Raw genomic sequence first — 144,179 nt, forward strand, 5'->3', positions numbered from 1 at the left:
TACTTTCAAAGACGATTGGCTCTATTGCCGTCTATACGCACTTTTCTCCAAGGTGTCCTCAGAGTACAGCCTCCATTCATTCCACCTACAGCGCCATGGGACTTGAATCTGGTTTTAGAGTTCTTACAGTCTTCATATTTTGAACCCTTACAGCAAGTGGATATAAAGTTTCTCACTTGGAAAACAATTTTTCTTCTAGCCTTAGCTTCGGCAAGGCATGTTTAGGATTTGGGTGCCTTGTCATGCAAGTCACCGTATTTGGTGTTTCACGATGACAGAGCGGAACTTCGGACGAATCCCGCTTTCTTACCAAAGGTAGTGTCATCTTTTCACATCAATCAACCAATAGTAGTTCCTGTGTTGACAGCACATTCTGGAACTCTGGATGTGGTATGCGCATTACGCGTTTATGTATCCCGAACGTCTTCAGTTCGTAAGACGGATACGTTGTTTGTTCTCTATGATGCGGCCAAGATGGGTTGGCCAGCGTCTAAACAAACCTTATCCAGATGGATAAAACTGACCATACGTCAGGCTTACCTTCATGCTAGGTTACAACCGCCTACGTCAGTAACCGCTCATTCCACACGTTCTGTGGGAACTTCATGGGCAGCTGGTCGGGGAGCTTCTACGACGCAGCTTTGCCGTGCGGCTACATGGTCTTCAGTGCACACGTTTGTGCGCTTTTACAAGTTTGATACGTTTGCGGCATCAGCATCTAGCTTTGGCCGCCTAGTGTTACAAGTGCCAAACAGCTCTCCCGCCCACGGGGGAAGCTTTGGTACGTCCCAAGAGTACTCCAGTGACCCCTAGTGGATGATAAAGAAAATAGGATTTTGGTACTTACCAAGTAAATCCTTTTCTTTGAATCCATAGGGGGCACTGGACGCCCACCCAGAGCAGTTTTACCTAGTTGTGGTGAGTTCTGCGGATCTTATGGTAACACACTTTCACCGACTGGTTCAAATTACAAGTGCTGGTTAGGGTGTCAACTGTTTCGTTGTCAGTAACGTTATGTGTCAACTTCGTTATTGTCCGTTATGTTATATGTAATACTCCCCTGTCAACCTCTCTATAGTTCCTGTTCGGCTCAGTAAAAAACACTGAGAGGTACTCGGGGATATGGAGGGGTGGAGTGTTCTAAATTTAAATATTCAGTGCTGTTCCTACGGAAGCCCGTCCATATCCAAGAGTACTCCAGTGCCCCCTATGGATTCAAAGAAAAGGATTTACCTGGTAAGTACCAAAATCCTATTTTTGGCTATAAGGTGTTGCAGTTCCCTCTAGAGGATGCTTCTTCACAGAAGTCTTTTTTCTTTGTACAAAACAAGCCCAATGTCACTTTCCCTGAATCTCCAGCGTTAGATGATTTAGTCAAACAGGCCTGGAAGAATCCAGACAAAAAATTTCAAGTGTCCAAAAAGTTTTTGCGCACTTTCCCATTTGCTCCTCAATGTAGAAAATTTTGGGAGGAACCCCCTGGGGTGGATGTGTCTCTCGCTTGTCTAAAAAGGCGGTGCTGCCTGACCCAGGCTCCTTTACCATGAAGGATCCTGGGGATAGAAAAATAGAAACTATCCTAAAATCTATATACTGTACACCGCAGCCGGCCTTTCCCAAAGACCGGTCATTGCGGGTTGCTGGATGACCCATGCCGTTCATTCTTGGGCCATGCAAATTCAGGGGGGCCTCTTGGGGGATATGCCCTTAGTTACCATGGTTACCCTCCTAAAACACATTCAGGACACTACTTGTGTCGTCTGTGATTCCCTCAAGGAGATGGGGAACATCAATTCTCGGATGTCGGCCATGGCGGTGTTGGCGCGCAGGGCATTGTAGTTACGTCAGTGGATTGCAGACGCCAAACGTATTGTGGAGTCACTCCCCTTTTCTGCGGAATGGCTTTTTGAGGTTGAGCTTGATGCCTGGATTTCTAAGGTCACTGCTGGTAAATCCATGTTTCTCCCCTCTGGGGCCCTGCCGGCGAGACGTTCCTATCCGGGACAGTCTGTTCAGTCCTTTCAGTTTCGCACATTTCAGGGCCAGAGGTGCCGCCAATGCGGCTAGAGGTACCAGAGGTAAGTCCAGGAAACCTGGGAAGAGTCCACCAGTTCTGCTTCAACTAAAGCCTCAGCATGACGGTGCCAACCCACCCCGAGGGGAGCTCGACTGCGTCACTTCAGCCGCATCTGGGAGTCCTCCTGTCAGGATGCATGGGTCTGGGAGCTTGTTTCTCAGGGCTACAAGCTGGAGTTCGCCAGTACTCCCCGACAAACAACCCTACCCCCCCAACGATTTTTTAAATCAAGCTTACCAGCTTTGGGGGATATGCAAGTTATGTTACAATAGGCTATCCAAATATTGGTCCAATCCCACGTCATTCCAGTACCACAACCGCAATGCAGCAAGGGGTTTTACTCAAACCTGTTTGGTGCCGAAGCCAGACTGTTCAGTCAGAACCATTCTGAATCTGAAAGCCTTAAATCCTTATTTCTCATACGTCCTAGAGGATGCTGGGGATGCTTCAAGAACCATGGGGTATAGACGGGATCCGCAGGAGACATGGGCACACTATAAGACTTTGAATGGGTGTGAACTGGCTCCTCCCTCTATGACCCTCCTCCAGACTCCAGTTAGATTCTGTGCCCAGTGAGACTGGATGCACACTGAGGAGCTCTCCAGAGTTTCTCAGAAAAAGACTTTTGCTAGGTTTATTATTTTCAGGGAGACCTGCTGGCAACAGACTCCCTGTATCGTGGGACTGAGGGGAGAGAAGCAGACCTACTTCTCTTAGTTCAAAGCCTCTGCTTCTTAGGCTACTGGACACCATTAGCTCCAGAGGGTTCGATCATTTGCTGCGCCTAGCTGCTTGTTCCCGTAGCCGCGCTGTCACCCCCCTCACAGAGCCAGAAGACAGAAGCCGGGTGAGTATGAGAAGATCAGAAGACTTCAGTGACGGCAGAAGATGGCGTTTGAGGTACCGTGCGGTGGTAGCGCTGCGCGCCATGCTCCCACACATAACACGGCACTGCAGGGCGCAGGGGTGGTGCCCTGGGCAGCATGGGGACCTCAAACAGCACTGGCATAAGTGATAACCGTGCCTAGGCACTAGTTAAGGGACCCCCGCCAGTATAAATATAAATTTAAGCAGGACTGAAGCGTGCCATGTAGTGGGCGGGGCTTAGCCCACACAGCTCTGACCAGCGCCATTTTCTCTTCACAGAAGCTGCAGAGACGCTGGCCCTGACCACAAGTAACAAGTGATTTGGTGCTAATTTATGTATATATAGAAAGCGCTAACAGGTCTGGGCAGTCTTTTTACCCGCTTCAGTACCGGGATAGGCGCTGGGTTGTGAGCTGGCCGAAATCCCTCTGTGTCTTTCTTACAGGCTTTGTTGTGGGTCTGTCTCCTATAGCCCCAGTGTGGTTGTGCGTGTCTGTACGTGTGTGTCGACATGTCTGAGGCTGAGTGCTCTTCCCAGGAGGAGGCTGGAGTAGGGACAGAAAATACTGAGTGGCCGTGTTGGCACCGCCGACGGATGATTGGGTAAATATGTTGATTGTTTTAAACGCAAATGTGACTGTTGACTAAGAGATTTGATAAATTTGAGTCTAAGAACTAGACATGGAGGAAATCCATGGAGGATGCTTTGTCACAAGCCCAGACCCCTTCGGGGTCACAGAAACGTGCATTTACCCAGATAGATGACAGATACCGACACGGACTCTGATTCCAGTGTCGACTATAGTGATGCCAGATTAAATCCAAAACTGGCTAAGAGTATTCAGTACATGATTGTTGCGATAAAAGAAGTGTTGCATATAACAGAGGACCCTGCTGTTCCTGATACAAGGGTCTGTATGTTTAAAGGAAAGAAACCTGAGGTAACGTTTCCTCCCTCACATGAACTGAACGAGCTTTTTGAAAAGGCTGGGGAAAATCCTGACAAGAAGATACAGGTTCCCAAAAGAATTCCAGTGGCATATCCATTCCCCTCTTGGAACAGGGAAAGGTGGTAGTCAATCCCCACGGTAGACAAAGCTTTATCGCGTCTATCCAAAAAGGTGGCGCTTCCGTCTCCTGACACGGCAGCCCTAAAAGATCCTGCGGATCGTAAGCAGGAAAATACACTAAAATCTATCTGTCACTACAGGTTCGCTACTCAGGCCTGCCTTTGCTTCGGTATGGGTGAGTAGCGCTATTGAAAAGTCGGCAGATAACTTGTCATCTGAGGTAGATACCCTAGACAGGGATAGCGTGCTTTTGACTCTGGGTCACATCAGGGACGCTGCAGAATATTTAAAAGAAGCTGTAAGGGATATTGGCCTTTTGGGATCAAGGGCCAATGCCATGGCAGTCTCAGCAAGGAGAGCATTGTGGATTCATCAATGGAATGCTGAAGCTGACTCTAAGAAGGCGATTGAGTCTCTACCGTTTAACGGTAGGGTCGTGTTTGGTGACTGCCTCACTGACCTGGTGTCTACGGCTACCGCGGGTAAATCTTCATTTTTACCTTATGTTCCTGCACAGCAGAAGAAATCGCCTCACTATCAGATGCAGTCCTTTCGGCCCAATAAATTCAGAAAAGGACGTGGGGCCTCCTTCCTTGCTGCGAGGGGAAGAAGGGGAAAAAGGTCACAGGCTGTGGCAAGTTCCCAAGAGCAGAAGTCCTCTCCGGCTTCTACCAAATCCACCGCATGACGCTGGGGCTCCTCTGCGGGAGTCCGCACCGGTGGGGGCACGTCTCCAACTCTTCACTCAGGTCTGGGTGCACTCGGACCTGGATCCTTGGATAGTAGAAATAGTAACCCAAGGGTACAGGTTAGAGTTTCAAGACGTGCCCCCTCACCAATTTTTCAATTCGGCCTTGCCAGCTTCTCTTCTAGAAAGGAAGGTAGTAAGCGCTGCATTACTAAAGTTGTGTCAAAATAAAGTAATTGTCACAGTGCCCCCGTCACAACATCCCCCTGATGCTTTTATTCGAGCCTGTTCGTGGTCCCGAAGCTGGATGGCTCAGTCAGACCGATTCTGAACCTAAAATCCCTCAATTTCTTTCTAAAAATATTCAAATTCAAGATAGAATCTCTCCGAGCAGTGATCTCAAGTCTGGAGGAGGGGGATTTTATGGTGTCGGTCGACCTAAAGGATGCCTACTTGCATGTCCCCATATATCCTCCACATCAGGCTTACATGAGATTATCTGTTAATGATTGTCATTACCAATTTCAGACGTTGCCGTTTGTCTGGCCACGGCTCCGAGGATTTTCACCAAAGTAATGGCGGAAATGATAATTCTCCTGCGCAAGCAGGGAATCACAATTATCCCGTACTTGGACGATCTCATAAAGGCGAGATCCAAGGAGCAATTGCTGAAAAATGTTGCCCTTTCACTGACCATTCTGCAACAACATGGTTTGCTCCTAAATTTGCCAAAATCACAGTTGGATCCGACAACGCGGCTGTCGTTCCTGGGTATGATTCTGGTTACAGAATTGCAGAGTTTTTCTTCCAGTGGAAAAAGCTCTAGAAATACAGAACATGGTAAAACAGATTTTGAAACCAGCAAAGGTGTCAGTTCTTCAATGCAATCGATTGCTGGTGAAGATGGTGGCGGCCTACGAGGCCATTCCGTATGGCAGGTTCCATGCCAGGGTGTTTCAGTGGGACCTGTTGGACAAGTGGTCCGGGTCTCACCTGGACATGCACCGGAAAATAATTATATCTCCCAGGACCAGAATCCCCCTTCTGTGGTGGCTGCACAGTTCTCACCTTCTGGAGGGATGCAGGTTCGGGATTCAGGATTGGATCCTAGTGACCACAGATGCAAGCCTCCGAGGCTGGGGAGCAGTCACAAAGGGGAGAAACTTTCAGGGAAAGTGGTCAAGCCAGGAAGCTTGTCTACACATAAACATTCTGGAATTAAGGGCCATTTACAACGGCATCCTGCAAGCAGAACATCTGCTTCGAGGTCTCCCTGTCCTGATTCAGTCAGACAACGTGACAGCAGTGGCGTACATAAACCTCCAGGGCGGAACAAGGAGCAGAGCGGCGAATGCCGAGGCCAAGAAGATTCTTCGCTGGGCGGAAAGACATGCCAGCGCTCTGTCAGCAGTCTTCATTCCAGGAGTGGACAACTGGGAAGCAGACTTCCTCAGCAGACACGATCTCCATCCAGGAGAGTGGGGTCTTCATCGAGAGGTCTTTGCAGAAGTGACAAGTCGTTGGGGAGTTCCTCAAGTAGACATGATGGCGTCCCACCTCAACAAGAAACTTCAGAGATATTGTTCCAGGTCGAGGGACCCTCAAGCGATAGCGGTGGACACCCTAGTGACACGTGGGTGTTTCCGTCGGTATATGTGTTCCCTCCACGTTCACTCATTCCAAAGGTGATAAAAATTATAAGAAGAACAAGGGTTCAGGCGATACTCATTGTTCCGGATTGGCCAGAAAGGGCCTGGTATCCAGATCTTCAGGAGTTACTCATAGAAGATCCCTGGCTTTTTCCTTTTCGGGAGGACCTGTTGCAACAGGGGCCGTGCGTGTATCAAGACTTACTGCGCGTTTGACGGCGTGGCGGTTGAACGTCAAATCCTAGCCCGAAAGGGTATTCCCAGTGAAGTCATTCCCACACTTCTTCAGGCTAGAAAAGAAGTAACGGCAAAGCATTACCACCATATTTGGAGAAAATATGTGTCTTGGTGTGAATCCAAGAAGGCTCTTACAGAAGAATTTCACCTGGGGCGTTTGCTCCATTTTCTACAAGCAGGTGTGGATGCGGGCCTAAAGTTAAGCTCTATTATAGTACAGATTTCGGCCTTGTCGATCTTTTTTCAGAAAGAATTGGCCTCCCTTCCAGAAGTTCAGACCTTTGTAAAAGGCGTGCTACACATCCAACCTCCATTTGTGCCTCCTGTGGCACCGTGGGATCTTAATGTGGTGTTGCAGTTCCTGCAATCTAATTGGTTTGAACCTTTGCTCAAGGTTGAGTTTAAATTCCTTACTTGGAAAGTAGTCATGTTGTTGGCCTTGGTGTCCGCAAGGCGAGTGTCTGAGTTGGCGGCTTTGTCTCACAAAATCCCCTGTTTAATTTTCCATGCTGATAGAGCGGAGTTGAGAACTCGTCAGCATTTTCTACCGAAAGTGGTTTAATCATTTCACATGAACCAGCCTATTGTGGTGCCAGTGGCTACTGATGCCTTGGCGGATTCAAAGTCTCTCGATGTGGTCAGAGCTTTGAAGATCTATGTTGCCAGAAAGGCTCAGATTAGGAAAACAGAGGCTCTGTCCTGTGGGCTCCCAACAAGATTGGGGATCCTGCTTCTAAGCAGACTATTGCGCGCTGGATTTGTTATACGATTCAGCAGGCTCATTCTACGGCAGTATTGCCGTTACCAAAATCGGTGAAAGCCCATTCTGCCTGAAAGGTGGGCTCATCCTGGGCGGCTGCCCGTGGAGTCTCGGCGCTACAACTTTGCCGAGCTGCTACTTAGTCGGGATCAAACACCTTAGCATCCTCTACGGACTAAGAGAAAAGAATTTACCGGTAGGTATTAAAATCCTATTTTAAAAGTGTTCAAGTTCAAGATGGAATCCCTGCGTGCAGTAATAGCGGGCCTGGAAGACCAGGTATTTATGGTCTCCTTGGATATCAAGGACACTAGTCTCCACATTCCGAATTGGTCTCCTCATCAGGCGTACCTGCAGTTTGCCCTGCTGGACGATCACTTCCAGTTCCAGGCACTACCCTTCGGCCTGTCAACAGCACCGAGGGTATTCACGAAGGTGATGGCGGAGATGATGCTTAAACTCCGGATCCAAGGGATAACTGTGGTGCATTATCTAGACCAGTGGTTCTCAAACTCGGTCCTCAGGACCCCACACAGTGCATGTTTTGCAGGTAACCCAGCAAGTGTTCAGGTGTATTCATTATTCACTGACACATTTTAAAAGGTCCACAGGTGGAGCAAATGATTTCACTTGCGATTCTGTGAGGAGACCTGCAAAACATGCACCGTGTGGGGTCCTGAGGACTGCGTTTGAGAAGCTATGATCTAGGCTATCTCCTGATAAAGGCCAGATCCAGGGAACTTTTGTTGCTCCCTCTCGACCGCACCACCCGTCTCCTGTCCGATCATGGGTGGACCCTCAACTTACAGAAGTCCCACCTGGAGCCAACTCCGAGGCTCCTGTTCCTGGGGATGTTGCTGGCACAGAAGGTGTTTCTACCAGAGGACAAGGCGAGAACACTTAAGGAGATGGTCCACATGGTGCTTCGACCTGCTCAAGTTTCCTTCCATCTTTGCATCAGATTGTTGGGGAAGATGGTCGCGGTCCAATATGGGAGGTTCCATGCCAGAACATTTCAATTGGATCTCTGGAGCAAGTGGTCCGGATCACATCTCCAGATGCACCGGATAATTCATCTGTCACCTAAAGCCAGGATTTCCCTCCTGTGGTGGCTTCAATCCTCCAATCTCCTGGATGGCAGGAGTTTCGGAATTCAGACTTGGACCCTCCTCACGACGGATGTGAGCCTGTGAGGATGGGGAGCAGTCACCCAAGGGCGCACATTTCCTGGGCAGGTGGTCAATCAACATTCTGGAACTTCAGGCGATCTACAATGCTCTGCTTCAAGCATCTCCTCTGCTCAAGGATCACGCGATCCAGACACAGTTGGACAACGCCACGGCGATGGCGTATATCAATGGACAAGGAGGGACAAAAAGCAGACCCTGCATGCAAGAGCTGTCAAAGATACTCCTCTGGGTGGAAAGAAACGCAAGAGCCATGTCTGCAATCTTTATTCTGGGTGTGGACAACTGGGAGGCGGACTTCCCCGGGTGATGACTCAGGGAGTGGGGAGTCCACCATCTGGTGTTCCAGCAGATCATCGACCGGTGGGTTTGCTCACAAATAGACATGATGGCTACTCGTCTCAACAAGAAACTTCTCTGGTATTGCTTGCGGACCAGGGACCCTCAGGCGAGGGTAGTGGATGCATTGGCAGTATTGGCTGGTCTACCTGTTTCCTTCGATCCCATTGCTCCCAAGAGTGCTAAAGCGAATCAGGAATCAAGGTGTCCAGGCAATTCTGATTGCCCCGGATTGGCCTCGGTGGGTGAGGTACGTGGATTTTCTGGACATGTCTGTCGAAGACCCTTGGCCTCTGCCACTAAGAAGTGATCTTCAACAAAGACTGTTCGTCTACCTGGACTTATGGCGACTTCGTTTGACGGCATGGAGGTTGAGTGGAACATCCTAGCTCACAAGGGCCTTTCCAAAAAGGTTATTGCACGCATAGTCCAGGCCAGGAAACCTGTGACGTCAAAACACTGTCCTCACATATGGAGGAGATATGTCTCTTGGTGCGAGGAATGCACATTTCGCCTGCTGAGATTCAATTGGGACATTTCCTACAGGCTGGTGTGGATCTGGGCTAATGTCTGGGTTCCATTAAGGTCCAAATTTCAGCTCTCTCCATTTTTTTTCAGAAGAAATTGGCAGTGTTGCCAGAAGTTCAGACCTTCTTGCAAAGAGTACTCCACATACAACCTCCCTTTGCTCTGCCTACGGCTCCCTGGGATTTGAATGTAGTGTTGAAATTTCTACAGTCCTTCTGGTTTGTCTTCTACCATCATCAGAATTTCAAGTACCTCACGTGGAAGACAGTGATGTTACTGACCCTGGCTTCGGCTCGACGTGTCTCAGAATTGGGGGCCTTATGTAATAGTCCATATTTGGTCTTTTACGAGGACCGAGCGGAGCTCCGGACTAGACAGCAGTTCCTACCGAAGGTGGTCTCCGTGTTTCATTTGAATCAACCTATTGTGATTCTGTCCAGTTCTGACGCTTCCGCTCCGCCGGAGGCATTGGATGCTGTGCAGGCCTTGAAGATATGTCAAACGTACAGCTCGGGTTAGAAAGATGGATTCCTTGTTCGTGTTCTATGATGCGCAGAAGAAGGTTGCCCTGCTTCATAACAGTCTATTGCTTGTTGGATTAGACTTACTATCCAACAGGCCTATGTGTCGGCAGCCTTACCTGTTCCACAGTCTCTAAAGGCCCACTCTACGAGATCAGTGGGCTCTTCCTGGTCGGCTGCCCGTGGAGTCTCAGCCTTACAACTATGCCGAGCTGCTAACTGGTCGGGGAAGAACACTTTTGATACCCTGGACAAAGAGCCTACCCAGTTTGGGCAGGCGGTGCTGCAGCAGTCTCTGCCCGTTCCCATCTGGACTGGAAGCTTTGGGATGTCCCCATCGTACTAGTTTTCCCCAATATCCCTTATGGATGCTAGAGAAAATAGGATTTTAATACCTACCGGTAAATCCTTTTCTCGTGGTCCATAAGGGATATTGGGTGCCTGCCTCAGTGCGTGGACTTTTCTGCAGGTTCTTGTTCTTTAGTTACCTGTTCAGCTGTTGCTGTTGTTGTTACCAGCCATTGCTGGTTGTTGTTGTTGTTTTTGTTTGTTTGTTAGTGGTGTGCTGGTGTGTAAATCGCACCACCCTTTCTGGTATCATGTTCCTTCTCTCATATATGTCCTTTCTTCTTTGGGCACGTTGTTTTTACCTATAACTGTTTCTGGAAGGGGTCTTAGAGGGGAGGAGCCAGCACACCCAGTGAAGAAAATTTTAAGTGCACTGGCTCCTTTGGACCCCAACTATACCCAATGTTCCTTATGGACTATGAGAAAAGGATTTACGGGTAGGTATTAAAATCCTCTTAATTTTTTCATTAGGGTATTGGGTTAGTATCGGAGTAAAGATATGGGATAGGAATATTATTCGAACCACAAGATTAAAGGAAATGCTTATCATTAAAGGAAACTCTTATCGGGGGCGAAAGGTTATGATTCATACATGTATTGATTGGGGGACTTGGCCATCTGGTCCAAGAACCCCATATGTCTTTTGGATGGGGGGGAAAAGTAGGAAAATGATTATATGCCCGAATGGAAAATATATATCACAAGTAAAGGTCAAGGTGAAGGATGTACATAGGTTCACTGAAGAATTGAAACAGTGGGAATCAGAAAAGGAAAGGTGAAATTATGCTATGGCTCATAACAAATGAAACAAAATTATGTAAGAAGTAGAGATATGCACTGGAAATTTTTCGGGGTTTTGGATTCGGTTCCGCGGCTGTGTTTTGGTTTCGGACGCGTTTTGGCAAAACCTCCCTGAAAATTTTTTGTCGGATTCGGGTGTGTTTTAGATTCAGGTGGGTTTTTTTATTCAAAAACCCCTCAAAAACAGCTTAAATCATAGAATTTAGGGGTAATTTTGATCCTATAGTATTATTAACCTCAATAACCACAATTTCCAGTCTATTCTGAACACCTCACAATACTATTTTTAGTCCTAAAATTTGCACTGAGGTCGCTGGATGACTAAGCAAAGCAACCCAAGAGGGCGGCACAAACACCTGGCCCATCTTGGAGTGGCACTGCAGTGTCAGACAGGATCGCACTTCAAAAAATTGGCCCCAAACAGCACACGATGCAAAGAAAAGAGAAAGAGGTGCACTGTGGTCGCTGGACGGCTAAGCTAAGCGACACAAACACCTCAATATCACTGGAATTATTCGTTCTAATCAATGGTATTATTGGTCTAAATCGCTGGAAGAAAATGACAAAATCACTGGAATTATTCGTTCTAATCAATGGTATTATTGGTCCAAATCACTGGAAGAAAATGACAAAATCACTGGAATTATTCGTTCTAATCAATGGTATTATTGGTCCAAATCACTGGTAGAAAATGACAAAATCATTGGAATTAAATGGCAGTAATGTCGGGCATTATATCAAATGGCAGTACCACTGGACATATACGGAAGTGTCAGACAGGATGGCACTTCAAAAAATTGGCCCCAAACAGCACATGATGCAAAGAAAAGAGGTGCACTGTGGTCACTGGACGGCTAAGCTAAGTGACACAAACACCTCAATATCACAGGAATTATTTGTTCTAATCAATGGTATTATTGGTCCAAATCACTGGAAGAAAATGACAAAATCACTGGAATTATTCGTAAACATTTGTGGAAAGTCGCTGCTTTCTGATTACAGAAATGCTCAGATATTCCTGCGAATCCACAATCCCTTCCCAGAGGAAAAAGAAATTGAGAAACCGTGGTTTGAGAACGTTTGTTCTCTTTCCCTTACAAAGGAACAAACCACTTTCCAAGAAGACTGACTTTTTTGAATATAAATCCTAAAGCAGGTGGTGTATTAGAGCAAAAGAGTGCAAGAGACCAGCCATGCAGTTTCTGAAATATTATGGCAAAATGTTACTGTATTTCATAAGCACTCATTCCTAACTCTAAGTACTGTTTGATATACTGTATCTGGCTTCCATGAGGTAGTTGTCCATTATTTCAGCTTCCATTGACCTTTTTGAAAGCGGTAGAAGTTATCGATTATTTATTTTATTTTTCCCCCTATTTTTATTTTTCTCCTGCATAGCCCAGTAAAATGTTGCAATGTTAAGTATTGACTTGTGCCTTCTGGGGGTCTACTGCTTCACCAAACCCAGCCAAATCTCATCCTAACCTTCTGTTCCATGTTCTCTATATACCCCATCTGTGTCACCCATGTCTGTCTACCCCTCCCCTTTAGATTGTAAGCTCTCACGAGCAGGGCCCTCTTCCCTCATGTGCTTATCCTTTGTCTTACTTTAATAATCTTCAACTGTACCACATCCAGCAGTTTTCTGCCACGTGATACTTATTCCAGTGTCATCTGCTGATGTAACTATGTGTATTTACCCTGTACTTGTCCTATACTGTCATCAACTTTAAGTTGCTGTTTTCCTGTTTGATTATTTATATACTCTGTAATTGGGCGTTGCAGAACCCTAATAATAATATAGGGTGTATACTCCACAGGTGTATCTCACACATCACACAGTACAGATTACAGGATGTATAATCACCAGGTGTATAACATACGTCGCACAATACAGTATACATACTGGTCACAACAATGCAGCAGATGTTGAGCACTGATCAGGATACTAGAAGTGAGACAGAGCTGCAAGATACAGCAATGGCCTACTGTACTGTACTATATATGTATACTGCTGGTCACCAAAATGTTGCACTGCCCTACTATATACTGCTCACAATAATGCAGCACAGATATGGAATGGATACTTGCAGTGACACAGAGTTGCAATATACTACAGCAATGGCCTAATGTACAACTATATACTGTTGGTCACCAAAATGCTGCACTGTAATACTATATATACTGCTCACAAAAATGCAGCACAGATATGAAATGGATACTTGCAATGATACAGCGCTGCAAGATACAGCAATGGCCTACTGTACTACTATTATACTGGTGGTCCCTAGACCCCACAATAAAGCACACTGAGCACAGATATGGAGCGTTTTCAGGCAGAGAACGTAGATATTTTCAGCACAGATTACGGAGCTTTTCAGGGAGAGAACGCAGCCACGTCCTCTCCGTTCAATCTCCAATGCACGAGTGAAAATGGCGGCGCCGCGCGGCTCTTTATTATAGAATACGAATCTCGCGAGAATCAGACAGCGGGATGATTACGTTCGGGCGCGTCCGGGTTAACCGAGCAAGGCGGGAAGATCCGAGGCTGCCTCGGAACCGTGTAAAATAGGTGGGGTTCGGATCTCTGAGAACCGAACCCGCTCATCTCTAGTAAGAAGTATTTGTTTTTGCACAAGTTTAAGGTTTGCTATATGCACTTTCACAAATAACACTGAAGAGGGTTGGGGGAGTCCACTGAACACAAACTGGATTGAGAAACAACTAATTTTGTATGTTATATGTATATTTATAATTTTTGAGGGTAGCTGTTTTTAAGGGATCTTAGGACTTGGACAACACTGAAACTGTATTTGTGTAAGCCTGTGTTATATCGTGGTTAGGGTTTGAGGGTAGAGGAGCATGGTGAGTTCAGGGTATAGATGGAAATTGGTAACATAGTGTGGGATAGTAGGGGTGGGGGGCTGTTCCCACAAGTAAGTTTGAGTAAGTGTGAAACCTCAAAATATCTACTCTGGACAAAGGATAAGGGAAGTTTTATAGCCAGAACAATGATAGTATGCAGGGGCAAGGGGTTAAATTATTCCAGATTAGGATCGGGACCACATTACAGAAGGGGAGAAGAAATTGTTCCAAATAGATATGCGTTAAAGAAAAAAAAATGGGGGACATGTTTAAAATCTCGTAGAATATTAGGGGTTTAAATTCTCCGGTAAAAAGGAAGAAGTGCAGAAATAGCATTTATTGAAAAGACCCATTAGGAGAATTAGGGGAAATCAAAACTTAGAGCAAACTGGATATGGGAGTGTATTTCCGCAAATTATAATTTCAAATCGAGAGGGGTGGCGATTATTTTGGCACATCATCTGCCATACATAATCTTATAGCGTAAAGAGGATGCTGAGGGCTGTTTTTTGTGTTGAAAATTCAAATCCATAATATTAAATATACTCTCCTAAACGTGTATGCGCCTAACTCTGTTCAAATTAATTTCTTTGAAAATATATCCATTCCTTTTACAGAGGGACTGTCTAAATTTGATGATGGGATGGGGGGGGGGGGGGGGGGGGGTTCAATTGGATCGACAACCCCCGAAATAGATAAATCCAATATTACGAGAACTAGGGCGAACTCTAGAAGGAATCTCATAATTAATCTTAACAATTCGCATGGCTTAGTGGATTTTTGGCAAATGAGAAATCCATTAGAACAGGCATATAGTTTTTATTCTGGGGTCCATTAAGTCCCTATCAAGAATAGACTATATTTTAATAGCAGAAGGGCTGGTTTCAAATGCAAAAAAAGAAGGCATCTTGGAAATTGTTATTTCGGATCATGCCCTGATTAATATTTCAATTACAGCCCCTGAGCTATCTAGGAGGTCCCATTACGTGGAGATTCACTGCATATTTATATAGGTCAGAGGACTTCCAAAAATATTTGAAGGAAAACATGGAGGATTTTAGTGTGGACAATGAGGAACATAAGAGCTATCCTATATTATTTTGGTAAAGCTCCAAAGTGGTTATGAGAGGACACATCATTTCATATGTAGACATGTATAAAAAGAAAATTAGGCAAAAATGACACATTAAAAAATAATACACAGGAGAGTTTAGGTCAATACATAATGAATCTCTCAGAGCAAATGTTTAAGGATTACAAACAAAACAGACAACTGCTCGAAAGCCATTTACTTGCACAAGCCAAGACATCATTAGATTACTCAAATAATCAATACTATAGGTGGGGAAACGGTTCAGGCAGATTGTTAGCCTTGATAGCAAGATCTAGGAAATCAAGACATTTTATTACAGAGTTACAAGACTCAGATAGCAAGCAGTTGACAAATGATAACAGAGAAATTATAAAAATATTTCAGAGATTTTATTTGGAATTATATACCGCTAGACTTTATGATGAATCATTGTTAAATAGCCTGCTGCCTGAGTCGCTTCTTCCTAAATTATTACAAGAACATAAATAATTACTGGAGGGTGAAATATTCCTAAAGGAGGTTCATTACAAATAAGGAAAGCATCAGGCCCAGATGGGTTTGTGCCAGAATATTACAAGTTGTTAGACTTAGAGTTTGCCCCGATTTATTGTTTGAGCTTTTACGAATAAGGATCTAGTCTAACTATCATTTAATGCAGCAAATACAATACTTTTACTGAAAGCGGGTAAAGACCCCCAGATTGCAATCCTCATATAGGCCCATAACTATATTGAACATTGATTGTAAAATTGTCTAAAATAATAGCTAATAGACTTCAATCAATAAGTTCCAAGTTGTTAACAGAACATCAGTTGGGCTTTGTATCCGGCTGCCCCCGTTAAGGGTATTAGAATGGCCATAGTGGCAATAATTAAATCGCAATAATATTCTGACAAACCAAGTCTCTTGCTTAGTCTTGATGCCAATAAAGCATTTGATTCCATCTCATGGCCATTTCTGTATGCAGTTCTGAGCAGGAGCGATTTTGGTGTGACCTTTATGAAGTTCATTACATTTATGTATGAAACACCCCAGACATCATTACTTATTAATGGGAATATAAGCCAGCCTGTAAAAATGAGTAGAGGGACGCGTCAGGGATGCCCCCTCTCTTCTTTATTATTTAACTTGGTGTTGGACACAATGCTCAGATATCTACAGAACTGGACGATTATGGAGGGATTGATGGTGGGAAACCAAGAGCTAAAAATGACCGCATTCGCGGATGATCTTTTACTATACTGCATATAACGAACCCTAGAGCCTCTGTAAGACCTTTAATGCAATAATTAACAGAATTTGGCAAGGTCTATGTCTTTACAATACAATAGATTTAGAGAAATCAACAGCGCTATATACAAAACTAGGTTACAGAAAGCCAGCATGGGCAAGAGATCTTCCCATTCGATGGGCTAAAAAATATATAATGTACTTAGGAGTAAAAAATCCCAAAGATTTAAACCTGTTATAGCCTGTTTTACGTTTAAATCATTTAAGAGCCTATAAGTCAGAGTTGGTGGGCTGGAAACAGCTTCCTGTGTCCATGCTGGGGAGAGTCAACCTCCTAAAAATGATATCTTTCCCAAGACTGACATCCGGTTCAAGTGCTTCCGGTAACAATACCGAGGAAGGATCTGAAAGAGATCAATAAATTATTTAACAACTTTTTATATGGGAGGGTAAGAAAGCTTGGGTAAATTTGCAGCAAAAAAAATAAGAATTTACTTACCGATAATTCTATTTCTCGGAGTCCGTAGTGGATGCTGGGGTTCCTGAAAGGACCATGGGGAATAGCGGCTCCGCAGGAGACAGGGCACAAAAAGTAAAGCTTTTCCAGATCAGGTGGTGTGCACTGGCTCCTCCCCCTATGACCCTCCTCCAGACTCCAGTTAGGTACTGTGCCCGGACGAGCGTACACAATAAGGGAGGATTTTGAATCCCGGGTAAGACTCATACCAGCCACACCAATCACACCGTACAACTTGTGATCTAAACCCAGTTAACAGTATGATAACAGAGGAGCCTCTGAAAGATGGCTCCCTAAACAATAACCCGAATTAGTTAACAATAACTATGTACAAGTATTGCAGATAATCCGCACTTGGGATGGGCGCCCAGCATCCACTACGGACTCCGAGAAATAGAATTATCGGTAAGTAAATTCTTATTTTCTCTATCGTCCTAGTGGATGCTGGGGTTCCTGAAAGGACCATGGGGATTATACCAAAGCTCCCAAACGGGCGGGAGAGTGCGGATGACTCTGCAGCACCGAATGAGAGAACTCCAGGTCCTCTTTTGCCAGGGTATCAAATTTGTAGAATTTTACAAACGTGTTCTCCCCTGACCACGTAGCTGCTCGGCAGAGTTGTAATGCCGAGACCCCTCGGGCAGCCGCCCAAGATGAGCCCACCTTCCTTGTGGAATGGGCCTTAACAGATTTAGGCTGTGGCAGGCCTGCCACAGAATGTGCAAGTTGAATTGTGTTACAAATCCAACGAGCAATCGACTGCTTAGAAGCAGGCGCACCCAACTTGTTGGGTGCATACAGTATAAACAGCGAGTCAGATTTTCTGACTCCAGCCGTCCTTGAAATGTATATTTTTAAAGCTCTGACAACGTCCAACAACTTGGAGTCCTCCAAGTCGCTTGTAGCCGCAGGCACTACAATAGGCTGGTTCAGGTGAAACGCTGATACCACCTTAGGGAGAAAATGCGGACGCGTCCGCAGCTCTGCCCTATCCGAATGGAAAATTAAATAAGGGCTTTTATAAGATAAAGCCGCCAGTTCAGATACTCTCCTGGCGGAAGCCAGGGCCAGTAACATAGTCACTTTCCATGTGAGATATTTCAAATCCACATTTTTTAGTGGTTCAAACCAATGGGATTTGAGGAAATCTAAAACTACATTTAGATCCCACGGTGCCACCGGAGGCACCACAGGAGGCTGTATATGCAGTACTCCTTTGACAAAAGTCTGGACCTCAGGGACTGAGGCCAATTCTTTTTGGAAGAATATTGACAGGGCCGAAATTTGAACCTTAATAGATCCCAATTTGAGACCCATAGACAATCCTGATTGCAGGAAATGTAGGAAACGACCCAGTTGAAATTCCTCCGTCGGAGCACTCCGATCCTCGCACCACGCAACATATTTCCGCCAAATGCGGTGATAATGCTTCGCGGTGACTTCCTTTCTTGCCTTAATCAAGGTAGGAATGACTTCTTCTGGAATGCCTTTTCCTTTTAGGATCTGGCGTTCAACCGCCATGCCGTCAAACGCAGCCGCGGTAAGTCTTGAAAGAGGCAGGGACCCTGTTGAAGCAGGTCCCTTCTCAGAGGTAGAGGCCACGGATCGTCCGTGACCATCTCTTGAAGTTCCGGGTACCAAGACCTTCTTGGCCAATCCGGAGCCACTAGTATCGTTCTTACTCCGCTTTGCCGTATGATTCTCAATACCTTTGGTATGAGAGGCAGAGGAGGAAACACATACACCGACTGGTACACCCAAGGTGTTACCAGCGCGTCCACAGCTATTGCCTGCGGATCTCTTGACCTGGCGCAATACCTGTCCAGTTTTTTGTTGAGGTGAGACGCCATCATGTCCACCATTGGTCTTTCCCAACGGTTTATTAGCATGTGGAAAACTTCTGGATGAAGTCCCCACTCTCCCGGGTGAAGATCGTGTCTGCTGAGGAAGTCTGCTTCCCAGTTGTCCACGCCCGGGATGAACACTGCTGACAGTGCTATCACGTGATTCTCCGCCCAGCGAAGGATCCTGGCAGCTTCTGCCATTGCACTCCTGCTTCTTGTGCCGCCCTGTCTGTTTACATGGGCGACTGCCGTGATGTTGTCCGACTGGATCAACACCGGTCTTCCTTGAAGCAGAGGTTCCGCCTGGCTTAGAGCATTGTAGATTGCTCTTAGTTCCAGAATGTTTATGTGAAGAGACTTTTCCAGGCTCGACCACACTCCCTGGAAGTTTCTTCCTTGTGTGACTGCTCCCCAGCCTCTCAGGCTGGCGTCCGTGGTCACCAGGATCCAATCCTGTATGCCGAATCTGCGGCCCTCCAATAGATGAGCCCTCTGCAACCACCACAGAAGAGATACCCTTGTCCTTGGAGACAGGGTTATCCGCAGGTGCATCTGAAGATGCGACCCTGACCATTTGTCCAACAGATCCCTTTGGAAAATTCTTGCATGGAATCTGCCGAATGGAATTGCTTCGTAAGAAGCCACCATTTTTCCCAGGACTCTTGTGCATTGATGTACAGACACCTTTCCTGGTTTTAGGAGGTTCCTGACCAGGTCGGATAACTCCTTGGCTTTTTCCTCGGGAAGAAAAACCTTTTTCTGAACCGTGTCCAGAATCATCCCTAGGAACAGCAGACGAGTTGTCGGCATTAATTGGGATTTTGGAATATTCAGAATCCATCCGTGCTGCTTTAGCACCTCTTGAGATAGTGCTAATCCCATCTCTAGCTGTTCTCTGGACCTTGCCCTTATTAGGAGATCGTCCAAGTATGGGATAATTAATACGCCTTTTCTTCGAAGAAGAATCATCATCTCGGCCATTACCTTTGTAAAGACCCGAGGTGCCGTGGACAAACCAAACAGCAGCGTCTGAAACTGATAGTGACAGTTTTGTACAACGAACCTGAGGTACCCCTGGTGTGAGGGGTAAATTGGAACGTGGAGATACGCATCCTTGATGTCCAAGGATACCATAAAGTCCCCTTCTTCCAGGTTCGCTATCACTGCTCTGAGTGACTCCATCTTGAACTTGAACTTCTTTATGTACAGGTTCAAGGACTTCAGATTTAGAATAGGCCTTACCGAACCATCCGGCTTCGGTACCACAAATAGAGTGGAATAATACCCCTTCCCTTGTTGTAGAAGAGGTACCTTGACTATCACCTGCTGAGAGTACAGCTTGTGAATGGCTTCCAAAACCGTCTCCCTTTCGGAGGGGGACGTTGGTAAAGCAGACTTCAGGAAACGGCGAGGTGGATCTGTCTCTAATTCCAACCTGTACCCCTGAGATATTATCTGCAGGATCCAGGGATCTACCTGCGAGTGAGCCCACTGCGCGCTGTAATTTTTGAGACGACCGCCCACCGTCCCCGAGTCCGCTTGAGAAGCCCCAGCGTCATGCTGAGGCTTTTGTAGAAGCCGGGGAGGGCTTCTGTTCCTGGGAAGAAGCTGCCTGTTGCTGTCTCTTCCCTCGACCTCTGCCTCGTGGCAGATATGAATAGCCCTTTGCTCTCTTATTTTTAAAGGAACGAAAGGGCTGCGGTTGAAAAGTCGGTGCCTTTTTCTGTTGGGGAGTGACTTGAGGTAGAAAGGTGGATTTCCCGGCTGTAGCCGTGGCCACCAAATCTGATAGACCGACTCCAAATAACTCCTCCCCTTTATACGGCAAAACTTCCATATGCCGTTTTGAATCCGCATCGCCTGTCCACTGTCGCGTCCATAAAGCTCTTCTGGCCGAAATGGACATAGCACTTACCCGTGATGCCAGTGTGCAGATATCCCTCTGTGCATCACGCATATAAAGAAATGCATCCTTTATTTGTTCTAACGACAGTAAAATATTGTCCCTGTCCAGGGTATCAATATTTTCAATCAGGGACTCTGACCAAACTACCCCAGCACTGCACATCCAGGCAGTCGCTATAGCTGGTCGTAGTATAACACCTGCATGTGTGTATATACTTTTTTGGATATTTTCCATCCTCCTATCTGATGGATCTTTAAGTGCGGCCGTCTCAGGAGAGGGTAACGCCACTTGTTTAGATAAGCGTGTTAGCGCCTTGTCCACCCTAGGAGGTGTTTCCCAGCGCTCCCTAACCTCTGGCGGGAAAGGGTATAATGCCAATAATTTCTTTGAAATTATCAGCTTTTTATCAGGGGCAACCCACGCTTCATCACACACGTCATTTAATTCTTCTGATTCAGGAAAAACTATAGGTAGTTTTTTCACACCCCACATAATACCCTGTTTAGTGGTACCTGTAGTATCAGCTAAATGTAACGCCTCCTTCATTGCCAAAATCATATAACGTGTGGCCCTACTGGAAAATACGGTTGATTCGTCACCGTCACCACTGGAATCAGTGCCTGTGTCTGGGTCTGTGTCGACCGACTGAGGCAAAGGGCGTTTCACAGCCCCTGACGGTGTTTGAGGCGCCTGGACAGGCACTAATTGATTGTCCGGCCGCCTCATGTCGTCAAACGACTGCTTAAGCGAGTTGACGCTATCCCGTAATTCCACAAATAAAGGCATCCATTCTGGTGTCGACCCCCTAGGAGGTGACATCCCCATATTTGGCAATTGCTCCGCCTCCACACCAATATCGTCCTCATACATGTCGACACACACGTACCGACACACAGGGAATGCTCTACACGAAGACAGGACCCACTAGCCCTTTGGGGAGACAGAGGGAGAGTCTGCCAGCACACACCAAAAAAGCGCTATATATGACAGGGATAGCCTTATAATAAGTGCTCCCTTATAGCTGCTTTATATATATCAAAATATTGCCATTAAATTTGCCCCCCCTCTCTGTTTTACCCTGTTTCTGTAGTGCAGTGCAGGGGAGAGACCTGGGAGCCGTCCTGACCAGCGGAGCTGTGAGAGGAAATGGCGCCGTGTGCTGAGGAGATAGGCCCCGCCCCTTTTCCGGCGGGCTCGTCTCCCGCTATTTTGTGAATCCAGGCAGGGGTTAAATATCTCCATATAGCCTCTGGGGGCTATATGTGAGGTATTTTTAGCCTTTTAATAGGTTTTCATTTGCCTCCCAGGGCGCCCCCCCCCAGCGCCCTGCACCCTCAGTGACTGCATGTGAAGTGTGCTGAGAGGAAAATGGCGCACAGCTGCAGTGCTGTGCGCTACCTTTAGAAGACTGCAGGAGTCTTCAGCCGCCGATTCTGGACCTCTTCTTACTTCAGCATCTGCAAGGGGGCCGGCGGCGCGGCTCCGGTGACCATCCAGGCTGTACCTGTGATCGTCCCTCTGGAGCTGATGTCCAGTAGCCAAGAAGCCAATCCATCCTGCACGCAGGTGAGTTCACTTCTTCTCCCCTCTGTCCCTCGTTGCAGTGATCCTGTTGCCAGCAGGAATCACTGTAAAATAAAAAACCTAAGCTAAACTTTCTCTAAGCAGCTCTTTATGAGAGCCACCTAGAATTGCACCCTTCTCGGCCGGGCACAAAAATCTAACTGGAGTCTGGAGGAGGGTCATAGGGGGAGGAGCCAGTGCACACCACCTGATCTGGAAAAGCTTTACTTTTTGTGCCCTGTCTCCTGCGGAGCCGCTATTCCCCATGGTCCTTTCAGGAACCCCAGCATCCACTAGGACGATAGAGAAAATTAAATGGAGGGCTGCATCTCCCCAGCAGTGATACATCTAGTCTGGCAGCCCAGATGAGATATATAAGGGACTGGATTTGGGAAAGCAAAATTTATGTGCACTCACCTTTGGAACAATCATTTGTACCAAATATGAGTCTGACAGCCTTCCTTCACGCACCTGATAATGAAGTTAGCACGTCTATTGCAAAAAAAACACTATTAAAGTCGGCTAGGAAAGCTTGACTGGTATTGAGACATGGATTAAAACTAAATTCAAAAGAATCGGTCCATCTCCCACTTGTAGGTAACCCAAGGTTCCAAGACAGGCAGGTGAGCCCATCCCTTCACTGCCTGGAAAAAAAATAGGGTTGGTTAGGGTGAGACAGTTAATTAACTAAGCCAACAAAAAGCCTATGACACTTGGCCAAATGAAAGATGAATATAAAGAGATATATTTCACAGGTCTTGTTTTTATGCAGGCCCAATACTATGTCAGTAGGGTTCTCCAAGGTTTCCGGGAACAGTATTGGGATAAAGCCCTAGACAAATTATTATTGCAGAAACCCCTACTAGAAATGTTATCTCACGTCACTATAATGCGCTTAGGGAACAGTTAGGCCTTTTTTCTCCTTTTTTATAATCTATGTGGATGGTTAGATGTGTTTCCGCATCTGTCAGTTGAGATCCTCTTGGGGGCATTAGAAAAATCAAATTGATTACTCCCAGTACTGACGTACTTGGAAATGTTTTTAAAAATATTTCATAAGGCCTATTTGTCCGCTAGAAGAAGATGGGAGATAGAGTTGTCACAGTCGAATTGTTGTTTGAAATGTGGGGCTGGTAGACCTGTATCATTGTTTCTAGAACTGCCCGGTTATTAAACATTTCTGGAGGAGCACTGGGGGCTTTGTTGGAATATATTTAGAAGAATACTTCAACATGAATGCAGAGTGGGTCATCATGGGAATATTTTCCCAAGACCAAAAAACTAATACAGGTTGAGTATCCCATATCCAAATATTCCGAAATACAGAATTTTTTTGAGTGAGACTGAGATAGTGAAACCTTTGTTTTCTTATGGCTCAATGTACACAAACTTTGTTTAATACACAAAGTTATTAAAAATATTGTATTAAATGACCTTCAGGCTGTGTGTATAAGGTGTATCTGTAACATAAATGAATTGTGTGAATGTACACACTTTGTTTAATGCACAAATTTATTACAAATAATTGCTAAAATTACCTTCAGACTGTGTGTATAAGGTGTATATGAAACATAAATGTATTCTGTGCTTAGACTTAGGTCCCATCGCCATGATATCTCATTATGATATGCAATTATTCCAAAATACGGAAAAATTCGATATCCAAAATACTTCTGGTCCCAAGCATTTTGGATAAGGGATACTCAGCCTGTATAGGGAAACGTCAAATATTGATGGCGGTATCGGCTGCAGCTAGAAAATATAGGATTTTAATTACCTACCAGTAAATCCTTTTCTCGTAGTCCGTAGAGGATGCTGGGTTCACATTAGTACCATGGGGTATAGACGGGTCCACTAGGAGCCACTGGCACTTTAAGAGTTTGAGAGTGTGGGCTGGCTCCTCCCCTTATGCCCCTCCTACCAGACTCAGTCTAGAAACTGTGCCAGAGGAGACAGACCACTTCGAGAGAAGGATTTTACACAGATAGTGGCGAGATTCACACCAGCTCACACACAAGGCAAACCAAGCTAACCAGCTTGAAACATCAGCAACGGATGAACAATATTACTTAACCAAGTAACAAAACAGTACTCAACCAAGAACTAAGCAGTACTGAACTAAGTAACCACTGCAGGATCACGAAGCGCTGGACGGGTGCCCAGCATCCTCTACGGACTACGAGAAAAGGATTTGCCGGTAGGTAATTAAAATCCTATTTTCTCTTACGTCCTAGAGGATGCGGAGGTCCACATTTAGGGGTATATTCAATTGTGGACGAATTCCGGTGTGAATTCGACCGTTTTTGGATTCGACACAATTCGACAGGCGAAACCCTCCACCCGAATTCAACATATTCAATAAATAACGGATTCGACAGTCGCCCTGTCGAAAAACGGACCAATTGACGAATAGTGGGCCGCCTGGATTCGACTATATGGACATCACATACGTGTTCAATAAATCCTGAAAAAAATTGCGTGGAGGTCCCCCCTCCTAAGCATAACCAGCCTCGGGCTCTTTGAGCCGGTCCTGGTTGTAAAAATACGGGGGGGAAATTTACTGTGGTTCCCCCATATTTAAACAACCATATTTAAACAGTCAGAGAGATAATGCCACAGCCGGGGGACACTTTTATATAGGTCCCTGCGGCCATGGGATTAAATCCCCAACTAGTCACCCCTGGCCGGGGTACCCTGGAGGAGTGGGGATCCCTTAAATCAAGGTGAAGCCTGAGGCTGTCCCCCCCCATCCAAGGGCGGCGGATGGGGGGCTGATAGCCTTTTGTGACAAAAAAAATATTGTTTTTTTGTAGCAGAACCACAAGTCCCAGCAAGCCTCCCCCACAAGCTGGTACTTGGAGAACCACAAGTACCAGAATGTGAGGAGAAAACGAGCCCGCTGGTACCTGTAGTTCTACTACACAAAATACCCCCCAAAAAAACAACGCACACATCGTGACAGTACAACTTTATTACATAAATGCACACCTACATACATACCTATGCTGACACGAAGCAGTCGGTCCTCTTCTCCAGTAGAATCCAGGGCTACCTGTAAATAGAATTATACTCACAGCAATCCTGTGTAGATCGGTCCTCTTCTTGTTTGTAATCCAGGGACTTTGTAAAAAGAAAAAAAAAAAAACGAAGAACCTGAACCACGCACTGACCCTTTTCCCCGACTGGCGGGACCCCCTGTGACTGCTGTCAAAGAGGGTCCCTTCAGCCAATCAGGGAGCGCCACGTCATGGCACTCTCCTGATTGGCTGTGCGCGCCTGAACTGTCAGTCAGGCGGCACACTCGAGATGCAATGTAGCGCATAGGCGCTCCATTGTATCCAATGGTGGGTACTTTGTGGTCAGCGGTAGACCACAAGAGTGACCGCAAAGTTCCCACCATTGGATACAATGGAGCGCCTAAACAGTATCTTATTTTTTGTCACAAAAGGCTATCAGCCCCCCATCCGCCGCCCTTGGATGGGGGGGGACAGCCTCGGGCTTCACCCCTGGCCCTTGGGTAGATGGAGGGGGGACCCCTTGATTTAAGGGGTCCCCACTCCCCCAGGGTACCCAGGCCAGGGGTGACTAGTTGGGGATTTAATGCCACGGCCGCAGGGACCTATATAAAAGTGTCCCCCGGCTGTGGCATTATCTCTCTGACTAGTGGAGCCCGGTGCTGGTGGAAAAAATACAGGGGACCCCTATGTCTTTTGTACCCCGTATTTTTTGCACCAGGACCAGGTGCAGAGCCCGGTGCTGGTTGTTTAAATATGGGGGAACCACAGTAAATTTCCCCCCCGTATTTTTACAACCAGGACCGGCTCAAAGAGCCCGAGGCTGGTTATGCTTAGGAGGGGGGACCCCACGCAATTTTTTTCAGGATTTTTAACACTTTCAACACCCCTTTCAACTGAAAAACATGCACTGATCTCTCCATATTATGTAGTCAGTAAAAAAAAAATATATTATTTAAAAAAATCGATTAAATAATACTTGTGGCTCCTAAATAGACAAACCAAGTAGATAATCCCTTCAAATATAAATAGATATGCTATTAGCAATCAAAAAAAGCACCAAAAAATACATGTTTTAAAAAAAAATTATTAGATCACGACAGAAAAATGAGGCGGAATGAAATTGACGAAATGACTGTCGAAAAGCACTGTTGTCGAATCGACATTCTTCAATTGAATATACTTTTGTCGAAAAGCCGCATTTTTAACATTGCAGACATGTTGAATTGCAAAAAGTCGAAAATTAAACGGCAGTTTTTTTTTGTCGAAAAGCACTGTATTGAATTGTCGAATCAAATTCGACAGGTTTTTTGTGTTGAAAATTACCCGTTTTTCAACAATTTCGGCAATTCGACCACAATTGAATATACCCCTTAGCCTAACATTTTTTCTCTTTCTTCATTTTCACATCCTCTGAACCCCTGGCCAACATTGCTGTGTGACAATATCATACAGCCCATTAAGAACCTTTGCAATTTGGCTGACCATTATGCAATAGGTAGCACCTATTCCTTGTATCAATACCTATTTCTCTATAGATTGTAAGCTTGCAAGCAGGGCATTCCTGCCTCTATGTCGGTCTATTATTACCCAGTTTTCTTTTTCACTGTTTACAATTGTAAAGTGCACGGAATATGCTGCCTTATATATGCTGTAAATAAACAGATAAATAAATGTCTTGATTGAAATCACTGTAACGCTAACTCCTCACCCTACAACTAACCCTAATGCTAAACCAATCCCATAATCCCCATCTCCTAAACCTAACCCTCACTGTAATGGTGACATTTTTCCTATGTCAACAATTCTATCCATGGCAACATTTCCAGGTGTCAACATGTATGATGTTGACATTTAACCTTGTTGACATAGCCAATGTCTACATTTTGACTGCGTAGCATGTAAACAGAACCTGAATTTCTTCCTAAAAAACCTGGAGGTTTCGCAATTAAAGTTGACTTTTCTATTGTAGAACTACAGTAGTGTGATTGATTATGGTGTAAAACAAATCCTACAAAATGAAATTAAACATATCATCAGAGGCTTTTACACTTGTAGCAAAGAGTAAATAACATTTACAACAATAGTACTTTTATACCCAAATATACCATATATTAATATATCTAAAACTCATTAAATGAATATGTACATTACCTATTTACTGCTTCAGTTAGCACCTAACCTGCGGTGGTCTGATGCCCAGCCTTCTGTTAGCTGTATGAGCAACAGCATTGTGTTACCATGACAACAAGCTGCACTGTGATGTCACAGTATCTGGCAGAGTGATGTAACCACAGTACCCAACCGAGGATAATTTTCTATACATTTAGTACACAAATTTTGTATTGTTTTTTTTTAAGGAAATACAAGTTAGTTGCAGGACACAAGAAAACATCAGTACACATGTGTAAGCATGGTGCCCAATGCAGGATAGCAGTATTTGTGTAAGATATCATGCATCATTAAACATCTATTCAACACAAACAAACAAATATTAAACAATTCCATTCACAAAAAGGAGTAATTAAATGAATATGTACATTGCCTATAGTTACTACTCTAATTAGCCCATAACCAGAGGTGGTCTGCTGCCCAGCCTTCTATTAGCCATTTGAACAAAACACCTGGTTACCATGACAACAAAATGCACAGAGATGCCACAGTATCTGGCAGAGTGATGTAACCACAGGACCCAACCTACCTAGGACACTTTTATACATTTAGCACAAAATTTCTATATTGTTTTTTAGGGCACTGGTTCTCAAACTGTGTGCAGTGGCACCCTGGGGTGCCTCAGGACACTTGCAGGGGTGCCCTGGATTGGTGGTCCTGGATAGGGATGGTCATCAACCGTCGATGATTTGAACTCATCAATGGTCTATGACCAACGTCAAATACTTTTACCATCGATGGGGGAGAACCAGATGGTTTCCCACCATCGATGGTTTAGTGCTACCGAGTTTTTTTCTTTTTCCCTCCTCCAAGTGTCAGGGCACGGCGCTTAGCCCTGCTCATGACACCCATGAAGCCCCACCGCAGACTCTGATTGGCCCGCAGTTCATGTTACATTAATGCAGGAGTGACCATTGATGGGTAAAACCATCTATGGTTCCCTTACAGCAGGGGTGTGGAACCTTTGGCCCTCCAGCTGTTGTTGAACTACACATACCAGCATGCCTTGCTACAGTTTTGCTATTTTGCCATGCTACAACTGTTGCAGGGCATGCTGGGAAGTGTAGTTCAACAGCAGCTGGAGGGCTGAAGGTTCCCCATCCCTGCCTTACAGATTGTTTTACACCATCGAGGTTATACATCAGTGGTAACCAATCATAAAATGGTAATCGATCATAAAACATGTGGACAAACAAAAGCATATCTTGTCCCTCACGATTGAACCACACGATTGAACCTAAGGATGACATATAAACACACTTTACTTAATTTAATATTTCTTTATAAATTTCTCAGTAAGACATTTTTGGTCTAGGGGTTCCGTGAAAAAAAATTCTAATGCTCTAGGGCGCCGTGATTCAAAATAGTTTGGGAAACACAGTTTTAGGTAAATACAAATTAGTTGCAAGACACCAGCGAACATCAATAAACACGTGTAAACAGAGAGTCCAATGTGGACAGCAGTACATAGAGGTGTATCATATCAAGCATAATTTACGCATCTATTCAACACATAACCACAACTAAAAATTCAATAAACAAAAAGGGGCAACCCCCACTAAAAAAATACGATTTTAAACCTACCGGTAAATCTATTTCTCCTAGTCCGTAGAGGATGCTGGGGACTCCGTAAGGACCATGGGGTATAGACGAGCTCCGCAGGAGATAGGGCACCTAAAAAGAACTTTGACTATGGGTTTGCACTGGATCTTCCCTCTATGCCCCTCCTCCAGACCTCAGTTAGAGAACTGTGCCCAGAGGAGATGGACAATACAAGGCAGGATTTGGCAATCCAAGGGCAAGATTCATACCAGCCCACACCAATCATACCATGTAACCTGGAACATACATAACCAGTTAACAGTATGAACAAAAAACAACAGTAACGGTCCAAGACCGATGTCAACTGTAACATAACCCTTATGTAAGCAACAACTATATACAAGTCTTGCAGAGTTTCCGCACTGGGACGGGCGCCCAGCATCCTCTACGGACTAGGAGAAATAGATTTACCGGTAGGTTTAAAATCTTATTTTCTCTTACGTCCTAGGGGATGCTGGGGACTCCGTATATACCATGGGGTTTATACCAAAGCATCCAATCGGGCGGGAGAGTGCGGACGACTCTGCAGCACCGACTGAGCAAACGCTAGGTCCTCATCAGCTAGGGTATCAAACTTGTAGAATTTAGCAAAAGTGTTTGACCCCGACCACGTCGCCGCTCGGCAAAGTTGTAAAGCCGAGACGCCTCGGGCAGCCGCCCAAGAAGAGCCCACCTTCCTAGTGGAATGGGCCTTAACCGAATTTGGTACCGGCGGCAATCCAGCCGTAGAGTGAGCCTGCTGAATCGTATTACAGATCCAGCGAGCAATAGTCTGCTTTGAAGCAGGAGCGCCAATCTTATTGGCCGCATACAGGACAAACAGAGCCTCTGTTTTCCTAATTCTAGCCGTCCTGGCTACATAAATTTTTAAGGCCCTGACTACGTCCAGGGATCTGGAATCCTCCAGGTCACCGGTAGCCACAGGCACCACTATAGGTTGATTCATATGGAACGACGAAACCACTTTAGGCAAAAATTGCGGACGTGTCCTTAATTCAGCTCGATCCACATGAAAAATCAAGTAGGGGCTCTTGTGTGATAGAGCCGCCAATTCTGACACTCGCCTTGCTGATGCTAAGGCCAACAACATGACCACCTTCCAGGTAAGAAATTTCAACTCAACCTTGTTAAGTGGTTCAAACCAGTGTGATTTTAGGAACTGCAACACCACGTTCAGGTCCCATGGTGCCACTGGAGGCACAAAAGGGGGCTGGATGTGCAGCACTCCCTTTACAAACGTCTGGACTTCTAGAAGAGAAGCCAATTCCTTCTGAAAGAAAATCGAGAGGGCCGAAATCTGTACCTTAACCGAGCCTAATTTCAGGCCCATATCCACTCCTGTCTGTAGGAAGTGGAGAAGACGACCCAAATGAAAATCTTCCGTAGGTGCATTCTTGGTCTCACACCAAGACACATACTTTCGCCAGATACGGTGATAATGTTTGATCGTCACCTCCTTCCTAGCCTTTATTAAAGTAGGGATGACCTCTTCCGGAATCCCCTTTTCTGCTAGGATTCGGCGTTCAACCGCCATGCCGTCAAACGTAACCGCGGTAAGTCTTGAAATACACAGGGCCCCTGCTGCAACAGGTCTTCCCTCAGAGGAAGAGGCCAGGGGTCTCCTGTGAGCATCTCTTGTAGTTCCGAGTACCAAGCCCTTCGAGGCCAGTCTGGGACAACGAGTATCGTCTGTACTCTTCTTCGTCTTATGATCCTCAACACTTTCGTGATGAGAGGAAGAGGAGGGAACACGTAGACCGATTCGAACACCCACGGTGTTACCAGTGCGTCTACTGCTACTGCCTGAGGGTCCCGAGACCTGGCTCAATACCTCCGAAGTTTTTTGTTGAGGCGTGACGCCATCGTCTATTTGAGGAGTTCCCCAAAGACGTGTTACGTCTGCAAAGACTTCTTGATGAAGTCCCCACTCTCCTGGATGGAGATCGTGTCTGCTGAGGAAGTCTGCTTCCCAGTTGTCCACTCCCGGAATGAAGACAGCCGACAGAGCGCTTACATGATTTTCCGCCCAGCGAAGGATCCTTATGGCTTCCGCCATCGCGACTCTGCTTCTTGTCCCGCCTTGGCGGTTCACATGAGCCACTGCTGTGACAGTGTCTGATTGAATCAGAACCGGAAGGTTTCGTAGAAAACTCTCCGCTTGTCGAAGGCCGTTGTAAATGGCCCTGAGTTCCAACACATTGATGTGTAGACAGGACTCCTGGTCTGACCAAAGACCCTGAAAAGTCTTTCCCTGTGTGACCGCTCCCCATCCTCGGAGGCTCGCGGCCGTGGTAACCAGGATCCAGTCCTGAATCCCGAACCGGCGACCCTCCAGCAGGTGAGCACTTTGCAACCACCACAGGAGGGACACTATGGTTCCTGGGGATAGAGTTATTTTCCGATGTAAATGCAGATGGGACCCGGACCACTTGTCCAGAAGGTCCTATTGAAAAGTCCTTGCATGGAACCTTCCGAAGGGAATGGCCTCGTAGGCCGCCACCATTTTCCCCAGAACTCGAGTGCATTGGTGAACTGACACCCTTTTCGGTTTTAGCAGGTCTCTGACCATGTTCTGGATGTCTTGGGCTTTCTCTATTGGAAGGAAGACCTTCATTTGTTCCGTATCCAGTATCATACCTAGGAACGGTAGTCGAGTTGTCGGAATCAACTGTGACTTCGGTAGATTTAGAATCCAACCGTGTTGCTGGAGCACTCTCAGAGAGAGCGCCACACTGCTCAGCAATTTCTCTCTTGATCTCGCTTTTATCAGGAGATCGTCCAAGTATGGGATAATCGTGACTCCATGCTTGCGCAGGACCACCATCATTTCCGCCATTATCTTGGTGAAAATCCTCGGGGCCGTGGAAAGTCCAAACGGCAACGTCTGAAATTGGTAATGACAATCCTGTACAGCGAATCTCAGGTATTCCTGATGGGGGGCATATATGGGCACATGAAGGTACGCATCCTTTATGTCCAGAGACACCATAAACTCCCCCTCCTCCATGTTGGCTATTATTGCTCTGAGAGATTCCATTTTGAATTTGAATCTTTTTATGTACAGGTTTAGGGATTTCAGATTCAAAATCGGTCTGACCGTACCGTCCGGTTTCGGGACCACAAATAGGGTTGAATAGTAACCTCTTCCCTGCTGGTGCAGGGGAACCTTGATTATCACTTGCTGTATACACAGCGTTTGAATTGCAGCTAACACTACATCCCTTTCCGATGTGGAAGCTGGTAGGATCGATTTGAAAAATCGGCGCGGGGGCACCTCCTCGAATTCAATTTGTAACGCTGGGAAACTATTTCCAACACCCAGGGATTCAGGTCCGAACTGACCCAGACCTGACTGAAAAATCGAAGACGTGCCCCCACCGGTGCGGACTCCCTCAGGGGAGTCCCAGCGTCATGCTGTGGGTTTTGGAGCAGCCGGGGAGGACTTTTGTTCCTGGGCACCTGCCGAAGCAGGTGCTCTCTTGCCTCTGCCCTTACCTCTGGCGAGGAAAGAGGATCCCCGACCTCTTTTGGACTTGTGCGACCGAAAGGACTGCATCTGAAAGGGTGTTGCTTTCTTTTGCTGTTGGGGAATATATGGTAAAAAATTTGATTTACCTGCTGTAGCTGTGGAAACCAGGTCCGTCAGCCCATCCCCAAACAATACATCACCCCTATAGGGTAGTACTTCAATATGTTTTTTTGGAATCCGCATCACCCGTCCATTGGCGAGTCCATAAGGATCTTCTCGCTGAGATAGACATGGCATTGGCCCTAGAAGCTAGCAATCCAATGTCCCTTTGAGCATCCCTCATAAATAAGATTGCGTCTTTTATATGGGCTAGAGTTAGGAATATAGTATCCTTATCCATAGTATCAAATTGATCTGTCAGCTCATCTGTCCAAGCTGCAATTGCGCTACACACCCATGCCGACGCAATCGTCGGTCTTAACACAGCACCCGTATGAGAATAAATACCCTTTAAGTTAGTTTCTTGCCTGCGATCTGCAGGGTCCTTAAGGGCCGCTGTGTCAGGAGACGGTAGCGCCACTTTCTTGGACAAGCGCGTCAGGGCCTTGTCCACAGTGGGGGGTGATTCCCAAATCTCCCTGTCCTGCTTAGGGAAAGGGTATGCCATAAAAATTATTTTGGGGATCTGCGGTCTCTTATCCGGAGTCTCCCAAGCTTTTCCAAAGAACTCATTTAATTCATGAGATGTGGGAAAATTAATAATCTGTTTCTTTTCCTTAAACATGTGTACCCTTGTGTCGGGGACCGAGGGTTCATCCACAATATGCAACACATCCCTTATTGCCACAATCATACACTGAATGGTTTTAGTCATCCTAGGGTGCAATTTTACTTAGTCATAGTCGACACTGGAATCAGAATCCGTGTCGGTAGTAGTGTCTTGTGTTAAGGGACGCTTTTGAGACCCCGACGGGCCCTGTGAGTCGGTCCAATCTGAGGATTGACCGCCTGATGTCCCCCCTAAACCAGCCTTATCAAGCCTTTTATGTAAAGATGCCACACTTGCATGCAACGTATGCCACATGTCCATTCAATCTGGAGTCGGCACAACCGACGGGGACACACCACTCATTTGCTCCACCTCCTCCTTGGAGAAGCCTTCCGCCTCAGACATGTCGACACACATGTACCGACACACCACACACACAGGGATTTACCTATAAGGGGACAAAACCCCAACCAGGCCCTTAGGAGAGACAGAGAGATAGAGTATGCCAGCACACACCCAGCGCTTAAAAACACTGGAATATATGACCAGATAGCGCTGTTATATGTATATAATTGTAATCTCCACTCACTGCGTCGCCAAAGTGCCCCCCTCCTCTTTTTTTCAGCCTGTGAAGCTCAGCAGGGGAGAGAACAGGGAGCCAGCGTTTCCTCATGCAGTCTCTGTAGAGAAAATGGCGCTGGTTAGTGCTGAGGATCAAGCCCGCCCACCCGACGGCGGGCTTCGGTCCCATCAACTTTCTATAGAAAAATGGCGGGGGTTACCGGATTTACTGTGCCACATCCTAATCCATGCTTATCAATGCCAAATATGAGGAATATTGCTGCCCAGGGCGCCCCCCCCTGCGCCCTGCACCCTTCAGTGCCTGCTTGTGTGTGTGTGTGTGACTGGGAGCAATGGCGCGCAGCTTACCTCATGAAGATCTGATGTCTTCTGCCGCCTGATGTCTTCTTTGCCTTCTCATACTCACCCGGCTTCTATCTTCGGCATCTGTGAGGAGGACGGCGGCGCGGCTCCGGGACGAACCCCAGGTGAGACCTGTGTTCCGACTCCCTCTGGAGCTAATGGTGTCCAGTAGCCTTAGAAGCAGTGCCCAACTTGACAAGCCAGCTCTGCTTCTCTCTCCTCGGTCCCATGATGCAGGGAGCCTGTTTCCAACAGGACTCCTTGAAAATAAAAAACCCAACAAAATTATTTTTCCACAGAAAACTCTGGAGAGCTCTCTGCAGTGCACCCATTATCCTCTGGGCACAAGATCTAACTGAGGTCTGGAGCAGGGGCATAGAGGGAGGAGCCAGTGCACACCCATAGTCAAAGTTCTTTTTAGGTGCCCTATCTCCTGCGGAGCCCGTCTATGCCCCAATGGTCCTTACGGAGTCCCCAGCATCCTCTAGGACGTAAGAGAAAAGAGTGAGTAATTAGGACCATTAGGGGAGGATGAAGTCGGCGTCTAGCAGGTATTTATTGGGATAAAGTTAATGGTGCAGAATTCTGCAGATGGAGATGTGGGAGAGAGGAGGGACAAAGGGTAGAAGGGGAAAGGAGAAGGAGTCACCAGAGAGTGTCATTTTACATTCTCAGGTAGTTTGCTATTGTGTTACATAATGAAATGTACTCCTGGACCTCTCATCACAAGTTCATTTGACTCAGCATATATGGTACATTACGATATCTTTCGTTTGGCGTTTGCCTCCGGCACAAAAAAAACTGCCCGTCCACCCATCCTTGTAACCAAACTTCCCCCACCCCAAAATAAACCCGAAACTGCTCCGTAGCTTCCAGACTTAACTTTTGTGGAGAGAATCTTGCGGGTAACTTTGTATGCAATATAAGGTTCTGAGAGAATACTTGTAAAAAAAAACTTCTCCCTACCGAGTCTGTTAGTACTATTAGTAGTGTAGTGAACCATAAGAACAATGGAGATGGCAGAGCGGTAGGCGCGGTCGAGCGCTGTCATGTGACTGTGCTGTGTGTTGCAGTCAGGCAGTTAGTGTGACAGTAGCGGGGTGTCTGAGGTGTTCGGTGTTGCTCCAGCTGCTGTTGGGTTAGGCCAGTGATGGATCGCTCTCTGTACCGTGTGACGCTTTGCCTGCTCGGACTGGGTGAGTAGGATAGGACGTGGGGGAGATAGAGAGGATAGGCCTGATCATTCATAATGCGGGGCAGGATAGGCCCGGGCCCCAGCGCAGACATGGTGGTGGGAGCTCTGTATGGGGAAGGGGATTGCACAGCTGAGGTGCTGCCTGGAAGCGTTTGAGTGAGCTCGCAGGCCATCCGATCGCAGGAAGTCGCTGGTCAGTCCGATTGTGAGTAGCGGTCCTGCTGCAGGTAAACTAAGCAGATGGGCAAGTGATCTCCTGCTGATGGCCGGACTTGAAGTCTGGGGAGGATTAGTGCACCAGTCTATTCAGATATGGTGCAAGATCCATAAACAGGTGTTTACTTGTAACAGGACGGAAAGGCCGGTACACACCAATATTTTTAAAAGTGAAAACAAACCATATATATATATATATATATATATATATATATATATATATATATATATATATATATATAATTAGAATCCTGCATCATACCAAAACAAATCAGTTGCAGTGGTCTTTGGACACCTGTGGTAACCTGCTACTGATGTGTCAAAACCTTAGATAATGGCATGTATCTGCTGAAGTCAGGTGGTTTCCCCCTTTCAGTGCTGTATAATCATGCACCTGTCTTATAGATTGCGCAACTAAAACTGTGGTGCACTATAATGTGCTGCTGAGTGATGAAGTAATTGGTGGAGCAGTATCTTATCCATTGGTTTGATGTTACTGCACCGAGTAATTGCTCCAACACTTCCTGTTCTACCCTTTGGCCCTTGTAGGACCTGCATTTTGGACCTGACCATGGACACATATTGTAGAGTTTTGAGATTAGCAGATTTTTTGAGGCCCCTCTCATCTCTGGGAGTCTCCATGCGAATGTTTTATTTATTTGTTTTACCCCATGGGTGGTAGCCCTCCTTGGGCCACTTATACAGAATCTTGCTTCTGGGCCCAGAAATGCTTAGTTATGCTCCAGAAGTTACTAATAACCCTTAAATTATATTTTTTAAAGTTTGAAAAGTCTCATGAGCTTTTTGGAGAGGAACATATTTCCAATAATGGGTTGATTGTGAAAGGAGTTATTTTCCTACATTAAATATTGTTATTCCTGTCATTAGCTCCAGTGAAGGTCACGGAAGCCTTCTTCTCAGCCTCTCACAGCTGGACTTATCACAATGAAAATAGCTGCACTCTGCTTCACAGCAATAATAAATACAGTGAAGTAGCTGAAGTTATAGCAAGATATGGGAACTTCTGCAAATTCTATCAGTAGCTTATTTGTGAAGGCATCTTGTGCTGTAAGTGTAGAGGTCTTTTAAACAACAAGGGGTCTGATTCATATTTCTATGCAAGCCAATATTTAGAGTTGAGCGATCATCAGCCAGTTGTGCATGTGCCACCATTTGGCTGCAAAAATGCAAGCGTATTGGTACCATTTTCAGGGCATGTATTTGTTTACAACTGGGAGCCCGTAAGCTCAAAGTATGGTGCCAGCATATCAATTCCTACATCCATTCTGCACATCCATAAGGTTACTCAGAGAATTGAAGGCTCTGTGACCGCTGCTTGCATATTTTGTGCACAGTTGCGTAATGTGGTGACTGTACTGCAGCACCACCTCTGGGGCCGTCACTGCTTGCTTGGACCTGTGAAGCTGCTGATGGGCGTCTCAGTAGAAATCCAGGAGTTTTTTTTAATTTGTGTAGTTTCTTCTCATCTTCCATGAGACAGCGCGTTTTCTAGTGGGATGGTGTGTGCTACCCTCCTTGCATCACAAGGCTAGAGCCACTGTGTGCAATATGTGACATTCTTGCTGCTGGACTAAGACAGAACACAAGTAGATAGACATTCTGTTGCTGGATGCTATTACAGATCTACATACAGTGCATCCGGAAAGTATTCACAGTGTTTCACTCTTTCCACATTCTGTTATGTTACAGCCTTATTCCAAAGTGGAATAAATTCATTTTTTCCTCAAAATTCTACTCACAATGCCCCATAATGATTACGTGAAAAAAGTTTTTTTTTTTTTTTTTTTTTTAGATTTATTGCAAATTTGTTAAAAATAAAAAAAAATTAAAAATCCACATGTACATGAGTATTCACAGCCTTTGCCATGAAGCTCAAAATTCTGTTTCCACTGATCATCCTTGAGATGTTCCTACAGCTTAATTGGAGTCCACCTGTCATAAATTCAGTTGATTGGACATGATTTGGAAAAGCACACACCTGTCTGTATAAGGTCTTACACTTGACAGTGCATGTCTGAGCACAAACCAAGCATGAAGTCAAAGGAATTGTCTGTAGATCTCCGAGACAGGATTGTCTCGAGGCACAAATCTGGGGAAGGGTACAGGAAAATATCTGCTGCCTTGAAGGTCCCAGTGAGCACAATGGCCTCCATCATCCGTAAATGGAAGAAGTTCGGAACCACAAGGACTCTTCCTAGAGCTGGCCGGCTGTCTAAACTGAGCGATCGGGGGAGAAGAGCTCTAGTCAGGGAGGTGACCAGGAACCCGATGGTCACTCTGTCAGAGCTCTGAGCTACAGCATTCCTCTGTGGAGAGAGGAGAACCTTCCAGAAGGACAACCATCTCTTCAGCAATCCACCAATCAGGCCTGTATGGTAGAGTGGCCAGATGGAAGCCACTCCTTAGTAAAAAGCACATAACAGCCCGTCTGGAGTTTGCACCTGAAAGACTCTCGGACCATGAGAAACAAAATTCTCTGGTCTGATGAAACAAAGATTGAACTCTTTGGCATGAATGCCAGGCGTAATGTTTTGAAGAAACCAGGCACCGCTCATCGCCAGGCCAATACCATCCCTACAGTGAAGCATGGTGGTGTCGGCATCATGCTGTGGGGATGTTTTTCAGCGGCAGAAACTGGGAGACTAGTCGGGATAGAGAGAAACTGGAAGACTAGTTGGGATAGAGCAGCAATGTACAGAGACATCCTGGATGAAAACCTGCTCCAGAATGCTCTTGACCTCACACTGGGGTGACTGTTCATCTTTCAGCAGGACAACGACCCTAAGCACACAGTCAAGATATCAACGGAGTGGTTTCAGGACAACTCTGTGAATGTCCTTGAGTGGCCCAGCCAGGGGCCAGACTTGAATCCGATTGAACATCTCTGGAGAGATCTGAAAATGGTTGGGCACCGACGCTTCCCGTTCAACCCGATGGAGCTTGAGAGGTGCTGCAAAGGGGAAAAGGTGAAACTGGCCAAAGATAGGTGTGCCAAGCTTGTGGCATCATATTTAAAAAGACTTGAGGCTGTAATTGCTGCCAAAGGTGCATCAACAAAGTATTGAGCAAAGACTGTGAATACTTAGTGAAGCACTGTACCTTAACAAATTACTGTGCAGTGTAACATGAAGTTGGTCAGGGACCACATGTTCTTTATTATTACAGCAAAACATGGTCGGCTATTTCTTATTGCAATATTATCATAGGTCTATTCTTCTGCTTGTAATATGTAAGATTATAGGCTTGCACTGCTTTCAGGCTTCTATTAACATTCATAAAATGCAATATTAGGTACAGTAAAATGGACATGTTTAATTTACAATAATCTGAAATATTTACTATTATAAGATCCTGATAAGTTTCTTTTTCCTTTTTTTTTTTTTAAGTAAAGCGCTAGTATAGAACAGGTGAAGCCAATATAAATATATAAATTATATAATTATATGTGTGTGTTATGCCCCTCCCGCCCCCAGCCAAGTGACACACCTTTCTCGTGGGGCCGGCGGTGCGGCTTGCTTTGGGATGCGGCCAGGCAGAACATTGGGTGGCTGGCATTGGCTGTGCAGCGTGACCTCTGACATCACGTCACACTGCGCACAGCTTGGGGCAGGGGGTGCCGGGCAACATCTGAGCCATCTGCTGCAGGTGCTCAGTGTTAAAATTGCACATGCGTAGACTAATCTCGGGATTGGAAGACCAGTCCCGGGATTCAAATCTCTGGCAATCCAAAAACCCGGGATTCTGCTGATCCCGTTCCCGGGATTGGCCTCCCTTTGTAGCACGCGTAGACTAATTAGTGGTAAAAAAAAAACCCAATACATAACCTTCCCCCGCCGGCAATCTAAACACCGGGATCCTGTCGGTAACCCAACCGCCGGTCACCCATAGCCAACCCAAAGAAAGGGGAAAGAACACGGGCACAGGGAAAATAATAATAATAATTTATTATTATTATTATCCTTTATTTATATGGCGCCACAAGGGTTCCGCAGCGCCCAATTACAGTGTACATATGCACATAATCAAAACAGGAAAACAGTGACTTACAGTTGAAGACAATTTAGGACAAGTACAGGGTAACTAAGCATAACTACACCAGTAAATGACAGAGAGAAGTTCCAGGTGGCCAAAAAACTGCGTGATTTGGGCAGTTGAGGATTATTAAAGTAAGAAAAGGATAAGCACATGAGGGAAGAGGGCCCTACTTGTGAGAGCTTACATTCTAAGGGGAGGGGTAGACAGACAGGGGTGACACAGATGGGGTACATAGAGAGCGTGGAACAGAGGGTTAGGATGAGATTTGGCTGGGTTTGGTAAAGAAATGGGTCTTAAGAGCCCGTTTGAAGTTTTGTAGAGAGGTGGAGAGTCTGAGGGGGGAGAGGTAAAGAATTCCAGAGGAAGGGAGTAGCACGTGAAAAATCTTGGAGATAGGAGTGGGAGGAAGTAATCAGAAGACAGGAGAGCCGGCGTGCATTAGCAGAGCGAAGAGGACGGGTGGGAGAGTAAAGGGAGATAAGGTCAGAGATGTAAATGGGAGAGGAGTGGGTGAGTGCTTTGTAAGTGAGAGTGAGAAATTTGAATTGGATTCTGAAAGGGAAGGGAAGCCAGTGAAGGGCTTGTAGGAGAGGGGAGGTGGACGTAGTGCGTTTGGTGAGGAAGATAAGCCGGGCAGCAGCATCGAGGATAGATTGGAGTGTAGAGAGGTTATTGTCAGGGAGGCCAGTTAGGAGGAGATTACAGTAGTCCAGTCTGGAAATAATCAGTGAGTGAATAATTATCTTAGTGGCATCCTGGGTGAGAAAAGGTCTGATCCTGGAAATGGTTTTGAGATGAAAATGACAGGTTTGTGAGAGGTGCTGAATGTGTGGTTTGAAGGAGAGGGAGGAGTCAAGGATTACACCAAGACAGCGTACTTGGGGGCTAGAGGAGATAGTCGTGCCATCAACTGATAATGAAATTGTGGGAGGTGAGGTTGTGCGGGAGGGTGGGAAGATGATCAGCTCGGTCTTAGACATGTTGAGTTTAAGATAGCGCTGGAACATCCAGGAAGAGATAGCAGAAAGACAGTTAGAGGCACGAGTGAGGAGAGCCGTGGAGAGATCAGGGGAGGAGAGGTAGATTTGAGTGTCATCAGCATAGAGGTGATACTGGAAATTAAAAGAACTAATGAGTTCACCTAAAGAGGACGTATAGAGAGAGAAAAGGAGAGGACCAAGAACAGAACCTTGGGGGACACCAACAGTTAGTGGAAGTGGGGGCGAGGTAGCATCATGAGAGGAGACAGAGAAGGAACGATCAGAGAGGTAGGAGGACAGCCAGGAGAGGGCAGTATCGCGTAGACCAAGAGAGTGGAGGATTTGCAGAAGGAGAGGGTGGTCCACAGTGTCAAAAGCAGCAGAGAGGTCAAGAAGAATAAGCAGAGTAGTGGCCCTTAGATTTGGCGGCATGGAGGTCATTGCAGACTTTTGTGAGGGCAGTTTCAGTGGAGTGGAGAGAGCGGAAACCAGACTGGAATGGGTCAAGCAGTGAGTGAGAGGAAAGAAAGGCAGTGAGGCGATTATAGACAATACGCTCAAGAAGTTTGGAGGCAAAGGGGATGAGAGAGATGGGTCGATAGTTGGAGAGAGTGTTAGGATCAAGGGCAGGTCTTTTAAGAATAGGGGAGACAAGAACATGCTTGAAGGCAGAGGGGACCGTGCCTGATGAGAGGGAGAGATTTAGAAGGTGGGCAAGATGGGAACAGGCAGAAGGAGAGAGGTAGCGGAGGAGGTGGGAGGGGATAGGGTCGAGTGGGGAGGTTGTGGGGGAGGAGTGTATGAGGGCCATGACTTCCTCGCCAGATACATGGGAGAAAGATGTCAGAGTTGGTAAGAGGGTAGGGGAGGGGTGGCAAAGGATGGGTGGTGGTTGGTTGCTGGACTGGTGGGATGTGATGTCCTGACGTATGGAGTCAATCCTAATAATAATATTATTATTAGTTTAGAGTTTCTTATAGCACAGTATATTACATTGCCCTTTACAATTGGAACAAAAGTAATAAAACAAAACTGAGTAATAACAGACAGTAGATGTACGAAGGTCCTGCTTACAATCTATAGGGAAATAGGCATTGATACACAAGAAATAGATGCTACCTATTGCATAATGGTTATACCAGATTGAAATGGTTCTTAAAACCACTTAACTGACTATTTTTCCCTTCAAAAGCGTTAACAACATTGATTTTAAAATTTGAAATAAAGTTGAAAGTATTTTTTTAAACATTATATTATGCACATCTGCAGAACGGATCTCCTCGTAAAAAACGGGGGGACAGGGTGGGACGACGCAGTTGCATGAAATCTGAGCATGCCAGTTAAGTGGTTAATGGGCAGTATGATATGTGCGGTTATTTGGCAGATTCAGTTGATGTAGAGAAATTTGAAAAACTCAGCAGCGCGGGGTGTAGTTATTTCATTACAGGACTGAAAATGAGACGCAGTGGTTTCAGCTGGGAGAACTACATGTACCAGCCCTTTAGCCTACCAGCACCCCTGGAGCCTCCCAGCCGCTCCACGCCTCCCAGCAGCCCCCTCCCCAGTGTAAAAATGGAGGGGAGAGCACCGGATAGGTATTTTTTAAAAGCGTGCTAGTGACCATTTTTTTAAAAATTGGATACTGCTGGTATCAGGAGCGCGCATACCCATGGTAATCCAAAATGGAGAGCGAGTTATTCAAGGTTTTTTACCTTGATAGACTTCGTACCCAATTAAATTCCTCTCTATGGGGGTCATTCAGAGTTGATCGCTCGCTAGCAGTTTTTAGCAGCCGTGCAAACGCTATGCCGCCGCCCACCGGGGAGTATATTTTCGCTTTGCAGAAGTGCAAACACCTGTGCAGCAGAGCGCCTGCAAAAACATTTTGTGCAAAACAAGACCAGCCCTGTAGTTACTCTTCGTGTGCGTTGATTCTAACGTTGGAGGGTTGGCTTTTGACGTCACACACCCGCCCAGCCACGCCTGCGTTTTTCCTGGCACGCCTGCATTTTTCTAAGCACTCCCTGAAAACGGTCAGTTGACACCTAGAAACGCCTCTTTCCTGTCAATCTTCTTGAGGCCGCCAGTGTGAATGAAAACGTTGCTAGAATCTGTGCAAAACCACAAAAGCCTTTGTACCCGTACGTCACGTGAGCGCATTGCGGTGCATACGCATGCGCAGAAATGCCGATTTTTAGCCTGATCGCTGCAAACACTGGCAGCTAGCGATCAACTCGGAATGACCCCCTATGTGTAGACTGCATAGATGCAATGTAATTGGGTAGGACAGCTTATAGTATGAAGGTTATGTGAGCGGTTCTGGAATCTGATCAGCTTGTCTGAAGAGGTGCGTTTTTATGAGATCTTGTGCAGAGTGGAGATATCGGGTAGGGAGATATATTCAGATAAGCAAAGAGATGTATGTTGGTGCTGTTTGGTTAACAGAGGAACGGATTGTTGTGGTGAAAGTCTTTTTGGGAAGACCAGTAAGGAGACTTTTCAATAATCAGTGCAGGAGATAAGTGCTTGTATTAGTTTCTCTAACGTCCTAGTGGATGCTGGGGACTCCGTCAGGACCATGGGGATTAGCGGGCTCCGCAGGAGACAGGGCACATCTAAAAAAGCTTTTTAGGTCACATGGTGTGTACTGGCTCCTCCCCCTATGACCCTCCTCCAAGCCTCAGTTAGGTTTTTGTGCCCGTCCGAGAGGGTGCAATCTAGGTGGCTCTCTTAAAGAGCTGTTTAGAAAAGTTTTTTTTTAGGTTTCTAATCAGTGATTCCTGCTGGCGACAGGATCACTGCAACGAGGGACTTAGGGGAGAGACTTGCAACTCACCTGCGTGCAGGAGGATTGAAGTTTTAGGCTACTGGACACTGAGCTCCAGAGGGAGTCGGAACACAGGTCAGCCTGGGGTTCGTCCCGGAGCCGCGCCGCCGATCCCCCTTACAGACGCTGAAGAACGGCAGAACGGAGGTCCGGAAACAGGCGGCAGAAGACTCCTCAGTCTTCATGAAGGTAGCGCACAGCACTGCAGCTGTGCGCCATTGTTGCTACACGGCTCACTGATCTCGGTCACGGAGGGTGCAGGGCGCTGCTGGGGGCGCCCTGGGCAGCAATATAGATTACCTTAGAGGCAAATAAATACATCACATATAGCCATTAAGGCTATATGTATGTATTTAACCCAGGCCAGTTTTCCTAATAACCGGGAGAAAAGCCCGCCGTGAAAGGGGCGGAGCTTATTCTCCTCAGCACTCAGCGCCATTTTCCTGACCAGCTCCGCTGGTGAGGAAGGCTCCCACTCTCCCCTGCACTACAGAAACAGGGTTAAAGAGAAGGGGGGCATAAATTGGCGATATAATTATATATTAAGAGCCCATATATAGAAACAACACCTTCTAGGGTTGTTATATACATTATGGCGCTTTTGGTGTGTGCTGGCAAACTCTCCCTCTGTCTCCCCAAAGGGCTAGTGGGTCCTGTCCTCTATCAGAGCATTCCCTGTATGTGTGTGCTGTAGGTCGGTACGTGTGTGTCGACATGTATGAGGAAAATGTTGGTGAGGAGACGGAGAAAATTGCCTGTAATGGTGATGTCACTCTCTAGGGAGTCGACACCAGAATGGATGGCTTACTTATGGAATTACGTGATAATGTCAACACGCTGCAAGCCGGTTGACGACATGAGACAGCCGGCGGACAAATTAGTATCGGTCCAGGCGTCTCAGACACCGTCAGGGGCTTGTAAAAACGCCCATTTACCTCAGTCGGTCGACAGACACTGACACGGACACTGACCCCAGTGTCGACGGTGAAGAAACAAACGTATTTTTCCTTTAGGGCCACAAGTTACATGTTAAGGGCAATGAAGGAGGTGTTACGTATTTCTGATACCACAAGTACCACAAATAAGGGTATTTTGTAGGGTGGGAATAAACTACTTGTAGTTTTGCCTGAATCAGATAAATTAAATGAAGTGTGTGATGATACGTGGGGTTCCTCCGACAGAAAGTTATGGGCGGTATACCCTTTTTCCCGCCAGTAGTAAGGGCGAGTTGGAAAACACACCTTAGGGTGGACAAGGCGCTCACACGCTTATAAAAAACATGGCGTTACCGTTTCCAGATACGGCCGCCCTCAAGGAGCCAGCTGATAGGAAGCTGGAAAATATCATAACAGTATATACACACATACTGGTGTTATACTACGACCAGCAATCGCCTCAGCCTGGATGTGCAGCGCTGAGGGGGCTTGGTCGGATTTCCTGACTGAAAATTTTGATACCCTTGACAGGGACAGGATTTTATTGTCTATAGAGCATTTTAAGGATGCATTTCTATATATGTGTGATGCGCAGAGGCATATTTGCATTCTGGCATCAAGAGTAAATGTGATGTACATATCTGCCAGACGAAGACACGACAGTGGTCAGGTGAGGCAGATTCCAGACGGCATATGGAAGTATTGCCGTATAAAGGGGCGGTCCATTGGACCTGGTGGCCATGGCAACAGCTGAAAAATCCACTTTTTGTTACCCCGAGTCACATATTGGCAGAAAAGGACACAGTCTTTTCAGTCTCAGTCCTTTCGTCCCCATACGGGCAGGCGGGCGAAGGCCAGTCATATCTGCCCAGGGGGAGAGGAAAGGGAAGAAGACTGCAGCAAGCAGCTCATTCCCAGGAACAGAAGCTCCTCACGGCTTCTGCCAAGTCCGCAGCATAACGCTGGGGCCGTACAAGCGGACTCAGGTGCGGTAGGGGGTCATCTCAAGAGTTTCAGCAACACTCGCAAGGGAACTCCGGGATCCTACATGTAATATCCCAGGTGTACATTGGAAATTCGAGACGTCTCCCCCTCACACAATTCACAGGCTGTATTCCCAGCAGGTGATAATCAAAGTACCCTTCTTACAACAAGGAAGGGGGTAGTATTCCACACTATATTGTGGTACTGAAGCCAACCGGCTCGGTGAGATCTGAAATATTTGAACACTTACATACAAGCGTTCAAATCAAGATGGAGTCACTCGGAGCAGTGATAGCGAACCAGGAAGAAGGGGACGATATGATGTCACTGGATATCAGGGACGTTTACCTACAGGTCCAAATTTGCCCTTCTCACCAAGGGTACTTCAGGTTTCTGGTACAGAACTGTCACTATCAGTTCAGACGCTGCCGTTTGGATTGTCCACGGCGCCCCGGGTCTTTACCAAGGTAATGACCGGAATGATGATTTTTCTTAAAAGAAACATGGACGCTTTCCTGATAAGGGCAAGGTCCAGAGAACAGTTGGAGGTCGGAGTAGCACTATCTTAAGTAGTTCTACGACAGCACGAGTGGATTCTAAATATTCCAAAATCGCAGCTTTTTCCGACGACACGTCTACTGTTCCTAGGGAAGATTCTGGACACAGTCCAGAAAAACGTGTTTCTCCCAGTGGAGAAAACCAGGGAGTTATCCGAGCTAATCGGGATCCTCCTAAAACCAGGAAAAGTGTCAGTGCATCATTGCACAAGAGTCCTGGTAAAAATGGTGGCTTATTACGAAGCAATTCCATTCGGCAGATTTCCCGCAAGAACTCTTCAGTGGGATCTGCTGGACAAATGGTCCGGATCGCATCCTCAGATGCATCAGCGGATAACCCTATATCCAAGGAAAAGGGTGTCTCTCCTGTGGTGATTACAGAGTGCTCATCTTCTAGAGGGCCGCAGATTCGGCATTCAGGATTGGATGCCGGTGACCACGGAGGCCAGCCTGAGAGGCTGGGGAACAGTCACACAGGGAAAAAATTTCCAGGGAAGTGTGATTAAGTCTGGAGAATTCTCTCCGCATAAATAAGCTTAGAGCAAATTTATAATGCTCTAAACTTAGCTAGACCTCTGCTTCAAGGTCAGCCGGTATTGATCCAGTGGGATAACATCACGGCAGTCGCCCACGTAAACAGAAGGGCGGCACAAGAAGCAGGAGGGCAGTGAAAACTGCAAGGATTTTTCGCTAGGCGGAAAATCATGTGATAGCACTGTCAGCAGTGTTCTTTCCGGGAGTGGACGACTGGGAAGCAGACTTCCTCAGCAGGCATGACCTCCACCCGGGAGAGTGGAAACTTCATAGGGAAGTTTTTCAACATGATTGTGGACCGTTGGCAAAGACCAAAGGTGGACATGATGGCGTCCCGCCCGAACAAAAAACGGGACAGGTATTCCGCCAGGTCATGAGACCTTCAGGCGATAGCTGTGGATGTTCTGGTAACACCGTGGGTGTACCAGTCTGTGTATGTGTTCCCTCCTCTGTTTCTCATAACCAGGGTATTGAGAATTATAAGACATAGAGGAGTATGAACTATACTAGTGGCTCCGGATTGGCCAAGAGGGACTTGGTACCCGGAACTTCAAGAAATGCTCACAGAGGACTAAGGGCCTGGGGAGCTAAGAAGGGACTTGATTCAGCAAGTACCATGTCTATTCCAAGACTTACCGCGGCTGCGTTTGACGGCATGGCGGTTGAATGCCGGATCCTGAGGGGAAAAGGCATTCCATAAGAGGTCATACCTGCCCTGGTCAAAGCCAGGAAGGAGGTGACAGCACAACTTCATCACCACATGTGGTGAAAATATGTTGCGTGGGTGAGGCCAGGAAGGCTCCACGACGGAAATTCAACTAGGTCGATTTCTACACTTCCTGAAAACAGGAGTGTTTTGGACCTCAAATTGGGGTTCATTAACATTTAAATTTCGGCCCTGTAGATTTTCTTCCAGAAAGAATTGACTTCAGTTCCTGAAGTCCAGATTGTAAAGGATGTATTGCATATACAGCTTTTTTGTGCCCCTAGGGGCACCGTGAGATCTCAACATAGTGTTGGGATTTCTTAAAATCATATTGGTTTGAACCGCTCAAATCTGTGGATTTGAAATATCTCACATGGAAAGTGACCATGCTGTTGACAAATATCTCACATGGGAAGTGACCATGTTGTTAGCCCTGGCCTCGGCCAGGCGATTGTCAGAATGGGCGGCTTTGTCTTACAAAAGCCCATATTAAAATTTTCCATTTGAACAGGACAGAACTGGGACTCGTCTCCAGTTTCTTCATAAAGGGGTGTCAGCGTTTTCACCTGAAACAACCTCTTGTGGTGCCTGCGGCTACTAGGGACTTGGAGGACTCCAAGTTACTAGACGTGGTCAGGGCCCTAAAAATATATATATATATATATATATATATATATATATATATATATATATATAAATATAGATATAGATATATATAGTTAGGACGGCTGGAGTCAGAAAGTCTGACTTGCTGTTTATACTGTATACACCCAACAAGCTGGGTGCTCATGCTTCTAAGCAGTCTATTGCACGCTGGATTTGTAGTACAATTCAGCTTGCACATTCTGTGGCAGGCCTGCCACAGACGAAATATGTAGATGCCCATTCCACAAGGAAGGTGGGCTCATCCTGGGCGGCTGCCCGAGGAGTCTCGGCATTACAACTTTGCCGAGCAGCTACGTGGTCAGGGGAGAACACGTTTGTAAAATTTTACAAATTTTGATACTCTGGCTAAGGAGGACCTGGAGTTCTCTCATTCGGTGCTGCAGAGTCATCCGCACTCTCCCGCCCGTTTGGGAGCTTTGGTATAATCCCCATGGTCCTGACGGAGTCCCCAGCATCCACTAGGACGTTAGAGAAAATAAGAATTTACTTACCGATAATTCTATTTCTCGTAGTCCGTAGTGGATGCTGGGCGCCCATCCCAAGTGCGGATTGTCTGCAATGCTTGTACATAGTTATTGTTACAAAAATCGGGTTATTACTATTGTTGTGAGCCATCTTTTCGGAGGCTACTTCGTTTTGTTATCATACTGTTAACTGGGTTCAGATCACAAGTTGTACGGTGTGATTGGTGTGGCTGGTATGAGTCTTACCCGGGATTCAAGATCCTTCCTTATTGTGTACGCTCGTCCGGGCACAGTACCTAACTGAGGCTTGGAGGAGGGTCATAGGGGGAGGAGCCAGTACACACCATGTGACCTAAAAAGCTTTTTTAGATGTGCCCTGTCTCCTGCGGAGCCCGCTAATCCCCATGGTCCTGACGGAGTCCCCAGCATCCACTACGGACTACGAGAAATAGAATTATCGGTAAGTAAATTCTTATTTTTTGCAATGTCTCGTTTAAGATATGGTCGTATTTTGGATTTGTTTTTTTAGATGCATGCAACATGATTTTGAGACAGATTAAATGTGGGGACAGTCGAGGGTGACGCCTAGGCAGGTGTGGGTTAGGGTTGATTGCCGAGTACTTAACAGTGATAGAGATAACAGATTGGTAACTACTACTGGCGATGGTAATCTAATTAATTCTGTAGATTTGAGTATTATCCGCGTACAGATGATGCTGAAATCCAAAAGAGCTGATTGGTTTGCTAAGAGATGTGGTATGAATTGAGAAAAGCAGAGGACCCAAGACTGAACCTTACAGTATACCAACTGATAAAAGTAGCGAAGAGGAAGTGGATTTGTAGAAACAAACATTGAAACAGCCGCTAGATAAGTAGGATGAGAACCAAGATAGTAGTCAACAGTGTCAAAAGCAGCAGAAAGATCTAGAAGAATAAGAAGTGCGTAAAAACCTTTAGATTTAGCAATGACCATATAATTTACTACCTCAGTTAGTGCTGTCTCTGTGGAGTGTTGGGAACGAAAGAATGACTGAAGTGGATCGTATTAGTTGTGTGAGTAAAGAAACTGTGTGAGGCGAGTGTAAGCAATTCTCTCAATTAGCTTAGAGGGGCATGGGAGCTGAGAGATGGGACGGTAGTTAAAGAGAGAGCTAGGGTCAGGTTTTTTTTTTATTTCAGCATGGGAGTAATCACTGCATGCTTGAACAGTGATGGAAAAATAGATACTAGTGGATAGAGTGAGATTACAGGGGGGGGTGGGGGGGGGGGGGGATTCACCGGGTCTAAAAGCAGTCAAATTCCTGGGTCTCTGCCCCAACCCTGGTAAAGAGCGGGGTTGGGTACCTGGGACTTTAGTTTGTGTTCAGAAAAATTCCTGGGTTTGGGGAGATATCTGCACAGTAGCTAGCAACCTGGCAAATGGTGTGTTCATAATACTAGTTATTTAATAATTTGACCTAGTCTGTAATTCCTGTACAATTTGTCCTACCAACCATCATGGTTAGCCATTTACAAATCAAAAAATGCACTGGCCCTACAGTGCACTGTGGTAATATGAGGGTATGTAGCCTCTGGCAACAGTGACAAGGTGTGGACAACCAGAAAACTGTACCTGTGGCTACTTCAGTCAGGCTGTCTTCCTCTGCACCCATCTAAAGATGCCACAAGCCTGTAAATATGAGAAAGAACTACAGATTTCAACACTAAATGGGTATATTTACTAAAGTGCGGGTTTTTAGAAATGGAGATGCTGCCCATAGCAACCAATTAGATTCTATTTATCTAACACCTTTTAGAAGATAATAGCTAGAATCTGGTTGCTATGGACATTGTTACGTTTTGGATTCCGGCATCGGCAATAAACATAGAAACATAGCGTTTGTCGGCAGATGAGAACAACTTGACTCATCTAGGCTGACAGGTGTCGGGATTCTGGCGCCAGTCTTCTGCCTGCCGGCAGAAGACTGGCGCCATAACATCCCCTTTAGTCTTTGGAGAATGTTGTCATGTGTCCTTAAATCTACAGCTTGTGCCTCACAAACTCATTGTCATTAGGTTTTTACAGAGTATTTTGGTGTAGCATTTCATGCCACTGAGTTCAAACAGCCGGCATAGGCTGGTTGATGAAGTGGTATTAATAGTTACGAAACCTGCATATGCCTAAAGTCCCGGCCAGGGCATTTAACTAAACAAATCCTAGCCCTAAACCCCCCTGCCCTCTACATCCCCCCCCCCCCCCCCCCCCCCCATCCACCTCCACACACAGCCTAACCTTCCCCGCATACTTATGTTCGGGATCCGGCATCTACATTCTGACAGCTGTCGGGATTCCAGTACCGGTATTCTATCTTTTGGGATGCCAATTACATCCCATAAAGATTGAGACAGTGCAGTAAAGAGAACAGCTACTCTCTATATATTTTTCTGAGAGTGTAAACAATTGTACTTCGGGTAGGGGGTTTATTTTGTCCACACTGTATATATTTGCATTGGCATAAAAATTGTTCAGAAAAGTGTTTTTTTTATTGGTAAGTAAAGTGTGGCATTTGTTACCCATTTAGTGGAACTTAAGAGCCCTACACACTGGTCGATACCAGTGAAAGATATGAACGATCTTGTTCATTAATGAACGAGATACCGTTCATATCTTTCAGTGTGTAGGCACCAGCAATGAACGAGCGCGGGGCCGCGCATTGTTCATCGTTGGTGTCTGCTCGTTTAAACATGCAGGCCAATATTGGACAATATTCACTTCACCACCCCCGTCACAAATCCAACACCCTCCCCCCCCCCATCGGCTGTATTGGCGGTCGGGCAGCTTGTAGGGCCCTTAAAATTGGGAGTTTTGCAGATTTGTTTTATTACCGTTATTTGCATTTTCACGTTACAAAGGGCTAATTTAAAACACAAGGTTGATGCAAGGGCATACCTCTCTCCACGGGGTGGCTGAAGATCAGGTTTCATTTTAGCTTAGTCTGACTCTAAGGTAACCTAACGCAACTTCCAGACCAGGACAGGACTGCACTGTTCTGCCGATAGAAAACTTAGATCTGTGCAGGGACATTCTGTCTGACACATCAATAATGTTAATACATTGACGTGGATTATTAGTCTTTTTCAAATGGGTAAACCTTTTTCAGTAGTCACTGTTTATGATGTGCTGAATTGCAGTGCACTTGGAGCCCTGGCAGCCTGAGCACGAAAGGATTTAAGGGGACACTTTGTGAAAATTGCTGTGCAGGAAAAGATGCATTCCCTCATATACTGATGAAAGCATCCTCTATAGGAGATGGGCTGTGCAGTGCCACTCTTTATGATGTCCCCCTCACTATAACACCAGCTGAGGCCTGTCTGTTAAGCTGGGAGTACTGTATGCAGTTTAAAGGAATGCTTTGTGCCTTAGTTTGATGAGTTATTTGCTTGAGGTTTTGGGCGGGTGCAGTGCCAGCGCTTCATGATCTGTATTTCCTCTCTTACAATAGATTCTCCTGATTTGGTGTTTTAGCCCAATAAACCTGTTTCAAGCTACATGCCTGATAGTTACCACTAGATACGGGATGCAGTTCATTTACCTTCTGTTGGGATCCCGACGTTCAGGATAGTGAGGCCGGGATCCCAACAGCATGTGAAATGCTGGTGGTCGGAATCCCAACCAAAGCTCTGAATTCCCACTCGGGTGGTGGTCCACGCCACCACCCGAGAGGGAATATAACAGTGTGGCGAACTAAGCTCTCCACAGGGCCCGATGCGTGGCGAGTGGACTTGCTGTGCTCACTGCCAGCATTCTCGCTGTCTGGATTCTGGCGTCGGTCTCCTTACTGCCGGGCTCCTGACTACCGAAAAATTATACCGAACCTCTAGATACCTGTCCTCTTTGCAGTCGGAGCTGTATGGATTATAGTGGTTACATGTCATTAATACGTGGTTGATGTTGAAGTTGGTGGTCTGGACCTTTTTATGTATTTTTATTTTGTTTTAGCTTTATCTCATGCTGAAATGGATTTTTATATAATTTGTTTTGGACTTAGCACCATGGTTTAGTACATTGTTATATAGATGTCTGTGGCCTTCTCTTGCCTCATGCTATATAAATAAATGTTCTTCTTCTAATAACACTAATGGACTTTCCACCCTTGAAGTAATTATGCAGCACTTTTATCTGGTTGGTACTTTTATAGCTGTCACATGAACAATCTAGCGATCATGTGTCACTGACTTGTCCTTTCTTCTCCAGGGCTCTTGCAATCAAAAGCTTTTGAAGTGAAAGTAACAGATGGTTCCAATAACACCTGCATATATGCCAACATGATGGTGAACTTCATAGTACAATATGAACAAAAAACTAAAATAAAAGAAATACAGATAGCGCTTGCAGATTTATAATAAATTTATTGATTAACTATTATCTCAATGATAATTCTCCACTAGTACTATTATAGTACCAAGGATATAAATTAATAAAAAATCTTTCCCTAGCCTTGACAACAAATTTACATATGTAAAAACTAAAACCACATTGACATCAATTAATAATATATAAGACAATGCTCTGCTCCACAGATTAGTTTAGCTAGCCCTTTTTGTAGAGAAAAAGATACAATAGTTTCAGTGAGTCCCAGTGTTTCACTTAATTGCTATAAAGCTACAACAGCTGAGTCCATTGACTGGTTACTTAGTTTCATTTAGTTTGCTGCTGTTTCCTTTCTTTGATAATTGTAATCTTGAGATAGATGTTATAGCATTAGATAATGTATGATATATAGAATAGAGCTTGCTTTCGATCACACATGATACGTATAGTATTTAGCAGCTTTTTTGTCCACTTTAAATGACGCTGATCAGGTTAGCAGCAATTTCATCATGAAGCAGTAGAATTAATGGATATAATCACAGTTTTTATAAGACATGGCCATGTTAAGTTTTAATTACCACTCCGCCTCAGGTTTCAGTCTTTGCAGTCCTCCCGGCTCTGGTGCTAATTGACCGTTCAAAACGAGCCTTATCCGGAGATTTGTCCGAAGTCCTCCTGATGCTCGGCGTGAGTGGTAGAATCGTTTCACTACCTCCTGGCATCGGCAGCTTCCTCAGTCTGATCAGACTGAGGAAGCTGCCGATGCCAGGAGGTAGTGAAACGCGTCTCTGTATTTGTCTGTATTTGCACCTGCCAGTGACAACCGATTCTACCACTCACTCAAAGAAAGGAAACAGCAGCAAACTAAATGAAACTAAGTAACCAGTCAATGGACTCAGCTGTTGTAGCTTTATAGCAATTAAGTGAAACACTGGGACTCACTGAAACTATTGTATCTTTTTCTCTACAAAAAGGGCTAGCTAAACTAATCTGTGGAGCAGAGCATTGTCTTATATATTATTAATTGATGTCAATGTGGTTTTAGTTTTTACATATGTAAATTTGTTGTCAAGGCTAGGGAAAGATTTTTTATTAATTTATATCCTTGGTACTATAATAGTACTAGTGGAGAATTATCATTGAGATAATAGTTAATCAATAAATTTATTATAAATCTGCAAGCGCTATCTGTATTTCTTTTATTTTAGTTTTTTGTCCATTTGAAGGGGGTTGGGAAGTCCCTCTGTGTATGGTGAGCTGCATGCGGATTTGGGACATATACATGTTGGTAATCGAATAAAACGAATTATATTGGCGCCAGGGGGACTACTTGAGTGTAGGTGTTCTTTTTTCTTGTTTATTAGTACAATATGAAACCAGCAACAACACATACGTAAGTGAAATTGTGTAGTACATTGCCACTAGCAATTGGTGTGGGGAAGCAAGAGCGCCGCTGTTGTGTTACTGACACTACGTACAATGGAGCAAGTCTTTACGGTGATTGTTGATGTAAAGGAATAAAGCATGTGTTAGTAAGCTTTCGGGGTCCCAGCATACAGTTTTCTTTTTATTTATTTTTCTGAACACCATTGTTTCTTTTGTAATAATTCTGCAAGTCTTTCTACATGAAATTGTGTGGCTACAAGCTGTATCCAGACCCTCCTCTAGGGTCTTAAGAGTTTGCTGGGTTTAGGGGGTGGTCAATTATGTTGAATGTTGCTGTGAGGTTGAGTACAAGACTAGAGTAATAGCCTTCAGATTTGGTTGTGAGGTGGTAATCGGTGATCTTGGGGTGTGCAGTTTCAGTGGAGTAAATAGACTGAAAGATGGATACAATACTACCCAACTGTCCCTAATTTGTGGGACTGTCCTGTTTTTCGTGCACTGTCCTGTCGTTCACCCGCGGGCTGCAGTGTCCTGCAGTGCTGTGCAAAAGTTGGGAGGCCCCCTCTTGCTAGCTGCTCTACTTAGCAGTGCTTGCCATGCCCCTACAGTGATGCAAATGGGGGCATGGCTCATGATCACAGTATTCCAGTGAGACTGCCCCCCCCTAATTTCCCTGTCGCTCTTAGCCACCAGACAATGAGGTTTAAGAATAGTCCAGGGCATGTTTGAAGAAAGTGGGTAAGGGGCCAGAGGAGATGGACAGTTTGGGCAGGTAGGAAGTTTGGGAGCTGATGGAGGCATGGGAACAGGAGGAGGGAAGAGAGGAGGGTCTGGACCCCAGTCCTAGAGATGGAGGAGAAAGTGTGCTGTTCTGGTGGGAAGGGTGAGAGCGAAGCAAGACCTGAAATAATTAAGAAGTAGCATCAATTTGATGGTAAAGTTGGAGACCGTCTATACTGAGGGGAAGGAAGAAGGTAAAGGTTAAAGACGGTGAAGGTCGGAGTAGTATTGTTTAGAGAGTGTGATGGCAAAGATTTAGATGAGAAGAGTGAATTTGAAGTGGAGACTGTCTGCAATATGGCGTGACTTCTGATGCATTTAGCAGACAGCATTTCTAGAGAAAGTGAGTTGTGGGGAAGACTGTTTAATATGTTTGAAGAGAGATAGTAAAGGATTTGGGGAGGAGTGGTTAAGAAGAGCTGGCATAAGCTGTTTGGTGATTTAAACTTTAAACCATCAGCAAACACAGCATATGCCAGCGCTTCATACCCACTCCTCCCCAAATTATAAATTATTATTGGACAGATAATTGTATAGTGTGTACCTAGCTTTAAACTTTAAAGCTAGGTGGTACACAATATACAACTATCTGTCCAATCTGGCTGGTTGGAATGGAAATCTGGTAATGTATGGGAGTAATGGTGCATACACACTTGACGAGAAAGTAAACACAATCGCAAATTTTCACCCTTCCTGAGCGACCTCCTTTACTTGCTCAGCAAGTATGTATACCGCCGAGCAATCTGCGTCCTTGCGGGTCCTTAACAACCATCGCTGACGGCTGTGCATGCAGCTCATTTTGGACCGTCGTCCAAGAACTGCCTGCATGGCCTGGGCACGGCGTGATGTCACTGAGCGATATGATCGTCATATCGCTTAGTGTGTATGTACTGCCGCCGACCGACTGGCATAGGAGGGGTCAACACTAGACTTTGCTCAAAGAGCACATCGCCTAGTGTGTACCCACCTTAAGTGACAATCGACCACTTTCTCCTAAATACTGGGAAACAGACAACAACTGTTTAGGCAAATCTGTGTGATTTAACCAATTTATGGTAAAAAATGAGTGACCATTTTTGGTAATTTTCCAGTGTTTGGGAGCAAACGATCGATTTGTCTCCCATACATTACCAGATTTTCATTCCAACCAGCCAGATTGGACAGATAATTGTATAGTGTGAACCTAGCTTTACTATTTAAATCCGTTTGCAACATTGGTTGCATCACTACCATTTATTTACAATATAAAATCAGCAAATATAAAGTGCCACTTTTAGTCTACGGATATACTTAATGTCTTTGTTTGGCTGTATCCATATTTTTATTTACTTATTGTTCTGTCTCAGGAAAATGTAACCCTTCCAGCAAATGGTACAGTAAACACTGATGGTAGCACATGTGGGGCCAGCGGAAAAGCTCCTTTGCTCAATGTGGATTTTGGAAACTACACATGGAGTCTGAACTTCACCAAAAACGAGGTCACTTACAGTGGTGATGTGATCACATTCACATACAACACTGATGATGCCAAGTTGTTTCCTGATGCTCAAAGAAAAGGTATTTTTTTTTGTTACGTTCTCATTGGGAGTATGTCTGTATGTATGTAGGTGAAGCATCGGATCCCTCTGCATGAACATTTGACATCTGAGTAAAGGTGTGTACACACGGTGATATCTTTGTTATGCCCGATTTTGAACTCCCCCCAGAGCCCAGATAGCACAGATTTTGACTATCTGTACTTTCGATTTTGTCTATGTACGATTTTGACTAAGTGCCAATGTTGACTATACTTTGTACTAGATAGTACTCTAGATAGTCAAGATTGACTTGCCTGCACAGTCTATCTAGCCTTCCGATACCGGCCCCATGGGAGCGCGCATTGGGATCAAATCGGGATTGCAAGCTGCCTAACACTTTGAGATGTGCACTAACTTCCCTTGCGATTTTGACGATATAGTCAAAATCGAAAGGAGAAATCTCAGTGTTCACACACCTTTACCCACAGGTTGCACAGGATTGGCAGTGTTTTCATGCTGACAAGGCCAGTGAAGCTGTGCTGGAGAATGCAGACACTGCCTGTTTCCTTACTTTCCAGGTCGCCAGCTGTGGCTTAGGGTGTGCTCCTTGGGATCTCACAAAACGAGAACGGCATCTGTGCGTGCACAAATTTCGCACCTTTGGAGATGCACGTAGACCATCTAGTTTGTGTGCTGAATTAGGACTTCTACATCTTGGACCAGCATAACAAATTGATTCCACTTTTAAATCTAAAGAACAATCTTATTTATAACCTACAGCCACATATTTCTCTTTCATCCATCTGGGGGACGCTGCGCCATTACTTGTGGGTTAGAGGTGTGTGGTTGTGGAGTTTGGCACAGAACTATTAAAACCTGACTCCTCCCCCCTCTAACCCCTCCCATCTCCTTCCTGCCTAGCCAGCACCTCAGTTTTAGTTTTGTGCCTGTGGAGTACAGACACAGTTTTTATTTCTCCTAATTTTTCTTTATTTTTTCTTTATTTTTCTTTATTTTTCTATACCTAGTCCCTGTTTACAGGTGACAGGTATAAATGGAACAAGGATGCTGTCAGAAAGGGCCACCATACCTTGGTCACTGGGGCCTTTTGATTCACACGACAGATCAAAGAGGTACTGGACAGCCACAATCTGTCACTGGCAGTATTGGGCTGTCCCTAACGGTTTTTATTATTTATTATTTATTAATATTTATTTATTTTACTAATTTTAGTATTATTTTTACTTTATCTCCCTTCCCCACATCCCCCCCCCCCCCCCCCCCCCCCACCCCCGGCGCAAGCCCGCCAGCGGGAGCTGTGCCGGAGACCTGTACCCATACAGCCGCAGTACTGTCTGAAGGGCTGTGGGGACGGGACGGGGATCCCGGAGAAGCCGCCGCAACAGTCGCTATACTTAGCAACGCGCGGCGGCCCGAACTTCCGGTTGGTCGCGAGAGGAGAGCAGGGACGGCTTCCCGCTCTGTTCTGCCCGCGCGCACGTCATGATACCATCTACAGTGACAGGGGGACGCTGTGCTCGCTACCTGAACAGAACAACTTGGGGTGGCGGCACGCGAGAGCCGCAGACTTTCGGCTGCAGCGCGCCTACTGAAGCTGACAGGCGCTTCATTGTTCAAGAAGGGACGGACTCCCGCCCTCCACTACCACGCGCGCACTCTCGTCCAGGTATGCAGGGCTCCGGCCGCCATCTTCTCCAGAGGCAGTACGGGGGACACTGTGCAGCGCTCACAACAAAGGCTGATCACCTAACAGCAAGTATATTTTGGGACACAGTATAAATTCACTGTAGATTTACATTGTGTCATGCTATACTTTTAGGGGAGGTAATTTTTGCAATATATAATATGCATTGAACACAGTATGATTCATAGTATATTACAATATACAACAATATGTCAAAGTATTGGAAAAGAGAATAAATGAATTAATTACTTATGAAATCTACAAAGGGTAAGACCGCCTCGGTGGTTTATTTTTTCCTGCTCACTATGGGGATCATAGCTAGCAAAGGGAAGCCCGGACGCAGGTACTCTGTGTTTCATGCTCTGGGGCATCTGTGGCGGACCAGCAGGAAAGTTCCGCGGATCAGTCTATGCCTCTATGGCTACAGTGGAAGCTCTATGGGCTCGAAATATGGGCTCAGTCTCTAAACAAATTTGTTAACTCTGCCGGCAGTTCTTCTGCTACAAAACGGCCGCAGCCGTTGCCCGCTATAACTTTTCCGGAGGAGTAGTTGGAAACATTCCCACTGGAGGATGGGGAAGTAGACCCAGAGTGGGATAATAGGATGAGGAGTTTTTCTACTAGCTCAGGTGTTAGATTCTGATATAAGCCATCCGTCAAACTCTTAATATTCAGAGTTCGGAGGTGGCGGGTTCTTCCTCTGCCTTTTTCAAAACACAAAAAAAAAAAAAAAAAAAAAAAAAAAAGACAAGTTACTGTCTTTCCCCCTTATTCACACTTTGCGGATATTTGAAAGAGCCCTGACTTAAGTCGGATTCTCCTGTCCCAGCCCCAAAATAAATTTTAATTTATATAAGGGGGATACAAGATGTTGAGAAACAGACCCAAAAGGTAGACGCTCCTATTCACATTTAACAAAAGCTACGGTTATTCTTTTTGTACATGGGCAGTGCTGCTGGTGTGATGCTTGGCATTGCTGCCTTAGGGCGCTGAGGTCGTGGGTTCAATTCCCACCATGGCCCAAACTGTGAGGTTTGTACGTTTTAGTTGAAAGATCCTACAGATAGGAAGATTGAAACAATGATTAAATCTATGTTATCTTTATCAGGAATTTTCTACTCCCAATTCTAGCTAGCACTTGGGTCTTCATGGCCGCGGATGACTGGCTGGCACAGGTTGTATCTTGAATGCAGTCCCACGATCCATCGGAAGTCATTCAATTAGAAAAATGAGACCTTGTTAGAGTCTACTGCGCTACAATCCTGTATTTCTGCCTTGACCATGACAGCAAGACGGTCTCTTTGATTTCGGGTTTGGGAATGCCGTTTCTGACTCGGAACAGAGCTTGACGGCGATACCCTTTGAAGGTGAGTTCTTTTTGGGTCGGAATTACAGAAGAGACTACAGGGGGCAAGAGCCCTTTTCTTCCATTTGCTCCTCAGAGACCGAAGACCACGAGGTTTCGGTCCTTTCGTACACAGGACAGAGGTAGTTTCCATCCCTTTCGTTCTTTCTCCAGGTTCCCACGAAGAGAGGCATTCAGAGGTAGAGGAACACAGGCGGCTCTTAGACCAGCCAGTAAACCTGCCGACATACCTACTGCATGACGGTTAACGATCTCTGGAGGGATCAATGACGATTCGGGCTCGGTTACGGCAGTTCAAGGAAGTGTGGCTCCTGTCAAAACCAGATCTGTGGGTGACGGAGGTCATATCCAGAGATTATATGTTACATCTCGAGGAACCAATCCCATATCGTGTGTTCGTCACTCCTCTCCAAAAACGCTCCCTCCAGACGTTGAGCTCTTCTTTATGCAACAGCCACTCTCTTACTAAATGGAGTGATTCTTCTAGTTCCCTCTCAGTAGAGAGGTCGGGATTTTACTCAGGTCTTTTTCTTGTGGACAAACCGTTTCGGCCAAAAGGGTTTGAATCCATATCTCTCAACCCAAAAGTTCAGAATGGAATCCATCCATTCGATTATCGCTACATAAAACCAGGGGAATATTTGGCTTCAGTGGACGTAGAGGACGTCTACCTGCATGTTCCTATTTGGACAGGTCGTCAATCTTGTCTGAGATACGCAGTCGGTCCTTGCCATTTTCAGTTTCTCTTCCCTTTGGTCTATCCACGGCTCCTCAGGTATTCACAGGGTGTCAGCATTACTCCGTTTTTAGATGATCTTTTCATCAGGACTGTCAGAGGGAATCCTTCACCAGAACTTGCGTCTCACGATAGAGACTCTATAGTCATTCAGATGGATAATAACTTTTCCACAGTCATCTTTACTTCCTTCCCAGAAAATGATATTTCTGGGATTCTTATTCGACGCTACCAACCAGAAAGCGTTTCTTCCTCACGGACAGGACCTCATCTCGAATTACAGCTAATCCGCTTGTCTGTAAAGACTCGTCGGTCGCTTCGCTGGTGGCTTCACAGCCCAATTTGACCAAAAAGGGTACCGTTCACGATTTGCTCTTGAGGGATGGTCACCACAGACGCAAGCCTCAGAGGTTGAGGGGCGGTGTTTCAGACTCCTTACTTTCAGACGTTCTGAAACAGTCGAGTCTAAGTTACAGATCAACATCTTGGAGTTGAGGGCAGTCCGGTAGGCATCCTTCGGATTCAAACCATGGTAAAGGGTAATCCAGTACGGGTTCAACCCGACGACGCCACGGCAGTTACTTAAATAAAGGAACTCAAAACTGGACCGCCAGGAAGGCAGTCGCTCAGATTCTCACTTAGGCAAAACATTGGGTTCAGATTATACCCGTGATTCACATTCCAGGAGTCGAGACCTGGGAAGCGGTTTTCTTAAGCCGTCACACGGTGCATAAGGGAGAGAGGGGGCTTCACCAGGAGGTGTTTCTGACTCTAGTAGCCCGGTGGGGGATGCCCGATGTAGATCTAACGGCGTCTTGTCTCAACAATAAACCTCCTCTCTAAGGGTCGCGTACTCAGGACCCTTAAGCAATTCTAATCAATGAACTGACGGCGCTGTGGCACTTTCAACTGGGATATGTGTTTCCACCATTTCCACCGATTCCACGTCGGCTTCAACGCGTTCAGAGAGAAGGTCTTCCAATCATTCTGGTGGACCCAGATTGGCCACGATGACAGTGGTACACTCTTCTGCACAATAGGGTCGTCGAGGAACCATCCCGACCCTCTCTGCTCTAGATCTTATGATTCAAGGACCATGTCACCACACAGGTTTGGTCGGCTGACTTTGACGGCTTGGTTCTTGAATCCAATATTTTAAGGGGAAAAAGGTTTTTTCTCGTCCTGTTGAGTAAAGATAACCGGTGGCTTCTGGAATTTACATTGCTTGGTGTGAAAAGCGTGGTTTAACACCGGATGTGTTTAGAGTTTCCTCGTCTGTTATCCTGCATTCAGGAGGATCTCAATGAGGATCTCAGACTTCTTCACTAATGGGGTCAAGTTTCTACTTGGTCGACTCTTCTTCATAGGAGACTGGCTATCACTCCAGAAGTTCAGACGTTCCTTCAGGGAGTTCTTCGGATTCAGTCACCTTTTTTTGTTCCTCCCTGGGACTTTAACTTAGTCCTTACGGTTTTTTTTAGAAACCTCCATTTCAACCTTTGGAATCTGTACAATTGCGGTATATAACGTTCAATGTCTTCCGATTGACAATTTCCTCCAAAAGATGAGCATCTAAATTGGCAGCTCTTTCTTGCAGACCACCCTTGTTGGATTTTCATGATGATCGGGTGGTTCTGCGAACAAAACCTTCCTTCCTCCGAAGGTTGTGTCAGCGTTTCATCTAAATTAGGACATTGTCCTTCCAGCGTTTACTCCTCCTCCTTCCGGGGAGGATTCCCATTGGCTCTCTTAGATGTGCTTAGGGCCTTACGGATTTATTTATCTCGTACGAATTCTATCCGTCGTACGAATGCATTGTTGGTTTTTAATGGCTGCGTCCAAATGAGATTGGCCGGATTCCAAGTACACAGTGACTCGTTGGGTAACTACGACCATCACAGAGTCTTCTAATGTTTCAGTTCCTGACTCGATTCAAGCTCCTTCGACTCCAGCTATTGGAGCTTCTTGAGATGTTCGCGGGGCTGCGTCTATTGAGCAGTCGTGTAGGGCGGCGACCTGGTCGTCTGTGCATACGTTTTAAAAAGGTTTTACCGTTCTCACACTTTCGGTTTGGAGACTGCCCCTGTTGGGCGTCAAATTTGGCGGACGGCTATGCCGTCTATGTCTCCCTCCTCTCATTTGCTTGCTTTGGGAAATCCCACAAGTAATGGCGCAGCGTCCCCCAGATGGATGAAAGAGAAATAGGGATTTTTGTTTACTTACCGTAAAATCTCTTTCTCTGATTCCATCTGGGGGACGCTGCGATCCCTCCCATATGTTGTCTGGTTTAACCAGTTAATTGTTTTCGGTCTATCTCCTTTGGCTTGGCTAAACGTTAACTGAGGTGCTGGCTAGGCAGGAAGGAGATGGGAGGGGTTAGAGGGGGGAGGAGTCAGGTTTTAATAGTTCTGTGCCAAACTCCACAACCACACACCTCTAACCCACAAGTAATGGCGCAGCGTCCCCCAGATGGAATCAGAGAAAGAGATTTTACGGTAAGTAAACAAAAATCCCTATTTTTGGATGAATATAGGTATTTGTATGCTTTATAACATGGTTGTAATGTCGCCAGGCAGCATTTCTGATTGTTGTCAAAATGTTCTTTGTGAACAGTGGCGATTAACCTAGTCTAGTGGCTCCAGTGGTCAGCTGACCATTCCGGCTGATCCTGTGGCATTTCTGGCCACCAATCCCATTCCCTCCCCCCCCTTCAATTAGTGCCTAACCTGGTTTTCACAAACTCTGTCCTCAAGGTGCCCTAACAGTCCATGTTTTAAGTAGAAGCTTCCTAAATAAACCCCAAAGAATTCATTCCTCTTGATAAATTTAGAGTAGTGTTCTGCCCAACTTAGGGCCTGATTCATACCTGATCGCAGCAGCAATGCTAATGGGCAAACCATGTGCACTGCAGGTGTGGCAGATATAACATTTGCAGAGAGAGTTCGATTTGGGTGGGTTATTTTGTTTCTGTGCAGGGTAAATACTGGCTGTTTTATCTTTACACTGCAATTTTTAGATTTCAGTTTGAACATACCCCACCCAAATCTAACTCTCTCTGCATGTGTTACATCTGCCCCCCCCCTTCCCCCCCTTCCCCCCCACAGTGCAATATGGTTTTGCCCACCAGCTAACAAATTTGCTGCTACGATCTGGTCTTAATTAGGCCCTTAGTTTTTTTTTTTTTTTGTTTTGTTTAATGATCATAAAGCATTTGTGATACATTTACAGCAGAATAAGAACACCAAATAAGCCTAATCATGTTGTGTCTTGATAAGTGGTTTTTATCCTTGCCCTTAACGAGTGCATGTTTTCAATATCCCCAAGGTGTATTACAGCATGTGGTACTGTAAAGATGATTGAGGGCTACACTGCTGAGTCTGTTTTTAAAATCTCAACCCAATATTTAAATCTCTTAAACTCTGCAATACTATAGATGTGATTGGATGACATTAAGCACCCTGAGTGGGCTTAATTAAGCACTCCTAGGGATTCCCTCTTACTGTTGGTAACCTCGTGCTACTGACTTCTCCCACTTTGTGGGCAGGTAATTCACTGCCACCACCAGGTCCTGGAACCGTTTTTATTTCTGGATATGTATGGGTACACTTCTGCAATAACTCCTGGTTGTTGTCTGCTAACTTCCCACTGGTCACTCACAATGGAACAGTCTGCACTTGGTATTTGGCAGAGGGTTTAGGCTAAGAGACTATGGGGTCAACCTGGAACAGCCAAAGAACAGAGTAGCGTTTTGCACTGTTCATGTGGTCACAGAATACATGCGGGCATCTTCTTGAAAGCAGGCAGATATTTATTGCTCAAGGGATATGTTTTTAAAAAGATAGCAACTCCACAGAGTGCAAGATTATACCGAAGTACAGGACACTCCTCAGCATGGTCAGATGATATACATATATTGCACTTACAGAGCCCCAGTCTTATGCAATCCAACAGGTAATTTTGCCCTCCTGCCATTTACCAGTTAGGATTAGTTCACAATCTCGATTTTGGATATTTACATTTAAATAGAGCATTCCCAGTTTGCATTTCATTCCAGTTGATCTCAATCTGTTAATTGTGTTCATCCTTTGAATACCGAACTGGAATGATGACCCCTTTTGTTACAAGTAACACTATTCGGGTTAGAGTATTTTGATTTCACATAAATTTCTCTTTCCTTATTTGAAACTCCCCAAAAAAGCTATACCAAAAGAAAAGGCGCCACTGCCCCCAGAGGAAATGGTTATCAATGGTGTAAATAATGTGTGAAAAGCTGTGCCTGTGTGATTCCGTAGAGTTCACTTAAAAGGTAACTTTACCACTCTACACTTTCCAAAGAGCAGAGACTCTTTTTTTTTTTTTTTTTTTTTTTTTTTAAAAGAAAAGAAATAAGTCTGTACATTTTAAAGATTTTATATACCATGTGCCCAGCTCTCCGCTTTGCAGGTGTATAACTAAAGTCCAGAACACTGCTCATCCAAGGTCATACAGCTAGCTGTAAAATAAATGTACATGTTCAGTCCTCATTAAGCACATAGTGCCAATATTTCCTTTTCATTTCCCCACAATAGATGGGGTCTCTACCCCAATACATGTTGTACATTCTAGGTTCTTATGACATGCTTTCAGCACCTTTTCATATGTTTGGAAATTAGCCAGGTGTGTGGACTAACCACCCTCTTGGATGTGGATAGACATTTCTCTCCCATCCCCTCTCTGACATAGACAATCAGGGGCAGGTTGCCACAGCAGCTCTTTCCCACCAATAACATGAGCTTTTAGAGGCCAGTCTGGGCAGCTGAAGCTGGTCTGCTCTTACCTGGCAGATTTGCGGTTTGGTGTTCACTCGGTCTTCTCCATGTCCGACTTTGAAGCGTTCCCAACTAACAGCTGAGTGAGGGGTGGACAGTGGGCTCTGATTTCCACCTGGTGTGCTGCTCTGGCTAGTTGTACTATGCTGTAAGGTACTATCCGAAGTGGCGAGGCAGGGAATAGAAGGGGTAAAAAGAGAGGAAATGGGGGAGAAGGGTTGGGGGGTGCGGAGTCACAGACAGTGGGGAGGCAGTGGAACGAGAGACCCAATGTGTAAAAAGGGGAGAGAGAGATTGGAGGAATAAGGGGGAGACACATGGGAAGGTGGGGTAAGAGAAAAGAAATAAAAAAATACAAATCTAGCAACGCAGACGCAAATTTTAGCAACCCAGCGAATTGTGTGTGGTTTTTTTTTTTTTTTTTTTTTTAAATATCTGTATCATACAGTATTTGTGTGAAAAATAGAAGCCTGGCATTGGTCTCACGGGACCTGGCGTGCCAAGAGAGGCTGTTTGGGGCGACTGCAGCAAAGCTGTATGAGGGCACATCTGTATTATAAAATATACATTCATTGGATATCTGCAGATTAATTCTTCCCATTTTTTTTTGCATATGTGTTCTTTTCATTAGCTGAGAGATGTTTTTGCCAAATGATCAATTTTCTTCCATTGGTAGCTTTATAGAACTACATGCTGCAAAACTCCCAACACCTAGCACTGACGCTCTTATTCAGATACACAAATTTTGTTTTGAGCTGCCCTTCCTAATCATGTTTCTTTTCTTTTTTGTGTTCCCTAGGGAATTTGACGTCAACTGTTTCGTATTCTGAGCCAATACCATTGAATGCAACCTTCAAATGCTTACATCGCGAAGTTGTGGTTGCAGGAAATGTCACACAGTTATTTTGGAATGTAACACTGCAAGCATACGCTCAGAATGTTACACGTAGCACAGGTAAGTCATGTAAACCTAAATACATGCCAGGATTTGTATTGTGATATAGCAATTAATAAGTTCTAAAACTTATTAACGCAATTTCACTTACCAGGCTTCTTCCAAAGACACTGTATTACTTGCACAGCAATTTTCTAATCATCTTGATGTTTCAGACCTCAGCAGACCATTGTCGCATATCATCCAGATACAAGACAATACGTTTTAGATATATTTTAAGTCAATGGTGCTGTAGCATAGACGTAGCATTGGCTTATGTGCAGACTGTAATATGCACAGAAGAGCTCTGTACATACGGCGTGTTAGGTTCAGGGCCTCTGCTGAAAGTGAAGAGCAACAAAAAAAAACACACTGCCATTTTTCATTTGGAAATGCAGATTGCCTACTTGCATTACTAAAATGAGTACAGGACCCAACTTTCGTTACTTTAAAAAAATGTATATTTCTTGCATGGATGTTAGAAGGATGTCCTCTAACCATTGTACATGGCACACATGGTAAGGCACCGTATTGGTGAAAAGCAGAAAAAATGGGCTTTCCTCTATGCATGTAACCATACACACTGCTAGGACTAAAATATTAAATATTTGATAAACATAAATAAATAATAAATAAAAAAAAAAAAATATATGTATGTATGTGTGTATATGTATGTGTGTGTATATATATATATATATATATATATATATATATATATATATATATATATATATATATATATATATATATATGTTAGTGCTGCCATATTTTGCTGCGCTTTACAATTGGGAGTACCGTTATAAAACAAGACTGACTAATAACACAGAGGTAAGAGGGCCCTGCCTACAAACGTACAATCTATAGGACATTATAACGCAAACATTACAAAGTTTTATGTGAGCTCAGGGTTTTGCATCAGATGTCTCGTCTCATACCTAGGGCAGGATGTAATTATATTTTAAAAGGGCGATCACTTTCAAGGCATGGTTTTGCCTTGTAAGAGATTTGCCCCTTTAGAAAAACATCTGAGTTTGGTCAGCATCCCGCTTGTCAGCCAAAACCGGGTGGCATTACATCCCGCCCCTAGCGTCTATACACCGTACAGTACAACTGAAACTGAGTAGAGAGAGGAGTAGTGAGTCTGCCTTTTCCTTTAAAATTTGTGTTCTGTTTGCATCTCTGGGGCTGTAAAATACAACTCAATGTATTGCAGATGCCGGGCTATGCCATTAACCTCACAGGGATTTGTTTTAAACACGTACAAAGTCGTAGGTGAAGCACGTCAGAACTTGGTGTGAGAAGAAGCTGCAGCCGCTGCAATGTAGCACATTGTAGCACTTTATATACAGATTAATTTGCTTATACTGATGTATAAGTGTTGCACATTAAATTGGTCCGTGCAAGCTAGCAGTGTAGTTTTGATGCTCTGTGTAGCTGAGTTGGCCGGTACCTGGCCTGTCAGGAGGGTTGTTTGGCGCGACTAAAGCCACAGTGTATGAAGACACGCCTGTATCTTATCCGTATTATAACTTTAATTTGTCCCTCTGAAATAAAAACCCCTGTATTACTTCAACACTTTAACCTCAATATTTTATATATGAGTGACAAAATATCCATTTGCTGTTTGTTTTAGACGTCCATTGCAGTGCTGATAATCCTACTACCCAAGCTCCAACTACCCATCTAATAACTACGCCCAACACCACAACAACCGCCCCGACACCTACGCCTAAACCTATGGACAAGCCAGCAATTGGCAACTATTCTGTCTCAAATGGTACAGAAACGTGTCTGCTGGCCTCCTTGGGTCTACAGCTCAATGTCTCCCTAAGTGTTGAAACAAAGGTAAGAAAAAAAGTCTGGTGGTTGGAATGTTGAGGTTTTTTTTTTTATATTATCGGGCTTGTATTTCTTAACAATTAGCTTCTGACCACTATTTTATAAAATCTGTCCTATAAGAATAGATACACCTAATGTGACAGGGTCATAGGGTTACCACCTCTACCCTTTTCATTATGGACACATATTAACTAACACAGAGTCTGTGGCTGGCTGACTTCAAGACTCCATATCACCTAGTTGTAATCAGCCACAGAACCTGTGTAATTAATGTGTCCAGAATTAAAGGGATGAGGTGATAACCCTACAGAGTCAGCATGAGAATAGAACAGTAGTGTGGTGTTGTAAAGAATCTAGGCCAGGTATTCCGTGTGGTCAAGTCTAAAGCTAGATACACACTATACAATTATCTGGCAGATAATCTGCCAGATCTAGCTGGTTGGAATGAAAATCTGGTAATGGATGAGAGCAAATTACAATCTATCATTTGTTTCCAAACACTGGAAAACAAACAAAACCTGTTGTTCATACAAAATGGTTAAACACAAATTTAACCAGCTTGGATAAATGACTGTTTTGGAAGTTTTGCAGATATCCAGCCAGCCAGCCAGCCAGCCAGCATAAGATAAAGAAACCAGAATTCCCAAGTTATGATTCAAACTCCAAAGTGTTTTATACATTGACTTCACAGATGTATTTTATATTTCTTTCCCTCTAGACTGTATGGACTCTGATCGACATTAACCCCAACAACACTCATGGTTCTGGAAGCTGTGGTAATGACACTGCCATTCTAAGGCTCAATGACAACAACCATACACTTGTAGAATTTTATTTCTCCATTGTAAGTATTTAGACTGCTTGATTGTTGCCTGTGAAGATGAAACAATATAATGTTACCATCCTGGCTAAATGATGTACAGTCCACTTTGCTATAATCAAGTTAACTCTTAAATCTGACTCATTCTTAAAACCTTTTTACTACATATTAATACTGTAACAAACTTTACCAAAATGTAGCAGAAAGATGACATTAGAAACAACAGAACACATTATGGCATCAGAACTGCTACAGTCTTTGATCTTATTTAAACAAAGTGCCATTTTTTTTTGTATTGGAATCTTTATCGAATTATTGACATGGTTGCCTTCTATACGTTCTCCTTTTTTTTTTTTAATGTTTACCGCATCTAGCCTTACCTAAAGTTATAAAACTGTTTTAATTGACACGCAACTAGTCACAAACCACAAGAGCTACAGTATTCCCACACCTGTTCAGATGCCTATGCATCAGCGATTTCTGTAACGTGTAGAGCTAATAAACATACATCAAGTTCAAATATTGGGGTCAGCTGTATGTAGCTTGGTATGACTGGCCATGTGTGTATTAAGTTGGGTTGAAAACTTTATGTTGCTTGCAAAGTGTTGCTGATGTGCGACAAGGTGAAAGGACTGGATACGGGGCCTAATTCAGATCTGATCGTAGCAGCAAATTTGTTAGCTAATGGGCAAAACCATGTGCACTGCAGGGGGGGGGCAGATATAACATGTGCAGAGAGAGTTAGATTTGGCTGGGGTGTGTTCAAATTGAAATCTAAATTGCAGTGTAAAAATAAAGGAGCTGGAAACAAAATAACCCAGCCAAATCTAACTCTCTCTCTGCACATGTTATATCTGCCCCACTTGCAAAGCACATGGTTTTGCCCATTAGCTAACCAATTTGCTGCTGCGATCTGAATTAGGCCCACGGTCAGAATCCCAATGGTAAGTACTGGGGTTGGGCTGTGTGAAGGGGGCAGTAGTTAGGGTTAGGCTACTGAAGGGGGAGGTTAGGATTAGGGGTAAAAAAAATACCACGATCCATCGTGATTCTGACTGTGCGACTGCTAGGATTTCATAACCAACCTGAAATGATAATGCGCTGCATATCCAGTACACTTGCTGTGATATTACTGACCCTCTTTGTGTGCCGGCATCTATTAGTCTGTCTTTCTGTCAGTAGGCTGCACGGTATGTTACACATGTCAGCTAATCATACGAGCACTGGCTTTACTTTGGCACCGAATTATGTAAGATAAAGATGCACTACATCCACATGTGCAATGCCAACTTACTCTTGTTCAATATAGGGCCACATTTCTGACCTATGTGGTGAATAGCTGGGTACTATGATGTCCTAGACATGATTAAATAGAATTGTACATACAAGCCTAGCAATAAAGGCACTCTAAATGTGGTGACTGCAAAAAAATAAGAAGAGAAAAAGTCTCTGAATGGACGCTTGGTGCAGCTAAGTCGCAACGTCAGTGCTCTGTTTAGTGCAATTTGTGCAAAGGTGCATGTGGACACATCTATGTACAAGTTGTGCCTACTGTAGCCTAATTTCCCTGCCCACCAGTTCTCATATGCAACTTCTGCCTGATATAACTTTTACTGATGATCTGTATAGTCAAAGCCCATTATAAATGCTTACTAGTCAGACAGGTAATTTTTCTCCATACAAATAGACCACACTATGTGGAGAGCCTATGGGAAAACAACAGTGATTTCCGGCCAGTGATGTCACTGGTGCTTTGCTGCAATGTGTAGAAGCTGACTGTTTTCAAGTGAAAGAGATGTTATTTGTTTGTGCATGTTACAATCGAGGGAGAAGGAAGCCAAAGCTGTCAGTAAAACCTCTTGGCTTCACTTCATTATTCAATTGTGATGGGTCAAAGACTGCTTATCAGGACTCGTGCAACCTGCAAGATATCAGATGGATAGATAGACCACACCATCTGAACGATGTACTTTATGGTTAATTGTATACTTTTTACCTTGGTAATACATGGGCAAATACTTTATCTGCTTATTAAATATGACTTAAAATGTGTTTGCTGCCACTGAACTCTCCACCTTAATTGAATAATTTGTTTTTCTTCTGAATATAGAAAAAAAAAAGCTTTTACCTTCAAGAAATGAATGTGACCATAACAAATGTTTCCGGTAAGTAACCATGTCACAGCCGTGTCTTTTTTCCAAAATATTTTTATTACAATTTTTAAAGAGTATAATGGGATATATTCAATTGAAGTCGAAAGCTGCAGTCTGTCGAAAAGACGGCAGTGTTCGACTTTTTTAGGTCTGAAGGGGTTCCGACCTATTCAAGCTAACCCCAAATTATTCGATAAGTCGAGGAATTCGACTTGTCGAAAAGCACGTGGATCGGCGGAATAGCTGCCGATCCACGTGGTTTTGGCCCCCTTTTCCGACCATCTCAATCCGACTTTAAAAACAGTCGGATTGAGATGAGGGGGGAGCAGCGGGCAGACGGGGGAGAGCAGCGCTACAGCAGTGGCTATAGAGCCGCTGCTGTAGCGCTACTCTCCCTAGTCTGCCCGCGGCTCTCCCCTGTCTCAGCTCCCGCATCTCAATTCGACTTTTTTAAAAGTCGAGTTGAGCAGACTATGAATAGCCCAGGTCGGATCCATTCCGACAAATGAATGTCTGAATGGATCTGACTTCAATTGAATATACCCCAATATGTTCTTAATGAAACTTGCATTTTATTCACTTGCATAAGTCAAACAGCGAAGTTCAATAAATCAGTAACTACTGTTGAAGAGACTGGCATGAAATAAGTTGGTAAATGCTATATAATGTATACCGTCATAGGAGCATAAAGGAAGTAGGTGAAAGGGACACAACCAGGCATGATATTTAGGGAAGGGGATAGGAGATGCAAGTAAAGTTGTCACACTTTATAATCCTATATAACAAAAGGCTAACGCTGCTTCTTGCTTGTATGGGGGGAATTCTAGTGTTTTTCGCACCGGTGGCCACTAGATGGCGCTCGACGGCACAATTAAAGTATTGCTTTGTTCAACTGCTGACGTTACTGTTACGTCATTCTGTCAATTTGACAGACTATTAACTAGTAAGGGATATAAATTGCTCAACAAAGGGTAAATTGAAAACAGTAAGTTCTCATAAATCTACATCCCTCTTGTTATGGGATGTGGTCAGGGTCCCGGCGTTTGGAATCTCGGAAGTCAGAATACCGATGCCGGAATCACGACACTGCTCAGAATGCCGACATCAAGATCTCGATATGGATCCAAATGCCGTGGCCGGCATCCCGAACGAAGGACTGCTGGGACTATAGAATGGAAAGTCGGGGGGGGGTTTGAGTTAGATTTAGGCTGGGGGTGGGAGGGTTAGGGTTAGGCAACTCTGGGGAGGGTTAGTATGCGGGAGAGGGAGGTTTAGGGTTAGGATATGGCTGGGGGGAGGGTGTCGGCCATCTGGGTTAGTGTTAGGAGGTTTAGGAATTAGGGTTCGCTTACTTTCTTAGCCAGTGTCTGATTTCAAACTCCATGATGCAAATGAAGGTATATTGACAGCCAACATCCACAGCACTGGGATATCTTGAGCAATCCCTCTTCTTATTACAGAGATCCTGATTTGCAATAACGTGAAGATAAGGCTCAATAAACCTATTCATAAACAGAGTAGATTGGGAGATAAACAGATTCATGCAGATACATTTGCCATGGGCTACACATTTAGATCTTATTTCGGCACCCCCAAACAGCTGAAGGTCATGCCCTCAGGGGTAGCTGCAGTAACCCACCACACGTCCTGCATAATGCAGATGTTAAACAGTAGTAAATGTAGTGGCAGCCTGGAGCATTCTTGGCTTTGCTGGGCATTGTAGTGCATCTGGTGCAGAATGCACCATCAGGCTCTAAACGCGCTGTGAGGGCAGTTTGGTGCTTGGGCACCTAAGTGTTGGTAGTATATATGGTATACTGTTGGTATAAATAAATGTTTCAGGCTTTCTGCACTATGGGTGCACTGATGCTTTCTATAGCACTGTAAGGATAAATCCCTTTCTTATGTAATAAACATAGATCACCTAGTGGATCATTGCTGCAGCCTGGTCTCAAAGTGTGTTCAAGTGAACCCATCTCCCTTTTTCAGGTGGTGCTAATCGATGCAAAAACTCTAGGGCAGGCCTGTCCTACCTGTTGATTTCCACTTGTTGTGAAACTAAGTCCCAGTATGTTCTACCACAGTTTTGCTATTAGGAAATAGAAAAACTGTGGCAGGGCATGCTGGGATGTGTAGTTTTACAACAGCTGGAGAGCCACAAGTTGGCCAGACCTGCTCTATGGGATCTAAATGGAGTCACAAAAGGTGCAACAGGGTCCAGGCAGCCCTGGGTGCATTAGAGGAGGGAAACCCACAGAATGGCGGCACAGGTGCTGTAGCATCTGTTGCTGGGCGGACCTGCTGTTATAGCCACGGCAGGTTCTAGTATCAATTGGCTTTGTACTATATGATGGAGGCGGCTCAGAGCGCTGCACACCCAACAGCATTGACTGGCACCTCTGAAATGTTTGAAACCCCACCCCCTTCCATCACCTATGCTTATAGCGCAGCCATCTATGAGTAGGAACTGGTGCTGTGTCTAAGATTTATTCGGTTGATAGAAAGCAGAAATAATTTAAGTCAAAATCAATCTGCCAGCTACTCTGAAGGTTTTCTCCTGCTCTCGCACGTGTGTATGTGTGTGTGTGTGTGTGTGTGTGTGTGTGTGTGTGTGTGAGAGAGAGAGTGCTGTTACTGTTTATATTTTCATGTGTCATTTAAGAGTATCTTGTATTACAGGTATTACAGTTCAAAGAGCAAAACAAAATCTAAGCTTGTGGGAAGCATCTTTAGGAAACTCTTACCTCTGTCGCAAGGAGCAGCTTGTCACTGTATCTGATGACCTGTACATCAATACTTTTGACGTAAGAGTTCAGCCCTTCAGTGTAAAGAATGCAACGTATGCTACAGGTAAGAAGATGTGCCTATAAGCCTTTCGGGTAAATGTGATAGCGTCAGGGTTGCTAAAGGGGGGGGGGAATCCTTTACAGGGCGAAACCAAACTGGTTTTGCCTAGTATATGATTGCCGCTTTAAAAATACGGACGTTCTTGCCCGAAGTTCCGCACCTCCGGCAGCTAGGACCCTATTACATTTACCCCTTTGTGTTTGATACTGCTCTCCTATGGTGTGTGGGTAGACTTTTCTGCAATTTCCTGTTGCTTAACTCCAGTGTACTGTTAATTCGGCTATTCGTAGGGATATCCAGGTCTTGTACACCGCAAATTGTATCCAATGTGGTCACACATACGCAGCCAGACTGGGCAGTGTGGTTTAGCCGAATGACAATACAATGGGGTATACTTGGCAGTTGATTGTGCATGTAAAAGCTGATCAGTTGTCTGCCATCAAGCTTTGACACCTGGCTCAGTCTGACGTTCATCTGGATTGGTGGTAATGGTGGGCCAAATATGCATCAATTTCTGGATAATTGTGTTTTCTCTGACGTCCTAGTGGATGCTGGGAACTCCGTAAGGACCATGGGGAATAGCGGCTCCGCAGGAGACTGGGCACAAAAGTAAAGCTTTAGGACTACCTGGTGTGCACTGGCTCCTCCCCCTATGACCCTCCTCCAAGCCTCAGTTAGACTTTTGTGCCCGGCCGAGAAGGGTGCACACTAGGGGCTCTCCTGAGCTTCTTAGTGAAAGTTTAGTTTTAGGTTTTTTATTTTCAGTGAGACCTGCTGGCAACAGGCTCACTGCATCGAGGGACTAAGGGGAGAAGAAGCGAACCTGCCTGCTTGCAGCCAGCTTGGGCTTCTTAGGCTACTGGACACCATTAGCTCCAGAGGGACCGAACACAGGCCCAGCCTCGGAGCTCGGTCCCAGAGCCGCGCCGCCGGCCCCCTTACAGAGCCAGAAGCAAGAAGAGGTCCGGAAAAATCGGCGGCAGAAGACATCAGTCTTCAACAAGGTAGCGCACAGCACTGCAGCTGTGCGCCATTGTTACTCAGGCACACTTCGGTCACTGAGGGTGCAGGGCGCTAGGGGGGGGCGCCCTGAGCAGCAATGTAAACACCTTGGCTGGCAAAAATACACCACATATAACCCCCAGGGCTATATGGATGTATTTTAACCCCTGCCAGAACTCGCCAAAAAGCGGGAGAAAAGGCAGCCGAGAAGGGGGCGGAGCCTATCTCCTCAGCACACGGGCGCCATTTTCCATCACAGCTCCGCTGGAAGGACATCTCCCTGACTCTCCCCTGCAGTCCTGCACTACAGAAAAGGGTAAAAAAGAGAGGGGGGCACTAATTTGGCGCAGTTTTAATAATAACAGCTGCTATAAAGGGAAAAGCACATTTTATAGTGGTATTCCTGTCTATATATAGCGCTCTGGTGTGTGCTGGCATACTCTCCCTCTGTCTCCCCAAAGGGCTAGTGGGGTCCTGTCCTCTATCAGAGCATTCACTGTGTGTGTGCGGTGTGTCGGTACGATTGTGTCGACATGTTTGAGGAGGAAAATGAGATGGAGGCGGAGCAATTGCCTATTATAGAGTTGTCACCCCCTAGGGAGTCGACACCTGAGTGGATGAGCTTATGGAAGGAATTGCGTGACAGTGTCAGCTCTTTACGAAAGACAGTTGACGACATGAGACAGCCGGCTACTCAGCTTGTGCCTGTCCAGGGGTCTCAAACGCCATCAGGGGCTTTAAAACGCCCGTTACCTCAAATGGCAGACACAGACACGGATACTGACTCCAGTGTCGATGATGAGGAGACAAACGTGACTTCCACTAGGGCCACACGTTACATGATTGAAGCAATGAAAAATGTATTGCATATCTCTGATAATACATGTACCACTAAAAAAGGTATTATGTTTGGTGAGAAAAAACTGCCTGTAGTTTTTCCTGTATCCGAGGAATTAAATGAAGTGTGTGATGAGGCGTGGGTTTCCCCCGATAAAAAAACTGATAATTCCTAAAAGGTTATTGGCATCATACCCTTTCCCGCCAGAGGATAGGGCACGTTGGGAAACACCCCCTAGGGTGGATAAAGCGCTCACACGCTTGTCTAAACAGGTAGCACTACCCTCTCCTGATACGGCCGCCCTAAAGGAACCTGCCGATAGAAAGCTAGAGAATATCCTAAAATGTATATACACTCACACGGGTGTTATACTGCGACCAGCAATCGCCTCAGCCTGGATGTGCAGTGCGGGCGTGGCGTGGTCGGATTCCCTGACTGAAAATATTGATACCCTAGATAGGGACAGTATATTACTGACTATAGAGCATTTGAAGGATGCATTTCTATATATGCGTGATGCACAGAGGGATATTTGCCGACTGGCATCAAGAGTTAGCGCGCTGTCCATTTCTGCAAGAAGAGGTTTATGGACGCGGCAGTGGTCAGGTGATGCGGATTCTAAAAGGCACATGGAAGTATTGCCTTATAAGGGGGAGGAGTTATTTGGGGTAGGTCTATCAGACCTGGTAGCCACGGCAACTGCTGGAAAATCCACATTTTTACCCCAGGTAGCTTCTCAACCTAAGACGACGCCGTATTATCAGGCGCAGTCCTTTCGGCCCCATAAGGGCAAGCGGGCAAAAGGCGCCTCATTTCTGCCCCGTGGCAGAGGGAGAGGAAAAAGGCTGCAGCAAACAGCCAGTTCCCAGGAACAAAAGCCCTCTCCCGCCTCCGCAAAGTCCTCAGCATGACGCTGGGGCTTTACAAGCGGACTCAGGCACGGTGGGGGCCCGTCTCAAGAAGTTCAGTGCGCAGTGGGCCCACTCGCAAGTGGACCCCTGGATCCTTCAGGTGGTATCTCAGAGGTACAAATTGGAATTCGAGACGTCTCCCCCTCGCCGTTTTCTAAAGTCTGCTTTACCGTCTCCCTCAGACAGGGAGGCAGTATTGGAAGCCATTCACAAGCTGTATTCCCAGCAGGTGATAATCAAGGTACCCCTCCTACAACAGGGAAAGGGGTACTATTCCACACTATTTGTGGTACCGAAGCCGGACGGCTCGGTGAGACCAATTTTTAAATCTAAAATCCTTGAATACTTACATACAAAGGTTCAAATTCAAGATGGAGTCACTCAGAGCAGTGATTGCAAACCTGGAAGAAGGGGACTATATGGTGTCTCTGGACATCAAAGATGCTTACCTACATGTCCCAATTTACCCTTCTCACCAAGGGTACCTCAGGTTTGTGGTACAGAACTGTCACTATCAGTTTCAGACGCTGCCGTTTGGATTGTCCACGGCACCCCGGGTCTTTACCAAGGTAATGGCCGAAATGATGATACTCCTTCGAAGGAAGGGAGTTTTAGTTATCCCTTACTTGGACGATCTCCTGATAAGGGCAAGATCCAGGGAACAGTTGGAAGTCGGGGTAGCACTATCTCAGATAGTGCTGCGCCAGCACGGTTGGATTCTCAATATTCCAAAATCGCAGCTGATCCCGACGACACGCCTTCTATTCCTAGGGATGATCCTGGACACAGTCCAGAAAAAGGTGTTTCTCCCGGAGGAGAAAGCCAGGGAGTTATCCGAACTGGTCAGAAATCTCCTAAAACCAGGCCAAGTCTCAGTGCATCAATGCACAAGGGTCCTGGGAAAGATGGTGGCTTCTTACGAAGCAATCCCATTCGGCAGATTCCACGCAAGAACCTTCCAGTGGGATCTGCTAGACAAATGGTCCGGGTCGCATCTTCAGATGCATCAGCGGATAATCTTGTCACCAAGGACAAGGGTGTCTCTCCTGTGGTGGTTGCAGAGTGCTCATCTTCTAGAGGGCCGCAGATTCGGCATTCAGGACTGGGTCCTGGTGACCACGGATGCCAGCCTGAGAGGCTGGGGAGCAGTCACACAGGGAAGAAATTTCCAGGGCTTGTGGTCAAGCCTGGAGACATCACTTCACATAAATATCCTGGAGCTAAGGGCCATCTACAATGCTCTAAGCCTAGCAAGACCTCTGCTTCAAGGTCAGCCGGTGCTGATCCAGTCAGACAACATCACGGCAGTCGCCCACGTAAACAGACAGGGCGGCACAAGAAGCAGGAGGGCAATGGCAGAAGCTGCAAGGTTTCTTCGCTGGGCGGAAAATCATGTGATAGCACTGTCAGCAGTGTTCATTCCGGGAGTGGACAACTGGGAAGCAGACTTCCTCAGCAGACACGACCTCCACCCGGGAGAGTGGGGACTTCACCCAGAAGTCTTCCACATGATTGTGAACCGTTGGGAAAAACCAAAGGTGGACATGATGGCGTCCCGCCTCAACAAAAAACTAGACAGGTATTGCGCCAGGTCAAGGGACCCTCAGGCAATAGCTGTGGACGCTCTGGTAACACCGTGGGTGTACCAGTCAGTGTATGTGTTCCCTCCTCTGCCTCTCATACCCAAGGTACTGAGAATCATAAGAAGGAGAGGAGTAAGGACTATATTCGTGGCTCCGGATTGGCCAAGAAGGACTTGGTACCCGGAACTTCAAGAGATGCTCACAGAGGACCCGTGGCCTCTACCTCTAAGAAGGGACCTGCTCCAGCAGGGACCCTGTCTGTTCCAAGACTTACCGCGGCTGCGTTTGACGGCATGGCGGTTGAACGCCGGATCCTGAAGGAAAAAGGCATTCCGGATGAAGTCATCCCTACCCTGATCAAAGCCAGGAAGGATGTAACCGTACAGCATTATCACCGTATTTGGCGTAAATATGTTGCGTGGTGCGAGGCCAGGAAGTCCCCTACAGAGGAATTTCAACTGGGTCGTTTCCTGCATTTCCTGCAAACAGGACTGTCTATGGGCCTAAAATTAGGGTCCATTAAGGTTCAAATTTCGGCCCTGTCGATTTTCTTCCAGAAAGAACTGGCTTCAGTTCCTGAAGTTCAGACGTTTGTCAAGGGGGTACTGCATATACAGCCTCCTTTTGTGCCTCCAGTGGCACCTTGGGATCTCAATGTAGTTTTGGGGTTCCTAAAATCACATTGGTTTGAACCACTCACCACTGTGGACTTAAAATATCTCACATGGAAAGTGGTAATGCTGTTGGCCCTGGCTTCAGCCAGGCGTGTCTCAGAATTGGCGGCTTTATCCTATAAAAGCCCTTACCTAATTTTTCATACGGACAGGGCAGAATTGAGGACTCGTCCTCAATTTCTCCCTAAGGTGGTTTCAGCGTTTCACTTGAACCAGCCTATTGTGGTACCTGCGGCTACTAGGGACTTGGAGGACTCCAAGTTGCTGGACGTAGTCAGGGCCCTGAAAATATGTTTCCAGGACGGCTGGAGTCAGAAAATCTGACTCGCTGTTTATCCTGTATGCACCCAACAAGCTGGGTGCTCCTGCTTCTAAGCAGACTATTGCTCGTTGGATTTGTAGTACAATTCAGCTTGCACATTCTGTGGCAGGCCTGCCACAGCCAAAATCTGTAAAAGCCCATTCCACAAGGAAGGTGGGCTCATCTTGGGCGGCTGCCCGAGGGGTCTCGGCTTTACAACTTTGCCGAGCAGCTACTTGGTCAGGGGCAAACACGTTTGCTAAATTCTACAAATTTGATACCCTGGCTGAGGAGGACCTGGAGTTCTCTCATTCAGTGCTGCAGAGTCATCCGCACTCTCCCGCCCGTTTGGGAGCTTTGGTATAATCCCCATGGTCCTTACGGAGTTCCCAGCATCCACTAGGACGTCAGAGAAAATAAGAATTTACTTACCGATAATTCTATTTCTCGTAGTCCGTAGTGGATGCTGGGCGCCCATCCCAAGTGCGGATTGTCTGCAATACTTGTACATAGTTATTGTTACAAAAATCGGGTTATTATTGTTGTGAGCCATCTTTTCAGAGGCTCCTCTGTTATCATGCTGTTAACTGAGTTCAGATCACAGGTTGTACGGTGTGATTGGTGTGGCTGGTATGAGTCTTACCCGGGATTCAAAATCCTTCCTTATTGTGTACGCTCGTCCGGGCACAGTATCCTAACTGAGGCTTGGAGGAGGGTCATAGGGGGAGGAGCCAGTGCACACCAGGTAGTCCTAAAGCTTTACTTTTATGCCCAGTCTCCTGCGGAGCCGCTATTCCCCATGGTCCTTACGGAGTTCCCAGCATCCACTACGGACTACGAGAAATAGAATTATCGGTAAGTAAATTCTTATTATTTCCAGTCCAGCTTCTCATAGTAACCTGCATTGCGGATCTTGTGTAATACCAAAGTATCGATACATCTCTCCTCAACTTCTGATGTTTTACAAAGCTGTTCTATAAAACCATTGTTCTCTGAGTGCATATATGGTGTGTCTGCAAGTTCTACATATTGGAACGATATGGCCACGCTATTTGAATGTGTCCAGTGTATTATGCAGTATTAAGTCTCACCTTTTTCCAACGACACTGCAACCAATTGGAACACCGTTTTCGTTGGCCACCACATTTTCCATAAAGACCTTTAATTCTACTGTCTGCACAAGCTGCAGAATTTACTCTGGCTCTTAGTGGAGTTAAGCAACTTGTACACTGAGTTACTGTTCATGAAAATATAGCTTAGTATTTCACGTGACTCAGTGATGTCACTGAACCATTACATTTTTAGTGAAACTAGCTGTGGACAGTAATTGGACGATGAGAGTTGCTCCAAGGTGTACATTACCTTTTAAATGTAGTAATTCATTAACTCTATATGAAAGGGCTACCTTAGAAATTCCTTTCTGTAGGTGTCCGCTTATATTACAGTAAGCAAAATATATATGAAAGGCAATTGTGTTATGTGTGTTTTTAGCTGTTTTGAATTTTTATGAGTTCAGTGCAGTTTTTGGATCAACCATTATGTAGCCATTATAAAACTTGGGATTTTGTAGCAGGTGTTTCACTGCTTACCTCAGTGCTTTTTTAAATTTTCTCTTACGTCCTTGGGGATACTAGGAATCCATTTAGTACCATGGGGTATAGACGAGTCCACTAGGAGCCTTGGGCACTTTAAGAATTTGATAGTGTGCACTGGCTCCTCACTCTATGCCCGTTCTACCAGACTCAGTTTAGAAAATGTGCCCGGAGGAGCCGGTCACGCTTATGGAAGCTCCTGAAGAGTTTTCTGCATTTCTTTTGTATGTTTGTTATTTTCAGGCAGGTCTGGATGGCACCAGCCTGCCTGCTTCGTGGGACTTAGGTGGGGGGAACGGCCCAACCTCTTGAAGAGAGGGAACTACGTGTTTACATAGTACCCAGACTGGCATTACATACTTAAAAGGGGGCTGACTCCATTTTAGGCACTAAAATTACCTCAGCCAGTAGGGCTGGGCTTCACTATGAGCAGCTCACCAGTGCCATTTTCCCTCTGCAGTGGACACAGACGATGACTGACAGGGACGCGCAGCTCCTCCAGAGAGACTCCAGATTACCTCACCGGTACCAGTGTACCAAGTCCCAAATCTGGGTACTTAGTCTGCGACCCAGCTTATCTTGGCATTAGCAGTAAGGGCAATGTGTGCTGGCTCCAGACTATCTCTGTCTCTCTTGAAGGGATCTTTGTGTGTTAATTGTGCATTTAACCTGTCCGTGTGTGTGTGTGTGTGTGTGTGTGTGTGTCTGCTGTCACTGCCACAGTATGTCGGACAAAGAGTGTGTTTCCTGTAAGGCACAGTGTTCCTCTTCTTCTCCAGGGGGTTCACTGCGGTGTACTCAGTGCAGTGCACCCTCCCAGGCTAGCGGGGCAGAGCCAGCTTGGCTGGATTCCATTAGGGGAATCATCTCCAATATTTCTACTAAATTGTCCCGCAATGAGAGAGAGACGCAGTACTTAAAGCAATCGATGACTGAGTTTATGAACAGAGACTCAGTACCCAAAACTAGCATCTCAGTCCCCTACCATTTGTCTGCAAAATCGTCCTTTGGCCCATATCCTACAGTCTGACTCTGATGAGGGGTCAGACATGGAGGAGGGGGAGGAGGACTCAGAGGTGGGGGAGGCTACTCTGTTACAGGGAATAGAGGTTCTCATAGAAGCTATCAGAGAAGTTCTGCATATCCCTGATAAGGAAAAGGAGGATACTGAGGAAGCTTATTTTAATATAAAAAAAAAATCCTCAGCCACTTTTCCTGTGTCAAAGGAACTAAATATCCTGTTTGAACAACCATTGGTTAATCATGATAGGAAATTTCAAATCCCTAAAAGGTTATAATTTTTTCTCTTTCCTCCTGAGGATAGGAAAAAGTGGGAAAATCCACCAATAGTGGATGCATCAGTATCTAGGCTGTCACAGAAAATGTTATTGCCTGTCACGGGTGCAGCCTCTCTAAGAGGGACGGCTGATCGTAGAATTGAGAATACACTCAAATCTTTGTATACAGCTGCTGGGGTGGTCCAGAGACCCACTATAGCATGTGGGTGGATTACTAAGGCAACCGCCAAATGGTCGGATAACCTAATTGAGGGGTTAGGTACCTTGCTTCAGGGGGAGATTATTTTACTCCTGCAACATATACAGGACTCTGCAAATTTTATGGTGGAAGCCATAAAAGAAATAGGCTTGCTTAATGCACACACCACTGCTATGGCAGTGTCCGCACGCAGAGGCTTGTGGCTACGCCAGTGGACTGCTGACGCGGACTCCAGGAAAGGCGTGGAAGGCCTGCCCTTCACAGGAGAGGCTTTATTTGGAGATGAACTAGACAAATGGATCTCTAAAGCTACTGCGGGTAAGTCCACGTATCTTCGTTCTGCAGCTCCCTCAGCCAGGAAGGCCTACTCGGTACCTAATCTACAGTCCTTTCGGACTGCCAAGTTTAAGGGCAAAACCAGAGGTTCTTCTACAGCCACCAGAGGCACTAGAGGTAAACCATGAAAACCAGCAACTGCTGGTTCACAGAAACAGAGCTCAAGCTCTGCTTCCTCAAAGCCTTCAGCATGACGGTGGACCACGATGCCTGGAAGACTGGCAGGTGGGAGCCTGACTAAAATTTTTCAGTCACATCTGGACAACATCATGCTACGATCCCTGGGTCATAGATCTTATTTCCCAGGGCTACAGACTGGGGTTTCAGGAGCTCCCACCTCACAGATTCTTCAAATCAGGCTTACCAGTTTCAGAGGAAGCAAGTATAACCTTACAGGATGCCATTCAAAAACTGGTACAGACTCTGGTCATTGTTCCAGTTCCACCGCATCTGCAAAAGAAGGGATATTATTCCAACTTGTTTGTAGTACTGAAACTGGACGGTTCGGTAAGACCGATTTTGAACTTCAAGTCGTTGAACTCGTACTTACGAGTGTTCAAATTCAAGATGGAGTCTTTGAGAGCGGTGATCTCAGGTCTGGAGGAGGGGGAATACCTAGTGTCTCTGGATTTCAAGGATGCGTACCTTCACATTCCGATCTGGCCGCCTCATCAGGCTTATCTACGGTTTGCACTGCAGGACTGTCACTACCAGTTACAAGCCCAGCCATTTGGTCTCTCCACGGCACCGAGAGTGTTCACCAGGGTGATGGTAGAGATGATGTTTCTACTCCGCAAACAGGGAGTGAACATAATTCCGTACCTGGATGATCTTCTGATAAGTGCACCATCCAGGGAGTAGTTGTTAGACAGCATTGGCCTCTCAACCAGACCTACTCCTGGATCACAGGTGGATTCTGAATTTACCAAAATGTCACCTGGAACCGACACAGACTTCCTTTCCTGGGAATGATACTGGACACAGAGTCTGAGTGTGTTCCTTTCCTTGGAGAGGGCTATGGAAATCCAGTCTATGGTTCGGGCTGTCCTGAAGCCAACCTGGATCTCTGTGCATCTGTGCATTCTCCTTCTGGGAAAATGGAGGCGCTTCAATACGGAAGGTTTCATGCGGGGCCCTTCCAGCTGGATCTGTTGAACAAGTGGTTCCGGATCGAACTTTCCTTTGCACCAGATAATCTGTCTGTCGCTAAAAGCCAGATTCTCCCTTCTGTGGTGGCTACAGATTTCTCACCTCATCGAGGGTCGGGATTCAGAATTGGATTCTGCTAACCACAGCCGCAAGCCTCAGAGGTTGGGGAGCAGTCACTTAGGGGGTGCAGTTTCAAGGAAGATGGGGAAGTCATCCTTCCAATAAACATCTTGGAACTCGGGGCAATCTACAACGCCCTTCTGCAGGCCTCATCTCTACTTCGGAATCATGCCATTCAAGTCCAGTCGGACAATGTAACAGCGGTAATTATATAAACCGACAGGGCGGAACGAAAAACAGAGCGGCAATGTCTGAGGTGTCAAGAATTCTCAACTGGGCGGAAAAACACGCCGTGGTGTAGTCATCTGTCTTCCTTCCGGGAATATACAACTGGGAAGCAGACTTCCTCAGCAGACACGACTTGCACCTGGGGGAGTGGGTCCTCCACCCGGAGGTGTTCCGCTGGTTGACAAGTCGGTGGGGATATCCACAGACCGACATGATGATCTCTCGACTCAACAGGAAGCTCAAGTGGTATTGTTCCAGGTCAAGAGACCCACAAGCAGTGGCGGTAGATGCTCTGACAACTCCATGGGTCTACCAGCTGGTGTACGTGTTTTCTTCACTTTCTCTGATCCCGAAAACTCTAAAGAGAATAAAAAGGGAAAAGGTTCAAGCAATCCTCCTTGCTCCGGACTGGCCTCGAGATGCTGATCGAAGATCCGTGAGGCTCTACGTCGTCACGGGGGTCTTCTGCAACAGGGCCCGTTCGTCTATCAAGACTTACAGCGGCTACGTGCAACGGCATGGAAGTTGAACAGCTGATTCTCTAGCCAGGAGAGGGATTCCTGACAAGTTCATCCCGACACTGATCCTACCCAGTATGGGGGTAACGTCTAAACGTTACCACCATATATGGAAGAAGTATGTCTCTTGGTGTGAGAGTAGACCATATTCTGCTGTGTAAAACAAAACGTGGTTGAATAAAATACCGTGCGCCAAGAAAGCAGCCCTCTGGTCTCAAAAATGGAAAAGGAAAAGTGTCGCCTAACACTTTGAAATAGATGCAGTCAAAGAAGTCACCATTTGAGTCCACAGGCGCTCATAAAAGAGAATAAAATATACATAGTGTATTTCATCTCAAACATATCAATAAAATTAAGTAAATCTGTAAAATCTCTTGTACCAAAAGGATAGGTCTACCATATTAAAAAGTAGACAACCACGCTTTTTATGGGAGCTGGAATATGACCAGTTTGGATTCCTTCCTGTCAGAATCTCCTCATCAGCATGGTACAACCGAAAAGAGAGAAATAAAGCCTCCAATAGTGCAACATCATTTTATTACAATCCACTTAAAACACACTTAGGGGATATGGATGGTCTCTCACCAGTAGAAGTGGTCTAACAAATAAGTAGATAAAACAGCATGGTTAAAGGTGGTAACATGCGTCCCTGGAACCCGCCGTCCAACTCCAATGGTGATGTCCGAAACGTCTCCCCAAAAGAAACAAATCCTACTGGTATTGTTCCAGGTCGAGAGACCCACAAGCAGTGGCGGTAGATGCTCTGACAATTCCGTGGGTCTACCAGCTGGTGTACGTGTTTTCTTCACTTCCTCTGATCCCAAAAACTCTAAAGAGAATAAAAAGGGAAAAGGTTCAAGCAATCCTCATTGCTCCGGACTGGCCTCGAGATGCTGATCGAAGATCTGTGGCCTCTACCTCTTCGCGGGGGTTTTCTGCAACACGGCCCGTTCATCTATCAAGACTTACAGTGGCTACGTTTAACGGCATGGAAGTTGAACGGCTGATTCTAGCCAGGAGAGGGATTCCTGACCAGGTCATTCCGACTATGATCCTACCCAGGATGGGGGGGGGGGGGGGTGTTGTTAACGTCTAAACGTTACCACCATATATGGAAGAAGTGTGTTTTCTTGGTGTGAGAGTAGACCATATTCTGCTGTGGAATATCATCTGGGACGACATCTGCTTTTTCTGCAGTCGGGACTGGATGTGGGCCTACGCCTAGGCTCCATTAAAGTCCAAATTTCGGCCTTGTCTATTTACTTTCAGAAACAATTTGGCTTTTCTCCCTGCGGTCCAGACATTTTTGAAAGGTGTTCTGCACATCCAGCTTCCCTTTGTGCCTCCTATGGCACCTTGGGATCTCAGTTTGGTGCTACAGTTCCTCCAGTCGGACTGATTTGAACCGTTACAGGAGGTTGACGTAAAGTACCTTACATGGAAGACAGCCACAGGGCGGGATTCAATTCTTTTCACCCCTTTCCACACTCGTTCTGTTTCTGCACTCAGGGACGTTGTATCATTATTTCAGCTCGCTTCGTCCGGAGTAGCGAGGCACCTAACCCTTTACACAGCTAAACCTGATTACTATGGGCGCAGTATGCGCGATAACGGAGATCATTTTAGAAAGGAAATTGGGCGTGATTGGTCATTTGAATCTAACCCACAGTGTTGGCCTTGGCTTCAGCAAGATGTGTGTCGGCGCTAGGGGCGTTGTCTCACAAGTGCCTCTACTTAATTTTCCATGAGGACAGAGCTGAACTCGGAACTTGTCAGCAATTTCTTCCTATGGTGGTGTCCGCGTTTCACATAAACCAGCCTATTGTGGTTTCAGCTGTTACGGACACCTCTGCTACTTCAAAGTCTTTGGATGTTCTGAGAGCCTTGAAGGTGTACGTAAAGAGAACCACTTGTCACAGGAAATCTGACTCGCTGTTCGTTCTCTATGATCCCAATAAAATTGATTGTCCGGCTCACTATCCAGCATGCTTATTCCACGTCAGGATTGACGGTTCCAAAATCAGTACAGGCCCACTCTATTAGGTCGGTGGGTTCCTCTTGGGCGGTTGCCCGGGGTGTCTCGGCTTTACAGCTCTGCCGAGCAAGCTGCTTAGTCAGGTTCGAACATGTTTGTTAAGTTTTACAAGTTCGATACTTTGGCCTCTGTGGCCCTTCAGTTTGTTTAATCAGTTCTGCAGGAACCTCAGCACTCTCCCACCCGGTTTGGAGCTTTGGTACTTCCCCATGGTACTAAATGGATTCCCAGTATCCCTAAGGACATAAGAGAAAATAGGATTTTAATTACCTACCGGTAAATCCTTTTCTTGTAGCCTGTAGGGGATACTGGGTGCCCGCCTGGTGCTTCGTTCTTCTTGCACTGTTACTTGGTTGAGTATTCTGGTTTGTTCAGCTGTTGCTGTTCATGCTTTAAGTTTGATTAGCATGACTTTCCTCTTGTTTTCTGTATGCTGGTTCGTAATCTCACCACTTTCCTTATCTATCCGTCTCTTCTGGCACAGTTTCCTAGACTGAGTCTGGTAGGAGTGGCATAGACGGAGGAGCCAGCACACACTATCAAATTCTTAAAGTGCCCAAGGCTCCTAGTGGACCGGTCTATACCCCATGGTACTATGGATTCCCAGTATCCCCTATGGACTACGAAAAAAGGATTTACTGGTAGGTAATTAAAATCCTATTTTTATTTCTCCATATTAGTTTGGCATTCCCTGGCAATATGCATGGCTATACACTGTATGTAAGGGAGATGAGGGAGTCTGATGACTCAACATCTCATTCCTCAAAGTTATAGAAGATATTACAGTAGCCCTTTTCTGGACTTAATGGTCTTTGGTTTTCAGCAAAGTAGGGCTGGCCTAGTACCAGTGTACCCAGGCTTATATAAAGATTACCACATTGGTGGTTGCTCCTGTAGTACATGTCACATAATGGCTATTTGTCAGAATGGCACACTAGATGTCTGGGTCTGAATCTCAGAAACCAATATGGGCTGAACCAATTAAGTTTTTAATTCTAGAGCTCAACATTAGGAGTACAAGATCACTCACCTAGTAGACACCCCACATACCATCTGTCAATGTCGGTGTGTTCCAGCTGTCTCTCTTTAGTTTAACATATTTTTTATTTTTTTATTCTTTAGTTTTTTTTTTCTGTTTTCACCCATATATTTTTTTTTATTTTTTTTTTCCATCTACAGCTTCTGAATGTTCCTTCGATGACGACTCCATTTTAATTCCAATCGTAGTTGGTGCTGCACTTGCAGGCCTAATTGTCATTGTTGTGATTGCTTACTTAATTGGCAGAAGAAAGAGCTATGCTGGATATCAAACCTTATAATTGCCCCTCAAAACAGGCCTGATATGCACTTGCCCACTTTTTTTTTTTTTCCATTGTTTTTGTGCAGATTAATATAAAACCAATTTCCCATTTGACTCCGATCAGCCAGATTTGAGTAACCTGTAGTTCTACAGCTGTTGTGGAACTACAAATTCCATCATGCCCTGACAGCATATGTTTTCTAAAAAGCTGGCTGGCCATAGTTGCAGTTTTAAAATGTACCCTAAGTTACTTCTAATGCTGCTAAAATATAGGTGGGGGCCACTTGATAGATAGGTGGGGGCCACTTGATTTTCTTTTTACACATAAGCCTGCACCATGTTAGATGTGAAGCTTGTCCTGTATCATTCCACAAGTTTGGACATTCATAATAAACACCTGGATGATATGTAGAGCTGTACATCTTTCAGTTAAAGGGCATTGACACCACTAAGAGTTCATTTTTATTACGTATACCCACTTCGTGGTCTGCAACCATTGTTGGGTTTGTGCGTGATTCTTTGTCCCTGTCAAATTTGAAATAGATTCTGTAGGTATAGTATAGTCAGATGGTGACATGTTACCGCTTGCTACATTGTGCTTTCTATTACAAAGTGTGTCAGGCTGGTATAGTGTGTGTGAAGGATATAGTAATGGTTATAGAACCACTTTAAATTAAATTATAGACCGTGTGTAATCCTAGATCATATGCAAAACTCGACAGTAAGCTAAATTGAATTCTGTAATATTATTGAAAATACTGACCGAACAAGAAATCTAATATGAAATGTCCATACTTTAAGGATGTTTCTTTACAACACTACTTGTCCAGATATCTAGATTTATATTTTTGTCTCATGGCCCCTCCAGCTTACATTTTAAATGTATTCAAACAATTATTGTACAGAATGTCATTTTAAATCCCCTTTCTTAACCTGTGGACAGTATTACATATGAACCTTGGCCATTTGCCTAAAGTAGAGGTAGAAATTGACAGTAAACCATGATAGTGCTTGAATTTGGGACTTTTAGTTGAGGATGGATATCCTACACAAATCCCACTTGGGACTATTCTGTTAGATGTGTAATGGGCACCGTGTAGTCTGGGCAAAAGTAGGTGAGTGTAACCCCAAGCTAAAATTTGTCTTAGTGCAATACCCAAATCCCAGTAGTATTGTGGCTTACCTGCACTCCCAGCATGCAGTGCCAGGTCCCATATCCTGTTTTGCTGAGCATTGCAGAAGATTAACCTATACACCTGCTATTGTGCAAGGTTTCCCATCCTGCTGATATAGGTATCTAATGACATTCCAGTTATTGGTATGATTTGTAGGTTTCGTGTGTGTGACTAATCATTTCTTCTACATCAAATGGAATTTCAGAAAAACTGTACACATTTTACATTAGTCACTCCTTGGGGCAAAGAACCAAAGCACTCTTATTCTCATTATGTAGTTTCTTGTGTGATCCTTTTGTTTACAGTTGTTGTTTTTTTTTGTGTGTAACATTTTTTGTTTTACTAAAATCATTAAAAGAATGATGATTACCCCTCTGAACAAATGACAATAAAAACTAAGTGAAAAAAAAAATCATGTCCAGCTTTTATAAATTTTTATGGTTGTTTTTTTTTTATTTTTTTGCATAGAATATTTTTTATTGATTGGATAGGCTGTCATACTGTAGATCGGTGGCCGATCATAGGAGCTGGCATCTCTCCACACCTCTCAGTTGTCAGGCAGCAGAATTTCCCAACAACAATAAATCCTTTTTTAATTTTTATCCTTATCTAGTTATGGAAACATGTAAGTGGTAGGTTCAGGTAAATTTACAGACTATTTGGACTTAAAATGCTTCCTACAGTAGGTTTATAAAGTAGATGTTTTTTTTTTTTTTTTTTTTTACTGTGTAATCTATTCGTTTGATTTATGTGCGAGTCTGTGGCTTGCGACAAGGTCGTGCAACGTTTCTACAATAAGTGACTTAGCAGAAGTACATGGATAAATGGGGAAATCGTGCTGGACCCCCAAAAACTGTCAACTGTGGGGGTGACTCAGACCTGATCGCTGCTGTGCATTTTCGCATAGCAGGCGATCAGCAATATACTACATGTGCACGCATTTCGGCCAACAACAACAGGCATCACCGGTCAGTGACAGGCTGTTGCGAAAATTTCATCTGCAAGGAGATTGACAGGCCGTTTGTGGATGGTAACTGACCATTTACTGGGAGTGTCGGGGAAAACGCAGGCGTTCCCGAGCGTTTTCAGGGTGGGTATGTGACATCTGCTCCGGACCCGATCAGCCCGTTCTCATCGCACTGTAGGAGTAAGTCCTGGGCTGCACACATACTGTACACACTGGAAAAACATTCAATGGTGAGTGTGGTGCGAACGGGTTTGCAGCTGTCCGCTGACTGAGGGGTTTTTGGCAGTTCAGCGTACACATGCGATCGCACACTTGCACGGCGAATAGACACTCTCCTTGGGTGGCGACTATCTGATCGCATTACAACAATTTTAGCAGCCCAGTGATCAGGTCTGAATCACACCCTAAGATAGCAGGTTCATATAGAAGGCTATTACTGATTATAAGGAAAGTACTGGAAAGGGCTGTACAAGCTGTGGCTGTTGCACAGGGACATGGGGGTCATTACCATTGCTGCATGTGGCTAGCAAATTACCTGGAATAGCAGTCTGCAGCCTGTACAGCCACCTGGAGCAGTGCCATAATTCCTTGTGTTTCCAATAAAAATAATAGGATTAATCCGAACACATAATGGGGCTTGGAGACGGCCTAAGGAAGTAATAAACCAGTGATAAGTACAAGGTGATAAACGCACCAGCCAATCAGCTCCAATATGCAAAGTGACAGGAGCTGACTGGCTGGTGCGTTTATCACCTTGCACTTATCACTGGTTTATCAAACAGATGTATTAACCTGGAGAAGACATAAGGAAGTGATAAAAGTATATACATAAAAAAAATTTTTTTTTAAATAAAGGACACACTGGCTGGCGGAAAATATTTAAAATCTAAAGATCACTTTCCTGCCATGAGATAATCTAGTCTTAACCAGCACCTGTTTCCTAAACTAAGAGAAGCACCGTTATTACAGGTTGAGTATCCCATATCCAAATATTCCGAAATAGACTTTTTTGAGTGAGAGTGATATAGTGAAACCTTTGTTTTTTGATGGCTCAATGTACACAAACTTTGTGTATTAAACAAAGTTATTAAAAATATTGTATTAAATGACCTTCAGGCTGTGTATAAGGTGTATATGAAACATAAATGAATTGTGTGAATGTAGACACACTTTGTTTAATGCACAAAGTTCTAAAAAATATTGGCTAAAATGACCTTCAGGCTGTGTGTATAAGGTGTATATGAAACATAAATGCATTCTGTGCTTAGATTTAGGTCCCATCACCATGATATCTCATTATGGTATGCAATTATTCCAAAATACGGAAAAATCCGATATCCAAAATACCTCTGGTCCCAAGCATTTTGGATAAGGGATACTCAACCTGTACTAAGAAAACCAACTCTTAAAAAGCAACACAGATACTTTATATAGCAGCAGTAGTTAGAACAGCATACATTTTGCTAATGATTACTAGTAAGTTTTAAAAAAACGCTGTAGTGGTTATGAGAGTCCCTTATTAGGGCTGCTATAGGGCCTTAATTCAGCTTCACTTGCAAATTCGCAATGCATGGGTCAACTGGAATTGTCGATGGTACTCAATTTCTGTGTATGCATCACAATTATTTGCAAGTGAATTGGTGGGCGTCTCTTACCTTTCTGGGCGGCTCTTCACATGCATTTTTCTGCTGCGGGGTACACTGGGCTCCACAAGGAATGGACAATGGGGTGTAGAGTAGGATCTTGATCCGAGGCACCAACAGGCTTAAAGCTTTGACTGTTCCCAGAATGCATAGCGCCGCCTCCTATATCACCCCGCCTCCCTGCACCGGATCTCAGTTTTGTAGTTGGTGCTGCAGTAGCAGGCACTTAACAGAGGGGCTGCTCCAGGCAGCCCTAAGAAGAGCTTTTTTCTGAGGAAAAAAGTGAAGACTTCAAGGGCAGCAGCAGTGTTACATGTCAGTGGACATTCACGGCTGCAGCTCCGGCTCTCCCCAGCGGCGCTGTACACTCCCGAGCCCTGGTTGCCGGGTAACTACAGCAGGAGGCTTCGGTTTTCGTCTTGTCAGGCACACACGACGGGGGCTCTCCGGGATCGCGTGGCCGCACTTCGGGAGGTGGTAAGTGGGTCCCGCTTGCGATCCGGCGCAGTCAGTGGGAGGCGGGCCGCGCGCGCTGGCGGTGGACACTGTGGCAGTACAGGTGATCCCACTAGACCACCAGGGCATAGGACAGGTCAGGTTTTCTCTATAAACCGTTTTATTAGAACCCACAGTACCCGGTGGTTTTGCCAGCAGGGGGATAGAGCTTGGACCTGAAGCCCCTCCCCCAGCCCCAGGGCGCCATTTTCTGCAAATGTTCCCGCCCTGGAGCTACATATCTGTCACTCCCTCGCTCCCAGGCAGTGTCTGCGGCGCCATTATCCCTGAGCTCACTGTTCATGGGAATGCTTGGGCAAATCCTCCTATGTAAAGCCGCCTGGTTGTCAGTGCTGTGACTTTACAAGACAATTAAGTATTCTACCTGCCTTTTTTAGTCAGTGTTAGTTAAGAAAGAGTGCTCTTAGTCAGGGTTTCCTAGTACAACTACCCTGTGATATACATCCAGTTCTTACTGTGTACTGTTATATCTATTGTTATATAGCTGTGTAAGCTAGTCCAGTGCAGTATTATTGTTAGTAATAACCTCTGCATTGTACAAACTGTGACTATTTGTGTGTGCATTTGATAGCTGAGTGGTGTCCATTTCGTGTCTTTCACTCAACCTGCTATCCCTATAGTCTTTAACCTGAGGGAGCTTGGTGCGTTAGGTTTTATCTAATATAGGATTTTCACAAAGATATACTGTATTATGTATTTTTCTCTGATTTAGTCACCATATCTCTCCTTTATCTCTGCTGGTGCTGACTACACTGTGCAGGGGTTTGGGCTAGAGGTATTGTGCTGCTGACAAATTGTACTGTTACCTGATACTGCAAGTTATATCATGTCTGCTTCTGAGGGTAACGGTTCTGGGGCTGAACACACTGCCGGTGTTGCTGAAGCCGCAGATACCTATGAGGAGAATATAGCAGCTTTGGGCTCTGATTCTGGAGGCTCTTTGCCCCCCAGTGGGACGGTGGCAACGGGGGCAAATAATGACCCGCCGTGGGCCGCTTTTTCCACGCTTCTGCATACGCTAGTTCATAAACTAACACCCCCTATGGGACCCCCAATGCCGGTGCAACCGTTTGTGGTCCCTGCAGCTAACCCGCCGCGGGCGGACTATTTATTTGCTCAAATAAAGAAGTTGAACCAGTCCCTGACTACTAAAAAGTCTGACCGTCGCTCGCCTACGTCCAAGGGGTCCTCTAAGCGAGTGCTTGTCTCCTCACAATCCACTGCTGTCACTGAAGACGGCACTTACACTGACCCCACAGGTTCTGACTCGGATACGGCTGATGGGGAGGGTGGTTCACATGTGGATGTTCCTGATCTTTTGGAGGCTATTAAGTTAATTTTACGGATGATCCCGAGCCATCCGTTCCTCCTAAGAAACCAGATAGGTTCAAGCGTCAGAAGGTGATTAAACAAGTTTTACCTCACTCTGACCACCTAATTGATATACGTCAGGAACCCTGGGAAAACCTGGGTACGAAGTTTGTGCCTCAAAAGAAGATGCTGGCTCGCTATCCCCTCGTGCCGGCTCTGTCTAAGAATTGGGAAACGCCTCCTCCAGTGGACTCACATGTGGCTAGGATGGTGGTTTCCTCAGCTCTACCGGTCACCACCGTCACGTCTCTAAAAGAGCCTACGGATAAACGTGTGGAGGGTTGTCTGAAAGCGATTTACTCCCTCACGGGTGCTGCACAAAGGCCCACTATTGCAGCTACTTGGGCTGCAGAGGCCATTGAAGCATGGGCCTTGGAGTTAGATGCTGAAATCTCCTCTGACCATGCTAGACAATGCTTGTCTTATATTGTCACAGCTTCTCGTTCTATTAAAGAGGCGGCTTCTGATGCTGGTATCCTGGCAGCCAAGGCCTCTACTACGTCAGTCCTGGCTCGCCGGATATTGTGGCTGAGTTCCTGGTCTGTGGATCTGGACTTTAGAAAAACCCTGGAGGTACTCCCTTTTAAGGGAGATATTCTGTTTGGGGAGGATTTAAATAAGATGGTGGCTGACTTGGCTACTGCCAAAACTGCCTGTCTGCCAAGTACTGCTCCTTTTGTGTCGAAGGCTAAAGGTACTTCCTTTCGTCCTTCAGGTAAAGCAAAAGGTCAGGCGCACAGCAAGCAGGCCCACACTTCCAAACCTGGTAAGCCTAAGCCCAAAAGAGCCTGGGCGGCCCGTCATCCAGCTTCCAAGACATGTAAGCCTGCCGCATGACGCGGCGGGCCTCCCTCTGGGGGATCCCAGGGTGGGGGGCCGGCTTCTAGGAGGGTATACCCAGGAATGGTTGAAGACCACTTCAGATGCCTGGGTATGGGAAGTCGTACTCGAGGTTACGCCATAGCCTTCAAAAACTGACCCCCTCATCGATTTTGCCAGACAGATGTCCCGTTGGACAAGACAAAGGCAAACACTCTACATTCGGTGGTACAGACCCTCCTGGATACAGGAGTCGTAGTACAGGTGCCTCTTGCACAGAGGGGCCGGGGGTACTATTCTCCGCTGTTTCTAGTCCCGAAACCGAATGGGTCCTCTCGGCCCATTCTCAACCTCAAGGCATTGAACAGGTTTGTGAAGGTTTCCAAGTTCCAAATGGAAACCCTTTGCTCTATAGTTCTGGCCTTGGAACCTGGGGACTTCATGGTCTCCCTGGATATACAGGATACTTACCTGCATATTCCTATAGCAGTGTCTCATCAGCAATAACTGAGAGTTGCGATTGGCAACTGCCATTACCAGTTTCGGGCGTTACCTTTTGGTTTAACAACGGCTCCGCGAGTCTTTACAAAAGTCATGGCGGTGATGACGGTGGTACTCCGCCGTCAAGGGGTCAGGATACTGCTGTATTTGGACGACTTGTTAATCCTGGCAAATTCCCCAGAACTTCTCCTGCGTCATCTAGATGTGACGGTCCGGTTTCTGCAAGCCCACGGGTGGCTCATCAACTGGAAGAAGTCATCCCTGATCCCTGCTCAGAGCATGGTGCATCTGGGAGCACTACTGGACACTCACAACAAACGGTTGTTCCTGTCTCAGGAGAAAGTCCTGAAACTTCAGGACAGGATTCGTTGCTTCCTATCTCGTCCGCAAGTGTCGATACATTCGGCGATGCAGGTGCTGGGCCTCATTGTGTCAGCATTCGACATGGTGGAGTACGCTCAATTTCACTCTCGCCCTCTCCAGAGGCTGATTCTAGCTAAATGGGACGGCCTGCCTCACCGGATCAGGTCTCGAATGATCTCATTGACTCCGGAGGTCCGTCTGTCGCTGCTCTGGTGGCTCCGGGACCAACAACTGTGCAGGGGCCGTCCATTCTGGATATCCGACTGGGTCCTGTTGACGACAGATGCCAGTCTAAGAGGTTGGGGCGCGGTGCTGGAGCAACACTCCATTCAGGGGCGGTGGACCAAGGAGGAGTCCCTCCTCTCGATCAATATTCTGGAGTTGCGGGCGGTCTTCAATGCCTTGAACCTAGCCCAGCATTTAATTCAGAACCGTCCTGTTCAAGTACAGTCGGACAACGCCACCACAGTGGCTTACATAAATCATCAAGGCGGCACTCGAAGTCACCTAGCAATGAAGTCTCACGGATTCTACAGTGGACAGAACGCCATCTACCTGCCATATCGGCAATATTCATTCCGGGAGTCCTGAATTGGGAAGCGGACTTTTTCAGTCGTCAGGACGTGCATGCCGGCGAGTGGGGCCTCCATCCAGAAGTGTTTCAACTCCTAGTGGAAAGGTGGGGCCTTCCAGACGTAGATCTGATGGCGTCTCGACACAATCACAAGGTTCCGGTCTTTGGAGCAAGGACAAGGGATCCTCAAGCAGCATTCGATGATGCGCTGGCGGTACCGTGGAGGTTTCGGCTGCCGTACGTGTTCCCTCCGGTGTCACTCCTCCTGCCCAGGGTAATTCGGAAGTTCAAACAAGAAAAAGGAATTCTGCTTCTCATAGCTCCAGCATGGCACAGACGGCACTGGTTCTCAGACCTGCAAGTCCTATCGTCAGAGCGTCCAATTCTACTTCCACAACGCCCAGACCTCCTCGTTCAGGGCACCTGTGTCTACCAGGACCTAGCCCGGCTGTCTTTGACGGCGTGGCTCTTGAAGCTTCCGTCTTAAGGGCTAAAGGGTTTTCTGAGGCGGTCATTCAAACTATGTTGCAGGCCCGGAAACCGTCTTCGGCTCGGATTTACTATAGGGTCTGGCATTCTTACTTTGTTTGGTGCGCATCTAACGACTATGACGCTTCCAAGTTTAGTATAGCCAAGTTATTTGCTTTTCTTCAGCAGGGCCTGGACTTAGGCCTGCGTCTGGCCTCCCTCAAGGTTCAAATATCTGCCTTTGTCGGTGTGGTTTCAGAGAAAAATTGCGACCGTACCTGATGTGCATACCTTTACTTGAAGTCCACCAAAAGAAATCAAAAACATTCATACAACACCATAGAGTGTGCATGTAAGGTTGTTGTTTGTTTTTTTTGTTTTTTTTAGATGGCATCCTGCTAAAAAAAAAAAAAATCCTCCTTCCTTTTTCATTTCCTCATGTTAGTGCATTGTATCATACTTTATATCCTACTTTTGTTGTTCCTAGAAATATTATGAGCTTTTCCCATGTGAACATTTTATTCACCCCCAACAGCTAATGCTTTTTCACATGTGCAACAATTGTCATTACCAGTGCAGAAATCGCACATTGTGTGCTTCCATAACTGACCAATAAGCTGGCTGCACACCACATGAAATAGGTCAAACCAGCCAACTTCATGACAGGTTCAGAGTGTGGTACTGAATGATGATCATTCACAGCCTGGAAACAGATGAATAATGGTCTGGTTCGTTCTATTGGGTATTCAGTCTACTTCAGTTCACTCAGTCATCGTTCAACAAAATTAAGTTCCCCTCCTCCTATATTGTGGTATATGGAGACGCTCCAACTAGTGGGAAGTCTTCTCCTCCCCTGTTCATTGGCTGCTCTGCTGAACGGTTCAGTATATTACCAGTTTTAGAGCAGTGTAATTGGCTTTTAAGTAACCACACAATATTGTAACATTCAGTGAGTAGTATGGTCCACTGAGTACAAAAATTTATACAAAATATTGTTTGTAGACATGGTTCCTTCAGTGCAAAACCATGGGCAAAGCTCTTGACTAATACTAGTTCTCTGACTCTTAACCATTCAATGTAATGTAGTTGCACACCAAATTTATCAAATGATTCTTACAATTTTTGTGTGACTGTATCATGCGAGGGGAATTTGGCTGCTTATAAAGAGCGCATGTGCGCACACAAGCTTCAGTCCCGATTGGTGGTGAATGGAATAGCCATGGCAGGTTATTTAGGGGGTAATTCAGACCTGATCGCTAGGGTGCATTTTTTTGCATCCCTGCGATCAGGTAGTCGCCGACTACAGGGGGAGGGTATTACCTTTGTGCAGGTGTGCGTTTGCTTTTGTCGGAGACCTGCACAAACATCAGTTTGTGCAGTCTCCGCACTGACCAGGACTTACTCAGCCGATGCGTTGATCAGGGCCAGAGCTGACGTCCGACACCCTCCCTCAAAACGTTTTCCCGGACACTCCTACAAAACGGTCAGTTGCCACCCACAAATGGCCTCTTCCTGTCAGTCACCTTGCGATCACCCCAGTGATTGCTTTTTTTTCGCACCATCCCTTTGCTATGCACCGATGCTTGGTGCAGTCGGCTGACGTGCCGGCGCTTTGCGGTGCATATGCATGCGCAGTTCTGATCTGATCGCAGGCTGTAAGAAAACGCAGCCTAGCGATTAGGTCTGGATTGGCCCCATAGTGTAGGTAATATTTGCTTTTCCAGAATCAACCAATGTAAGAAAGGGAAAGATGCTGCAGTATGCTCTTCACATAACTACATCCCTCTTGTGTACTAGAATAATTGCATTTGATGACTATGCTTAAGCTGCTTTCCCAGAGACCATATTATATGCAAATGCAGACAAGTGGTTTATAATAGCTGAAATTACAATAGATTTCAATATATAATATATATAGTGTCCTATGCCACAGGACTCATTAAGGAGAACATAGTTGAGGTTGTAGAGAAATGTCCTATGTGTGGTTTTTGGTTATCTCTAACGTCCTAGTGGATGCTGGGGACTCCGTAAGGACCATGGGGAATAGACGGGCTCCGCAGGAGTCTGGGCACTCTAAGAAATATTTAGTACTACTGGTGTGCACTGGCTCCTCCCTCTATGCCCCTTCTCCAGACCTCCGTTAGAATCTGTTCCCGGCCAGAGCTGGGTGCATTTTAATGAGCTCTCCTGAGCTTGCTAATAAGAAAGTATTTTAATTAGGTTTTTTATTTTCAGAGAGCTTCTGCTGGCAACACTCTCTGCTACGTGGGACTGAGGGGAGAGAAGCAAACCTACTAACTGCGGCTAGGTTGCGCTTCTTAGGCTACTGGACACCATTAGCTCCAGAGGGATCGAACACAGGACCTGACCTTGTTGTCCGTTCCCGGAGCCGCGCCGCCGTCCCCCTCGCAGAGCCAGAAATCGGAAGCCGGCGGGTTGAAGCAAGAAGACGTCAAAATCGGCGGCAGAAGACTCCTGTCTTCATATGAGGTAGCGTACAGCACTGCAGCTGTGCGCCATTGCGCCCACACTAACCCACACACTCCGGTCACTGTAGGGCGCAGGGGGGGGGGCGCCCTGGGCAGCAATTGATTACCTCCTGGCAAAAAGCAGCATATATACAGTTGGACACTGTAATATACATGAGCCCCGCCATTAATTTTACACAAAATCGCGGGAGAAGCCCGCCGCTGAGGGGGCGGGGCCTTCTTCCTCAGCACTCACCAGCGCCATTTTCTCTCCACAGCTCCGCTGAGAGGAAGCTCCCCAGGCTCTCCCCTGCAGAAGCACGCTAGAAAGGGTGAAAAAGAGAGGGGGGGCACATAAATTTGGCGTAAAAACAATATATACAGCAGCTACTGGGTTAACACTAAGTTACTGTGTGATTCCTGGGTCATATAGCGCTGGGGTGTGTGCTGGCATACTATCTCTCTGTCTCTCCAAAGGGCCTTGTGGGGGAACTGTCTTCAAATAGAGCATCCCCTGTGTGGTGTGTCGGTACGTGTGTGTCGACATGTCTGAGGTAAAAGGCTCCCCCAAGGAGGAGATAGAGCAAATATGTGTGTAAGAGGGTGTCTCCGTCGACAACGCCGACACCTGTTTGGATATGTGTAAGTGCTGAGGTGAATTTATTGCACAAAAGATTAGAGAACAGACAGGAAATCTACCCATGTCTGTCCCTATGTCACAGAGACCTTCAGAGTCTCACAATGCTCACTATCCAAAATAATAAACACTGATATCGACACGGAGTTTGACTCCAGTGTCGACTACGATAATGCAAAGTTACAGCCAAAATGGCTGAAAGGTATTCAATATATGATTATTGTAATAAAAGATGATTTGCATATCACTGATGACTCATTTGTCCCTGACACAAGGGTACACATGTTAAGGGGAAGAAAGCTGAGGTAAATTTCCCTCCTCTCATGAGGAAAAAGAGCGGGAATCTCCAGACAAGAGACTGCAGCTTCCCACAAAGAATTCTCATGCAGTATCCTTTCCCACTAGGGCCAGGATGTGATGGGAATCTTCCCCCTAGGGTGTCACGTTTGCACAGAAGGTAGCACTAGCTATTCTCAGGGATCCTGCAGATAGCGTGCACATTCTAGTACACTACTCAGACCGGCAATTGTGTCGGCATGGGTTTATAGCGCTGTGGCAGCGTGGACAGGTACCTTATCAGCAGAGATTGAGACCCTAGTATGTATATATATATATATATATATATATATATATATATATATATATATATATATATATATATATATATATATATTAAAGATGCTGTCTAAAGAGATTGGTATATATATTTATATAAAACATGCCCAAAGAGACATGAGTATATTGGGTCCTAGAGTCAAAGCTATGTCGATTTCTGCTTGACGTGTCCTGTAGAATGTGCAATGGACAGATGATGCCGACTTAAGAGGCATATGGAAGGCTGAGGATTGTGTGGAGAAGGGTTCTCGGACCTGGTCTCCACAGCTATGGCTGGTAATTCTGATATTTTGCCTTATATTCCTGCACAGCCTAGGAAAGCACGACATTATCAAATGCAGCCTTTCGAATAATGAAACAAAGTCCGAGGTGCGTCCTTTCTTGCCAGAGGCGGGGGCAGAGGAAAGAAGCTGCACAACACAGCTAGTTCCCAGGAACAGAAGTCCTCCCCGGCCTCTACAAAGATCCACTGCATGTCGCTGGGGCTCCACAGGCGGAGCTAGGCCTGGTGGGGGCACGCCTTCGTAAGTTCAGCCACAAGTGGGTTCACTCCCTGTTAGATCCCTGGGCAATAGATATTGTGTCTCAGGGATACAAGCTGGACTTTGAGAAGATGCCCCCTCACCGACGGCCCTGCCGGCTTCTCCCCATGAGAGGGAAACAGTGTTAACTGCAATTCACAAATTGTATCTTCAACAGGTGGTGGTCAAGGTTCCCCTCCTTCAACAAGGAGGGGGTTATTATTTGACCATGTTGTAGTACCGAAACCAGACGGTTCGGTCGGACCCATATTGAATTTAAAATCCCAGAACATATACCTGAAAAGGTTCAAGTTCAAGATGGAATCGCTAAGAGCGGTTATTGCAAGCCTGAAAGGGGAAGATTTTATGGTGACTCGGGACATAAAGGATGCATACCTTCATGTCCCCATTTATCCACCTCATCAGGCGTACCTCAGAATTGCGGTACGGGATTGTCATTACCAATTTCAGACGTTGCCGTTTGGTCTCTCCACGGCCTTGAGAGTATTCACCAAGGTAATGGCGGAAATGATGGTGCTCCTGCGGAAGCAAGGTGTCACTATTATCACGTACTTGGACGATCTCATAAAAGCGAGATCAAGAGAGCAGTTGCTGAACAGCGTATCACTTTCTCTGGAAGTGTTACGGCAACACGGCTGGATTCTATATATTCCAAAGTCGCAGTTGGTTCTTACAGCTCATCTGCCTCTCCTAGGCATGATCCTAGACACATACCAGAAAAGGGTTATCTCCCGATAGAGAGAGCTCAGTAGCTCGTGACACTGGTCAGGAATCTATTAAAACCAAAACAGGTGTCAGTGCATCACTGCACTCAGGTCCTGGGAAGGAGGGTGGCATCATACGAGGCCATTCCCTTCGGCAGGTTCCATACGAGGACCTTCCAATGGGACTTACTGGACAAGTGGTCCGGATCACATCTTCAGATGCATCGGTTAATCACCCTATCCCCCAGAGCCAGGATGTCTCTCCTGTGGTGGCTGCAGAGTGCTCACCTTCTCGAAGGTCGCAGATTCGGCATTCAGGACTGGGTCCTGGTGACCACGGATGCAAGCCTCCGAGGGTGGGGGGCAGTCACACAGGGAAGAAATTTCCAAGGGCTGTGGTCAAGGCAGGAAACTTGTCTTCACATCAATATCCTGGAACTAAGGGCCATATACAACGCCCTAAGTCAAGCGGAGACCCTGCTTCGCGACCAACCGGTCCTGATTCAGTCAGACAATATCACCGCAGTGGCTCATGTAAACCGCCTGGGCGGCACAAGGAGCAGGGTGGCGATGGTAGAAGCCACCAGAATTCTTCGCTGGCGGAGAATCACGTAAGCGCACTGTCAGCAGTGTTCATTCCGGGAGTGGACAACTCGGAAGCAGACTTTCTCAGCAGGCACGACCTCCACCCGGGAGAGTGGGGACTTCATCAAGAAGTCTTCGCGCAGCTTATAGGTCGGTGGGAACTGCCACAGGTGGACATGATGGCATCCCGACTCAACAAAAAGCTACAGAGGTATTGCGCCAGGTCAAGAGACTCTCAGGCGATAGCTGTAGACGCACTGGTGACACCGTGGATGTTCCAGTCGGTTTATGTGTTTCCTCCTTTTCCTCTCTTACCCAAGGTGCTGAGAATCATAAGGAAAAGAGGAGTGAGAACAATACTCATTGTTCCGGATTGGCCAAGAAGGACTTGGTATCCAGAGCTGCAAGAAATGCTCACAGAGGACCCATGGCCTCTGCCTCTAGGGCAGGATCTGTTGCAGCAGGGACCTTGTATGTTCCAAGACTTACCGCAGCTGCGTTTGACGGCATGGCGGTTGGACGCCGGATCCTAGTAAAAAAGAGGGATTCCGGATGAGGATATTTCTACGCTGATAAGGGCTAGGAAGGACGTGACGGCTAAACATTATCACCGTATACGGCGAAAATATGTTGCTGGTGTGAGGCCAGGAATGCCTCTACAGAGGAAGTCCAGCTGGGCCGTTTCCTTCACTTCCTACAGTCGGGAGTGACTTTGGGCCTAGAATTGGGGTCAATTAAGGTCCAGATTTCGGCCCGATCCATTTTCTTCATACAAAAACTAGCTTCTCTACCTGAAGTTCAGACGTTTGTAAAGGGAGTGCTGCATATTCAGCCCCTTTTTTGTGCCACCAGTGGCACCTTGGGATCTTAACGTGGTGTTGAGTTTCCTGAAATCTCACTGGTTTGAGCCGCTTAAGACCGTGGAGTTAAAATATCTCACGTGGAAAGTGGTCAAAAATTGGCGGTTTTGTCATGTAAAAGCCCCTATCTGGTTTTCCATATGGACAGGCCAGAATTACGGACTCGTCCGCAATTTCTGCCAAAGGTGGTGTCATCTTTTCATGTGAACCAACCTATTGTGGTGCCTGCGGCTACTCGTGACTTGGAGGATTCCAAGTTACTAGATGTAGTCAGGGCTTTGAAGATTTATGTAGCCAGATCGTCTGGAGTCAGGAAACCCGACTCGCTGTTTATCCTGTATGCATCCAACAAGCTGGGTGCTCCTGCTTCAAAGCAAACTATTGCTCGCTGGATCTGTAACACGATTCAGCAGGCTCATTCTGTGGCTGGCTTGCCGCCTCCAAAATCAGTAAAAGCCCATTCCACAAGGAAGGTGGGCTCTTCTTGGGCGGCTGCCCGAGGGGTCTCGGCATTACAACTTTGCCGAGCAGCTACTTGGTCGGGTTCAAACACTTTTGCAAAGTTCTACAAGTTTGATACCCTGGCTGAGGAGGACCTTGTGTTTGCTCATTCGGTGCTGCAGAGTCATCCGCACTCTCCCGCCCGTTTGGGAGCTTTGGTATAATCCCCATGGTCCTTACGGAGTCCCCAGCATCCACTAGGACGTTAGAGAAAATAAGATTTTACTCACCGGTAAATCTATTTCTCGTAGTCCGTAGTGGATGCTGGGCGCCCGTCCCAAGTGCGGACTTCTTTTGCAATACTTGTATATAGTTATTGCTTAAATAAGGGTTATGTTATGGTTGCATCAGATTTGTCTGATGCTCTGTTGTTCATACTGTTGACTGGGTATGTTATCACAAGTTATACGGTGTGATTGGTGTGGCTTGTATGAGTCTTACCCTGGATTCCAAAATCCTTTCCTTGTAATGTCCGCTCTTCCGGGCACAGTTTTCTTAACTGAGGTCTGGAGGAGGGGCATAGAGGGAGGAGCCAGTGCACACCAGTAGTACTAAATCTTTCTTAGAGTGCCCAGTCTCCTGCGGAGCCCGTCTATTCCCCATGGTCCTTACGGAGTCCCCAGCATCCACTACGGACTATGAGAAATAGATTTACCGGTGAGTAAAATCTTATTTTTTTTGCCTTCGTACATTGACCTGGGCAACACGGTAGTACAGTGGTTATAAATGCTATCTAACCATGATGAGGTCATCTGTTTGATTCTGGGCCCTATCTTATCATATTGCGGTCACAAGATTGACAGTGACAATGTCACCAGTCACTACGTCAGTATTTTTTATTTTATTTTAAGCTGAAACTTTATTGTACTTGCATGTGATGTGAGTTTTTTTTATTTTATTTTGTTTTTGTTTTTTTTCCTCCTTGTTTTTGTTTTGTTTTCTCCTCATGTAGCGGAAGATTGCTTTGCTGATCAGAACTTCACTGTACCAATAGTCGTGGGTGCTGCATTGGGAGTCCTTGTAATCCTAGTGATGGTGGCTTATTTCATTGGCCGCAGGAATCGGCGTTCTGCTGGATATGAACATTTTTAAGGATTATGAGATAGGGGACTGGAAAGTATTTGACACATTTACAGTGAACGATATCGGAACTGACTGCTCAGACCGTTATAATGCATTGCTTTTTCCACTAAATTTTATAATCTTTATCCAGTGAGCAAAACTACTTTTCTCTCATGATAACTTTCCATTTTATCAAGTGTATTTCATAATTTGCAATGTAAATCTTGCATGTGAATGTACCTGTGAATGTTGCTTTATTACAGTATATAGTAACAAAATAATCCTTCAGTTTTACTGTATATTACAGGATTTAATTCAGATAATTTCTTTTTATATGTAATTGCAGTTTTTGTTTTGGTTTTTTTATTTTACATTTTTCTTTTATTAGCAGAATGTTTCTTCTATTTCATATTAACATTGTACCTGGTTTGTTGATGGTTTCTTTGCAAAATCCATTTTAACTACAACAGATAACTAACATTAACATTGTATAAATTCAAATGACCACTGTTGACAATACTTACTGTAACTGTATATACATTATTTAATCAAGTTTTATTCACCAACCATTTCATTTCAAATACAAGTTGCCTTATAGTAAATATATACGTTGGAACTTCCAACATGAGATACTTGCGTTCATCTGTATCCCATGCATAAATATAACAAACTCTTGTTTTGTTGCTAGTAATTTCATACAAGACTGACGTTATTTAGCTGTCTAAGAATACTGGTTCCCTCCATGAGATTGGAATCACTTAGGCAAGTTGGTCCCAAACTGGGTGCCGCAGGTTGGCAGTCCAGGCAAATGTGATGGACCAAACTGGTACCAGTGGCTGCCAATCATAAAATCTGTGGACAAACAGAAGTACAACCTTGCCCACTACAACCATATGATTGAACCTATTACCGCAATTTACTTAATTTAATCATTTTTGTATAGTTTCTCAATGAGAAACATTTGGCCTAGGGTTTCTGTGAAAGAAACAATGCTGATATGCCATGATTCAGAAAAGTATGTTGATTTCTGACTTATGGGCCCTACACACTTGGCGACCTACACGGGCAATATGAACGACATCGCTCATAAGTGAATGATATGTCATTTAGTGTGTAGGCATGAACAATGCACATCCCTGCGGTCGTTCATCGTTTGTTTTCCCTCGTTTATCATAGCAAGCCACTTTGGACAATAGTCGTTAATCGTTGAAAACGGACATTTCCCAAATCAGAAACATCGCCAAGTGTGTAGGGCCTATTAGGCAAACAATTGGATACAGTGACCATTTCAATCACGTTTGATTGATCTAATACAAGCTAAGCAGCTAAAGCAAGACTGTGGTTGCTATGATTTACTACTAATTTCTGTCATTTGTTTGAATAAACATACATATATGTAGGAAATGATAACATCAGGGTTCTTTGCACTATAGATTTGGGGGAGATGCATCAAAGCTTCTAAAAAGTAGAGAAGTAGGCATGCAGGGGTTGACCATAGCAGCCAATCAGCCTCACCCTGTTCTTTATAGAATATATTTGATAAATACTTACTAGAAGTGAGTTGCTATTGGCAATCTATCCACTGCTCCAATCTTGTAAAGGTTTCATGCATTTCTCACGGCCTGGTACATTGGGAGTACACTGTTAGCACAAGCTCCTGTAGGAACCTTGCATTATGTAAGGGTGCATACATTTCCAGATATTAATGTTTCAGGTATATTGCTTACTTTTCTTGCAACCCTTGCAGAGGCACATAACATGAAGCTCCTATTTGAGCTAATAGGAGTCTGACCCCGGTAGGGACTTAGTATCCTAGGCTAGTGTACTCTGATTCAACACGCAGTGAGCTGTACCGATTTATTTTAGCATCAAAAGAATCATTCATTTGGTATTGCGTTAAAGTTGGAATATATGAGGGTATGCATTGATACCCAATAGGTTTACATTCTTTTGAATCAATTAATTATTAAAGAACAGTTGAACCTGATATCAGATATTGGAGACTTACACTAGATCCAAGTGATTTCAGATATTAAAGTTATTAGTGCCCTGTGGTATGTGTAAGCAGCAGACTGGCCTTCACTAACTGCAGCCCACAGGGACTATCCAAAAATATCTTCACAGGCTATCAGGATTTGGCCTTAGCAGAATGATTGCTCGGTGGGCAGATGGCTGTACGGTTCCAAGACTATTTAAGGGGCTTAGCTGGCAAATATTCTGCTCCATGCAATCATTCACAACTGATATGAATAAACACAGACTTCAATACAATACACTTCTTCAAATAATTTCACAAAATATATCCCAATATCTGTTATGTTTAATATGTTGTTTTAATGAAGAAATCCTAAAAGGATCAGCGACAGATCATTTTATGGGGCTTTCGTGTTTTCTATTCAATATCTATAGCAAATTTCTCTCCCTACAGGAGTGAAACAGATACAGATGTGTCCTCACATATCACTGATTCAGTCGCGCCAAACAGCCCTTCACCGTGTTCCAGGTCCCACGAGACTCTGCTAGTGCCTTTTGTTTGCTAAATCTGCTGATTAATTTTATATGTGACACTAGTATATCTTTGTGCAACCGATACTGCTTTCACATCTCCAATGCTGTATCCCACCTGGGAATTGGAAATTGGTCCTTCACGGGTGGGATCCGGCATTGGAGACTATGTGCTGGCTTCCTGACCTGGCAAATTGTTGGGTCGGTTGCCATAGCGGTGGGGGGCGGAGCCGGCACTGGGAGATGAGCTCATCTCCGTGCCATCTCTCTTTATGCTGTGAATGGACCCAGCATCCCATTCACACTGTGCCTGACCCGGTATTCAACCTGAGAATAACCCTTCTTATTACCTGGATTGAATTACTGGGTCAGGCGACCCGGGAATTCGGACATGGCCCTTTCACATCACACAGTGGCCCATGTCGAAGGGTCGATACCGGGTTATTTGTACAATGTGAAAGGGGTTTGAGTCTCTGTATCTGCATACGGAGTGCTACAATGCAGCGACTGCGGCTTTTTTCCATGCCAAGTTCCATTGTGCTTGATATACAACTCTGTTAATAATAATAATAATAATAATAATAATAATATTTATAAAGCACTTTTCTCCTAATGGGATTCAAAGTGCTTTACAATTGTGTCTACAGCTCAAAATACAAAACCAGTTTAACAGTAGATATTAGTGAAATGCTTGAGTAAGTAGGTCATTCTTTAGTCTATTTTTGAAGGATTTTAGTGGCGGCTTCTCGCATTGTGCTGGGAAGAGAGTTCCATAGAGTCGGAGCCACAAAGTTGAAAGCTAGACCCCTAGATGAATTCAGGGAGATTTTAGGTATTGCTAGTAGAGATGTGCACTTGAAATTTTTCGGGTTTTGGGTTCGGTTCCGCGGCCGTGTTTTGGGTTCGACCGCGTTTTGGCAAAACCTCACCAAATTTTTTTTGTTGGATTCGGGTGTGTTTTGGATTCGGGTGTTTTTTTCAAAAAACCCTAAAAACCAGCTTAAATCATAGAATTTGGGGGTCATTTTGATCCCAAAGTATTATTAACCTCAATAACCATTATTTCCACTCATTTTCAGTCTATTCTGAATACCTCACACCTCACAATATTATTTTTAGTCCTAAAATTTGCACCGAGGTCGCTGGATGACTAAGCTAAGCGACCCTAGTGGCCGACACAAACACCGGGCCCATCTAGGAGTGGCACTGCAGTGTCACGCAGGATGGCCCTTCCAAAAAACACTCCCCAAACAGCACATGACGCAAAGAAAAAAAGAGGCGCAATGAGGTAGCTGTGTGAGTAAGATAAGCGACCATAGTGGCCGACACAAACACCGGGCCCATCTAGGAGTGGCACTGCAGTGTCACGCTGGATGGCCCTTCCAAAAAACACTCCCCAAACAGCACATGACGCAAAGAAAAAAAGAGGCGCAATGAGGTAGCTGTGTGAGTAAGATAAGTGACCCTAGTGGCCGACACAAACACCGGGCCCATCTAGGAGTGGCACTGCAGTGTCACGCAGGATGGCCCTTCCAAAAAACACTCCCCAAACAGCACATGACGCAAAGAAAAATTAAAGAAAAAAGAGGTGCAAGATGGAATTGTCCTTGGGCCCTCCCACCCACCCTTATGTTGTATAAACAGGACATGCACACTTTAACCAACCCATCATTTCAGTGACAGGGTCTGCCACACGACTGTGGCTGAAATGACGGGTTGGTTTGGACCCCCACCAAAAAAGAAGCAATTAATCTCTCCTTGCACAAACTGGCTCTACAGAGGCAAGATGTCCACCTCATCATCATCCTCCGATATATCACCGTGTACATCCCCCTCCTCACAGATTATCAATTCGTCCCCACTGGAATCCACCATCTCAGCTCCCTGTGTACTTTGTGGAGGCAATTGCTGCTGGTCAATGTCTCCACGGAGGAATTGATTATAATTCATTTTAATGAACATCATCTTCTCCACATTTTCTGGAAGTAACCTCGTACGCCGATTGCTGACAAGGTGAGCGGCGGCACTAAACACTCTTTCGGAGTACACACTTGTGGGAGGGCAACTTAGGTAGAATAAAGCCAGTTTGTGCAAGGGCCTCCAAATTGCCTCTTTTTCCTGCCAGTATAAGTACGGACTGTGTGACGTGCCTACTTGGATGCGGTCACTCATATAATCCTCCACCATTCTTTCAATGGGGAGAGAATCATATGCAGTGACAGTAGACGACATGTCCGTAATCGTTGACAGGTCCTTCAGTCCGGACCAGATGTCAGCATCAGCAGTCGCTCCAGACTGCCCTGCATCACCGCCAGCAGGTGGGCTCGGAATTCTGAGCCTTTTCCTCGCACCCCCAGTTGCGGGAGAATGTGAAGGAGGAGATGTTGACAGGTCGCGTTCCGCTTGACTTGACAATTTTCTCACCAGCAGGTCTTTGAACCCCAGCAGACTTGTGTCTGCCGGAAAGAGAGATCCAAGGTAGGTTTTAAATCTAGGATCGAGCACGGTGGCCAAAATGTAGTGCTCTGATTTCAACAGATTGACCACCCGTGAATCCTTGTTAAGCGAATTAAGGGCTCCATCCACAAGTCCCACATGCCTAGCGGAATCGCTCCGTGTTAGCTCCTCCTTCAATGTCTCCAGCTTCTTCTGCAAAAGCCTGATGAGGGGAATGACCTGACTCAGGCTGGCAGTGTCTGAACTGACTTCACGTGTGGCAAGTTCAAAGGGCAGCAGAACCTTGCACAACGTTGAAATCATTCTCCACTGCGCTTGAGACAGGTGCATTCCACCTCCTATATCGTGCTGAATTGTATAGGCTTGAATGGCCTTTTGCTGCTCCTCCAACCTCTAAAGCATATATAGGGTTGAATTCCACCTCGTTACCACTTCTTGCTTCAGATGATGGCAGGGCAGGTTCAGGCGTTTTTGGTGTTGCTCCAGTCTTCTGTACGTGGTGCCTGTACGCCGAAAGTGTCCCGCAATTCTTCTGGCCACCGACAGCATCTCTTGCACGCCCCTGTCGTTTTTTAAAAAATTCTGCACCACCAAATTCAAGGTATGTGCAAAACATGGGACGTGCTGGAATTTGCCCAGATTTAATGCGCACACAATATTGCTGGCGTTGTCCGATGCCACAAATCCACAGGAGAGTCCAATTGGGGTAAGCCATTCCGCGATGATCTTCCTCAGTTGCCGTAAGAGGTTTTCAGCTGTGTGCGTATTCTGGAAACCGGTGATACAAAGCGTAGCCTGCCTAGGAAAGAGTTGGCGTTTGCGAGATGCTGCTACTGGTGCCGCCGCTGCTGTTCTTGCGGCGGGAGTCCATACATCTACCCAGTGGGCTGTCACAGTCATATAGTCCTGACCCTGCCCTGCTCCACTTGTCCACATGTCCGTGGTTAAGTGGACATTGGGTACAGCTGCATTTTTTAGGACACTGGTGACTCTTTTTCTGAGGTCTGTGTACATTTTCGGTATCGCCTGCCTAGAGAAATGGAACCTAGATGGTATTTGGTACCGGGGACACAGTACCTCCAACAAGTCTCTAGTTGGCTCTGCAGTAATGATGGATACCGGAACCACGTTTCTCACCACCCAGGATGCCAAGGCCTCAGTTATCCGCTTTGCAGCAGGATGACTGCTGTGATATTTCATCTTCCTCGCAAAGGACTGTTGTACAGTCAATTGCTTGGTGGAAGTAGTAAAAGTGGGCTTACGAGTACGACTTCCCCTCTGGGATGACCATCGACTCCCAGCAGCAACAACAGCAGCGCCAGCAGCAGTAGGCGTTACACGCAAGGATGCATCGGAGGAATCCCAGGCAGGAGAGGACTCGTCAGAATTGCCAGTGACATGGCCTGCAGGACTATTGGCATTCCTGGGGAAGGAGGAAATTGACACTGAGGGAGTTGGTGGGGTGGTTTGCGTTAGCTTGGTTACAAGAGGAAGGGATTTACTGGTCAGTGGACTGCTTCCGCTGTCGCCCAAAGTTTTTGAACTTGTCACTGACTTATTATGAATGCGCTGCAGGTGACGTTTAAGGGAGGATGTTCCAAGGTGGTTAACGTCCTTACCCCTACTTATTACAGCTTGGCATAGGCAACACACGGCTTGACAAATGTTGTCCGCATTTCTGTTGAAATACTTCCACACCGAAGAGCTGATTTTTTTGGTATTTTCACCAGGCATGTCAACGGCCATATTGCTCCCACGGACAACAAGTGTCTCCCCGGGTGCCTGACTTAAACAAACCACCTCACCATCAGAATCCTCCTTGTCAATTTCCTCCCCAGCGCCAGCAACACCCATATCCTCCTCATCCTGGTGTACTTCAACACTGACATCTTCAATCTGACTATCAGGAACTGGACTGCGGGTGCTCCTTCCAGCACTTGCAGGGGGCGTGCAAATGGTGGAAGGCGCATGCTCTTCACGTCCAGTGTTGGGAAGGTCAGGCATCGCAACCGACACAATTGGACTCTCCTTGTGGATTTGGGATTTCGAAGAACGCACAGTTCTTTGCGGTGCTTTTGCCAGCTTGAGTCTTTTCATTTTTCTAGCAAGAGGCTGAGTGCTTCCATCCTCATGTGAAGCTGAACCACTAGCCATGAACATAGGCCAGGGCCTCAGCCGTTCCTTGCCACTCCGTGTGGTAAATGGCATATTGGCAAGTTTACGCTTCTCCTCCGACAATTTTATTTTAGATTTTGGAGTCCTTTTTTTACTGATATTTGGTGTTTTGGATTTTACATGCTCTGTACTATGACATTGGGCATCGGCCTTGGCAGACGACGTTGCTGGCATTTCATCGTCTCGGCCATGACTAGTGGCAGCAGCTTCAGCACGAGGTGGAAGTGGATCTTGATCTTTCCCTAATTTTGGAACCTCAACATTTTTGTTCTCCATATTTTAATAGGCACAACTAAAAGGCACCTCAGGTAAACAATGGAGATGGATGGATACTAGTATACTTATGGATGGACGAGCGACTGCCGACACAAAGGTAGCTACAGCCGTGGACTACCGTACTGTGTCTGCTGCTAATATAGACTGGATGATAATGAGATGAAATCAATATATATATAATATCACTAGTACTGCAGCCGGACAGGTATATAATATATATTTATTATGTAATGACTGATGACGGACCTGCTGGACACTGTCAGCTCAGCAGCACCGCAGACTGCTACAGTAAGCTACTATAGTAGTATGTATAAAGAAGAAAGAAAAAAAAAAAAAACCACGGGTAGGTGGTATACAATTATGGATGGACCAGCGACTGCCGACACAGAGGTAGCTACAGCCGTGGACTACCGTACTGTGTCTGCTGCTAATATAGACTGGATGATAATGAGATGAAATCAATATATATATATATATATATATATATATAATATCACACTAGTACTGCAGCCGGACAGGTAGATATATTTATTATGTAATGACTGATGACGGACCTGCTGGACACTGTCAGCTCAGCAGCACCGCAGACTGCTACAGTTAGCTACTATAGTAGTATGTATAAAGAAGAAAGGAAAAAAAAAAAAACCACGGGTAGGTGGTATACAATTATGGATGGACCAGCGACTGCCGACACAGAGGTAGCTACAGCCGTGGACTACCGTACTGTGTCTGCTGCTAATATAGACTGGATGATAATGAGATGAAATCAATATATATATATATATATATATATATATATATATAATATCACTAGTACTGCAGCCGGACAGGTATATAATATATATTTATTATGTAATGACTGATGACGGACCTGCTGGACACTGTCAGCTCAGCAGCACCGCAGACTGCTACAGTAAGCTACTATAGTAGTATGTATAAAGAAGAAAAAAAAAAAAAAAACGGGGAGGTGGTATACAATATTATATATATATTATATACAATTATATATATATATTATATATATTAAACTGGTGGTGATTATTAAACTGGTGGTCAGGTCACTGGTCACACTATCAGCAACTTGCAAGTAGTACTCCTAAGCAGACAATCACAATATATATTATACTGGTGGTCAGAGTGGTCACAATGGCAGTGTGGCACTCTAGCAGCAAGTCCTGCTCTCAGACTCTAACTGCTCCCCACTGTCAGTGTCTCCCCCACAAGTCAGATATACATTATACAGTCACACTATCTATCTATCTATCTATCACTTCAGCAAGTAGTAGTACTCCTCCTAAAGTACTCCTCCTAATGCTCCCCAAAATTACTACTGTGTCTCTCTCTACTCTAGTCTCACTCTCTTCTCTATAAACGGAGAGGACGCCAGCCACGTCCTCTCCCTATGAATCTCAATGCACGTGTGAAAATGGCGGCGACGCGCGGCTCCTTATATAGAATCCGAGTCTCGCGATAGAATCCGAGCCTCGCGAGAATCCGACAGCGGGATGATGACGTTCGGGCGCGCTCGGGTTAACCGAGCAAGGCGGGAAGATCCGAGTCGCTCGGCCCCGTGTAAAAAAAACTGAAGTTCGGGCGGGTTCGGATTCCGAGGAACCGAACCCGCTCATCTCTAATTGCTAGTAGTCCTTCATCTACAGATTGTAATGATCGAGTGGGATGGTAAGAAATCAGAAGCTGCTGCAAGTACCTTGGGACCTGGTCATGTAGGGCTTTGAAAGTGAGTAAGCCAATCTTGAAAATTATTCGCCATTGTACAGGTAGCTAGTGAAGGGAGTAGAGAATGGGTGTTATGTGGCTGGAACAGGGCTGGTTGGTTAATAGTCTGGCAGCTGCATTTTGTACCATCTGCAAGCGGTGCAGTTCTTTTGCTGGGAGATCATTGAGTAGTCTAGGCCAGGGGTTCTCAAACTCGGTCCTCAGGACCCCACACAGTGCATGTTTTGCAGGTAACCCAGCAGGTGCACAGGTGTATTAATTACTCACTGACACATTTTAAAAGCTCCACAAGTGGAGCTAATTATTTCACTTGTGATTTTGTGAGGAGACCTGCAAAACATGCACTGTGTGGGGTCCTGAGGACCGAGTTTGAGAACCTGTGGTCTAGGCGTTATATAGTCTAGGCGTTATGATACAAATGCATGTATGACTTTAGGCAGGTATTCTGAGGGAATTAAGTGCTTGATTCTGGCTATGTTCCTCAGATGAAAGAATGAGGATTCGATTGTGGCTGACACCTGAAGTTTAAGTGTCAAGCCACTATCCAGGACAAAAGCAAGATTCCACACATGTTCAGTGTTTTGTAGTTCTAAACCCCCAAGCGTAAGTCCTGTCAGTTGGCTATGCTGCAGTCTTATCCTGTGACCTATCATCAGGACTTCTGTTTTATCAGGGTTCAGTCTCTGCCAACTGTCACTCATCCACTCCTGGAGCTCATCTAGGCAGCCATTTAGGGTCGTTATTGGGCTATCAGTACCTGGAGCAAAGGACAGTTACAGTTGTGTATCATCTTCATAGCAGTGGTAGACCAGGCCCTGACATTTGATTATTTCACCCAGTGGTAGCATGTATACTGCAAAAAGCATGGGAGATAGTATAGAACCCTGTGGGACATCACAAGTCAATGGCACTGGTGGAGAAGAGTATACTCCAGGCCAAATTCTCTGTGACCTGCCAGTAAGAAATGATTTAAACCAGCTAAGAACTGTGCATCCGTACCACAGAAATTCTTCAGGTGCTCAATTAGAATCCCATGGTCCATGGTGTCAAATGCTGCAGAGAGATCCAGAAGGATTAAGATTGAACAGTCACCTCTGTTTCTTGCCATTGGTAGATCATTAAACACATATACCAGGGCTGTTTCAGTGCTATGTCTACTCCTGAATCCTGACTGGAATGGATCATAAATGTCATGGGTTGACAGGCGGATTTCTAATTGCATATCAATTAATCAGCAACGTCTCCTGGTGTGTCTTAATTGTGTTGCGACTACGATGTACTTTTGGCAAAAAAGGACACCTGATGCTGGCAGAGCTAGCGGGCATCTCGTGCTGCGTGGCGTATTGAGGTTAGATGTATGAGGAGACCTTTGTATTACACTCAGTCTGCTTATTGCATATCACAAGAATGTTTACCACCCTCATTACCAGCGATGGGAGTGCCTATACAGCATCTTTATAGTTCTTTATTAATCAGTCCCTTAATATGTTCCTGGTATGCCAGTTTCTACCACAGGGCTTGTGGGTCTACTGCTGGGCATATACTATACAATTACAGATAATCTGGCAGATCTGGCTGGTTGGAAAGAAAATCTGGTAATGGATAAAAGCAAATGACAATTGAACATTTGCTCCCAATTGTCATTTGCTCTCAAACACTGTAAAATGGACAAAAACTGTTGTTCATATAAATTGCCTAAATCCGTGATTTAAACAATTTGTCTGAATGACAGGTTTTGTCCATTTAACCAGTGTTTGGGAGCAAATGTTCAATTGTCATTTGCTCTTATCCATTACCAGATTTTCTTTCCAACCAGCCAGATCTGGCAGATAATCTGCCAGATAATTGTATAGTGTATGCACAGCACAAGGATATAATACATAACTGCATTTCATGTATTTAGTAAATGTTTCTGAGATTTCTGCAAGCTGTGTAAATAAGCATACAGTATAGTCCGGGAACTTTTAGTACGGAACAAGGACCTAGTTTTTAGTAATGCAGTTGTGCAAGCTCATGCGCCTTACCTGTAATTAACAGTGTGAATAGTTAGTGTAGAGACAACTCTAAACAGTCTCCTCTCTCCTCATTCCCATAACAAATACAAATATGATACAAAATACAGTATTAAGCCTAATAACAAAATGCTAGGCTTTACATTGCAGTTCATTAGGTAAACAGGGGCAGATTTATTAAGCCTGGTGAAATGATAAAGTGGAAGGTGATAATGCACCAGCCAATCAGCTCCTAACTGCCATGTTATAGGCTGTTATCACCTTCCATTTTATCCCTTCACCTGGCTTAAAAATCTGCCCCCCCCAGCCTGTAACATGGAAGTTAGGAGCTGATTGGCTGGTGCAATATCACCTTCCACTTTATCACTTCACCTGGCTTAATAAATCTGCCCCCCCCCCCCCCCCCCCCCTCCCCACCCAGCCTGTAACATGGAAGTTAGGAGCTGATTGGCTGGTGCAATATCACCTTCCACTTTATCACTTCACCTGGCTTAATAAATCTGCCCCCCCCCCCCCCCCCCCTCCCCACCCAGCCTGTAACATGGAAGTTAGGAGCTGTTTGGCTGGTGCAATATCACCTTCCACTTTATCATTTCACCAGGCTTAATAAATCTGCCCCACAGTGTTGCGTGCAGACAACAGATTGATGGATATCTAATAGCACCTTACTGATAATTAATTCTTTTGCCATAGTTAGCTTTGTGCCCTCTGTCAACAGATTTTAATTAGTGTCATAGAGCTGTGGAGTCGGGTAGATATTTGTAATTAAATGTGAATAAATACTCTGAGAATGAAACTGTTAAAAAGTTTAAGATCAAACAAGCGATCTTCATGTATAAAAGTGTAAAATGATAGTGTATAGCATTCTGGCGTGGGCTGGGCAGAGGGGTTAGTCGTACTCTAACACAGTGACACAACACCAATAACTCGCTTCTCATGTTCTCCTCTCTTTTTTCCCAACAGCGGAAGAATGCTTCGCTGACTCTGATCTGAGCTTTTTTATTCCAATCGCGGTGGGGGCTGTGCTTATGTTTCTTATTATACTTGTCTTTATCTCCTATTTAATTGGAAGACGAAAAAGCCGCACAGGCTATCAATCTGTATGATATCAAAACTTTCTTTCATTTCCTTTCTACTCTTTAAATAATTTATTCTTGTACAATGCTAACTTCCCTATGCATAGTGGAATATATAAGTTGTTTTCTAACCCGGCTGTAAGAAACCTATGACATCTAACTTGGACTTTATACTAGGTTCACTATATGATATTAGTGGGTGCATCATTCTAGTAAGACAGGAAGACAAGTTTATTTGTTATGTACGATGAAAGACCTCCTGCTCCATCCACCGTTTGCAGAATGCTGTGAGGACATGGATGAAGTCCTTTTGCAGAATTCAGTACAATAAGAACTTATACAAAATAGTTATAAACCTGGACACATTTAGACACAGTATTTTTACAAAGTACCATCTGCATAATTTATGCATAATGGATGGAGCCATGTAAATCCAAGCATATTGGAGCTCATGAAATAAGTACAAGAGCAATGGTATACTGAAACCCATAGCGTCAAAGCAAGTTTTAGCAGTCTGTATACCTAGACAAAAGAAAGCACAAAGGAAAAATCTGTGTAGACCTCCAGTATACTGTAGACTTAAAGGCTCAAAAGCATAACAATAAGAGTGCTCCTTATCACTGGGCAGAGCAAACATAAATTAGGACCATGCAAGGCAGAAAAAAATGAGAAAATAAAAGGTAAGGAGGGCCCTGCTCCTGCAAGAGATTACAGTGAAATAGACCCCGCAATAGGTAACTGGACAGTGTATAGTAGGCACCCTCTATAAATGGTGTAATTGCATTGTGTAGTGATCTTGCACTAGACCAGAGGTTTCCAAACACGGTCCTCAAGGCGCCCCAATGGTTCTGGTTTTAAATTTATCCATGATTGGCCACAGGTGACTTAATTAGCACCTTAGTCAATTTGATTTTACCATCTGTGCTGAGCCATGGATATACCTAAAACCTGGACTGTTGGGGTGCCTTGAGGACCGCGTTTGGGAACCTCTGCACTAGACCCATTAATGGTCAAATCCTTGCTTGGTGCACCAAGCTATTGAGTAAGCCTTTTCTATGTCTGGAAAACTGAAAAATGACACGGAAATATATAAAAAGGGAAACTTAGTGTAAATGAAATGTCTATGGTTTATATGAAGCCTTAAGCATTTGCTTTGAAATAAAGACTTTTTATGTTCCCAATTGTGTTACCTTCAATGGGTTCCATCCTGTTGTAAATACTTAGCTGGCAGCAGTGAGCTATGCTTCCTTTATGTGTAATGTGCACCTACAACTGATTCACATAAAACTGGATTTTCATTACAATAACAAAATTTACTAATAACTGATCTAATTTCAATATTTTAAGAATTTCCTATTGTATTCTCAAAAGCTCCTTTACCTTCTGCAGGCCATACAGACTTGCCTCTAAATACAAGTTATAGTTTATTCTCAATATGACTTAAATGATTTATAAGAATGAGGGGACATCAGAAATGGGTTTGTTTTTTTTGTGTTTAGAAATGTTTTGTTACATATGTTGATATGTGCATTTTTCTTCTGAAGGTGAATTGGAAGATGCAAAATATGTCAGAAGAATAATGAAACTGCCCTCATGAAAAAAATGTGCTGACGTAATAGAGGCTACCGATATGGCAGTATAAGAAAGTAATCAGGATACACACCAAAAATAAATAAATATCTATTGCTATGACATATGCAATACACTTATCAAATAAGTACACTTGGAAAACTTTGCAATGGGTATCAGAAATGACCAGGTCACACAGAAAAATGTATATAGTTTCAAAAGAAAAAGTCACGCTGGCAATAGAATTATAGTAGGAAGCTGCTTTGATGTAGAAAGTCCCATTACTTGTAATAAGTTTAGTACTAGGACTCTCTACATCAAAGCGGTTTCCTTCTATAATTTTATTGCCAGCCTGATTTTATTTCTTTTTAAACAATATACATTTTTCTGTGTGACCTGGTCATTTCCAATATCAATTGCAAAGTTTAAGCATATTTATTTAATACGTTTATTGCATATATATTTATTGTCATTAAATGTATATATATTTTTATAAGTGTCTTACTTTGTTATACTGCCATATTGGAACAGTCTGTTACCTGAATACGTTTTTTAATTAGCGCAGGTTTTTTTTCCTGTTTTTGTTCCTTAGGTTTTTCACTAATTACCGTGAAATTTGCTGCTGATGCAATATAATTTCACTATTGATTTCCATGTATTAATGTACATTTTTAATGTTTTGATTTTTAATTAGGGCTGAGTATGTTTTCAGGTGCACACTACAGTATGTACCAATAAGTTTAGGATGATGCCCAATCTTCACCACCTCAGAGATACTGTAGACTGTTTCCCATCTAAGAGGCAGAACATTTCCTGCTAAATATGCTATAAGCGCCCTTGATCTTCTATAAATAATCTTGCACTGCAAAATGAATGTTTTTTTTAAAGGAGGGGCATCCATGTACCTAATCTGCACTTAACAAGGAATGCTCTCGATCTGTCCAATTATTTACATTTTAGTGGGTGCAAAACTGTGCTCCCTCCAGATGCGCCCATTTTTGTCTGTAAATCTCCGACCTTTGGAAAACAGCATCTATACTATGCTTCATGAAGAAGCCTTTATAACTACTGTTTGAAAACAGCACAACACAAATTGTGTAACCTCATACAAGAGATTTGTGATCTCCAAGTCATGTGTTAGAAGCGAACAGTAGGGACCATCTAGCATTACATCTGAGGAGTCACAGACAAACTTTGGTACTCTAGACTTGACCCATTACCAGGATTATGCAAAGAAGAAATGATCTGGTTCTCAGGCACAACATCAATTCTAATCATACGTTACATATACAGATAATATAGATATCTTTTCATATTGAATAACTTATTTTAGCCTGCCATAGGAATGAACGGGGAAGTAGGAATGTTTTGAAAAAGTGAGCTGTTCTATCCTTTATATATCTGACAGTTGTTATACTGTATATTACATGGTCGAGTCAAATTATTATGACCACCTCTTACATTTGACGTCGGCAGCGCATAGCCCATGAAGTATGTCACAAGTCGTGTGTGCCGGCATGGTGGGTGTATAAGGTGTGCAATGGGCCGTCTGCACACATCACTCGTTGCAGTCATGGGTAAAAGGGGTGATAAGTCAAAGTTGCCAAAGGCATGATTATCGCCTTTTCGGGCCAAGGGTTGCAGTATTTCTGAAACAGCGCAGTTTGTGAACTGTTCACATGCTGCTGTGGTAAAGGTGTATAGTGACTGGACAAATGGCTCCATGGTGAATAACTGACATGGAAACTGCGGAGTACCCCGTGCCATTGATCTGAGAGGTTAATGTCGTCTACGAAGGTGCGCGAGGGCCGACCGACACACTACAGTAGAGCAGCTCACCATCAAAATGAACCTGGGGGCTACCAGACGTGTCTAAAACGACAGTTCAGCGGACGTCTAGCTTCTGTCCCTGCTGCACACGGCGGTTACTCTGGCTATTAGTTGGTGGTCATAATAATGTGACTCGACCATGTATTATCCTGTTATATATTACATAGTGTTAAACATGAAGACTGATTATGAAACAAACAAATGACATGAAGCCTAATTCAGATCTAATCGCAGCAGCAAATTTGTTAGCTAATGGCAGGGCCGAAACTAGGATTTTCGTCACCCGGGGTAAGGCAATAGTTTGTGGCCCCCCCCCAAAAAAAAAAAAAAAAAAAAAGCAAAAAAACACAACAGTAAAACAAACTCTGTCAGACTAAAAATAGATTACCAGGAAATTTGAAAAAAAGAGATACTATTGGACAATATTCCCCTATGTGCATCAAATGCCCTACAGTATGCGTCACATGCCCTGTCAGCGTGTTCAACTACATGATCCACTGTGTGTCCCCATACATTGCACTGTATCATAACACTTCGTCACTGCACTATATTCCCCTATCCACTGCACTACATCACTATACTACATCCCCTGTATGCTGAACTACATCACTACACTACATGCCCCTGTGCACTGCACTACATACCCTATATGCTACACTACATCACTACACTACATCCCCTTATATGCTACACCACATCAGTGCAATACATGCCCCTATATACTGCAATACATTACTACACTACATACCCTATATGGTACACTACATCCCCCTATAAGCTACAACAAATCCCCCATGTGGGAGGCAAATCGGAGCTTGATACTGCTAACTGAGAACACCGTGCGCTTCTATAGCTTGTACAGTGCACTGCACGCTAGTCCCAGCACTGCGTGGCAAAGAAGAGAGTTTAAGACAGTAGCCGGCATAGAAGAGATCCCAGGTACTGGAGCTCACCTGCACAGCATTGGAGCCAGCTGTGGGCAGACAGGTGGGTCAGAGGCATTGCCAAGGGTGCTGTCTGGTGCCTCACTGGAGCAGCACAGCACTGCCGGTTAAAAAAAAACCTTAAAAAAACCCTGTTCCTCTTTAAGTCCTTGGCACCCCCTCAAATCCTGCACCCGGGCACATGCCCCCTTAGCCCCCCCTAGTTACGGCCCTGCTAATGGGCAAAACCATGTGCACTGCACGGGGGGGGCAGATATAACGTGCACACAGAGTTAGATTTGGGTGGGTTATATTGTTTCTGTGCAGGGTAAATACTGGCTGTTTTATTTTTACACTGCAATTTAGATTTCAGTTTGAACACACCCCACCCAAATGTAACTCTCTCAGCACATGTTATATCTGCCCCCCCTGCAGTGCACATGGTTTTGCCCAACTGCTAACAAATTTGCTGCTGCAATCAGATCTGAATTATGCTCACAAAACAGCGGTTCTCAAACTGTGTGCCTAGGCATCCTGGGGTGCCTTTGGGCACTTACAAGGGTGCCGTGGATTGGTGGTCCAGGGCAAATTCAAATTATTTATGGTCAATGTAATCGCCAAAACCAGTGCTGGTGGCTGTCAATCATAAAATATGTCGACAAACAAGCAAATATTGTCCCTCACCGCACAATTGAACCTAAGGGTGACGTATAAACACAGTTTACATAATATAATATTTCTTTCTAACTTTCTCAATAAGAAACTTTTGGTGCCGTGATTCAAAAACTTTTGGATACCACTGACATAGAAGGTAAAGATGGCCCTGGACATTAGCTTACAATATTATAAGTGTGGGAAGCACTTTATTCTTAAAGTAGTAGAATAGCAATTGTAGGTACAGTAAATGGGATCATTTTAACCTATTATTTGAATAACATTACCTCTACTGTAAATTCTATGGATATTAGGAGTCACTTTTCTACATGTCTTGGAAAATGAGGTGGCTTCTGATATGAGAAATTCAGTGGTGCATTATTCCTTATAACACCTTTCTGAATGATGACTGAAGAAATTATATCAGCACTCCCGGGTTATGAGCTATGACTTCAGAACCTGTTCTTTGAATTAGTTACAGTAGTGCATACCTCTGCTAACATCACTTGTGTAGTATTTAAAGTGGGCTTGATAATACAATTCACGCTGAGTCGGCCAACATTGCTCTGACCCCCACTGTACGGTGTCAGTAATCGCCAACTTAGCTGCGCCAAGGCTGCCTCCCCTCGCCTACCCACTCCTGGAGGGAGCAGCTGCAAAGTCGTCAGGTTTGGATTAAACACTACTTATAGGGAAACAAGTGTTCCTGTATTTATGTATATCACATATTGGGCTTTAGTGTATTTCCTGCAGACATTAGTATTATGCTTGCCTTTTGTTATGCTTTCATCCTTTTGTTTGCGTGGTCTAACGTGTTTAATCTATGGAATACTGATCTGTAGTGTCAGGTAAAATGTCTTACCAGTGTAATAGCAGTGCGTGTTTTCATGTGCAGGCACTACAAGTTGCAGCACTCCAATTCTGTTTTTTTCTCTGATCCATAATAAACGGTTCTGCTATTTTACATTTCCTGTCTCCTTATAGCACCTATTAAATGTTAAAGACAGATAAAACCGTTTTTGCAAATGACAGTCCAATCGGCCCACTGCACAAAGTACTGTGTTTAGCATGTTCCATCTTACTACACCTATATATTATGTATCATTACAAACATGATTGCCTGTTTGATGCACTAATCAGCTGCAGGGAAATGGACATGTTTTCCACAAAGCATTTGGCCAGTGCATGATTCTGCATTGTACAACAGATTTTTCTATTACAGATATGTGATTTATCCTGATGGGTGACAAACATGAGATTAGAACCCCAGGACATAATGTACATAAATGTTACTGTATGAGTGCTGGTATGGCGGAGGGTTGGGACTTTGTGAGTCCACGAGTGCCTTTCTAAAGTCTAATAATGTGTCCTCTTGATTCCATAATGATTCCCAGAGGAAGCATTAACCTTTTATGCATACAGTGGTGATTACCCTACACACTAAACTGTGCTGTTGTGGCAGCAAAAAACAAACAAAACTTGTTAATCTGAAATGTACATGTAACAATAAAAAAAATGTTTGGAAATAATTCTGTTTACTTGGTGTGATCTCTTGTGTATTACTAATTCCCAGTCTACTCATGCAGGTTGCAGAACTCGGGCCCCAGCTTCACATACATTTTTGCATTTAAATATGCATCAAGCCCCTAACATAAGGCTCTCCTTCCCAGGGTCAGAACTGCAACATTGACTACTGATGGTGATTGTCTCGGCCCTCTTGGGCTATTTCCTCAAATAATTCTATTATAATCCACCACTGATCAATATCCCCAAATGTTCCCATGTTCTCAGCGTTGTGGTGACATTCCCCAGGAATTTGCTATAACGGGAAAACTGCTATCTAGAGAACGGTAAGGTCATTAGGTCCTTTTTTTATTTATGCGATTATAATATATACCTAATAACATATTTTGTGCAATAATATTAGCACTTTTCCCCAATTTAGGTGTACCTTTGCTTAGATAAAGAATGCTATAATATGAATAGTAATATCCCATTATAAGAAAATAATTGCTACCGTATACCGCCTGCATGTATTCTTCTTACCTAGTGGTTTAGAGGCTGATTCCAGGGGTGGATGCAAATGCAGTCGCAGCTGAGAGTTTATGCTAATGCCGGGGACACTGGTATCTGTACAGGGACACCCATCAGCTGCAGATCTAATTCGTCACTTTGCATAAAAAGTTGCACCATAGAACATTACAGCAGCCCTATGGTTGTCCAGAAAGTTCACCTGAACATGGTTGCTCGAGTCAGTGCAACTGCGTTGTTGGATGCAGTCGCTGGCAACGACACACCTGCAACATGCCCACGTCTGTATAGCCACCCTGTGTCCACTCAGAAATTCCCACTGACATACCAGTTCTCTGCATCCCAATATCACTGCGTCCAGACATTGGGCTCTTCTGGTACAACTGGGGCTTATTTGACATTTACCAACATGCCCAATGATCTGAGGCAGATCACACATTAATTGGGTGTGGATTAAAAAGTCGACAGTAACTAGATAGACAGGCAATAGGTCGATACCAGATGATTGGTAGTCAAAAGGTCGACATGTAAATGGACGACACAGGAAAGGTTGACTTTTATTTGGTTATTTTAACACTAATCTTAACCCTCCCCCTAGTATCTAACTCTAATTATACCCTTCCACAGCCTAACCCTCCGCCAAGTGCCTAACCCTAATTGTACCTTCTGGATGCCTAGCCCTAACCCTAAAATCATGAAAACCACGTGTCAACCTATTCTATTGACCATTTGACCTCGTAGACCTAAAGGTGCATACACACTGAGAGATATTGACTAAGTGATTTCCCTTGAACTCCCCCAGAGCCCAGAAGCACCAATTTCGACTATCTGTACTTTCGATTTTGACTGTGTACGATTTTGACTAAGTGCCAATTTTGACTATACTTTGTACTAGATACTACACTATGGGATATATGAAAAGAACTGTCGGAAGCTGCCGTCTTGTCGGAAAGACGGCAGCTTCCGACAGTTTTAGGTCAGAAGGGGTTCCGACCTATTCATTAGTGCCCCGTTTATTCCGACAAGTCGGGAAACCTGACTTGTCTGAATGCACGTTGAGCCGCCGATCAGCGTGCATTGTCGGAAGCGGGGCCAAACTCGACAGGTTTTAGCCCCGTTTCCGACAATCTCAATCTGACTTTAAAACAAAGTTGGATTGAGATGAGGAGACTAGTGGTGCTGCGGGTGGTGGGGGGAGCAGAGATCGGCGGCCAGCGGTAGGAGCATGCTGCGGGGGGACATGTCTTTGGCGGCGGGGGGAGGCGTTGCAGGGAGGCGTCCTCCGGCCTGGCACCTCTCTCCCTGCAGCGCCTCCCCCCGCTGCCGCAGACATGTTACCCCGCTGCCAGCACCTCCCGCCGGCCACCGATCAATGCTATCCCCGCTGCAGCACCTCTCTTCCTGCTGCCTGCGGCTCCACACATGTCCCCCGCAGCCAGCCCCTCCCGCCCGCTCACGGCCACCGCTGTCTGCTCCCCTGGCTGCTGCTGTCAACGCATCCACAGCCGCTGACAGCAGCGGCCTGACAGGACGGCCAAATCCGACAGTCGGAGTTGGACATCCATTGAATAGGGGTTGTCGGATCCCTTCCGACAACTGCATGTCGGAATGAATCCGACTCCTATTGAATATACCCCTATATAGTCAAGATTGACTTGTCTGCACAGTCTATCTAGCCTTGCGATGCCAACCCCTTGGGAGTGCGCATCGAATCGGTATCGCAAGGTGGCTACCTTTCTTTGTGATTTTTTTCCCCTGTTCTCTCTGTCCTCCTTTATCTCCCCTTGTCCTTGATTATTTTGTATTATCAATTACTGTCCTATTGTTGTATATTGTTTCTCGTCACAGCTAGGCTATAGTACTGTATTGCATTGCATAGATTGATTTGCTTTTTCTTTTTTTCTTCTGAAGATAACGGAGTTAGACCTTACAAACAATATGGGTGGGGCTGTGTTTGGGGATCTCAATCAGTGCATGTCGTGCAAGATGTATGCGCACCTGGAGCAACCATCCCAGTGTGAATACATCTGCGCGAGGTGTGTGTGAACGGCTGCCCTGGAAGTCCAGGTAACTGATCTAGAGCAAATCGTTACGCATCTGAGGGGTATTCACAATCTCGAGCAAGGCTTAGATAGAACGGTGGAGGAGTTGCAGGAGGGGGAGAGGGGGAGGCACGACATCTACCAAACCCCAACAAATTTGCCAGATTGGACGGGGATTATAGGGACTTTGGCAAGAAACTTTAAGTCAAGGACAGCTAAGGTAATATTCTCCAAAATATTACCCGTGCCACGCACTAGCCCAGGGAGGCAGAGGGAGATTAGGGAGGTAAATGTGTGGTTTAGGGATTGGTGCAGGAAAGAGGGGTTTGTGTTCCTGGAACACTAGGCGGACTTCTCAGTCAGGCGCCATCTGTTTTGTTGTGATGGATTGTACCTGAATGAGGAGGGGCAGCGGTGCTGGGGGGAAGGATGGTTAGTAGGTTGGAGGAGATTTTAAACTAGGTGCCTGGGGGGAGGGTTTAGTTAGAAACTACGGGTCATGCAGTGAGAATAGTAAGGATGGTGGTAGTGAACCAAATGGTGGAGAAGGGGGAGGGAAAGAGCAGACTCCACGGCCATTAACATGGGTACTAATAAGGGTATTACCAAGGGTATTGCCAAAACACTGACTGGTGACGTTTATGGATCATCGTTATTGCATACGGAAAATGATGTCACTTGCGCAAGGGGAAATACTTATCTTACTTGTATGTATGTAAACGCTAGAAGCCTAACAGGTAAAAAGGGGGAACTAGAAGTCCTTGCCGCACGCAAACAGTACAATGTTATAGGCATTACTGAAACCTGGTGGGACGAATCTCATGATTGGTCAGTTAATATGGAGGGTTATACACTGTTCAGGAGCGATAGAGCAAACGGACAGGGTGGAGGGGTATGTCGTAAAGCCATTATTAAAACCTGATATACGGGAAGATATTCATGAGGTAACTGTAAACAGTGTTGAGACGTTATGGGTTGAAATTGCATGCAGGGGAAAGGGAAAGAAAAAGATAGTATTGGGGCTATGCTACAAGCCCCCTGGTATTAATGTGTCTGACAAGGAAATGTTGCTGAAGCAAATTGATAACGCGGCGGGAGTAGGTGACGCAATAGTGATGGGAGATTTCAACTATCCAGAGATAAATTGGACAAACGATTCATGTGATACAGCTAGGGGTAAAATGGTTTTAAACACACTAAATGATAACTACTTACTTCAACTAATTGAGGAGCCAACTAGATACAATGCAATCTTAGACCTGTTGTTGACAAACAATGGGGATTAGATATCAAATATTATAGTAGGGGAGCCCATAGGAAACAGTGACCACAATATGGTCACATTCAATATCAATTTTCATAAGCAGTTCTACATAGGTTCAACTAGGACTCTGACCTTTAGCAAAGCCAACTTTGACAAGATGAGGGAAGCTTTAAGAGACACTGAATGAAAACTTTTGTTTCAATGAAAAAACACTACAGAGAAATGGGAGGTGTTAAAAACGCTGCCCGATGAGATTACTCGTAAATTTATTCCCATGGGCAGCAAATAAAGTACTAAAAACTCCAAACCAATGTGGCTTAACAAAAATTTCAAGGAACTAATGGGCAAAAAAAGGCGAGCATTCAAAAGATACAAATTAGACGGGAAGGCGAAGTCTTTCCAGTACTATAAGGTTTGCAACAAAATATGCAAAAAAGAAATGAGCGGCTAAAGTAGAAACTGAAAAGCTAGTAGCAAAGGAAAGTATATCGAACCCCCACAATTTTTTAAAATATATTAGCAGCAAAAGATTAAAGGAGAGTATATTCCCTTTAAAGGACAAACTGGGAGTCTTAATCAAAAATGATAACGACATAGCGGTTAAATTAAACACGTTTTTCTCATCGGTATTTACAATAGAGCAGCAGATGCATGAACTAACACCCAACCTCAATAAGGATAATGTCCCACTGCTAACTGCTTATTTAAATGAGGAGAAAGTCTGTGACCGATTGAAAAAAAATAAGATTAACAAGTCCCCTGGTCCAGACGGTATTCACCCAGGGGTTCTCATGGAGCTACACTCCGGTTTAGCAAGACCTCTACTTTTAATCTTCAATGATTCACTTTCATCAGGTATGGTTCCCAAAGACTGGCGAATAGCGGAAGTAGTGCTGATCTTCAAAAAGGGAAGTAAAGCTGAACCAGGCAATTATAGACCAGTTAGTCTTACATCTATAGTGGGGAAAGTGCTAGAAAGCATTCTAAGGGATAGTGTACAGAAGATCCTTGAAGCCAAAAAGATTATTATTAGGAACCAACATGGATTTGTGAAGGATAGATCATGTCAAACAAACTTACTAGGCTTTTAAGAAACAGTTAGTGCAAATTTTGATCAGGGTAAGGTGGTGGATGTAATCTTTTTAGACTTTGCTAAGCCTTTCGACACAGTGCCACACATGAGACTTATCTATAAGTTACATGAACTAGGGCTAGGGAGCACAATATGCACTTGGGTTAGAAATTGGTTAGATAATAGCGAGCAGCACGTTGTGGTAAATGGAACTTTTTCAAATTGGACTGAAGTACTAAGTGGTGTGCCGCAAGGGTCTGTACTTGGACCACTATTGTTCAAAATTTTCATTTAATGATCTAGCAGAAGGTCTAGAGAGCATGGGGTCAATTTTTGCAGACGATACCAAACTATGTAAGGTTATAAATGTATAAATTTGGAGGGAGATGCGGAGTTTCTCCAGAACAATTTATTCAAACTGGAGTCATGAGCAGCAAAATGGAGAATGGGTTTCAATACAAACAAGTGCAAGGTAATGCACCTTGGTAGCAAGAACAAAAATAACACCTACATACTAAATGGGGTGGTGTTAGGAGACTCCGTACTGGAAAAAGACTTAGGTGTTCACATGGATAACAAACTTAGCAGCAGTACCCAATGTAGGATAGCAGCAAACAAGGTACTAGCATGCATAAAGAGGGGTATTGATGCAAGGGATGCGAGTGATATACTCCCACTTTATAAAGCCCTAGTGAGGCCCCATCTGGAATACTGCGCGCAATTTTGGGCACCATACTACAAAGAAGGATACCCTGGAACTAGAAAAGGTTCAGAGGCGGGCGACCAAACTAATTAAGGGGATGGAGACGCAGGAATACCAGGAAAGACATGCAAGGCTTGACATGTTCACACTGGAAAAGAGGAGATTAAGAGGAGACATGATCAACATTTACAAATATTTAAGGGTACAATACACAGAGCTAGCGGGGGATCTGTTTTGGGTAAGATCAACACAGAAGACACGTGGACACCCTCTTAGGTTAGAGTAGAGGAGATACCGCACACAGAGACGGAAAGGTTTTTTCACAGTAAGGACAATACCAGTTTGTTATTCCCTGCATGAGAGAGTAGTGATGGCAAACTCGGTCAATACTTTTAAGAATGGGCTAGATAAATTTCTAATGGATAAGTATATAGAGGGTTATGGAGGATAGATCACGTACTATAGTTATAATAAAATGAGGAAATACAACACAATGGCCAACTTTATCAAACAGATAAAACTAGTCCTGAAAATAATAGAGTAGCAGAACACAAATAGGTTTAACCCGATGGACAAATGGTCTTTTTTCAACCTCATAAACTATGTTACTATATAGTCAAAATCGAAAGCAAAGATCTCACTGTGTGTACACACCTTAAGTCCATGACAACCATTTAACTGTTGACTTATTAACTATCAAAGCACTGTCTAGCTTCTATCCAGATACCGATTAATAAACATAGCCACACTGCTGAGTTGATTAGATTTACTGTAATCTGTTTTTATGAGATTTGTTAATGAGTGACCAAGATGATTCTAACCTTATTCTATGTGTCTTTTTTAATTAATAGCAGATAGAGAATAAGGGGACCCAAACCAGTATCAGACCTGGAGCCCTTACTGTACAAGTACTGTGACAGACAAATATATGCATATGACAGTAATTAAAATGTTAGAACAACAGAACCTCATTAGATCCTTTCTTAACTAAAGGTCATTACAGATTTGTTTTATGCTGGTTTAACTACAGCGCAGAATCAGTAACTAAAACTGTGCATGCTCTGTTGAAGGGGGCCAGGAAAGAAGAAAGTAAAATATAATTCCAGTATACAATAAGATGATGCGTGAAGAGAACTGAATGAGAAAGGGGATTGAATGATGTTATAGACAAAAGTATTTGAGTATGAGTATAGAGCTACTGATAACCAACATAATTATGCAAATAGTTTGGGAGCTTATTACAAATGAAGATATGTGGCATAAGGTTTTTAACATAGGGGAGGCATACTTTGCTATGTGTAATTGATTATCACAGCAAGACAACTGAAGGGCATTGCAGTCAGCCTTTTTCAGATTCCCATATAATAAGTTTTTAGGGCTATTTTAGAGAATGAAGTATATGGGTAAAGGCGTCTAATGAGACTGACGTGTCCTGAGTTTCAAAGCACAATCCTTTTGACTCTAAAAGGGTGCTAAAGTAAAGGGAATAAATCATATTGGTGTGCTAGGATTGAAATAAAATATTTACCTCCCTAATAGATTTACCTCCTCCCCCCACTGAATTAATGTGACGTTAGTGATTTTAGGTAAAACATTTTTTACACAGATATTGGTTAATGAAAATGGGAATAGATTACTTGATTTGCATTAATGTATTTGATACCCAGCAGAAGGCATGGATGGCCTTTATGAAGTAATGCCTTCCAGATGCTCTTATTTTATGAGCCCCATAGGGTGAAAATCCTTGGAGAGAATATAGAGCAAGATATCGCACTGGTTGAAAAGGTAAGGACAAGAAGAGTTCCCATTTTTACAGAGCACCATCTAGAGTCTTTCAGGTGATACTGCAGGCAGAACACATTTCTATTCTTTCTTTTACATTCCAATGCTCCATATTTCAGCAATATGAACAATCAAATATACAGAGATGCCTTGATGCGGCTTTGGGGCTTATTCATACATTTGCGCAAATATATGTAACCGAGATCTTTGAATTCTAATATTGTGTGGGATTTAAATCTGGTTACTGTTATCATCCAGGGTGCTGGGGGAAACAAAATGCCTTTTTTTTCTTGCTTAGAAATACCCCTCCCTTTCAAGCACCTGAATGATATCACTAAGATAATTGAGCATCTGCCACTATATGTGTCTGTTGTGAGAGGCAGAGAGATTCCTGCAATAGGAGGAGGTGCAGGCCCTGACATGCCATATGGAGCATTATGGGGTTGCTCCAAGGTAGGTAGCTCTTAGCTTAGATATATTTAAGTAAGGAGCCATTATCATGTGGCTCCTTGCTGGTTAATCATAGACCCAAATTGGGGTAATGGAGGTGTGGGGTGTGGTGCCCCTGAACTGGCTGAGCTGGATGGCTTTAGTGTGGCATACCTTCACATTCTATTAACACTTTTCACACACTAATTTCTTTAATACTATTTTTCCATTTTAATTACATCTCATTTTTGTATCACCTTTATAGCTTCGGCTTCCTAACACTAATTTATTAACACTATAGTTTTTTCACTGGTATGCTGCCCTGGGCTTTCTGGCTTATGCTGGTGTTTTGGGATGCCACACCCTGCACCTAGATATAGCGCTAGGGATCCCAAATATACAGAGACGCCTTGATGCGGCTTTGGGGCTTATTCATACATTTGCGCAAATATATGTAACCAATATCTCTGAATTATAATATTGTGTGGGATTTAAATCTGGTTACTGTTATCATTCAGGGTGCTTGGGGAAACAAAATGCCTTTTTTTTTTCTTAATGTATTTGATACCCAGCAGAAGGCATGGATGGCCTTTATGAAGTAATGCCTTCCAGATGCTCTTATTTTATGAGCCCCATAGGGTGAAAATCCTTGGAGAGAATATAGAGCAAGATATCGGACACTGGTTGAAAAGGTAAGGACAAGAAGAGTTCCCATTTTTACAGAGCATTATACATTGACATAATGTTGCTTATGGACAGTGGCACCATCTAGAGGCTTTCAGACGATACTGCAGGCAGAACACATTTTCTATTCTTTCTTTTACATTCCAATGATCCATATTTCAGCAATATGAACAATCATGTTTTCATTAGTGAGACGATCCATGGAAGAAAAATTCAATTATAAATTCATTTCACTTGACAATACCTAATGCACAGTATATAATGGGTGGTATTCAATTCATTCCAACCCCCACCCACCCCCGTTCTGTTTCTGCTGACGGGCGTGGTATCATCATTTCAGCTTGCTACCCCAGGGGTAGCGAAGCGCCCAACCCCTTTACGCAGCTAAAACCTGATTACTTTGGGTGCGATACGGGTGATCACTTTAGAAATGAGATTGGGTGTGATATATCATTTGAATACAGCACTAACGGGTCTATTTACTAAGCTTTGGATGGAGATAAAGTCGCTGGAGATAAAGTACCAGCCAATCGGCTCCTAACTGTCATTTTTCAAACACAGCCTGCGGCATAGCAGTTAGGAGCCGATTGGCTGGTACTTTATTTCCAGCAACTTTATCTCCATCCAAGGCTTAGTAAATAGACCCCTATATGTTTTTCTCTAACGTCCTAGTGGATGCTGGGGACTCCGTCAGGACCATGGGGATAGCGGCTCCGCAGGAGGCAGGGCACAAAAGCAAGCTTTTAGGATCACATGGTGTGTACTGGCTCCTCCCCCTATGACCCTCCTCCAAGCCTCAGTTAGGTTTTTGTGCCCGGCCGAGAAGGGTGCAATCTAGGTGGCTCTCTTAAAGAGTTACTTAGAAAAAGTTTTTAGGTTCTTTATTTTCAGTGAGTCCTGCTGGCAACAGGCTCACTGCATCGAGGGACTTAGGGGAGAGATTTTCAACTCACCTGCGTGCAGGATGGATTGGATTCTTAGGCTACTGGACATAGCTCCAGAGGGAGTCGGAACACAGGGCTCGCCCTGGGGTTCGTCCCGGAGCCGCGCCGCCGACCCCCCTTGCAGACGCTGAAGATGAAGAGGTCCGGAACCAGGCGGCAGAAGACTCTCAGTCTTCATCAGGTAGCGCACAGCACTGCAGCTGTGCGCCATTGTTGTCAGCACACTTCACACAGCGGTCACGGAGGGTGCAGGGCGCTGGGGGGGGGGGCGCCCTGGGCAGCAATGTATAATACCTGTATGGCGAAAAATACATCACATATAGCCCTTGAGGCTATATGGATGTATTTAACCCCTGCCAGATATCTAAAACTCCGGAGAAGAAGCCCGCCGAAAAGGGGGCGGGGCCTATTCTCCTCAGCACACAGCGCCATTTTCCCTCACAGAAAGGCTGGTGGGAAGGCTCCCATGCTCTCCCCTGCACTGCACTACAGAAACAGGGTTAAAACAGAGAGGGGGGGCACTGATTTGGCGATATGTATATATATTAAAATGCTATAAGGGAGGAACACTTATATAAAGGTTGTCCCTGGATAATTATAGCGTTTTGGTGTGTGCTGGCAAACTCTCCCTCTGTCTCCCCAAAGGGCTAGTGGGTCCTGTCCTCTATCAGAGCATTCCCTATGTGTGTGCTGTATGTCGGTACGTGTGTGTCGACATGTATGAGGAAAATATTGGTGAGGAGGCGGAGCAAATTGCCTGTAATGGTGATGTCACTATCTAGGGAGTCGACACCGGAATGGATGGCTTATTTATGGAAATTACGTGACAATGTCAACACGCTGCAAGCCGGTTGACGACATGAGAGGGCCGGCGAACAAATTAGTATCTGTCCAGGCGTCTCAAACACCGTCAGGGGCTGTAAAATGCCCATTTACCTCAGTCGGTCGACACAGACCCAGACACGGATACTGATTTCAGTGTCGACGGTGAAGAAACAAACGTATTTTCTTTTAGGGCCACACGTTAAGGGCAATGAAGGAGGTGTTACATATTTCTGATACTCCAAGTACCACAAAAAAGGGTATTATGTGTGAGGTGAAAAAACTACCTGTAGTTTTTCCTGAATCAGATAAATTAAATGAAGTGTGTGATGATGCGTGGGTTTCCCCCGATAGAAAATTATTGGCGGTATACCCTTTCCCGCCAGAAGTTAAGGCGCGGTGGGAAACACCCCTCAGGGTGGATAAGGCGCTCACACGCTTATCAGAACAAGTGGCGGTACCATCTACGGATAGGGCCGTACTTAAGGGTCCAGCTGATAGGAGGCTGAAAAATATCCTAAAAAGTATACACACACATGCTGGTGTTATACTGCGACCAGCGATCGCCTCAGCCTGGATGTGCAGAGCTGAGGTGGCTTGGTCGGATTCCCTGACTAAAAATATTGATACCTTTGACAGGGACAGTATTTTATTGACTATAGAGCATTTAAAGGATGCATTTCTATATATGCGAGATGCGCAGAGGGATATTTGCACTCTGGCATCAAGAGTAAATGCGATGTCCATATCTGCAAGAAGATGTTTATGGACACGACAGTGGTCAGGTGATGCAGATTCCAAACGGCACAAAGATGTATTGCCGTATAAAGGGGAGGAGTTATTTGGGGTCGGTCCATGGGACCTGGTGGCCAGGGCAACTGCTGGAAAATCCACCGTTTTTTACCCTAAGTCACATCTCTGCAGAAAAAGACACCGTCTTTTCAGCCTCAGTCCTTTCGTCCCTATAAGAGTCATATCTGCCCAGGGATAGAGGAAAGGGAAGAAGACTGCAGCAGGCAGCCCATTCCCAGGAACAGAAGCCCTCCACCGCTTCTACCAAGTTCTCAGCATGACGCTGGGACCGTACAGGACCCCTGGATCCTACAAGTAGTATCCAAGGGGTACAGATTGGAATGTCGAGAGGTTTCCCCCCTCGCAGGTTCCTGTAGTCTGCTGTACCAATGTCTCCCTCCGACAGGGAGGCAGTATTGAAAACAATTCACAAGCTGTATTCCCAGCAGGTGATAATAAATTTACCCCTCCGACAACTAGGAAAGGGGTATTACTCCACACTATATGGTGGTACTGAAGGCTAGGTGAGACCTATTCTAAATCTGAAAAATTTGAACACTTACAAGGGTTCAAATCCAGATGGAGTCACTCAGAGCAGTGATAGCAAAGAACAAGGGGACTATATGGTGTCCCGGGACATCAGGGATGCTTACCTCCATGTCCCAAAATTTGCCTTTTCTCACCAAGGGTACCTCAGGTTCGTGGTACAGAACTGTCACTATCAGTTTCAAGACGATGCCGTTGGATTGTCCAAGGCACCCCGGGTCCTTACCAAGGTAATGACCGAAAGGAGGATTCGTCTTCAAAGAAAATGGACGACCTCCTGATAAGAACAAGGTCCAGAGAACAGTTGGAGGTCGGAGTAGCACTATATCAAGTAGTTCTACGACAGCACGGGTGGATTCTAAATATTCCAAAACCGCAGTTGTTCCGACGACACGTCTGCTGGTCCTAGGGATGATTCTGGACACAGTCCAGAAAAAGGTGTTTCTCCCAGAGGAGAAAGCCAGGGAGTTATCCGAGCTAATCGGGATCCTCCTAAAACCAGGAAAAGTGTCAGTGCGTCATTGCACAAGAGTCCTGGTAAAAATGGTGGCTTATTACGAAGCGCTTCCATTCGGCAGATTTCACGCAAGAACTCTTCAGTGGGATCTGCTGGACAAATGGTCCGGATCGCATCTTCAGATGCATCAGCGGATAACCCTATATCCAAGGACAAGGGTGTCTCTCCTGTGGTGATTACAGAGTGCTCATCTTCTAGAGGGCCGCAGATTCGGCATTCAGGATTGGATGCTCGTGACCACGGAGGCCAGCCTGAGAGGCTGGGGAGCAGTCACACAAGGAGTGTGATCAAGTCTGGAGAATTCTCTCCACATAAATATACTGGAGCTAAGAGCAAATTTATAATGCTCTAAGCTTAGCAAGACCTCTGCTTCAAGGTCAGCCGGTATTGATCCAGTGGGATAACATCACGGCAGTCGCCCACGTAAACAGAAAGGGCGGCACAAGAAGCAGGAGGGCAGTGGCAAAACTGCAAGGATTTTTCGCTAGGCGGAAAATCATGTGATAGCACTGTCAGCAGTGTTCATTCCGGGAGTGGACGACTGGGAAGCAGACTTCCTCAGCAGGCACGACCTCCACCCAGGAGAGTGGGAACTTCATCGGGAAGTTTTCCGCATGATTGTGAACCGTTGGGAAAGACCAAAGGTGGACATGATGGCGTCCCGCCCGAACAAAAAAATGGGACAGGTATTGCGCCAGGTCACGAGACCTTCAGGCGATAGCTGTGGACGTCCTGGTAACACCGTGGGTGTAACAGTCGGTGTATGTGTTCCCTTCTCTGCTTCTCATAACCAAGGTATTGAGAATTATAAGACATAGAGGAGTAAGAACTATACTCGTGGCTCCGGATTGGCCAAGAGGGACTTGGTAACCGGAACTTCAAGAGATGCTCACAGAGGACTAATGGCCTCGGGAGCTAAGAAGGGATTTGCTTTCAGCAAGTACCATGTCTGTTCCAAGAGGAACCGTGGCATCGGCCTTTAAGAAAGGACCTGCTCCAGCAGGGACCTTGTCTGTTCCAAGACTTACCGCGACTGCGTTTGACGGCATGGCGGTTTGAACGCCGGATCCTAAGGGAAAAGGCATTCCGGAAGAGGTCATACCTACCCTGGTCAAAGCCAGGAAGGAGGTGACCGCACAACGTTATCACCACATGTGGTAAAAATATGTTGCGTGGGTGAGGCCAGGAAGGCCCCACGAAAAAATTTCAACTAGGTCGATTTCTGCACTTCCTGCAAACAGGAGTGTCTATGAGCCTCAAATTGGGGTCCATTAAGGTTCAAGTTTCGGCCCTATAGATTTTCTTCCAGAAAAAATTGGCTTCAGTTCCTGAAGTCCAGACGTTTGTCAAGGGAGTATTGCATATACAGCCCTTGTGTGCCTCCAGTGGCACCGTGGGATCTCAACGTAGTGTTGGGATTCCTCAAATCATATTGGTTTGAACCACTCAAATCTGTGGATTTGAAATATCTCACATGGAAAGTGACCATGCTGTTGGCCCTGGCCTCGGCCAGGCGATTGTCAAAATTGGCGGCTTTGTCTTACAAAAGCCCATATTTGATTTTCCATTCGGACAGGGCAGAACTGCGGACTCGTCCCCAGTTTCTTCATAAGGTGGTGTCAGCGTTTCACCTGAAACAACCTATTGTGGTGCCTGCGGCTACTAGGGACTTGGAGGACTCCAAGTTGCTAGACGTTGTCAGGGCCCTGAAAATATATATATATATATATAATTCCAGGACGGCTGGAGTCAGAAAGTCTGACTTGCTGTTTATATTGTAGGCACCCAAAAAGCTGGGTGCTCCTGCTTCTAAGCAGACTATTGCTCGTTGGATTTGTAGTACAATTCAGCTTGCACATTCTGTGGCAGGCCTGCCACAGCCAAAATCTGTAAATGCCCATTCCACAAGGAAGGTGGGCTCATCTTGGGCGGCTGCCCGAGGGGTCTCGGCTTTACAACTTTGCCGAGCAGCTACTTGGTCAGGGGCAAACACGTTTGCTAAATTCTACAAATTTGATACCCTGGCTGAGGAGGACCTGGAGTTCTCTCATTCGGTGCTGCAGAGTCATCCGCACTCTCCCGCCCGTTTGGGAGCTTTGGTATAATCCCCATGGTCCTGACGGAGTCCCCAGCATCCACTAGGACGTTAGAGAAAATAAGATTTTACTTACCGATAAATCTATTTCTCATAGTCCGTAGTGGATGCTGGGCGCCCATCCCAAGTGCGGATTGTCTGCATTACTTGTACATAGTTATTGTTACAAAAAAATCGGGTTATTTTTGTTGTGAGCCATCTTTTTTAGAGGCTACTTCATTGTTATCATACTGTTAACTGGGTTCAAATCACAAGTTGTACGGTGTGATTGGTGTGGCTGGTATGAGTCTTACCCGGGATTCAAGATCCTTCCTTATTGTGTACGCTCGTCCGGGCACAGTACCTAACTGAGGCTTGGAGGAGGGTCATAGGGGGAGGAGCCAGTACACACACATGTGATCCTAAAAGCTTGCTTTTGTGCCCTGTCTCCTGCGGAGCCGCTATCCCCATGGTCCTGACGGAGTCCCCAGCATCCACTACGGACTATGAGAAATAGATTTATCGGTAAGTAAAATCTTATTTAATGTAAGCCTTCCCACTTCAGCCCCCTGGTAAGGTATTTAATACAATAAAGAATGTAATAGAATAAAATACATATACAAAATAACAGTAAACCAACATCTGTTTAATATTGCAATAAAAGACACAAAAATGTGTCCACAATGGTTTTAAATTAAACATAACTTACAGTTTTAGATTATTTAATACTGACATATTCATTCTATATAAAGGTTTATAGGACCACTAAACCTAAAATACAGTTTCTCTTATGCTAAATAGCTACTAATATTTAGACATGTGCATGTAAAAGTTCCAGCAGCTTATCACGGTGGGAGGTATTTAAGGAACACGCCCTGGGCACAGGGGCAAATATCATCCTAAACCCGCTGACGGACGCTACAGCTAGCCACTTTTAGCCACCTTTGGCATAGAACAATAGTTGAAACAGAGCTTTAGAACTTATTATATAGTGATTATATTATATTAGTGATTGTATTAGTAGCTCTGTTATATAGAGCAACTATTATGTTAGGTTTAGCTGTCATAGAATGAGAACTAAAAACTGCTGTGTGGTAGCTCACGAATATGTGGCTTTTCCTGTGAATGTGAAGGCACCTATACATGGACGGGATTGCCAAGTCATAACATACAGTGCTGTTTATGAGTTGAACCTTCTCTTTCTTACACTTTGTTGAAGTTGAGTATGTGGCTTGTACTGTATGTCCCCTGCACTACAAGAAGAAGTTATACACACGACAGTTGAATAGAGATTATGTATATACAGAATGTTCATTTTAGGCACCAATAGAGGGTACATACACACTAGTCTGACAGTGTAAGTTAACAGCTTTTTTTGTGAGGCTCCTGAAGAAAGTTAAACATTTGGGCACATTCATCCAATATTCAGTATGAAGACTACTCTGCCCAGGAAGCGGTCCGTCTTATGATCATTAATAATGTCATGGCCATGTATTTTGCATTGGATGGTGACATCGTGACCTCTTACCACCTCTGCAAACTGCATTGCAACTAGAGGTGAAGTGTAATTTACCTAAAACAAAAACAAAAAAATATGTTACAGGCACACATTTCTCTATGATAAACATTTTATAATTATGTACATTTCTTAATGTTCAAATCAAACGAGCAACAACAAAAAAAAAAAAAAACAAGAATCTGGTTGGTAGACCTCCCAGTGTCCTGTGACCTTCACCAGCTGTTCACTGTCTAATTGCTATTTTTTTAGTGCAGCATAAAAATTTGTCAAAATTAGTCAATATATTCTTAATGCCGTAAAACCAATTAAATGATGTGTGCTTTAAACTAAAGTTAGGCAATGCTGGCTACTTGGTGGTCAATGTAAGTAGACAGATATTAATACTGGACTGGTAATGTGGCCACGACATGCCCACACACACACACAGGCAGCAAGTGGTTATTTGGTAAACAAGAAATATTTCTAAATTGTCCTAATCTATTCCCATTGGATTATTCACGGCGTGCCAATTGCTTTAGGGCCACCAACAGGTCCATATTAGGCCACTAAACTAGATTTACTAAAGCTCTATCATTTTCTAAATGCCATAGAGAAATGATAGACAGCATCTGATTGGTTGCTATGGGCAACACCTCCATTTGTCAGTTTTAGAAGCTTTAATAAATCTACCCTAAGGGTCTACTTCAGTAAGGATTGCATTTGCCAAGCTGCTCGCAACAGTTTTGCAAATGCAATTCTCAGCAATGCAAATGCTAGAGGAGGTGCATAGCATAGCACCTCCTTCCCGCATTTGTGATAGCAACACTGCAATCAATGCGATTGCATATTGGGATGCACATCGTGACCACCAGTCACCATGTTCATTTGTGATGCAGGCTTGCTGTCACGGGGTGGCTTGCGAGGCCAAGGAAACTGTGTCTCGTGACACAGTCCTTGGTGTCGTCACTCCCAGAAAACGGGGGGGCGACACGCCCTTGTTTCCGGCAATGCCGGCCACCCTGTTCACCTTACTGCATCTGCTTGGCAATCAGCCATTCGCATCCCTGCAATGCAATCGCAGGACCATTGAGAAACTGCGATTGCGATCCAACTTGAATTAAGTGTTTTACAAAGACAGCTGAAGAAACTATTGCCCATAAATGTTGTGTTAGGTTATTTGCTTGCATCACTAAAACCTGCTCCTCACAAGGATGAAACAGTTACTGGTACCTGTGTGTGGCCTCTAAACAGTTTTGTAAAAAAAAACATTTGGAGTTTTTGGGAAAAACCTGTTCTCAGCTAGTACCAGGCACACAGACATCCCAGTTCATCCCAGTCGCCTGGCGTCACCAGTATAGGAGTGCTACAGTTCTTGATCATACAAAATCTCCGACCATACTGTGGATGCATATAGATAAAGTTGTCGGGAACTGCTAGGAAAATAATATTTCATAGAACGTATACTTACATGTGTAAGCTTGCCATAGTATGGGAAATACATAAGGTCAAAGTAATTTGCTGGGTAGAAATTGACTGCTCCTAAAAGACTTTCATCACCTCTCTAGATAAAAAAATATGATTATTACATTGTAACATTTATTTGAGGAACGATTAGTAAATCTACTAATATTGAGCATAGTCCATCTGCAATGCTATTCTGATGATCAAAAAAGAAAGAAAAAAAGCAGTACTGATGCATTGTCTATATTTCTCGTTATAGTTTTACATTAGGCGTAATATTGCTTATTGCACAGCTGTAGGTGAAAGTACCTTTTCTTAAAAGAATTACTTGTACATACTTGTTCAATGATTTGTGAGCTTGCCAAGTGCATTCTGTATAGTATATAGGTGGGCCTGACTAGGCATATTCTTGTTACATCTGCACTTGCGCACTCCCTTAGGAAAGTCATGCACATTCCTTTCTAAGGGCTTCAGTTTACCTGAGACATATGTTCCTGTATAAAGCAGACCTGGACTGACATAGGGCCTGATTCTGAGGTTGGCGTAAAGCAAAAAAAAAAAAAGACCAAGTAACTGTGCACCTGAACAAACCATGTTGCACTGCACAGGGGTGAAAATACATGTATTTAGCATGCAGGGTACATGCTGACTGCTTTTGCATGCAGCCCACAAATGCTGGGCAGCTTTATTTTTACACTGCTCAAATCTAAGGGGGTATTCAATTAGCTGCAGTATTTACCCCATGACTACTGTAATTAGCGGCAAAAATCCCAGCAGTGGGAAAGTCTATTCAATATCCATTTACTAATACTTTTTCCTGCACTTAAAACTCTGGTTTTGGGCGCGGAAATCCACTGATTCCGTGGTAACTGTGGAATCAATTTGTTTTCTCTTACGTCCTAGAGGATGCTGGGGTCCATATTTGTAACATGGGGAATAGACGGGTCCACTAGGAGCCATTGCAACTTTAAGAGTTTAATAGTGTGGGTTGGCTCCTCCCTCTATGCCCCTCCTACCAGACTTAGTTTAGAAAATGTGCCCGGAGGAGCCGGTCACAGCTAGGGGAGCTCTACAGAGTTCTTCTGGTAAAGAGTAAAAAATTTTCTTTCAGGTTTTTTTATTTTACAGGGAGGCTGTTGGCGACAGCCTTCCTGCAGCGTGGGACTGGGAGGGAAGCAGTGTCCGCCCCGCGGGGTCTTGAGCCACTGCTCCCGCTGACTGGATGGTGGCTCCAGAGGGGTCTGATCGCGCCCCGCCGCAGGGGAACGCTCGCCCCGGCAACAGGCCGCCACCCCCTCAGAAGCTGAAGTGTGGCGAGTCAGTCACTTTTCCCCCTTGCAAGCGGGGGGACAGGGTGAAGAGGGCGGCTAAGGGTCAGGAGCGCGGTTGTTCCCGTGCTCCTGGAAGGCTCAGCGGTACCTTGGTGTGGCGCTTGGGAGGGAGCGCCCTGGGCCAGCTCCGGACCCTGCACTGGTTTTCTTCAGCGTGTCGGGGTCTGCGGACCCATGTCAGCATATTCCTCCGGCCAGTATAATCATCTTGTGAGCGGGAAGACAGCGCCATTGAAGGGGGCGGAGCTTCTCCTCAGAGCGGACCCAGCAGCGTTCAGCGCCATTTTTCCTGCCTGCAGCTGCGGTTCACTGGATCCAGGTCCCTCCAGAGCTTTCTCCAGCAGTCTGTACGGTACCAGGGTGCTGTAGAGGGGGGGGGGGGGGGGGGGGAGTCTGCTTAAAGGCTGTGTCACCTATTAAGGGACATAGTCAGCGCTGGGAAGGGACTCCCTTTGCCTGAAAAGCGCTGTGTGTGGGTTGGCTCCAATCTCTGTGTCTCTCTGCCATTCTTGGGGGGAAAACTCTGTCCTCGAAATACCCTGTGTGTTTGTGGGGTGTTTGTGTGTGTGTGCAACATGTCTAGGGACACTGTCTCATATGCTGCGGAGGATTTGTCTTCCCAGGAAGACTCCATTCCATGTAATCAGGATTGCACTGTTTTAGCTAGAGATGAGCGGGTTCGGATTTAACGCCAGAATTAACGCCAGTTCGGTTTTATCCGGATTTTTTCTATTGGCTATCCAAAACACGTGACATCCGTGAGCCAATAAGATGCCGTTTTGAGAACCGAGTAAATCCGAGTAAAACCGAGTAAAACCGAACCCGCTCATCTCTAGTTTTAGCCCAGATCCCAGCTAGAGGGCCAGAATGGTTAGTCTCTCTGAGGGGGACTATTTCCCAGATTTCTGATAGGGTGGCTAGGACTGAGCATGCCAGTCAGGTCCTCCAGTCCTCTATGGTAGTATGGTCTGATCCTGCCTCCTCGGGGTCCCTTGCGGTACTTTCTAATAAGCGTGCGCTTGCAATTATGCAGGATGACACGGACACCGACTCTGACACTGCAGACGGTGATGGGGAGGTGTTGCGGTGGGGTGCAGTTGATAATTGAGGCTGTTAGGGATGTTTTACACATTTCAGACACAGCTCCGGAACAGGTGGTGGAGGCCTTCTTCACAGATAATAAGAGGCCCCCCCTCACTTTCCCGGCATCCAAGGAATTGAATGCTATCTTTGAAAAGGCATGGGAAACTCCAGAAAAGAAATTCCAGATTCCCAAGAGAGTCTTGGTGGCTTTTCCCTTCCCAGAGGAAGATAGGAAGAGGTGGGAGTCCCCGCCGATAGTCGACGCCTCTGTATCCAGGCTGTCCAAACAGGTAGTTTTACCGGTCCTGGGATCTACCGCGTTAAAGGATCCAGCAGATCGCAAGGTGGATGCTACGCTGAAATCCATTTACACGGCTTCGGGGGCTATATTGCGGCCTACTATAGCCTGTGCTTGGATTGCTAAAGCTATTGTCAGGTGGTCGATCACTCTGCAGGAGGAATCGTCTACGCTGGACAAAAGTGACGTTGATTTGTTTTTGCGTAATATTCAGGATTCTGCAGGGTTCCTGGTGGATTCAATGAAGGACCTGGGTTCCATGGCTGCAGGGATCTCCTCCATGTCAGTCTCGGCTCGAAGAGGTCTCTGGCTGTCCAACTGGTCTGCGGACGCGAAATCCAGGAAGTGTGTGGAGGCTCTATTTGGGGAGGCGCTGGATGCGTGGATTGCCACAGCTACTGCGGGTAAGTCTCCTTTTCTCCCCTCAGCTGCACCGGCTTCGAAAAAGCCCTTTTCATCTAACACGTCACAGTCCTTTCGGGCCGCGTGGCCTAGGAAGAATAAGCCTTCGAACATCTTCAGAGGTGGTCGTGCCAAAGGAAAGAAACCCGCTCCCGCAGGTTCCCAGACCCAGAAGCCCGCTTCTGATACCCCTAAGTCCTCCGCATGACGGTGGACAGCTAGGCCTGGAGGAAGGGCAGGTGGGGGCAAGACTCCGGCAGTTCAGCCACGTCTGGGTGTCGTCGGGACTGGACCCCTGGGTTCTGGATATAGTGTCCAGGGGGTACAGACTCGAGTTTCAAGAGCCCCCGTCTCACCGTTTCTTTAAGTCAGGCTTACCAGCGCTGCTGGCGGACAGGACAATTCTTCTGGCGGCAATCAGGAAATTGGTGGTGTCAGAGGTCATTGTTCTGGTCCCTCTTCAGCAACAGAACAAGGGTTATTATTCGAACCTTTTTGTGGTACCGAAACCGGATGGTTCGGTACGGCCTATTCTAAATTTAAAGTCTTTAAACCCTTATCTCAAGGAGTTCAAATTCAAGATGGAGTCTCTGAGAGCTGTCATTTCAGGGCTGTCGGAGGGGGGAGTTCCTGGTGTCCCTAGACATCAAGGATGCTTACCTCCACATTCCCATTTGGGCACCGCATCAAGCTCATCTCAGGTTTGCGCTGATGGAAGATCACTATCAGTTCCAGGCACTGCCGTTTGGCCTCTCAACAGCACCAAGGATCTTCACCAAGGTGATGGCGGAGATGATGGTTCTCCTCCGCAAACAGGGGGTGAACATAATTCCATATGTGGACGATCTCCTGATCAAGGCGTCATCCAGGGAGAGGTTGTTGCGGTCCATTGCGTTCACGACACAGCTGCTCAGGAAGCACGGTTGGATCCTGAACCTTCCGAAGTCTCATCTGGAGCCGACAAGGCGGCTGTCTTTCCTGGGAATGATCCTCTACATGGAAGTGCAGAGGGTATTTCTCCCGGCAGAGAAAACATTGGTGATTCAAACAATGGTCCGGGATGTCCTACGGCCTACCCGGGTATCGGTTCATCAATGCATACGCCTTCTGGGGAAGATGGTTGCCGCCTACGAGGCTCTGCAGTACGGCAGGTTTAATGCTCGACCTTTTCAACTGGACCTCTTGGACCAGTGGTCGGGCTCTCACCTACACATGCACAAGAGGATACGCCTGTCTCCAAAAGCCAGGATTTCACTCCTCTGGTGGCTACAACTTCCACACCTTCTGGAAGGGCGAAGGTTCGGAATTCAAGACTGTATCCTTCTGACCACAG

General features: G+C 45.2%; 2 protein-coding genes across 5 annotated transcripts in view; one reads left to right on the plus strand and one right to left on the minus strand.

Moving 5' to 3' along the window:
* The first annotated feature begins 35,089 nt into the window (after positions 1-35,089).
* LAMP2 (lysosomal associated membrane protein 2) lies at positions 35,090-117,276 on the plus strand. Of its 3 annotated transcripts, none has more exons than XM_063937226.1 (10): positions 35,090-35,236; positions 52,395-52,481; positions 53,873-53,904; positions 56,024-56,234; positions 65,609-65,764; positions 67,377-67,588; positions 68,301-68,426; positions 70,513-70,567; positions 73,235-73,405; positions 115,983-117,276. In XM_063937226.1, exons 1-10 carry the CDS (start codon positions 35,191-35,193, stop codon positions 116,123-116,125), a joined length of 1,239 nt encoding a protein of 412 aa, XP_063793296.1. In that variant the 5' UTR covers positions 35,090-35,190; the 3' UTR covers positions 116,126-117,276. The 3 variants fall into 3 exon arrangements, with proteins under 3 accessions (XP_063793296.1, XP_063793298.1, XP_063793297.1); XM_063937228.1 differs by lacking the exon at positions 115,983-117,276 and adding an exon at positions 103,748-104,849; XM_063937227.1 differs by lacking the exon at positions 115,983-117,276 and adding an exon at positions 87,366-89,073 and having other exon boundaries at positions 35,091-35,236.
* Positions 117,277-137,398: 20,122 nt separating this feature from the next.
* The window catches only part of ATP1B4 (ATPase Na+/K+ transporting family member beta 4), a 129,056-nt gene continuing 122,275 nt past the window's right edge, over positions 137,399-144,179 (minus strand). For both annotated transcript variants that reach the window (XM_063937230.1, XM_063937229.1), the window contains 2 exons: positions 139,740-139,832; positions 137,399-138,346 (listed from right to left, as the gene is read on the minus strand). In XM_063937230.1, coding sequence (XP_063793300.1) covers positions 138,188-138,346; positions 139,740-139,832 — 252 coding nt within the window. In that variant the 3' untranslated portion in view covers positions 137,399-138,187. The remainder of the gene's footprint in view (positions 138,347-139,739; positions 139,833-144,179) is intronic.

This window comes from Pseudophryne corroboree, chromosome 8 (genome assembly GCF_028390025.1).
Source record: "Pseudophryne corroboree isolate aPseCor3 chromosome 8, aPseCor3.hap2, whole genome shotgun sequence".
NCBI lineage: Eukaryota > Metazoa > Chordata > Amphibia > Anura > Myobatrachidae > Pseudophryne > Pseudophryne corroboree.

Excerpts from the sequence above, each read along its gene's own strand:
- LAMP2 (XM_063937226.1), top strand. The coding sequence starts at position 35,191 with ATGGATCGCTCTCTGTACCGTGTGACGCTTTGCCTGCTCGGACTGG. Across the intron at positions 67,589-68,300 it reads CCCTAAGTGTTGAAACAAAG|ACTGTATGGACTCTGATCGA; the intron begins GTAAGAAAAAAA and ends CTTTCCCTCTAG. Across the intron at positions 68,427-70,512 it reads TAGAATTTTATTTCTCCATT|AAAAAAAAAAGCTTTTACCT; the intron begins GTAAGTATTTAG and ends TTCTGAATATAG.